The following is a 123,342-nucleotide window of genomic DNA, read 5'->3' on the forward strand; positions in this document are numbered from 1 at the left end:
CTTTGAAAGGGCTGCCCAATTCAGTCCCTGTCATTGCACCCTAATTAATTACCCAGAAACTCATCTTCACACGCTCGTGACACAACCTCCGACATCAGCTCCTTGCCAGCTAACTTCTACTGGAAACTGAAATATTTCATTAACATTCTTCCAGAGCCAACCTGCATTCATAAATCATTTGTACATCTCATCTCTTGTAAAACTGAGCAGGAATGAGGCAGACAGTGGGATATCTGTGATCAATAAAGTTTTAACACTAAATCTCATGTCTGATGGCCATACCGCAACAATAAGTAAAAGCAAGATCCACGCAGAGTGTTCGGGTTCCTATCCTATTGGATCTCATCTGGTTATAACTCAGCACCATGCAAGTAAAAGTCTGTTATGTGTTTACTCCATGTGTGTTTCTGTATTTCCTCTTTGACTGCTATCATATGCCTTGTGCCCTCCTTTGCTTTCGTTATCAGCACACCTGCAAGTGACAAGGGAACTTGTGTGAATAAGGAAAGTCATTCTAGCTGCTGTTTTGAATGAGGGCACAGCTATGATAATTAACATCTCATCGTTTCCAGTCAGAGTAACACTGGAGTGGTACAAATGTCCCAGGAAAATATAAAGCACCATAATTAATGGAATAAGTGGATCAGTGGATGGGGTAGCTGTTGAACAGGCAGATACCGAGTGCAGAGAGTCTGTGAGGAAGGTTAGACAGTTGACAGGGCAAAGTTGCAGCTAGTGTGATGGGTTGAAGTGTGTCTATTTTAACGCAAGAAGTGTCAGGAATAAGGGTGATGAACTTAGAGCATGGATCAGTACTTGGAGCTACGATGTTGTGGCCATTACAGAGATGTGGATATCACAGGGGCAGGAATGGATGTTGGATGTTCCGGGGTTTAGATGTTTCAAAAGGAATAGGGAGGGAGGTAAAAGAGGTGGGGGAGTGGCATTGTTAATCAGGGATAGTATCACAGCTGCAGAAAGGGAGGTCGTCGAGGAGGGTTTGTCTACTGAGTCATTATGGGTGGATGTCAGAAACAGGAGAGGAGCAGTCACTTTGTTGGGAGTTTTCTATAGACCCCCCAATAGCAACAGAGACATGGAGGAACAGATTGGGAGACAGATTTTGGAAAGGTGCAAAAGTAACAGGGTTGTTGTCATGGCTGACTTCAACTCCCCGAATATTGATTGGAACCTCCTTAGTGCAAATAGTTTGGATGGAGCAGTTTTGTCAGGTGTGTCCAGGAAGGTTTCCTGACTCAATATGTAGATAGGCCGACTAGAGGGGAGACTATGTTGGACTTGGTGCTTGGCAACGAACCAGGCCAGGTGGCAGATCTCTCGGTGGGAGAACATTTCGGTGATAGTGATCACAACTCCTTGACCTTTACTATAGTCATGGAGAGGGACAGGAGCAGACGGTATGGGAAAATATTTAATTGGGGGAAAAGGAATTACAATGCTATTAGGCAGGAACTGGGGAGCATAAATTGGGAACAGATGTTCTCAGGGAAATGCACGACAGAAATGTGGAGGTTGTTTAGGGAGCACTTGCTGCGACTAATGGATAGGTTTGTCCCGATGAGGCAGGGAAGGGATGGTAGGGTGAAGGAACCTTGGATGACAAGAGATGTGGAACAGCTAGTCAAGAGGAAGAAGGAAGCTTACTTAAGGTTGAGGAAGCAAGGATCAGACAGGGCTCTGGAGGGTTACAAGGTAGCCAAGAAGTAACTGAAGAATGGACTTAGGAGAGCTAGAAGGGGACATGAAAAAGTCTTGGTGGGTAGGATTAAGGAAAATCCCAAGGCGTTCTACACTTATGTGAGGAACAAGAGGATGGCCAGAGTGAGGGTAGGGCCGATCAGGGATAGTGGAGGGAACTTGTGCCTGGAGTTGGAGGAGGTAGGGGAGGTCCTAAATGAATACTTTGCTTCAGTATTCACCAGTGAGAGGGACCTGGTCGTTTGTGAGGACAACGTGGAACAGTCTGATATGCTCGAACAGGTTGAGGTTAAGAGGGAGGATGTGCTGGAAATTTTGAATGATATGAGGACAGATAAGTCCCTGGGGCCAGACGGGATATACCCAAGGATATTACGGGAAGCGAGGGAAGAGATTGCTGCGCCTTTGGCGATGATCTTTGAGTCTTCACTGTCCACTGGAGTAGTACCGGATGATTGGAGGGTGGTAAATGTTGTTCCATTGTTCAAGAAAGGGAATAGGGATAACCCTGGGAATTATAGACCAGTCAGTCTTACGTCGGTAGTGGGCAAATTATTGGAGAGGATTCTGAGAGACAGGATTTATGATTATTTGGAAAAGCATGGTTTGATTAGAGACAGTCAGCATGGCTTTGTGAGTGGCAGGTCATGCCTCACAAGCCTTATTGAATTCTTTGAAGATGTGACAAAACACATTGATGAAGGAAGAGCAGTGGATGTGGTGCATATGGATTTTAGCAAGGCGTTTGATAAGGTTCCCCATGGTAGGCTCATTCAGAAAGTAAGGAGGCATGGAATTCAGGGAAGGTTGGCTGTCTGGATACAAAATTGGCTGGCCCATAGAAGTCAGAGGGTGGTAGTAGATGGAAAGTATTCAGCATGGAGCTCGGTGTCCAGTGGTGTTCCACAAGGATCTGTTCTGGGACCTCTGTTCTTTGTGATTTTTATAAATGACTTGGATGAGGAAGTGGAAGGCTGGGTTAGCAAGTTTGCCGATGACACGAAGGTTGCTGGAGTTGTGGATAGTGTGGAAGGCTATTGTAGGTTGCAACGGGACATTGACAGGATGCAGAGCTGGGCTGAGAAGTGGCAGATGGAGTTCAACCTGGAAAAGTGTGAAGTGATTCATTTTGGAAGGTCGAATTTGAATGCGGAATACAGGCTTAAAGACAGGATTCTTGGTAGTGTGGAGGAACAGAGGGAACTTGGGGTCCATGTCCATAGATCGCTCAAAGTTGCCACCCAAGTTGATAGGGTTGTTAAGAAGGCGTATGGTGTGTTGGCTTTCATTAACAGGGGGATTGAGTTTAAGAGCCGCGAGGTTATGCTGCAGCTCTATAAGGCCCTGGTTCAACCACACTTGGAATATTGTGTTCAGTTCTGGTCACCTCATTATAGGAAGGATGTGGAAGCTTTGGAGAGGGTGCAGAGGAGATTTACCAGGATGCTGCCTGGACTGGAGGGCATGTCCTATGAAGAAAGATTGAGGGAGCTAGGGCTTTTCTCATTGGAGCGAAGAAGGATGAGAGGTGATTTGATAGAGGGGTACAAGATGATGAGAGGCGTGGATAGTCAGAGACTTTTTCCCAGGGTGGAAAGGGCTATCACCAGGGGGCATAATTTTAAGGTGATTGGAGGAAGGTTTCGGGGAGATGTCAGAGGTAGGTTCTTTACACAGAGAGTGGTGGGTGCGTGGAATGCGCTGCCAGCCGTGGTAGTAGAAGCAGATACATTAGGGACATTTAAGCGACTCTTGGATAGGTACATGGATGATAGTAGAATGAAGGGTAGGTAGTTAGTTTGATCTTGGAGTAGGTTAAAGGTTCGGCACAACATTGTGGGCCGAATGGCCTGTGCTGTGCTGTACTGTTCTATGTTCTATGTTCTAAGTCACTTACTCCATAATTTCCTCTTTAGTATTGCTGAAAATGGAGACATGTTGTGGAAGCTTTTCATCTTGCACTGAACAGGACAATTCGCAAGAATATCAATGTAAAGGAAAAACAACAACTTTATACTGTATGAGAAGGGAGTGCTGATTGGTTGGCAAGTGAACTCTGATTGGTAGAGGCGCTGCCATGGAAAATGCACCAGTTTACGATGACTGACAGTTAACTGCCAAGCTTTGTTTGAAATTTAAACCAGGCAGCTCGACTCTGATTGGTCAAGGCATTGTCCTGAGAAATGAACCAGCAAATGGCTGTCCCTTATTTTGTTTCGCTGAGACAGGCACAACGTTTGTTCATGTTCTTTCTGTCTGCAAAGAACTGGGCCCTGTGTATTAATATATGCAGTTTCCAGTATGTGCAAATGTGCCACTCTGCGAGCCCTACTGATATTCTTAAATTGGTTGTCAGTGTAATTCTTATAGGCCTATAGGTATATAGGCTGTACGTCCCCAAAGTCTGGCAGATCATGTCAAACAACATGTCCCTTCCGCTGACCATAATGGGCAAGGTACAGGCCGTACCCATCCAGCCCATGCTTGCAAAACTCAAAACATTAGATGGGATTCTGCGATTGGACAACATTTGCTAAATAATCCTCGGTGTGCTAAGAATTACACTGACAATGAATTTAAGATTGTCAGTAGGGCTCGCAGTGTGGCACATTTGCGCATACTGGAAGCTACATATATTAATACACAGGCCCTGTTCTTTGCAGACATAAAGAACATGTACACACATTACGCCTGTTTCAGCTAAACAAGCTAAGTGACAGCCATTCGCTGGTTCATTCCTCAGGGCAATGCCTTGACCAATCAGAGTCAAGCTGCCTGGTTTAAATTTCAAACAAAGCTTGGTAGTTAACTGTCAGTCACCATAAACTGGTGCTTTCCCCATTGCAAGGCCTCTACCAATCAGATTCCACTTGCCAACCAATCAGCACTGTCTTCTCATACAGGATAAATTTGTTGCTTTTCCTTATATTGGTATTCTTGTGAAAAGTCCTGTTGAGTGCAAGACAAAAAGCTTTGACAAAATGTCTCTATTTTCAGCAATACTCATGTTCTATACTACCAAATGACTATTTGAATTTCTTTTTCATTTTGCACTATTCAAGAGTCCCTATGCCATGGACAAGGGTGCAAGTCCCCAGGAGAATCTGGGCCAATACAAACAATCAGGATTGTACCTTTACGAATGGAGCTCCAGGGCCTCTGCAGCAGCAGTCTGAGGATCCAGGAGAGACTCGCTCACTGAATTTGTGACCTCTCCCACTGAAAGCTTTGTTCATACCATGGGAATTGGCAAGTCCCCCATGGCAGACCGCACTGTCGGTAGTCATTCATCCATGACAGCACAGATTGAGTTTTAGTGTCCTCAGTATTCCTCCCCAGGTGATGCAGTGTATTTTTCACAAAAATAAATGTCTTACTGATATGATACTAGTCAGACAGCGATCTCCATTTGTGAAAAGCCCTGTGAGGCCTGAATCCCTAGGTGTTGTAGTAGACCCACCGACTTCAACCAGCCACTGCCTAGCCAAGGGCGCCTGCTTTTCCTCCTCCCCGCCCATGCATTGTGTCTAACCCTGTGCTAAATAGATTCGCCAGGGATTTGTGTAATTGTGCTGCCAATTGACAGAGTCGGTAATTGAGTCACTGGGTGCGGGCTTTCTCTCAACTGATACTAGCTATGCCTTCATATTGTTCCACTCTTCATTCACAGGTCTGTGAGGAGGTCTCCACTTCCTCATCAACACCTCATTCTTTAAATAGTAACACTCTGGAACTCCCTCTGCTTCAGCTTCAGTTTGGGCAGTCTATGTTCACTTTTTTAACAGTAGATCAGCTTGCTTAGCCTCAACTGAGGAAAACCTGTTTAACACATCCTTTGGGTCCTTTAACTTCCCAAAGAAAGTTTTGGATAACCACACAGCAGGGTCATCTGTCTGCAGTGCCAGTTCAGCCTCCTCTGGCAGAGCTTGTTTGGCCATGGACTCGGTCACCAGACAGTCAGCAGAAATGCCAGGGACCTTCTCCTATAACTGCTCTGTCTCCCTGGCCTCTTTCAGTATCTCTAAAACCACAGGGAAGCTACCACCTTCATTCCAACTGGATCATTATTCCAGAACAGGTCGACCCCATCCACAAATAAACTAAGGACAATCCCCATGGTTACTGGACCTGAAACAAGGTCGCCTCCAGGTGCATCCGATACAAAGGTATGGGCATATACTTTCCTCCAATACCGTTTACTAACACTCTAGCATTCAATGCACTTTCTGGGGGAAAGGTCATGTCTTTTCCCAACAGAAGAGACTGGGTGGCCCCTGTATCCCTAAGTATGACTATGAGCTTGCTTGCCTCACTCGAGGGGCATGGGCTCACTTTTCCTAGGGACACAAAATCCTGGTAACTCTCAAGGATTTTGTTAAGTTCTCCCACACTCACAGCAATATGTTTACTGGGTCTTACTGCTACAGTTAAAGCCACAGCCTGCTCTGCAGTGCTTTCCATCAGGGTCCCTTTTCCTGCACTGGTCTGGTGTTACAGTGGAAGCACAGGCTATCGGGCATTACTCCGGTTCTTGGCACCTTCCTTTTAGGCCTGAGGAAGGCTCCCTTTGTTTCCAGCTTTCCCTTCTCATCCATGGCTGTTCAGGCTCCTATCACCCTCCCACCTTTTATCCTTTATGGGTTTTTGGAGATGAATAGGGAAGGGTTTCCCTTGGGGCAAGGGCTTGTGGACAAGCATAAATTCATCAGACAGGATTGCTGCCTGCCTGGCTCTTGGAAATTTTTGTTCCTGCACATGGGTTTTTATGGAAAGGGGAAGTGAGTTTTTGAATTCCTCGAGAAGGATCACCTCTCTGAGATTTTCATATGTGGGGCTCTATCTTAAGTGTCCATATCCATCAGTCAAAAGGGAGCTGCTTAACTCTTTTGAACTCGAGGTAGGTCTGTTCAGGCTTTTTTTGGAGCTTTAAGAATTTTTGGTGGTACACCTCTGGTACCACTCAAATGTGCTCAGGATAGCATTTTTGGTCATCTCACAGTCTGATGAACTCTTAGCAGGCAACAGTGAATAAACCTCATGGGCTTTTTCTGTTAATTTGCTCTGCAATAGCAGGGTCCAACCCACTGCTGGCCACTTCAGCTGTTTTGCAAGTTTTTCGAAAGAGATGAAAAATGCTTCACATTCCCCTCATTGAACGTCGGTATCAATTGGAAGAACTTCAAGAGCTCAGCACTCAGTCCTGAGCTAAGGGTAGTTCCCTCACTAGAGGACCCTTCATTGGGTACATTGGGTATTCCCCTAATAAGCTCCAGCTGCCTTAACTCCCTGTCCCTCTTCTCCATCTCGAAAGCTCTTTCTTTTTTCCATTTCCTAATTCTCTCCCTTTTTCTTGCAATTCCAGCTCTCGTCCCAACTGTCCCAAGTTACTTCACTCTGTTCTAGGAAGGTATTGGCCTCAAATACCTTGGACATTTTAGTACTCTCATACTGAAAACCACAAGAAAATCTTGATTGAAGTTTTTTAATTTTTGCTAGGGATCAATTTGGTTTCCCACTTGCAGTTTCTTGTTTGTCTTTGGGTTTTGATCACGGACACAAGCCCCCAAATTTCTGTTACAATTAGGTGAGGAGGGGTTGAAAGACTCCTCTCTTGTCCCTCTCCTTGTTTTACCACAACAGGGTTTATTTCTTTTAAAAAGTGGATATGCTTACCAATTCAGCGAGTGTTTAACCATTTACATATTATGCTCATAAAAGAACCAATCGGACAGGTTTTCCTGAGTTAAAAGAAGAAAGAGGTTAGTTTTATTGTACTTAAAACAGATCTAAGTAAAACAATAAACTATGCTCCAACTTTCACACACACACACACATGAAAATCACACATACAAATAGGGTACAGAGTGGAGAAGATTAGATTGGTTGGATTAGAGTCCGGAGCAATAAATAAGGAGTATACAGTCTGTGGAATAAAAACAAGAAATGTTGGAAATACTCAGCAGGTCTGGCAGCATCTGTGGAGAGAGAAGCAGAATTAACATTTCAGGTCAGTGACCTTTCATCAGAACTGGCAAAGGTTAGAAATGTAATAGGTTTTAAACAAATAAATTGGGGTGGGGCAAGAGATAACAAAAGGAAAGGTGTTGATAGGATAGGGTCACAGAGAATAACTGACAAGAAGGTTATGGAGCAAAGGCAAATGGTATGTTTATGGCGTGATGAAAGACAAAGTGTTAGTGCAGAGAGGGTGATAATTGACAGAAAAATGAACAGCCATGGCCCAAAGCACAAACAGTCTATGGAGTTTGGTAACTCAGTTGTCTTCTGGATGAACTCGGGGGTCCTGAGGTTTCTGGCTTGTAGATGTGGCCAACTGGTTCAGAGTTTTCTTGGAGACAATGATGCAGATGGTTTTCTTCACAGGGTCTCTGCATCAATGATAGGCTTGAATGGTTACAGCCAGCAGCCAGGGTTCAAACTTTCAAGGTGGCTTGGAGATAGAGAGAGAGAGATGGCCCCCACTTGGGTCCTTACTGGTCAGTCTCAGATGCTTGTCTGCCTGCTAAGAGAGAGAGAGAGCAGCTAGTTTCACACAGATGGTGGGTCTTTCACGTGATGGCCCAGTGTATTCTCTCTCTTGCAACTTAATTAGATCATGTCTAAGAATTCCAATCTCTCTCAGGGTCCCATTGTTCCAGTGATTACCCTTTGGGTGGTCCATCTCTGCTAGTGTTAATATTCCAAGATTTCCTTTAATGTTTTGTTAATGAAGGCAGGACAGATAACCCATTCAAAATTCCCAATCCATTTTTCTGGTTGGAGATTGATCAGACCTTATGTCTCCACCTCGACACATTGGAATGTAGGGTATTTTGATACAAATTGTGGTGGCCATTTTTGTTGATAGCAGTCACCTTTTATCAGTTCTTTTTTTCGGTCTTTTAACATTTAATGGATTTTTTTAAAAATCATCATTCAACATAGCACAAGTTCATGACAATGTTTACATAGTTAAGATGTTACTCAGCAACCTTATCCTCCCAACTAGTAGGACCAACTGTCAGCAATGGTTATCTCGAAAGCTGTCTGATGGGTTGAGCTTGCCTGGCTGATACTCAACATGGAACTCATACGCTTGTAGTTTGAATATCCAACATTCTATTCGAGTGGGTGGTTTGCTATGTGGATTGTTGAACAAGCTTACCAGAGGCCTTTGATTGGTTATTAATTTATACTCGCTTCCAAATAGGTAAAGATGAATGTGTAAGAGACTCCATGTGATTGAGTGTTTTTCTCTCTCTGCAAATAACAATGCTCTACAGGTGTGAATGATCTGCTTGCCATTGCAACGATTAATGGGTTACCTGTCTTGTCTTTCTGTACAAGAACTCCACCTAAGCCAATCGGGCTTGCAGCCACGACTAGCTGGCTGGTTTTCTCAGGGTAGAAATAGGCATTTCGGCAACTTTCTGACAAACGTCTATTTGTGTGATTTAGTCCATTCCCACTTGGTGGTTTCTTTTTTCAGATTGCAGAGGGGGTCAGAAAGCCTAGCAAGGTCATGAATGAAATGAGTACATGACGAGTCCTAGCAGCCTCTGGACTGCTTGCACTTTTGTAGGATCTGCAACATTTGCAATGGCTTCAACTTTCCGTGGATCTGGTGATCCTCCTTCACCACTGAGCACATGACCGAAGAACTCAATTCTGCTTTAACTGAACAAGCACTTGTCTTTGTTCAAGGTGAGGTTACATTCTCTGAGATGTTGTAGGCAGGCATATAGTCGTGTCTCGAGTTCCTTTTCAGTACAGCCGTAGATGAGAATGCCATCACTGATATTCGGCGAGCCTTCAAGTCCTTGAAGTGTAGATTGAATCAAGTGCTGAAATACCTCAGTTGCTGAGCTGACTAAGAAGTTGAGCCTCTTGTATCGGGAAAGATCGATATGAATACAGAATATAGTAAAGCAATTGATTCTTCTGCAAGCTTGACTTAATGGTATCCTGCATTGAGGTCAAGTTTAGCAAAATGTTTAGCACCATTCACTTTATGATATCATCGATTGTTTGTGTCAAGTGTCTTTCTCATTGTATTGCTTGGTTTGGTGATCGCATATCAACACAGATTCTAATCTGGTTCTCACTCTTGCATTTCTTGACAATTTGTATGGGTGAGACCCAACTTTCTCAATAATGTCAAGGTCAGGTAGGCATTGAAATTCCTTCTCTGTTTCCTGATACGGAATGGTATTTGTCGCCATTGATGCATGACTTGTGGCACTTTAAGGTCAACATGTAGCTTGCATGTAACACCTTTCAGTGTGCTCATACCATTGAAGCAATCAGCATACAGTTTGAGAATGGTTTTGTTATGTGTAGGAATCGTGTATGTGACTGCATATGTAGATCTGTTGCTGTGTAGAAACTGATAAGCGTGTCACATTGTCCAGATATAGCATGGAATAGAACATTTGTTCTAGTGTAATAAAAACAAGAAATGCTGGAATCACTCAGCAGGTCTGGCAGCATCTGTGGAAAGAGAAGCAGAGTTAACGTTTCAGGTCAGCGACCCTTCCGATGAAGGGTTACTGACCCGAAACGTTAACTCTGCTTCTCTTTCCACAGATGCTGCCAGACCTGCTGAGTGATTCAAGCATTTCTTGTTTTTATTTCAGATTTCCAGCATCCGCAGGATTTTGCTTTTATTTGTTCTAGTGTCATTGAATGAGACTGACGTTTCAAAAGTCCCGGGGATTTTCAGCAGTTTGTGATTGTTGTTAGGGAAAACTTTCATATTCTGTAAAATAAAAGAAAAGCAAAATACTGCAGATGCTGGAAATCTAAAATAAAAACAGAAAGTGCTGGAAATACTCAGCAGGTCTGACAGCATCTGTGGAAAGAGAAACAGAGTTAACGTTTCTGATCTGTGACTTTTCATCAGAACTGGCAAAGGTTAGAAAAGAATTATGTTTTAAACAAGTGATGGGGAGGGGGTGGGGAAGAGGACAAAGGGGAAGGTGTTTGATAGGTGATAGGGCAGGAGAGATTAAATAATTGAAACGTTAACACTTGCTTCTCTCTCCACAGCTGCTGCCAGACCTGCTGAGTATTTCCAGCATTTTTTGTTTTTGTTTCATATTCCCTAGTTTAGAGAGAATGGGGAAATCTTGAAGTTTGTTGAACGTTTTGTCTCCCACGACGTTGACAATGCTCCTGTATCTATGAGAGTATCTATGTCCGAGCAGCCGATGTTTGCAGTCGCACGTGGCTGCTTTCTGTATCTGAGCGAGAGGACAAAAGTATGTTCAGTGTCATCTGCCGCTACATTAGCTACATTCTCTTGCCTTTTTGCTGTGGTATGCATATTTGGCATCCTTCTGCTGCTATTGGTCTTAGCAGTGGATTTTACTAATCAATGACAACCATGAGCCAAGTGATTGGTTTTTCAACAATCTTTATACTGTTTACCAGCAGCAGGACACTCTGCCAGTTGTGGGTAACATTCTTTGTATAAGTCACAACTCTGTTTGTGAGACATCTGTTGTTGCTTTGCAGATGGTTTCCTGGCATATGAGCAATGAACAGCATTCACAGGAGTTGAACTTGGAGTGTGGTAGTTACTGTTAGTAGCCTCAACTTCAGTAACTCTGGATTCTGACAGCGATAGTGATCTTGCTGACAGTTTTCTTTCTTTCTCGGATGCTTTTCAGTGTAGTTGACTAGAGTGAGAGACAGCCTTCGATTATTTGTGTTTTAATTTCTCGTTCGGCATGTCCAATATCAACAAAGTCACATTTGATTACTAGTTGCCTCAATCACGTGCAGTATTGGTCAATTGTCTCACTTGCTTCTTGCTTAGTGTATCAGAATACAATAGTTTGGTATATGGTCTTTTTCTTGGGTGTAAAGTAGATTGTCAGCACATTATTTGCTGAGTTGTAGTCATTTTGCTCAGGTGTAAGTGCCTCAAAGGTATCTTCTAATTCTTCACCTCCATAGTGGAGAAGTGAGGTCCTTTTCCTTTTGACATTTGTGATTGCAGAACCTGCCATCATGCCTTCAAAACGTCGCAGTCACACTTGCCAATGTGGGGATACAGATGATGGCTCTGAATGCACATGAAAAGGTGTGCATTGGGCATAGACAACATCATATTGATCAGCAATGCTGTGATAGTACATGATCAAGGATTTGGGATTGTGTTTCTTTCCGAGGAGGCTTCGCTGCAATAATCCAAGATTTTATTTTGGGTTGGATGGTTATTTTGGAGGGATCAATGTGTACACTGTACAAACTTCCTGTGTGTCACTAACACAGTCTCCGACTTAAATTACTCTCTTCAGGAAAGCAGACAAAAACCTTCCAAAATGTTCATACCTGAAAGCAATGTTTCCTGATTTTCACCATCAGTTTTCTTTTTTACCCCATCACCATTGTGATGTTCTTGGGACTGGAAAGAAGTTTAGCCCAGTTTAACAAGAAATATGAGGCACAGACTAGGACAGAGACAGCATGCTGTTGAACATAATAGAATCTTCTTTATTCTGTTTTACTTTCACTTTCTCCATTAGCTCCCTCTGCTGGCTCATGTTTGCATGGTAGCCTCAGGTGAACAATATGTGCAATGCAATTCTCAAAACACTACAAACCCCAAGGTTTTGGGTGATACCCTTTCCCTTGCCTGCATTTTAGTCCCAGACAGCCTGCATTCAATGGTAAGGCAAACAAATGATTAATGATCATATGTCAGTGGTGTTTGGGGTCCATGGAAATGTACCCCAGTGAAGAATCAATGCCTTTCATTAACGAAGGGGAGAAAGTGTGCGGAGCAAATTAGTGAGGAAAATAAAGCTACGACATGTGGTGTTTTGCACCTGTCAATGTGATGCTAGCTATATATCTTAAATCAAGTCAGATCATTTGCTGTTCCCAATCTATATAATGTGGGAATTTGGGGACCAAATTTATAATTTTCAAATTTGCTGATGACCCAAAACTAGGTGGGAATGTAAGTTGTGAGGAGAATGCAAGGAGGCTTCAAGGGGATTTGGACAGGCTAAGCGAATGGGGAAGAACATGGCAGATGGACTATAATGTGAATACGTGTGAAGTGATCCACTTTGGTGGGAAAAACAGACAGTCAGAATATTTCTTAAATGGTGAGGAGTTAGGAAGTGGGGTTGCTGTCCAAAGGGACCTGGGCGTCAAGGGATATGGGGATAGCGCAGGAAAGTGGCGTTGAGGTAGATGATCAGCTATGATCTGATTGAATGGCAGAGCAGACTCGATGGGCTGAATGGCCTACTCCTGCTCCTATGTTCCTATGATTCTAGAACTAGAGGGCACAGTTTCAAATTAAGGGGTCTCCCATTTAAGATGAGATGAGGAGGAATTTCTTCTCTCAGAGAGTCGTTAATTTTTGGAATTCTCTACCCCAGACAACAGTGGAGGCTGGGTCATTTTATATATTCAAGGCTGAGCTAGAAAGATTTTTGATCTGCAATGGACTGAAGAGTTAGAAGGTGCAGGCAGGAAAGTGGAGTTAAGACCACAATCAGATCAGATATGAGCTTTTTAATAGGTGGAGCAGGCTCAAGAGGCCAAATGGCCTACTCCTGCTCCTATATCTTATATTCTTATAACATCATTACTGAGACTGAGTGTATCTTCCTGGTAGCTGAATTAATTAGTCACTGAATGACCTCAGTGTCAATTGAATGGCTCACATATCTCCTGTTTGACAGGGATCAGAAGATGTGACCAGTGATACAGCTTGCCTGTGTAGGCCGCGTTTTGATTCAATGAAAACTCATTATCAACTACCCTGAGTCAGTGAGTCATTTCCACACAAAGGTAAAAGTCCCCTTCTGTAAACAGTGAGACAACATTTACAATGTTTAATAATTTGGAGAGGATGAAGTTTCGGTAACTGATGGATCATGCAAGTATGGGATAGGATATTAAATAAAAGGACAGGTGCTGAAGGTTCTAATCTCCATATAAGGAGTGCAGTTGAAAGCCCACATGCTACTTTTGAATGGGCTGGGCTGGTCCCATTTCCTGCACTCCTCCGGGTTTATATGACAGATGCATGGTTTCACGATTGGGTGTTCAGACTGGTTAATTTTTAACAAGAAGTCACAAGCTTATGAGTACAATGCAAGGATAGTCCAGCACAAGGCATCACAAAGCTCCTGATAGACCATTCTGATAGAGTGGTGGGATGCGGGGGCTGGATCACCTCTCCTAGTAGGAGAAAAGAGAAATTGACTTGTAGATGAAGCTAGGGAGCTGCTTCAGCAGCCAGTTACAGACTGTCAGCATTAGAGGCCTAGGAATAAGGCACTAACCTTGCTTACAACTATTAGCTGCTGTGGTTTCCAAATGAAGTGTAATCCTTGCGGAACTGATGACAGGTTATTCAAGGGTATAGTGAGGCTACTGGGATCACCGACCAAGGTGACAGTAATGCTTTCCCTGTGATATGAAAAGGTGTCTTGGTCACGTCCTTATGGGACGGAGACAGAGCCAACCTATGGGCCTCAACTCAAAAGATAACTTTATAACCATGCGCCCCACCTCTAAGATGGAGACTAGGGCCCAGGAAGCAAAAGCAAAAATAGTTGTCTATGGACTGGATAGCAAGGAAGGTCAATCATTGATAGCCCTACTAGCTAGGATGTAAGACAGGAAAACTTGATAGAAGGGAAGTGTACAACATTTGTCTTTTAAAAGATTGCTAAGTCACAATGTGTGAAGATTAGCATTCACACTTGGAATGTTGATATTTCTGCCACCACCGGAACAGTTAACCCAACAACTTTAAACTAGCTGCTCTCCAGGGCATTTCTCAGAGTGAGATATGTTGTTCCAAAACTGGCATACAGTCTAACGTCCGAGTACACGTACACAGGTCACTGAGATCTCTTAGAACAGTTCTTTTCAGGCGGCATTAAAAAGTAATTTAGCAGGCTTTCTTCAAATACAGGAAACGTGATGAATCGGCACAGTGAACTTCTCAGGGTCCTTCAGAGATGCTGAAAAGCAAACTGGATTATGGTCTTCTCTCCTTTTTATACTTCTTCAGCAGGCTTGATTTTATCAGCCACAGACTCCAGAAGGTAAAACACACACTGACCCACAGCCAAAATGCCTGTGAGTTTTCTGCTCATCCCAGGTGCGCTCTGCCTCTTGTGTGCTCGCCCCATATCTTTGTTCCTTTCCCACACTCTAATTCTTGTGTTGTTCTCTCTAACTTTCTATTGAACTCTCTCTCTCGCTGTCACACACTTTTCTCACTGGAGTGGGTTGGGGGGGATGTTGGTCTGTTCCGTGTTTATATCAAGTTGTGTCCTCACTAGTTCTGTTCCAATCTTTCAATAAACCTGTCCTCTCTTCTATCTCCTCATTTCTTTTATATGAAGCTCTCTTTGCCCACGCACACCCACTACCCCCCATTCACCCAAGGCTGTGCAGCTGGGTTAATTGCAATTTCCAAGACTGAGATTGATAGATTTTTTTTAGGTAAGGGTGTGTCAGGTCTGTGATGTGACATGACACTTCAGGAGCTATAGTAGTAGATCTGTGCATTGACAATGTTAAATTTCCACTCTCAGTGATGCTGCCAGGATGAGGCAGGAGACAAAGGGCTGGAGATTCCCTATAGGGGAAGGGGCACTTGGAGGGTAAAGCATGGTTGAACTCAAGCTGTGGGCCATCCAAGTGACAGGATAGAGCTGGACCACCAAGGGCCTTGGAGGAGGCCAACTAACTACATTCTCATGGAGAGCAGGGGACAGAAAAACTTGAAAAATTTGCTCCTTAAACAGCACAAATTATGTGGTGATGTGATAGCAGTCTTTAAAATGATGAAAGTATGGAATAGGGTAGAGAGAAGCGAGATGTTTGCCAAAGTTTTTAAACAATGTTCTCAAGGTTACCGTTGCTTGCTGGCCGTGAAGAATCCTTGGGAGTTAATTTTGAAAAGGGGTCTGTCCACAGTTGTTTGGCCCCTCATTAACATATTCAAGGGGCCTGACTCCTGCTTTAGGCCTCCTAAAAAAAAGCAGTGGAAACAACCCATGCACAGACTAGGCACAGGCCGCCCAATTGCTAAATTGATATGCATTTCACCCATTCCAAGCCCGAAAAACCTGCGCATGCTTAACAATTTATACCCCAAGATGTCCTATTCAAACTATTAATAGGCCCCAAGCATAACACTAGTGGAGTTCCAAACAAAGAGGAGATAAAGCAAAGGGTTAAAGATTACTCCACCCTCGGGTCACTAAATTCGCTGTGTCGTTTCTTGGTAACTGTAAACAGCATTATGTATTGTGCTAGGAAATTGTTGTTCACCCTCAGACTTTGAACAGAAAGAGGGAAGAAGAGCTTCCAGATGTTAAACATTAACTACATCGCATCCTCTCCTGTTCCTGCAGTCCAAATTGATTGCATTCTATTGCCACAACGAAGACGAATGTGAAACCACCAGAAATAGTAATAAGCTTTTCTTTAGCGGGAAGTTTTGTAGAGTGGGCTGTGGATATCAAACTGTGGTCAGTTGAACTGAAATCCCACGCCTCTCCTGCATTACAATCGTGCCCAAACTTCAAAAGTCCCTCATTGGCTGCAAGGCGCTTTACGATGTCATGAAGTCATGAAAGGCACGATTTAAGTGAAAGTCTTTCTGTTTCTCCATCTTTGCCACTTCCCCTGTAGCTCAGGGTCTACTCTTTTGTCCTTCTTAAAGCAAGGTGCTTTAGCATCTTCTTCTCCATGCTCCTGACCTTCGCCTTCCCTGCAGATATGGAAGGAGTCTATTTGCACACTAGGTTTGATGGCAAATTTTACGATCTATCAAGGCTGAAATCAAAGATAAAAACACATTACGTCCTGATCAGAGAACTCCTCTATGCTGATGATGCTGCGCTAGTCGCTCACACAGAAACTCATCTACAAAGACTCATGGACTGTCTCTCCCATACCTGTAACTTGTTCTCCTTGACTATAAGTGTCAATGAAACCGTGGTCATGGGACAAGGTGTTGCATCTCCGCCCCTGATCACACTAAATAATGTCCCACAGGAAGTGGTTAGCAAATTCTGCTACCTTGGGTCCACGTTGACAGACAATCTGTCTCTTGATGCAGAGCTCGATACATGCATAGAGAAAGCAGTTACCACCTTTGGCCAACTTGCGAAGCATGCATGGAATAACACCCAAGCTGACCCTTAGGACCAAGCTGATGATTTATAAGGCCTGTGTTCTCATCACCTTGCTGTATGGCTGTGAAACATGGGCGACTTACAACAACCAGGAAAAGAAGCTCAATAATTTCCATCTTCGCTATCTGCGGTGCATTATGGGTATATCCTGGCAGGACAAAATCACACATGTGGCAGTCCTCTCAAAGGTAGAGCTCCCAAGTGTGTTGGCACTAATCAAACAAAGGTGGCTTCGGTGGATCGGACATGTCAACAGGATGGAAGACAGTCACATATGCAAGAACCTTCTGTATGGTGAAGTAGCAGGGGGCCAGATGACCAGTGGGACGCCCAAAGCTCCGCTTCAAGGATGCTTGTGAGCGTGACATGAAGGCTCTAAATGTTGACTATCAGACCTGGCAGTCAGTAGCTGGTGAAAGAGGGAAATAGCGACCCATCCTGTAGACAGGTGTGCACTACCACGACAACCAGTTGTTACACCAGCTTGGCAACAGGCGCCAACACTGAAAACAGCAACTCGCAGCGTCACTTGGTAGCTTCACGTGTGGCAATTGTGGCAGAACCGGCCTCTCAAGGATTGGCTTTCACAGCCATCAGCAAAGGTGCCCCAAGAGACGACACCTCACATAAATGGATTGTTTGCTGTGATGATTGTTTGCCCATCATCTTTCATAGATGGAAGGATGCCAACCATGCAAGGTTCTTTGAGATATCCTCCTGCACGTGCAAAGTGTTGTAGAAATGCAAGTCTTTGTTGATCATACTGAAATTGAAAGTTAGACACCTTTCCCACTCCCTGACATGCTGTCCCTATAAATATTTTATCACATGGTACATTGTTATCTGAAGAAAAAAATTCTGAATGATTCAATTCATTTATGTGAGGTGTCGTCTCTTGGGGCACCTTTGCTGATGGCTGTGAAAGCCAATCCTTAAGAGGCAGGTTCTGCCACAAGTGCCACACGTGAAGCTGCCAAGTGACGCTGCGAGTTGCTGTTTTCGGTGTTGGCGCCTGTTGTCAAGCTGCTGTAACAACTGGTTGTCGTGGTAGTACACACCTGTCTACAGGATGGGTCGCTATTTCCCTCTTTCGCCAGCTACTGACTGCTAGGTCTGATAGTCAACATCCAGAGACACTTTGGATTTAAATACTGGTGCATCAAAAGCAAGTGGGGCTGGATTGAAATCCAGCCCAATGTGAGGGGATGGAAATATTCTCTGGCCATTGGGGACCTTCACAAAATGCATTTGGTATCAGTCTTGGCCTTTCTGTGAGAGGTCCTGCTAGGGGACGCAATAGTCCAGCCCATGGAACAGGACAATAAAATGAACACGTTCAGATTCACAATTTTCCAAACCATGGATCTAACTAAAGCCAATTTTTGGTTGCCAGCACTGAGCTGGAAGTATGTGGTTCTATATGTCACTGCCATCTTCCCTTCCACATGATGTTCAGATACTTCTGTGAATCTCTGCAGAAGGTTGAAAAATGGATGGATTCCGGACCCAGAAGGATAAAAGAGGAAATCTAGAACTGAAGATGAACAAGGATCCAGAGATAAACAATGTCTGGATGGAAAAGTAGATTAGACAGTGAGAAATTGTTTGTAGGACCACTCTTCTCCTCCCATCCAAACAGGCAATTTCTCTGGGTGAGGAGTTGAGTGAACCCTGAACAGTGGAATTTGAAAACCTAATAGATGACTTGGGGAGAGGAGAGAGGGAGACTAGATTGAGAAAATTACTTAATTCTGGGGAATTAAAGGAATAGCAGACACAAAGGAGATTCAAGTAACAATATCAGCAGAGAAGTGGAATAAAGTGTGGTGACAAATCAATGCTACAGGTATGACTACATTTTAAGTAGGCCTAAATGAGCAGGAATAGTGTCAGATAAAAAAGTGGGATGAAAGAGGAAAATGCTCTTCCTACCTTGTGTTAATTGTATATCAATTGTGTTTTTATATGCAGGTGGAGGGCATCAATTGGAGTTTCGTTTGAGCACATATCAAGAAACACTTATTGAATATTTGGTGTGGTTGAAAATTAGGAGGTGTATGCTTGTAATGTTTCACTCTGTAAATAAATGTAAGACTGAGTAAAGATTGGCTCCAGTTATCGCCCTTCACCAACTGGCTTTATGGAACAGAACACCTTGTGAGGTGTCCTACACCAGAGATACTGTGGAATTGATTCAAGGTGGAGAGGAATAACTGAGTGAAGCTAAATGGGAACAAAATTAATCCAATGGCTCATCTCTCAACAAAGAGAATTGTCCTTCTGCCTGAAATGTCCCATCATTCCTTGAGGTATAGTATTGGGCAAACATTCGGTAAGACTCAACCCAGAAAGAGAGGCCAATGAATCATCAAGAGTCACAATTCGAGACAGGCCAGCAGGTGTCAGATGCAGTTGAATGTAGAAAAGAAATTGAAGTGAAACACTTTGGAAGTAGGAATAGGAAACACAGTTTATATTGTAAAGTTTTAACTAAATTCAGCAAAAAAAAAAGGCAAACAGATGGAATGGGATGAAGAGGCTGGAATTTCAAAAGGCTTCAATCGTACTATGGGTGTAAACAAGAAAGGCTGGAAATAGTCAGCAGGTCTGGCAGCATCTGTGGAGAGAGAAGCAGAGTTAACGTTTCAGGTTAATGCATCAGAATTGACCTGAAATGTTAACTCTGCTTCTCTCTCCACAGATGCTGCCAGACCTGCTGAGTATTTCCAACATTTCTTGTTTTTATTTCAGATTTCCAGCATTTGCAGTATTTTGCTTTTATTATACTATGGGCCTAATTGCCTTTTCTTGGTCTTGGAAAATACTTTATAATTGGAGCTACTCTTCAGGAGTCCTGCACTATTAACCTTAGTCTATCCTAACAGTAAAGCAAAGCCAATTTCTGAAAAGTCTCATTATCAGCATGTCAATTGTAACTCATTTGGTTGCATTGGCACCTCTATATCAGACGGTCGTGGGTTTCGGTCCCGCTCAATGGAATTGAACACAAAATATAAGCTGTACTGTCAGAGGTGCTATCTTTCAGATTAGACATTAAACTGAGGTCATGCCTGCCCTTTCTGGAGGGCATTAAAGGCTGCATAGGACTATTTTGCAGAGGAGGGGAGTTCTCCTGTTGCCCTGGCCATTATTTATTCTTCAACCAACATCTCTAAAAAACAGAATACCTGGCCACTTATCTCATTGCTGTTGGTGGGGTATTGCTGTGCACAAATTGAATGTCACTTTTCCTACATTATGACAATGACTATATTAAAAAGTACTTAATTAGCTGCAAAGTGTTTTGGGGCATCCTGAGGTTGTGAAACTCCCCATATAAATGTAAATCGTTATTTTTCAGAATATAGGTCAATTGAGGGATGTTCACTTATTAATTCAATCCATTCCTAAGGAAATGACATAGGGGATGGGGTTCCAATGATCAATCAGTTTCAGTTTTATTTACAATATATAGGAATTGGTATACAATAATATTCATTCATTTATATATGCATTTCTTTATCTAGGAGTCATAGTTACCAGAAATTCTGCATCCACACACTTCCTCAGAAAGTCTCCGCCATTTATATAAAAGCAAGATACTGCGGATGCTGGAAATCTGAAATAAAAACAGAAAGTGCTGGAAATATTCAACAGGTCTGGGAGCATCTCATAGTGTCATAGAGTCATAGAGTTATACAGCAGAGAAACAGGCCCTTCGGCCCACCGTGTCTATGTTGGCCATACAGCACCCAACTATTCTAATCCCATATTCCTACACTTGGCCCGTAGCCCTGTATGCTATGGCATTTCAAGTCCTCATCTAAATACTTCTTAAATGTTGTGAGGGTTCCTGCCTCCACCACCCCTTCAGGCAGTGTGTTCCAGATTCCAACCACCCTCTGGGTGAAAACATTTTTCCTCAAATCTCCCCTAAACCTCCTGCCCCTTACCCTAAATCTATGCCCCCTGGTTATTGAACCCTCCGCTAAGGGAAAAAAGTTTCCTCCTTTCTAACCTATCAATGCCCCTCATAATCTTGTACACCTCAAGCATGTCCCCCCTCAGCCTTCTCTGTTCTAAGGAAAACAACCCTAGCCTTTTCAGTAATATAAAAGCAAAATACTGCAGATGCTGGAAATCTGAAATAAAAACAAGAAATGCTGGAATCACTCAGCAGGTCTGGCAGCATCTGTGAAAAGAGAAGCAGAGTTAACGTTTCGGGTCAGTGACCCTTCTTCGGACCCTTTTTCAGTCTCTCTTCATAGCTGAAATGCTCCAGCCCAGGCAACATCCTGGTGAATCTCCTCTGCACCCTCTCCAGTGCAAGCACATCCTTCTTATAGTGTGATGCCCAGAACTGAATACAATACTCCAGCTGTGGCCTAACTAGTGTTTTATACAGCTCCATCATAACCTCCCTGCTCTTATATTCTATGCCTCGGCTAATAAAGTATCCCATATGCCTTCCTAACCACCTTATCTGCCTGTGCTGCTGCCTTCAGTGATCTGTGGACAAGTACACCAAGGTCCCTCTGACTTTCTGTACTTCCTAGGGTCCTACCATCCATTGTGTATTCCCTTACCTTGTTAATCCTCCCAAAATGCATTACCTCACACTTTTCAGGATTAAATTCCATTTGCCACTGCTCCACCCATCTTACCAGCCCATCTATATCTCCTTGTAACGTAAGGATTTCCTCCTCACTATTTACAACACCACCAAAATGTGGAGAGAGGAGCAGAGTTAACATTTCAAATCAGTGACCTTTCATAGAACTGGCAAAGGTTAGAAATGTAATTGGTTCTAAACAAGTAATATGGAATTGGATTGGGGGGGTGGGTGGTGGAGAAGAGAACAAAAGGAGAGATGCATGATAGGACAGAGGGTCAGAGAGATTAACTGACAGGGTCATGGGACAAAGGCAAAGAGAGTGTGCTAATGGTGTGATGAAAGATAAAGCAGAGGGAGTGTTAATGACAGAATAATGAGCAGCCTTAGCCAAAAGCACAAACATGAAAAAACAGTAGGAAAGCACATGGTAAAAAAGATGGAACAAAATAAAATAAAATTAAAATTAAAAATGGTCAATCATGTTCTGAAATTATTGAACTCAATGTTCCATCCGGTAGGCTGTAGTGTGCCTAATCGGAAAATAAGGTGCTATTCCTTGAGCTTGTGTTAATGTTCACTGGAACACCTCAGCAGGCCCAGGACAGAGATGTGCGCATGACAGCAGGAAGGGTGTGTTGAAATGGCAAGTCACCGGAAGCTCAGGGTCCTGTTTTCGGACTGAGTGGCGGTGCTCCGCAAAGCGGTCACCCAATCTGCATTTGGTCTCTGAAATGTAGAGGAGGCCACATTGTGAGCAGCGAATACAGTATACTAAATTGAAAGAAGTACAAGTAAATCGCTGTTTCACTTGGAAGGAGTGTTTGGGGCCTTGGAGAGAGGAGGTAACAAGGCAGGTATTACACCTCCTGCGATTGCAGAAGTGCGGGAAATGGGTCGGACATGCATTTCTGCCCTCACCCCTTCCCCTCTCTCCCAGAACCAGGACAGGGTTTCACTTGTCTTTGCTTTACACCCCACCAGCCTACACATCCAAAGGATCATCCTCCGCCATTTTCAGCATGATGCCACCATTGAAACGCATCTTCCTCTCCCTTCCCGTCAGCATTCCGAAGGGATCGTTCCCTTCACGACACCCTTGTCCACTCCTCCATTACCCCCAACATCTAGTCCCCTTCCCATGGCACCTTCCCATGCCATTTATATTATAGACTGTTTCATAAGTCAGCAGGGAGATAGATAAAAATCTTTACTGAATTGCTTTTGGCACACACAAGGAGCTCAAAGCCCAAGATTGTGCACTACCAGCCTACGGTTTCAAATCCGTTAATTTCAAAGATGCAAAGTCAAAGACGAGGAATATGTAATTTTATGATGCTTGCTCAGACCCAAAGAATGTTGTGAGCGGTATTCCATGAAGTTCTAAGTTGGGTCTGCTTTTATTAGCTATCAACAGAAAGGACTCAAGATTTGCTAATTTTACAACATTGCCAACACATTGCCAAGGATTTTATTTGGGCAACGGGGGTTTCAACGTCCGGTAAAAGTACTCCCGAGAATCCCGTGTTGCCCCTTCCGTGGGAGGCCCACCAAATCAAGTACCAATTAGGCACTTAACTGGACAGCTTTCCACAGGATCAAGGACCCCGGCAACGGAAGTCCCACCCTCTTGCCAGCCAATCAGAGGCCGGCAGCTTTTTTGGCTGCTGCTGTTGGAGCACCCACCCGAGGCCCAGGAGTGGTGATAGACCCAGGCCACAGCTAGGTGAGGGAAGGATGGGTCTCGTGGGGTGGGGGTTGCAGGGTAGGGTTGTGTAGGTTGATCGGCAACAAAGGCAGGGGGGTGGCTCTCACCGGTGCCTTTTAATAAGGGAACTCCCCTCCCACCATTCTTTTTCTGCAGTGCTTCCCATGCAGAAACAAACCTGTCCGCCACTTGGCTAATTGCAGCAGCGGTGGGATAAGGCCTTTAATTGTCCACTCAAGGGCCTCAATCAGTGGCGGGACAGGAAGGATATTCTTAGGCCTTCCTGCCCCAGACTTAATTTTGGTGAAGGTAGGAAGATGGCAGTTATATGCTCTCCCTGTTTCCAAAGCCACCACAGGGGAAAGCACAAAATTCCTCCCATTGTGACCAGGGGAAATCTTCTCCCCAGAATGTGGTACGATAGGATAGAATGTAAATTTTGGCTATGGGAATGCTATAGAGTCGGTCTTAGCTCCCAAGGCCAGGGAGGAGCAAAATCAGCCTCTGGTCACCTGCTCTAAAGTGTGCATGTGTGTATATTAGGTTAGCCTAGAATTGGGCTAGGCGGTAAAGCATCTCATGGTAGAATATTCAAATGACTATCATTGCATAGTCTCAAATGTAACAAATAGTCAGTCAGGCAGAGGCAATGGGCTGGCATCAGCCTGTACCTCTGGCATAAGTCATATGTTTAAAGATGGAGAATTTATTGACATTGGGTGTCACTTAACAGCAATAGAGAGAAGCTCATCTTCAAGGTCAGTGCCAATTGTGCGGTCATGTTTGCTAATGCATTAGTGTAGTCCCTGAAATGGGAATGTTTTTCTGTTTTATCTTGTGCGCTGCACACAACTGACAAGAAGGCTTCTGGCTAATCATTATCTCAGCTTATCAATGGTTGGACTCCAAAGTACCAAAAGATCTTTGTGTTCACAGACTACAAAGAACAACCTATAAAGAATATGCCCTTTTACATTGGACGAGGGGCCAGCAGGCTAAGTAAAATATGTCCCTGAAGTTGTCAAATCTGATGTGGAAATTACCCACACAGTGGAAGAGGATCCCAGCTTCCATTTCGTCCTGTGCTGAGGCATTTCTCAGCTGGGCTGAGGTGCTGTGATTGGCCTCAGTGCCACTGGGCTATGAGAAAGGTGGGCTTCCATTCCTGATTGCTATCCAGTGACAGATGGCTGGAAAGACATGTGTATGGATGCCAGATGCTGATTTGATTGGGTTTCTGCTAAGATGCCCATCACAATCAAAAAACTGGCTGACAATCAAACTCATATTTTTCAATCAGTACTATTTTGACACCTGCCGCTACCATTATGATAAGGCCAGTCAGCAACTTTACTCTCCAATCTTGTATGTGAAGAGTGAAACTGTATCCCAACATGAGCTAGCAGCACTGGGAGGAACAAGGAGATGATGGAAAGGTGAATTGTTAGCAAGAGGCTCCATCTACCATCTTAACCTTGGTACGGAGTAAGGGTTGCGTTAAAGACCAGGCAGGTTAGTAAATGGCACCTGCGATACATTAAATCCTCTCATCCATCTCCATTAAAGAAGACTTTGGACACACTTCAGGTCCAGTCAAACTGCCTCAGCAAGACATAAGATATTTAGATACCACTAAAGTATCTGATAGGAGCCAACTCAACATGTCAAATCAGAATCTTCAAGCTTACGGGCAGGAAGGCAATGGGTTTTCAATCGATTTTGATGAAATAAATCCATCTCAAAATCTGGGAATTCACATGTAATATGAAAAATGTACCAGCGTCATTACCAGAAGTGCCTTTTGAAAAATATTCTTGAGTTTTGCGTGGCAGTGGCAAGGCAGTATGGGTTGCTCACCCCAAGGGCATTACGAGTTAACCACGTAATGTGGGACTGGAGTGGAATGTGGGCCAGACTGGGTAGGGTGTGGTAGCTTTTCTTCACTGAATATCATCAGTTAACCAATCGAGTTTTTACAATAATCTGGCAGTTTAAAGTAAACAAGTAAACTTATATCTCCACAGATGATTCTTCCACGTGCAAACTCCTCAGAGTCATCGTAACCTTGAGAGGAGGGAGGTGAAGGTATCTGTCCAACGTGAAGAACCTGGTGTGGTTGAGGACGATATGAAAACCAAAGAGGTGCAATGAAGTCTTTGGGCTACATTTAGTTGAGCTCCTGACATCGGGCTCCGTGGCGGTGGTCGGGGGCGGGGGAGGCTGGAAGATTGCTGAATCAGCAGTCTGCCACAGAGCCTGACGCCGGGATTGGCTGGCCTGATCTTTCCAGCAGCAGCGAGGCTCTGTGGTCCCGCCCCCCCCACCACCCACCCCCAACCCCGGCCGCTCGGCAATGGGTCCCAACTTTACATATGCAAACAGCCTCTCTGCAAACATTATTATACATCCCAGTGCAATTCAACCATCAGTTTAGGATCTTCAGCTGGACATGAGGCACTCACGTGCCTTCATTTTCACGTCCCAGAAAACCCGGCGCCACCGAGGCCGGAGTCCTCAGAGCCTGTGATGGTCGGTAAGTATGGTCCTGCTCTCCTGTTCTTTGCGAAGCTGAGTTAGTTCACCTGATGGGGGTCTGAACTCTGCATCCATGAACGAGGTGACCTTGTACCTTTGTTCCGTAAAGGGGGCCACTCTGCGCCCGTGAATAGCCGAGGTGGGGGGGGGTTGTTGTGTGTAGGGGGCTCACCCTGCATTCGGGCAACGATGTTTGGGAGAGATGGGGGGGAGCAATGGAAGTGGATGAGCCCTTTATGTGGGGTGGAGGGCACAAATGTAAAACGTTGTAACCTTCTGTTGTTGGTGCTCTAATGCAGGCAACATGGAATGATGTTAGTGGTTAGGCTGGTTCGCTCTCATTTAAAGATGTCATGCCATATCATACAGCTAATGCTGGAACACAGCTGAAGCACGAATTAACATAACTCTCTGCCCAGATAGGTGCCATTGACCTTGTGAAGGAATGTTGAGTTGAGCTCAATTATAGAGATGGGGATGGTCGGCCCTGTCTTTCTGGATCCTCATGCCATAAAGAGGCATATCTGCCAGAGGTGGAACCAAGAGGCAGGCGCAGCCCACATGGAAGCTCCCAGACATGAGCAGCAGCAGCCACCAAGGCTTATTGTAGCCAAGAGACGCCAGTGGGTCTATAGGTCCGGCATGACATACCTGAAGATGTCCGAGCACCAGTCTCAGAGATGATTTTGGATGTACAGACAGGCAGTGACACATCTCTGTGCACTGCTGAATGATGACCAGCAGCCACTGGGATTTGGTGATCACCCTATGCCTGTGGACATCAAAGTGACAATGGCACTAAACTTCTACACCTCAGCATCATTCCAGGGATCCACCAGCGACTTGTGTGGGGTTTCACAATCAGCAGTACACTGCTGTATCAGGGAGGTCACCAAAGCCTTGTACAGGAGGGCCGGTGACTACATTCGCTTCAGGATGGACCCTGAGTGTCAGACTGACAGGGTCATTGGATTTGGGGCCATTGCAGTTTTCCCACAGGTGCAAGGGGTCATCAGCTACACACATGTGGCCATCAAGGCTCCAATAGAACCACCAGCCACTTACCTCAGTAGAAAGGGATTTTACTCGCTCAACGTGCAGCTAGTATGCACGGGAAGCAATTCCTGTAAGTGTGTGCCTGCTTCCCAGGCAGCTGCCATGACTCCTTCATCCTGCACCAGTCCCAGGTGCCACTGCTGTTCACTCCACCAGCTCAAATTCAGGGGTGGATTCTTAGATATAAGGTTTACCCCTTAACGACATGGCTTCTAATACCAATGAGGAACCCCAACAGCGATGCTGAAGAATGATACAACGCCTTCCATGGATCCACCTGAGCCACCACTGAGCAAGCTGAAGGTGCGCTTCCGCTGCCTTGATAGCTTGGGTGGAGCCCGACAGTACACACCAGACAGGGTTGGGCGCATTATTGTTGTGTGCTGTGTTCTGTACAACATTGTAGTACAGAGTGGGGAGGCTTTGCAAGATGATGAAGCACGGGAGCAGGAGACATCCTCAGACAATGAGGACACAGAGGACACCCAGCAGCAGCCACACAAGGGAGCACGGAGCGCAATGATGGAGGGCCGACATGGCGGGCAACGAACAAGGGAGGCAAGACAATGTCTGATCAGTGAGCGCTTCCACAATCCCTGAAGTGCAACATATGCTCCTCACAACACATAGCACCATCGTGCATCTCGTCTGAAGTCTTCTGCCTCTGTAACATCTATCTCTCCAGCATGACTGGCAGCAGCTGTCTGAGGCATTGCCCATGTGACTGCATCCGTACAGTACCACATCATGCATATTGGCATGAATTATTCCTTACATTGGCAGTATTGTCAGGCTTATGAAGTAATGGGAGGACACACAACCGGTACATGGAAGCATGTGTTTATCACACAGGAAAGGCTACAGTTGTCAGAAAAACACATTTACTGATATTGTATATTACATATCAGTCTCACCCATTAATACCCATATGTGTCAAGGTGTCTTTTTAATAGGTGTTACTTCGTGGTGTGACCTCTGTGCTGGCAGCTGGACTGGAGGCAGGATGTTGAACAGGACGCCCCTTCGCCTGGGCTGACATCGGCAGTCGTCCTTTGAACACTTGAGGCCTGGAGGGCCCCGGTTGCCTGAGGGCCTGCTGCACCAGTGCAGGGCTGTCTTCACGCCTCGTGGCTGCTGGAGCAGGACTTACTGGCGGATGGGCTGACGATCTGGTGTCCACATATGAATCACCCTGAGGGGGTACCCCAGATGTGGTGCGCAGGCTCCCCTCCTCTCTCCCAAGGCTCGTAGGAACCTCGCTGCTCTCCGGAGAAGGACCAAGAACTGAAGCACTCTCCAGGCCCCGGCCCCTCTCTCGCCCTGTCACTGCTGCGTAGAGCTCATGGCCGAGGAGAGGGTTTGGAGATCTGCGCATATCAGTGGAAACTGACTCTCCATGAGGGTCACCAACCTCTCAATGGATGAAGCCATGAGCTCAAATGCCTGGGTCATGGCAGCTGTCATGGCCTGGGTGGACTCCCCCACCGTCCGCTCAAGGCTGTGAATGGCCTCTGGTATCTCCGCCAGACGTTGCCTTACCTCTTCCTGCAGCTCCAGCACGCCCTGTGCTGCTGACACCAGAGGCTCATCATCAACCTGGGGCTCAGCTTGGGCCTGGCCACCCACAGTCCTCCAACTGTCAGAGGCCTCGGCTGTCTCACCCTCAGCCAGCTGCTCGGGCATTTGTGTGGTGCTGTCACCAGCTTGTGACCCAGATTCTGCAGCAAAGTGGAAACCCGCCGAGGTGAGTGTATCTGCACTGGTGGAAGGTGCAGGAGTATCATGGGACAGTAACGGTTGTCTCTTCCTTAGAGGTAAGCAATCTCTGCTGGGTCTCCAAGGCCGACTCAGAGCGTCGCTCTGAAAGATACAATGTGAAGAACAGACATTTAGGTTCAGTGGTACAAATGTTGCTATGATGACAGCATAATATCTGCATATGAAAGGCAATTAGGAATCATTGTGTTTGGCAATAATCAATCTGTTCACCCGAGACCCCAAGCTCCACATGGAAATGGCATGTGCTCCCTGGCTCCCAGCTAGCTCCTGCACCTCTTCTTCAGCTTACATGAGTGGCCTCAGGTCAGGCACCCTGCCACTGGCCCTGCACGCCCCCCTGGTATTGTGGGCCCTTTTCGCTTGGAAGAGCAAGATTCAGATATTGAACATTGCCAAACATCAACATCATGGTTGTAACAACATGGGTGCTTCAACTACAGCTGGGGGATACTTTGTCTGGTAAACGGACTCATGCTATCATGGGTGTGACATGCTCTAAGGTACAAATAAGTGACACCGTGTGCAGAAAAGAGGGAGTCTTGAGAACTGGAGGATAGGGAATGAGGTCCTGAAAATCATGAATTGATGTGCATATGTAGCCAGTCATGTGCCATCAATCCTCCCCGACCGCCCTGTCTTTAACATGACAATGGCACCCATGTGGTATACCATGTAGGGACACCCAGGTCAGACCGAACAGTTCTGCAACGTGGTACTTATCTTTGCCGAGTGCATGAGATTATTGGCCCTCTTCCATACTGGACTCAGTTTCATTCGATGACCCACAGCAACTTACCTCCTCTGTGAGCTTTCTCTAGGATTGCTTGGTCAGGTGGAAGGACCTCTTCTTGCCATCGCTGGAGCAAAGGTCCTCTCGCCGTTCCCTTGCAGTCTGGGGGAGAGTGAGCAGGGAGGCATCGCTAAACCATGGAGCCACTCTTCCTCGGATGTCCACCATTAGCACAGGGGTTCCCAGTGGCGCTGCTTGAAGGCTGGTGCAGTGCTGCCGACACTCCTGGCCTTTCTGCTCTAGTACAATGATGGAAGAGCCTACATGCAGGGTTGGCTGCCTTTTAAAATAGCACCAGCACCTGCTCCCAAATCAGCTGATGCCAACCTCGCTTCGTGATTGGGGGATGTGGTGGTGCGGGGGGGGGGGGGGGTGTGGCGGGAGCGGGTGACCCGCCCGGCGCATTCAATGAACCACTGCGCGCTACATCACGGCAGTGTGTCAGCGCGCGGCCTGCAAGTGCAGGTCATTTTTTTGTCCACCACTGATCCTGGTTACGGGAAAATAAAATCCAACCCTATGTGTGGAACAGAACTTACAACAATGCGGTAGACTTCCCAAAGCCAACACAGGCAAGAGAGGCACATCAACCAACTTTACAGATGCTAAGATAATCCGCAGTCCCAGAGATCTGAAGTTCGGCAAACTTGGTTGCCGTGGGTTCATCCATGTGCATAATAAAAGCACAAATATAATCCAGACACATCATGTTGTCTCTCTCTAGTCAATGCGATTCACACATTTAGGAGCTCTTATGAACTCTTCTCCTTATGTATCACTATGTCATCATTCAGATTTCAAAGTATTAAGTGTGTGCTATCTTGAATTAATGATATGTTCTTACTGACCAAGGCATCACCAATATCTATCATTTTTTCCCACTGATTCTCTCCCTATTCCTTGCATTGTATGTCTGTTATGTGTTGGTTCCTCATCAACAGTCTATCCGCCATGATATTGAATGATAGAGTGTGTGAAGACAGAGGAAAAAGGAAAAGAATGTTCGTAAACAGAGCTGAGAACAGCGAGAGAGGGATTGCATGAAGAAAGTGAGAGAAATTTCAGGGTAAGACTGTGGAATGTGAGACTGTGTGCAGCAAAGAGAGAGTCTTGAGAGCTAGAGAATAGGGAATGAGGCCCTGAAAATAGTGGGTCCAGAAGGGCCGAACAAGTGCCTAAGTTGGATGGGGCAGCAGGGGCCTGGAATTTTAGGCAGGACCCAGTATTGCTGGGTGTCCCATTTTTTTAAATGTGAAATTCCAAGGATGCCTCTTGTTTCTGTCATGTCATCGTTCAAGGAGGTCCTTTCCTATGATCAAGGTAATGTACGCATGCAGGCATACTGGAAGAACTAAAATGCAGTTGGGCTTAATGGCAGTTTCCAATCACAGAGAGGTCAATTGCCATTCAGAGACCAGCTGCAAAGAAATTACTAACATTTTTTTAAAATTCAACAATTAGGTTGCAGCATCCAGCTCTTCCCCACCTACCCCACCTGTCCCCCATGCACAGTGACAAGACCCACTCTTAAATTCTCTGATTTCCTTGGGGATGGCACACAGGAAGCAGAGAAAATGGCACAAGAGCCTACCCCTTTTATGCTAACGACCTTGTCCCTGGGAGTTTGACAGGTCAGTACTGGAGCACACTGGTGGCCAGGAGTCCCACTCTGTTACACACGCAGTGACTGAGAGAGGGTCAAGAAATTTCCTTCTTGGAATCCTCGAAATTATTGTGCAGAAGGAGGTCATTCAGTCTGAATTCTCTAGAGTTTCGAAGAATGAGAAGTGATCTTGTTGAAATCTACAAAATACTTAAAGGGATAGACAGGGGAGATGCAGGTAAGCTGTTTCCCCTGGTTGGGGAGTCTTGAACCAGGGGACACAATTTCAAAATAAGGCGGAAGCCACTTAGGACCGAGATGAGGAGAAATTTCTCTACTCAGAGGGTTGTGAATCTTTGGAATTCTCTACCCCAGAGGGCTGTGGAAGCTCAGTTATTGAGTATGTTTAAAACAGAGATTGATAGATTTCTAAATACCAATGACATAAAGGGATAAGAAGATAGTGTGGGAAAAAGTAATTGAAGTGGATGATCAGCCATGATCGTATTGAATGGCAGAGCAGGCTCGATGGGCTGAATGGCCTACTCCTGATCCTATGTTCCTATGTTCCACTGCGCTTGTGCTGGTGCTGGCTTTTCAACTGGAGCTGCCCACTCTCCTTCCATTTCCTTGTATCCTTTCAAATTTCTCCTTTTCAAATACTTACACAATTCTCTTTTAAATGTTCTTATAGCCTCTTCCTAATTAGCTTCTTGTGTTGAAACCATTCCATGTTTTTAATAATACATCTTTGTTAAATTACTTCTTCTAACTTCTCCTTTCACTTTCCAGTATTAACTTTCTGTCTATGGCTCCCTTATTGCTGAATTCCCAAGTCAGTGGAAGCAATTGTGACTTTGTACAATGGTGCAAAATGTGTGATAACGATTTGACATCCTGTTTCACATCTCTCCCCATAATGACCCCAAATAGTTCACTATTCTCTCAACATCTTCATCTTGAAAACTTTAGATTATTAACGTTAGATCCCCCTTAACATTCCCCATTCAAGTGAAGAAATCTAATTTTGTTTCTGTTTGTCATTAGTATTACAATTTTTACTATTAGAAAATTCCTTTTTTGATTCAGATGTAGCAGAAGCTGTTAAAGGTTCGATTTCTTTGCTGAACTTTATAAAACTAAGCCACTGTACGTAATCATTTCCAACTGCCCGCTGTTTTCTGTTTAATCCCCACCTGTATTTTGAATGGAACTCAACTCTTACGTTCCTTACATTACAACAGTGATGACAATTCAAAAGTAATTCATTCACTGTGAAGCGCCTTGGGACATCCTGAGTTTTTGGAAGGTGCTATAGAAATGCAAGGCTTTCTTTCTCAGCTGTGGGATAAATTCTGCATTCACTCGTTGGCTCATTGCGTGTCCTCTCACAGTCTGAGCTCTTTGGAGAGTGAGGTTCAATCACTGTGCAGCAGGATGGTTTACAAAATCTGGTTTATTTACAAAAACAAGGTCAGCACCGTCACCACAGAGATGTTCCATCTGTGCTTCCAAAGTTTGAGAGAGGGAGAGAAAGATGAGACAGTTATTATCACTCACTGTTTGCTCAACAGACAGTGTGCAGGACATTTGGACTGACAAACACAGAGAGGTAAAAGCATTCTAGAATTCAGTCTATTTTACTGTTAACATTGTTTTAATGGCATGTTATTCCACAGCTGGGATCATTGTTTTACTCCAGTCGCTGGCATAGCTTTCAAATTAATTGAAATAAATCAGCTGAGTGACAACTATCTTTATTGGATGAAACCAGACTACTTGGCGCCAGCTAGTGCACAGTGGTAGCACTCTTGCATATAAGTCAGAAGGTTGTGGTTTCATGCCGCACTCCAGGGACTTTAGTACAAAATCTAGGCTGACATGCCAGTGTGGTACTGAAGGAGTGCTGCGCTGTCGGAGGTGCTGTCTTTCGGATGCAGATGTTAAATTGAGGCCAAGTCTACCCATTGCACTACTTTGAAGAAGAGCAGAGGAGTTCTTCCCAGGTACCCTGGCCAATATTTATCCCTTAACCAACACATAAGAACAGCTGGAAATAGGAGCAGGAGTAGGCCATTCAGCTCCTCGAGCATAAGAACATGGCTGATTTGATTGTAACCTTAACTCCACTTTCCTGTCTGCCCCCCATAACCCTTCACTCCCTTGTAGATCAAATATCTGTCTAACTCAGTGTTACGGACAGAATTGAGAGAACTAAAACCCCAGTTCTTTTCCTTTTACTGTCTGCAATCAGTGTATATTTTGACAAGGAAGATGTGTGTGTTTCTTAATCCCTCAGTGCAAGGCCAATTTAAAAAACCAGCAGCACGTGGGTTTTTCGTGGGTTTAAATAAAGAGGATTATTTTTACTCACACGTTCACCCCAAAAGTCTGAGCTACGTCACTCACTCACCCCTTGCACACACACTCGGGAAAGAGAGCCATTAAAAAGGATAATGTACTTTTACTAATTACAAGCAAAGGAATAGTTTAAATCATGTGACTTGGCTCACCTTGGGGAAAAGGCATGCATTGCAGGCCCGGTGAAAAAGGCGTTTTCATTCCTGAAATGAAGTTAGGTGGATTCGATAGCTGGAGATATATATCAAAGTCATTGCAGGATTCTCTCAAAGAGGTTGATTTTCAGCAGGTCACAAAGTTAGTTGCTTGTAGCCTCATTACTCGGAGGTTAGTTTTCTGTACTGGTAGACTTGAAAAGGAACAGATTTGGAGACCATAAGATGTTACAGCCTCCTGTTCTTTTAAGGAACAATGTTACTGCTTAGTCTGGTTCCTGCTTTTACCTACAGTCTGTATTTTAAAAGATTTTTAAAAGGAGACCAACATGGCTGCCTCACCATGTGACTTCTCACAGTTCCTTTCAGGGATAGGCACCAACATGTTGCAACATGAGCATTTGACAAAATTATTGACTCAGTCACAGACGGGGGGACAATTAATCTGTATATAAAGTGTATAGCCAATCTAATGCCATCAGAACACAATCTGATTTAAAAATGCATTTCTCCCTTTTTAGTGAAATACCTGGCATTATTTTTACTTGCACAAGTAGTCAATGTCTGCCCACACACTTGATGTAACGATGCAGAGAATCCAGATAGATTTCCATCTGTCAGGTGTGATCTTGATCTCTTTCTCTCCCCTCTCACTCTCTCTCCCCTCTGTGTGTCCATCTCTCTGCCCTCTCTCTCCCCCTCTCTCTCTGCCCTCTCTCATCTCTCTCTCTGCCCCTCTCCCCCTTTCTTGCTCCCCCCTCACCCCTCTGTCTCTCTTTCCCCATCTCTCTCTCCCTCCCTCTGTCTCCCCTCACTCTCTCCCACTCTCTCTCCCCCGCTCTCTCCCTCCCCTCTCTTCCCTCTCTCTCCCCTTTCTCTCTCCCTCTCTTTCCCCCTCTCTCCTCTCTCCCTGTCTCTCCCCTCTCTCTCCCCCTCTCCCTCTCTCTCCCTCTCTTTCCCCCTCTCTCCCTGTCTCTCCCATCTCTCTCCTCCTCTCCCTCTCTCTCTCCCCCTCTCTCTTCCCCACTTTCTCCCTCCCTCTGTCTCCCCTCACTCTCTCCCACTCTCTCCCCCCTCTATCTCCCCTCTCCCTCTCTCTCTCTCTACCCCCTCTCTCCCCCTCTCTCTCTCCCCCCTCTCTCTCTCCCTCTCTCCCACTCTCTCTCTCCCCTCTTCTCTCCTCCTGTCCCTCTTTCTCCCCCTCTCTCTCCCCCCTCTCTCTCTGACAAACAATTTCTGAACTTCAGCAGATTCGGTGTTTTCCGGTAGACTTTTTAAAATAATCAGAACCCGCCCAGCTCCCAGCACCTGTCAGCCGTGAAACTGACAGTTGCAATTTTTTTTCAAAGCTGGTCTGAAGAAGCCAATGGGAAATTTCTCGTCCCTGAAATTCCCAGTCACGGATCCCAAATTCTTTTACCACAGACACTGGTGTCCGTGTACGGACACGTTGCTGACCCCTGGTTCCTTTTCCAATTATGGTGGGCGTCTAGGTTGATTAGTTCCATCCTGGTTTATTGTTGTAAGACATTCATCCTGAGGAGGGTTAAGACAATCACCGTCTTTGTTTCAGGAGAAACCCATTCAATTCAGGAATGTCCCCTGTTGGTTTCAGGATGGGCGTAGTCTGTAAGATATCCTTTTGTCCTTCCGAGAAAGTGAGTCAGTTTTTGAATGCACAGGCCAGGTCAGCTGACCTTCAGCACCCATCTTTGCAGCCCATGTCCACTTTTAATGTCCATTGTGGTTCATAGAGTCATAGAGTCGTACAGTATAGAAACAGGCCCTTCGGCCCACCGCGTCCATGCCGACCATAATGCCTATCTATACTAATCCCACCTGCCTGCATTAATTCCATATTCCTCTATGCCTTGCTCATTCAAGTACCTGTCCAGATGCCTCTTAAATGTCGCTACTGTTCCTGCCTCCACCACCTCCTCAGGCAGCTCATTCCAGATACCCACTATTCTTTGTGTGAAAAATTTGATCCCCTTTAAACCTCCTCCCTCTCACCTTAAATCTGTGCCCTCTAGTTTTAGTCACCCCTACCATGGGAAACAGACTCTGGCTATCTACCCTATCTATGCCTCTCATAATTTTATATACCTCTATCATGTCCCCTCTCAGCCTCCTTCACTCCAGGGAACACAGACCCAGCCTATCCAATCTCTCTTTATAACTCAAGCCCTCCAAACCAGGCAACATCCTTGTGAATCTTTTCTGTACCCTCTCTAGCTTAATCACATTTTTCCTGTAGTGCAGCGACCAGAACTGCACACAGTACTCCAAATGCGGCCTAACCAACATTATGTACAACTGTAACATGATGTCCCAACTCTTGTACTCAATTTCTCGGCCGATGAAGGCAAGCATGCCATACGCCTTCTTCACCACCCTGTCTACCTGTGTTGCCACTTTTGGGGAACTATGTACTTGCACCCCAAGGTCTCTCTGCTCAACAACACTCCCCAGGACGCTGTCATTCACTGGATATGTCCTGCCCGGGTTTAACTTCCCAAAATGCATCACTTCGCACTTGTCTGCGTTAAATTCCATTTGCCAATCCCTTGCCCACTTTCCCAGTTGATCTATATCCTGTTGTAACCTTTGACAACCTTCTTCACTGTCCACTATACCACCAATTTTGGTGTCATCTGCAAACTTACTAATCATGCCCCTTACATTCACATTCATTTAAAACAAAAGGAAAATTCAGTTCCAGAATATGCTATGCTGAATATAGTCCATCTTTAAAGTTGTGAGTAGGACACGCCTCTACTGGGCATGACACTCAGCCTTGAATATATTCAATGACCCAGTCTCCACTTCTCTCTGGGGAAGAGAATTTCAAAGATTAACGACCCTCTGAGAGAAGAGATCACCTAAACAGTAAAATAGCTTATCTGGTCATTTATTTCATCACAGTTTGTGGGTGGTTGTACATTTTTGTTTGTCATGTTTCCTACATTACATTGAATACATTTCAGCAGTATTTCATTGGCTGTGAAGTGCTTTGGAATGTCCTGAGGGCATGAGAGGCACTATAGAAAGGCAAGTCTTTCTTTAAGTAATTATCAATGATGTATTTTATTGATTGGATCTAACTTTTTTATTTTATGTTTTTCATCTAAATGAAAAGGCCACATGAGCATGGAATAGGAAAATGCGATCCAATCTATCACCTTGGGCTGAATTTTGCAGGTCCCCCGATGTCAGGTCCTGGAGAGGCCCTCCATAGGCCTCAATGACGGGAAGGGTCTGCCCCATATTACCGGCGATGCCGAGGCCTTGTGGCGAAATTTAAATATTCTGATGGATGCTATGAAGCCATAATTACTTACCTCAATGTGCCAACCGTCCCACTCCCATATTACAGTTGGTAGCCAACATTCAGATGCCGTTCGATCCCCAACCAGTGAAGCATGGCAGAGCACTAGTGGGGAGGGGTGAGGAGGTAAGTTTTCAAGGCGGGAGTGGGGGGAGCAGGAAAAACTGTTGCAATTGGTGGAGGGGATGGTGGGAAGGGATTGATGGTGAAAGTTAATAAAGTTCGGCGGGGCAAAGGTCTGGATAGCAGGCTAAGTATGTTGGGCAGGTGGGTGAGGGCATTGATAAATAGTTTAGTCGTGGGGGGGTGAGGGAGGGGCTTGATTCTTTATTATAAATTTATAACTTTAACTGTATCATGTATATATCTTTAAAAATTCTAATGCAATGGAAGGGCTTGAAGCCCATTAAAAATGGCTCCGGTGCCTGCGCAGTGGCGCCAGACACCATTGCCGGGGACGGAGAGCCCGCCCTTCCGTGTCATCGGGGGGCAATCTGCCCCAGACGTGTAAATGAGCCGCTGCACTAAATATCGTGGCGGCTCTGCGGAGTAAATCTCGCGCGTCTTTGAATCTCGCCGCCGAGATCAGCAGCAAGTTGGTAAAATGGAGCCCCTTTTCTGTATTAAGTAGATGTACAGGGGCGATAGTTAGCACACAAATGTGGTTAGGTAACTGCCAACTCTATTTGTTTACATCTAAGCAACAGCTTATATTTTTAAGAAAATATGCAAGGTGATAAAATTAGTAATAAAGTGACAGGAATAAGGAAAACACCCTATTATTTTTACTTTTGATCGTGATTTCCTGCCCTAATTCCCTTACACTGATTCTTGCTGGTGTACAGTTCCACTGGCCGCTGATCACTTCCTCACCCAAGTGGCTATTCGTCACGTGTGAGCCTTGACAGGCTATTGCACCTCAGGGGGCATCACACTTGACAAATTTTCTTTCGGCATTCCACCTCTGGGTGGATTTGCTCCTCCTTACCCCCAAAATCAATACTTTAATAACAGAGCAAAGAGTTTATTTAACTCAAATAAGAGGTTATAGATGCGGATCTCATTTGGTTGTCGAGCAATGATATAAATTCCTTCCCCTCCAATTTCTTTACTCCTCTCCTGAGGCACTGACTTTTGCTGGAGTTCAGTTCCCAGTGCCTGACTGCTATCCATACCTCACCCAAAATGACCTTTATTCATCTGTGAGCCCAAACTGTGTGTTAGCATGCTATTCAACCATGGAGGACTGCAGACTGTGAAATCCCTTCCTCCCCTGACATCTGCCTGAATGTATTTTTCCAGAAGGGATTACTGGATTAAGATGAGGAGAGGGGAATCCTAGCTGACATTTCCTATCCTCAGCCCAGGATAGCTGAGTCCATTTGTAAGGCCTCAAATATTGAACTGTCTGAGATCAGCTAATCAAACAGTGACCAAGGTTTAACATGGAGCCTTCATTGCCTTTGTGGTCCAGCACTGCATTAGGTGAAGTGACAGATAATGAGCACATGGCATTTCCTGGACTGGTTTCGATTACCTGAGGGGGTTGGAGAGGAATCTTACAGAGTTTATTTTATTCCCCTTATTAGCTTCTCTTTGGTTTTTTTTGCCTCTCCCGGTAGATTACATGGCTGGGATGGTGGTACTTAGGAAGTGTCTAGTCATGATACTTGATGGACCAGCTAGTCTTTTGCTGCCCATCATTTTTGTATGTTCATAAATGGTTCATTTGCCCATGGAGTTATCCAGGCATTGGCTTTTAGAGGCAATTGACCAATTTTATATACGGTAAGTTAAAAAGCGTCCAATGGCAGTGAAGTCTCAAAGGGGCTGCCATTTTGTTGACATGACGTAAATCAAACAGAGTAATGGGACGACCTGCAAGCAGCTAAAGATTATGGGTACCAGTGCGCTCCTCTGCTGCGTACTGTCATGCATCTGAAAAGTAGAAAGGGCTTGACTTTGGTCATTGGTCGTTGCTCATTGGTTGTTGGTCGTAGGTCAATGGTCATTGGCCATTAGTCATTGGTCATTGTTATATATCCTGTTGGCTGATCGAACTCAAAATAAAGAGCATCAAGATTTCTGGGGCTTGTGAGTGAAGCAGGGTTAGCCAAATCTTGGGGTGGACCTCTATTCACCAGGGTTCAGCCTTTTTTTCCAGCCCCATCAGAAATCCAGGCACTTTCAGGGCAAGCCCATAGTATGCTCATCAGCAGGTCAAATAAAGAAGGAAAATTTCTCAATCCTGCCCCCTTCTCAGTTAGATGCCCTAATTATAGCAGAAACAACACAAGAACCCATTCAAGATGCTTAAGCTGGCCTGAGCATGGGATTTTGAAGGGAGGCTGGTGAGGAAAGCATTATAGAAATTGTTACTCAAAGTGATGAAAGTTGTGGATAACAGCAGAGGAGGAGAGGTTGGGGTGCAATGGTCTAGAAGTGAAAGTAAAGGTTTTTAGAAAGGGACTGGGTGTGGGGTAGAAAGCTGAGCTCAGAGTCAAAGAGAGCACATAGGTAGTACACCCCCAGACTCTGCTCAGCGGGCACTGAGGGGAGGTTGGATGAGGTTGATACCAGACGAATGTAGATTCTGGTAAAAGCCAAACAATGTGGTTTCATCCTTGTTGATACTGATATTGTAGTAAATTCCAAAGACTCCAGGACTCGGCCGGGATTTTACTGAGCTCCCGAAATCGGGCTCCGTGGCGGGGGAGGCTGGGAAGATTGTTCCGGCAGCAGCCCGCCAAGGACCCCAACGCCAGGAGTGCTGGGCCCAATCTTCCTGGCTGTGGCGAGGCTCTATGACAGCCCCGTCACTGCTGAGCGACGGGATCTGGCTTTCATATTTAAATGAAATAAATGAATACATTTGAATAAGATTAACACCAATCTTACCTTCTTCCCGGGATCTTCCAAGTGGTAGCTGGCACTCACGTGCCATCACTTTCCCATCCAGGGAAAGCTGGCGCCACCAAGGTAGGGAATGGAGGAACTTAGGATTACGAGAACAGTGGCGATTGGGGGGATCAGGTTCCAATCTCCATTAATAGTGTAGAGGACAGTGGGAATGGGTGACCTCTGGACTTTGATCCGTTCGAGCGGGGGAAGGTCTAATGTTGCAGATAAATATTTTTGGGGGATGGGAGGGAGGGCAGCTATTGCATTTAATTGTTATTTGTGGGGGGAGGTTGCGATAGTTTTTTGTGCGTTACATTGCGGGGTTTGGGGGGGGGGGGGGTGAAGGACTGTAAAACTTTAAATGTGCCGGCAGGCTGGCTGCCCTGTAAAAATGGTGCCTGTGTACAGACAGCTAACGCCATTGCTGGCGTCACAGAGCCCACCCCCTCCACGTGATTGGGGAAGACAGTCTGACTGGTGCATTATCCTGGGCCACCGCGAGGTAAAGCGTGGCAGCATGGTGACTTGAGGCCCGCATGTGCGCGCCAGCATTTCCATGCCCGCCACCAGCAGCAGCGGGAGAAGAAAATCCAGCCGTTCATGTTTAACAATTGAATGCTACAGCTACTGTTCTTACAAGGTTGCACAAAATCAAAAGATTTTTTAACTAAGAGTGAGAGGAGGCAATAGAAAAAGAAAACTTAAGACTATTTTGTGACTTGTGTAATGAACCTGATTGCAGTTCAAAAATCCCAAAAGTTTTCAACTGTTAAATAACCGTTAACTAATCAAATTTGTAAAATGGATTGAAAACTAATTTGATTTCTAAGCACCTGACTAAATGCTGAGCATAATGTGTTAGGAAGAAATGATATAGACAGTTTTGCTCCTATAGTCTTTACTTTGAGTTATCCAGATTTCCCCAAGAAATCTAATATTGTGATGGAACAAATTGTACATGGTCTGCAGGAAGAACAGTCCTGGTGTGCTGGAGTGATGACCTTCTATCAGTACGTGCTCGCTTGTAAAATCCAATCCATAAGTTGTATCTTCAGGTACATACAACCTGCAAACCTTGGGATACAACTCAATTACTGGTGCAAAGAATCCTTCGCTGCTCAATTAATGGCTAAAAATTGTAGTGACCTTGTTTTACTTTAACTTGTTCATAATCCACTGTATGATGTGCCTCCTCACCAAAGTCATAACTCTATTATAGAGCTGTAAGAAAGGGACAAGCCAATAATTGTTTTAATAAGGAAACCTAGGCAAAAGGTCAAGATAGTGGGGGCATCACAATGTTGAACGGAATAGGAGAGAAGATGAGGTAAATGAAGAAGTAATGGTTATGTAGTTGGAAGCTTGGGTTTTCAAAGGCTGGAGTTTGTAGGAGAATGTAAAGGCTAAGGGAAATTCCACATTGCTGTGGTCCTAGGAAAAGATGAAAAAGAACAATAGTTGGTGAGGATGTAAAAAGAAAGAAGAACGCATAGGATTGGGTGGTTGAAGCTTAGGGGAAACAATTTCAGAGGAACAATAGCAGTAATATTGATGAAGTAGAGAGTAACACGAAAGTAGACAATTGGAAAACTAAGAAATTGGAAAACTAAGAAATTGGAAAATAGAGTTGAAAGAAGGATAACTCAACAGGCAACAGGCTCTTTATAGGACCCCATGTCAGAGTAATAGAGGTGTTCAAAGCACTTCTCTTGGAAAAGTAACAAAACCAGAGCCAGGGTCAGTGCATTCCACTATGTAAAGATAAATTGTGCAAAGCACTCAATTGCACAAGGTTCTAAAGTCCTTAATTTGCTTCCAATAGCTCTTATGTAAATGTAACTCACTTATTTGAGTATTTTGCAAATGCAAAATGCTTATGTATGTGAAATATTGCTCATGAGATACATTCCCATTGCCTTGTTGCCTTGAACTCTCTTTCTCAAAAGGCGGTGGAAGCAGAGTCCTTAAAGATTTTTGAGCCACAGGTAGATCAATTCTTGATAAGCAAGGGGGAGGGGAGTGAAAGGTTATCGGGGGTAGGCGGGAATGTGGAGTTGAGGTTACAATCAGATCAGCCATGATCTTATTGAATGGCGGAGCAGGCTTGAGGGGCTGAGTGGCCTACTCCTGCTCCAAATACATATGTTCATATGAGTGTAATGTGGCAAAGATTAGTGGTAAGCCAGAAGATTGGGAAAATTTTAGAAACCAGCAAAAGGTGACTAAAAAAAATAAAGAGGGAGAAATTAGAGTATGAGAGTAAACTAGTAAGAAATATAAAAACAGGCAGTAAAGCTTCTACAAATATATAAAAAGGAAGAGAGTAGCTAAAGTAAGCATTGGTCCTTTAGAAGATGAGACTGGGGTATTAATAATGGGAAACAAGAAAATAGCAGAGACTTTCAAGAAGTATTTTATATCCGTCTTCACAGTAGATTGCTCAAAAACTATCTGAAGAACAGTAGAAAATCAAGGGGCAAAAGAGAGGGAGGAACTTAAAACAATCACTATCACTAGAGAAAAAGTATTAGGAAAACTAATAGGACTAAATCCTGACAAGTTCCCTTGGACCTGATGGCCTGCATTCGAGGGTCTTAAAAGAAGTCACTGCAGAGGTAATGGATGTATTGGTTGTAATCTTCCAAATTGCCTAGATTCTGGAAAGGTCCCAGTGGATTCGAAAACTGCAAATATAACACCTCTGTTCAATAAAGGAGACAGAAAACAGGAAACAATTGGCCAGTCAGCCTAACACGTCATTGGAAAAATGCTGGAATTCATTATTAAGGAAGTCATTTATTTAGAAAATCATAATGCAATCAAGCAGCGTCAACATGGTTTTATGAAAGGGAAATCGTGTTTAACAAATTTATTAGAGTTCTTTGAGGATGTAATAAGCCGGGTGGATAAAGGGGAACCAGTAGATGTAGTGCATTTGGATTTCCAAAGATATTCGGTAAGGTGCCACCTAAAAGGTTACTACACAGGATAAAAGCTCATGGTATTGGGGTTGATGTAGTAGCATGGAGAGAGGATTGGCCAACTAACAGAAAACAGAAAGCCAGGATAAATCGAGCATTTTCAGTGTGGCAAACTGTAACTGGTAGAGTGCCACAGGGATCAGTGCTGGGGCCTCAACTAATTACGATCTATATTGAGGACTTACATGAAGGGACTAAGTGTATTGCAGCAAATTTGTGGACAATACAAAGATAAGCAGGAAAGCAAATTGTGAGGAAAACACAAAGTGTATGCAAAGAGATATAGATAGGTTAAGTGAGTGGACAAAAATTTGACGGATGGAGTAGAATGTGGGAAAATGTGAGGTTGTCCACTTAAGTGGGAAGAATGGAAAAGCTGAATGCTCTGGTGCAGAGGGATCTGGGTGTCCTTGTACATGAATCACAAAAAGTTAGCGTACAAGTAATTCGAAAGACAAATGGAATGTTAGCCTTTATTGCAAGGAGGATGGAGTATAAAAGTAGGGAAGTATTGCTGCAACTGTACAGGGCATTGGTGAGACCACACCTGGAATATTGCATACAATTTTGGTCTCCTTACTTAAGGAGGAATAGACTTGCATTGGAAGCAGTTTAGAGAAGGTTCACTAGGCTGATTACTGGGATGAAGGGGTTGTCTTAAAAGAGACAAGGTTGAGCAGGTTGGGCTTATACTCACTGGAGTTTAGAAGAATGACAGGTGATCTTATTGAAACATATAAAATTCTGAGGGGACTTGACAGGCTAAATGCTAAGAGAGTGATTCCTCTTGTGGGGGAATCTAGAACTAGGGGGAACAGTTTAAAAATAAGAGGTCTCCCATTTAGGATGGAGATGAGGAGGAATTTCTTCTCTCTGAAGGTCATTAATTGTTGGAATTCACTTCCCAGAGAGCAGTGGAGTTTGGGTCATTGAATATATTCAAGGCTGAGTTCAACAGATTTTTGATCTACAAGGGAGTCAAGGGTTATGGGGGGCAGACAGGAAAGTGGTGTTAAAGCTACAATCAAATCAGCCATGATCTTATTGAAAGGCGGAGCAGCCTTGAGGGGTTGAATGGCCTACCCCTGCTCCTATTTCTTATGATCTTACTTCTGTGTATTCTCGTGACTTTGCAGCCTCCTGATCCAACCAACCCTATTTCACTTTAACAAGGACTTCATTTCCCAAACTGTGTGGGTGGGCATTTTAATTGAAACAGGCAATTAACTTTCACTCTGCTTGTCTCTCTGCAGATAAGGAGCTTTTGGTTCACACCAGCATTTATTTATTCAGCCATTGGGCGAGATGGGAGTGACAGGCATTCAGATTTTCTCTCTGTTTCTGGCCCTCCTGGGACTTACCCTTGCCTCTGTTTCCATGACATCCAATGAGTGGAGGATCTCCAGCACATCTACCACACTAATTACGGCCAGTTGGATCTATGATGGGCTCTGGAAGACATGCGCAGCCAATGCTATGGGGATAATACAGTGCACCTACTATCAGTCTATGCTTGCCTTACACCGTAAGTGGCAACTCCTCCTGAATTTCCTGTCATCTGTACATTCCAGAGGAATTGATATTATCCATTTCCTAACCAAACCCTTTGTGAATTCCAGCAGACCTCCAGTGACGTTGCTCTTGGCGAGGATGAACTAACTAAAGATTTCCTCAGAGCTGCTCGCGCTCCACTGTCGTAACTGGGCTGGATTTTGTGCTGGAGCCAGGGCTCCTGGCCACGGGCCAAAGAGGCAGGGGGTGTCCCGCCTTGGCCTTTTCATGCCGGCCCCATTCTCCCCCCACCACACATCCCACCCCGGAGCAATCCACTGCTCTTTTAACTTCTAAGTTTCACAAGCTGGGATCTCTGTCCCTTTAAAGACAGGGATACCGCCTCCAGGAGCTGCTGGCGAATCACAGAGCCGGCAGCTCAGCAGTATCGGAGGTGCCACCAGAAACGGTGGCCACTGCCGGTACTGCAGCGGCCTCGGACCCAGGCCCAGACCTCAGGTAAGTGAGGTAGAGTTGCCGGAGCCAGTATGGAAAGCCCCGTCGAGGGGGTTCTCTGGGGTGGTCATGCAGTCCAGGGGGAGGGTGTCCCCAGAGATAAAGTGGTTGCTGGCGGGGTGCTCCATGGGCCACAAGTTGCCCGCCAAGGAGGGACAACCCCACCCCCCACTAAACTCACAGGGAGGGCGCCTCGTGTTACAAAGCGTCCTCCTTGTGTGGCAGTGGACCACCCCCCCCCCACCCTGCCACCACCCCCCCAACGCTGGTAAAATCCCAGCGGCAGCGGGAAGAGGCTCATGATTGGCTGTTAATAGACTATTAAGGGTCTTAATTGGCCTCTGGATGGGGTGGCCGTCGTCAGCCTATCCCGCTTCTGGGAAGATTGCTTGGCGATGGGCCCTCCACACCCCCCCACCCCCCAACCACTCCCGCCACCCATCACGATATCCATGCCCTCCCTCCCCCGCTTCCAACCCCGCCTCAGGGGCCACACAAAATCCCGGCTGAAGTGTGGTCAAAAACCCCACTCACAGAGATAAAGGACGTTTCCGCTGCTGTTCTATCCAAGTTATGGCAGCGAGGCAGGAACTGCCTCCAGGAAATTCTGTGGCCGCTGTTGCTTGGAGCAATTACTGATTGACAGTGACTAAATAAGTCAAACTTTTAAATTGTTTAATAGTCGTCTGAGGATTTTCACCAGCAATGGTAAGTGGATGCCCCAATTATACCACAATTGGTGTGTACGGTCGCCTCAGTTGTGGGAGTGACCACCCCCCATCCCCAACCCTGGGATGTTAAGACAGAGTCATTTCTGGGCAAAAGGGTGGGTGGAAATTCTGCCCCCAACACACCTGTGGTAACAAATGACAAGACCCTCTAGCCTCTGGTATGTAGTTCTGGGTGGGATTTATTGACATTAGAAATGGTTCCTCACTTTTGCAGCATCAAGAGATGGTCCTGGGATTTGTGCAAAACTGGAGACTGGAGGTTGGAAGCACGGCAGTGGGGTTACTAGGGCCTGGCAGCAATGGGAGATGATTCTTTCATCTGCAATCACTGCAGAAGTGAGAACCTGAAGTTCAACAATACTGGGGGTGGAATGTGGGGCTTAGCAGGTGGCAGGAGGCTGCCAGTAAGGACGGAAGCAATGATGCCTGACAATCAGATAAGTGGCAAGGAGAGCAGTAGGAAGGGCCTCATGGATGGGGGATGGAAGCCTGCGGCAGAGGAGGCTACCTGGATTCCTCGTGGGCCAAGAGGAGCATTCCTGCTCCTCCTGACCAACAGGAAGCAAAAAAGTTTTAAAAATAATTTCCCTTTCTGGGCTTCTTGTGGCCCTGGATCCGTTTGCTGACAATTTCGTCTTCCCTTCAAGCAGCTTCTTTTACTTTCCCAGTATTTACCCTGATTCTTGACAGTTTTGAGTTTAATCAATTGCTTTTCACTTGAAACTTTATCAGAAGCCCTTTGCAGGTCAAGGTACAGGATAGTACAGGGCTTCCCACAGTCCACTTGAGATGTTACTTGCTCAAAAAAGTCAAGGAGACAGGCCAGGCAGAGTCTTCCCCTCTTGAATCCACACTGACTGCAGTTTACTGGATTGTTATTGTACAGATGACCATGACATTACTCCTGTTAATGAATTCTATTATGTTACAAGGAACGGAAGTAAGTCTATAGTTGCCTGTATCTGTTTGGTCACCTTTTTTTCAGTATAGATGCCAATGGCCTATTTCAAATTTTCCAGCAGCTCCCCAATGTCCAATGGTTCCTTCATAATGATTGAAAATGCCTCACAAATCTCCACCCTAGACTCTCTCAGTGCTCGGGGACAAATGTTATCTATGCCGGAGGATTTACTGTATTGAACACATTGAACCTGTCTAGGACTTCCATCACATTTATAATGATGTAAGTGATTTTACTTGGCAAATCTTTGTCCGGAGAAGGGATGTTTCCTCATATCTTCCCTTGTGAATACTTAAGAATGTGGTCATTCCGAATATTTATTATTTTGTGCTGAACCTCAGTTTCATTCTTGTTTGCATCTTTTATGATTTTTACCTCTTAGGGCAGGGCCCCACTCGATAGGTGCAAACATCAGAAATACAGGGGCTGAGATCACAGCCTACCCTATTTTTCCACCTTCATTACACATTCTATTCTCTGGGTCTTTATTAGAGGTTAAACTGCAATAATTTACTGAGAGGAGCATGTCATTGTCAGGATGTAACAACATCAAACAAGCTTTTAGATATATATATAGATATGTGTGTGTGTGTGTGTCCAAACCTAATGGATTAACAGCCTGTTTAAATATTAGAGAGAGGTATTTATTATTAGCCTATAAAGCATCCATTCAGTAGCACCACTTATTGTACCTTCCACACTAGGGCATGTAAATAATACAACAGTGATCGTCACATTACATGGCACTGCATAATGAAAGATGTGTGAAACAAGGAGAAAATGCCATTCACTTGCACCATGTGAGGAAACATGATTGGAAGTTAATGATTTGTTGCTAAACAAACCATCCAGCCACCCCACTGATGACCTACTTTGAAATACACAGTTTAATGTGTTCTTTGTGGTGCACGAATCACAAAAAGTTGGTATGCAGGTACAGAAAGTGATTAAGAAGGCAAATGGAATGGTGTCATTTATTGCAAGGGGAACTGAGTATCAAAGTAAGGAAGTTTTACTGCAGCTATACAGGACCTTGGTGAGACCTCATCTGGAGTACTGTGTACAATTTTGGGCTCCTTATTTGAAAAAGGCTATAACTGCATTTCAAGCAGTTCAGAAAAGGTTCACTCAACTCATTCTGGAGATGAAGGGGTTATCTTATGAAGAAAGATTAAACAGATTGGGCCTATACCTGTTGGTGTTTAGAAGAATGAGAGGTGATCTTATTGAAACGTGTAAGATCCTGAGGGGACTTGATAGAGCGGGCCCGGGAGGATGTTTCCTCTTGTGGGGGAAGATTAGCACTATGGGACACAGTTTAAAAATAAGCAGTCTCCCTTTTAAGACAGAGATGAGGAGAAATTTTTTCTCTCATATGGTCATAAGTCTGTGGAATTCTCTTCGCCAGAGAGCTGTGGAAGCTGAGTCATTGAATTTATTCAAGGCTGAGTTAGATAGATTTTTGATAGGCAAGGGAGTCAAGGGTTATGGGGGCGGCAGACAGGAAGGTGGAGTTGAAACCACAACCAGATCAGCCATGATCTTATTGAATGGCAGTGCAGGCTCGAAGGGCCAAATGGCCTACTCCTCCTCCTAAGTCCTATGTTCCTCAGGCAAATAGAGCAGGAAGATCCTACAAATGTGAGATTTGTGGGGGAGGGGGGTGGAATTTCCATGCGGATTCATCCGATCAGAGATCAGAGAAGTCTGGGTTGTTCTCCTAACAGCAGAGAAAATCATTGACAGATTTAATAGAGGTGTTCAAAATCTTGAAGCATTTTGATAGGGTAAATAAGGAGAAACTGTTTCCAGTGGCAGGAGAGTCAGTAACCAATGACATAATTAAGACCAAGAATGAGGTTCTGCTGAGGGAGTATGAGCACCTAGGGACAGAATTAAAAAGCAGAACCCCAAAGGTAATAATCTCTGGATTGCTACGTGACGCACAAGCAAATTGGCATAGGGTCAATAAGATCAGAGAGTTGAATGCGTGGCTCAAAGATTGGTATGAGAGAAGTGGGTTTCGATTCCAGAGGCACTGGCACCAGTACTGGGGAAAGAGGCAGTTGTACCGTTGGGACTTAACCTCAACCGTGCTGGGACCAATGTCCTGGCAAATCATATAACTAGGGTATAGAGAGGGCTTTAAACTAAATAATGGGGGGGGAGAGGGGGGGGATTTGGGCAATGATAACCAGTGTGTGACAAGAAGGGACATAGTGTACAAACATAAGAGTGCACCAGCAAATAAGGTCGGAGTAGAGAAAAATGGTTTAAAATAAACAGAATTAAAGGCTCCTTATCGAAATGCATGTGGCATTCATAAAAAGGATGAATTGATGGCACAAATAGAAATAAATGAGTATGATATGATAGCCTTTACAGAGACATGGTTGCAAAGTGACCAAGGGAACTAAATATTCGCGGGTATTTGGCGTTTCGGGACAATAGGAAGAAAGGAAAAGGAGGTGGGGTGGCTCTGTTGATAAAGGGTGAGATCAGTACAGTAGTGAGAAATGATCATGACTCAGAAGATCAAGATGTAGAATCAGTTTGGGTCGAGACAAGAAATAGCAAGGGAAAAAAATCACTGATGGGAGTAGTTTATAGGTCCCCTAACAGTAGCTACACTGTAGGACAGAGTATAAATCAAGGAATAATAGAGGTTTGTAGGAAAGGTTCTGCAATAATCATGGGTGATTTTAATCTTTAAACTGGACAGATCAAATTGGCAAAGATAGCCTGGAGGATGAATTCATAGAGTGTATTTGGGACAGTTTCTTAGAACAATACATGCTGGGACCAACCAGGGAGCAGGCTTTTTTAAGCCTGGTAATGTATAATAAGACAGGATTAATTAATGACCACATAGTAAAGGATCCTCTGGGCAAGAGTGATCATAACATAATAGAATTTCACATTCAGTTTGAGGATGAGAAATCTGAGTTTGAAACTAGTGTCTTACCTTAAATAAAGGCAATTCCAAGGGTATGAAGACAGAGATGGCGAAAGTTGGACTGGGAAAATAGGTTAAAAGGTAAGATGGTAACAAAGCAGTGGCAGATATTTAAGGAGAAATTCCATAACTCTCAACAAAAATATATTCCATCAAGAAAGAAAGACTGTGTGAGAAAGATGCACCATCAGTGGCTAACTAAGGAAGTTAGTGGTGGCATCAAATTGAAAGAAAAGGCGTACAACACTGAAAAGATTAGTGTTAGGCTCGAAGAATTGGAAAATTTTAGAAACCAGCAAAGGATGACTAAGAAAATAATAAAGAAGGAGAAATTAGAGTATGAAAGTAAACTAGCAAGAAATATAAAATCAGACAGTAAAAGCTTCTACAAATATTTAAAAAAGGAAAAGAGAAACTTAAGTAAATGTTTTTTTTACTTGAAACAATCACATTCACTAGACAAAAAGTACCAGGAAAACTAATAGGACTAAAGGCTGACAAGTTCCCCGGACCTCATGGTCTTCATCCTAGCATCTTACAAGAAGTGGCTGCAGAGATAGTGGATGCCTTGGTTGTAATCTTCCAAAATTCCCTAGATTCTGGAAAGGTCCCAGTGGACTGGAAAACCACAAACATGTCTATTCAAGAAAGGAGGGAGACAGAAAGCAGGGAACTGTAGGCCAGCTACCCTAACATCTGTCATTGCAAAAATGCTAGAATCCATTATTAAGGAAGTAGTAGCAGGACATTCGGAAAATCATAATGCAATCAGACAGTGTCAACATGGTTTTATGAAAGGGAAATCATGTTTGACAAATTTCTTAGAGTTCTTTGAGGATGTAACAAGAAGGTTTGATATAGGGGAACCAGTAATTGTAGTGAATTTACATTTCTAAAAGCATTCGATAAGGTGCCACATAAAAGGTTACGACACAAGATAGGAACTTGTGGTGTTGGGGTTGATATATTATCATGGAGAGAGGATTGGCCAACTAACAGGAAACAGAGAGTCAGGATAAATGGGGCATTTTCAGGGTGACAAACTGTAACTGGTGGAGTGCCACAGGGATCAGTGCTGGGGCCTCAACTATTTATGATCTATATTAATGACTTGGATAATATTCAAATTTGCAGATGATACAAAGTAGGAAAGCAAGTTGTGAGGAGAACACAAAGTGTCTGCAAAGAAATATAGATAGGTTAAGTGAGTGGACAAACAATTGGCAGATGGAGTATAATGTGGGAAAATGTGAGGTTGTCCACTTTGGCGGCAAGAATGAAAAAGCAGAATATTATTTAAATGGAGAGAGACTGCAGAATTCTGCAGTACAGAGCGATTTGGGTGTCCTCGTACATAAATCAATGAAGGTTAGAATGCAGGTACAGCAAGTAATTAGGATGGCAAATGGATATTGGCATGTAGCAAGGGGGATGGAGTATAAAAGTAGATAAGTCTTGCTACATTTGTACAGGGCATTGGTGAGACCACACGTGGAGTACTGCATACAGTTTAGGTCTCCTTAGTTAAGGAGGAATAAACTTGCATTGACGCACAGTTTGGGTTCTGCCAGGGCCACTCAGCTCCTGACTTCATTACAGCCTTAAGCCAAACATGAACAAAAGACCTGAACTCCAGAGGTGAGGTGAGAGTGACTACCCTTGACATCAAGGCAGCATTTGACTGAGTATGGCACCAAGGAGCCCGAACAAAACTGGCGTCAATGGGAAGCAGGGGGAAAAATATCTGCTGGTTGTAGTCAGAGCTAGCACAAAGGAAGATGGTTGTGGTTGTTGGAGGTCAATCATCTCAATCCCAAGACATCGCTGCCGGAGTTCGTCAGGGTAGTGTCCTAGGCCCAACCATCTTCAGCTGCTTCATCAATGACCTTCCCTCCATCATAAGGACAGAATAGGGGATGTTCGCTGACGATTGCACAATGTTCAGCACCATTTGCGGCTCCTCGGATACTGAAGCAGCCCATGTCCAGATGCAGCAAGACCTGGCCAATATCCAGGCTTGGGCGGATCAGTGGCAAGTAACATTCACGCCACACAAGTGCCAGGCAATGATCATCTCCAACAAGAGAGAATCTAGCCATCACCCTTTGACATTCAATGGCATTACCATTGCTGAATCCCCCCTATCAATATCCTGGGGTGACCATTGACCAGAAACTGAGCTAGGCCAGCCACATAAATGCTGCTAGACGAGCAGGTCAAAGGCTGGGAATTCTGCAGCAAGTAACTCACCCCCTGACTCCCCAATGCCTGTCCACAAGGCACAAGTCAGGAGTGTGATGGAATACTCTCCATTTACCTGGAGAGCTCCAACAACACTCAAGAAGCTCAACACCATTCAGGACAATGTAGCCAGCTTGATTGGCACCCCATCCACCACCTTCAGCATTCACTCCCTTCACCACAGACGCACAGTGGCAGCAACTCAGCGAGGCTCCTTCGACAGCACCTTCCAATCCAGTGACCTCTACCACCTAGATGCATAGGAACACCACCACCTGCAAGTTCTTCTCCAAGCCAGCCACCATCTTGACTTGGAAATATATCGCTGTCCCTTCACTGTTGCTGGGTCAAAATCATGGAAGTCCCTTCCTAACAGCACTTTGGATGTACCTACCCCACATAGGCTTCAGTGGTTCAAGAAGGCAGCTCACCATTCTCTTCTCAAGGGCAATTAGGGATGGGCAATCAATGCCTATCCAGCCAGTGACTCCCATGAATGAATAAAAAAAAGGAAGCAGTTCAGCGAAGGTTCACTAGGCTGATTCATGGGATGAAGGGGTGTTTGATAAGGAAAGGTTGAGCAGGTTGTGCCTATATTCATTGGAGTTTAAAAGAATGAGAGGTGATCTTATTGAAACATGTAAGATTATGAGGGGGCTCAACAGGGTAGATGCTGAGAGGATGTTTCCCATCGTGGAGGAATCTAGAACTAGGGGGCACAGTTTAAAAATAAGTGGTCTCCCATTTAGGAACATAAGAACATAGGAGCAGGAGTAAGTCATTCAGCCCATCGAGCCTGCTCCGCCATTCAATATGATCATGGCTGATCATCCACTTCAATGCCTTTTTCCCACACTATCCTCATATCCCCTTATGTCATTGGTATTTAGAAATCTGTCAGCCTCTATTTTAAACATACTCAATGACTGAGCTTCCACAGGCCTCTGGGGTAGAGAGTTTCAAAGATTCACAAACCTTTTGAGTAAAGAAATTTCTCCTCATCTTTGTCCTAACTGCTTCCCCCTTATTTTGAAATTGTGCCCCCTGGTTCTCGAGTCCCCCACCAGGTGAAACATCTTAACTACACCTACCCTGTCTATCCATTTAAGTATTTTGTAGGTTTCAAAGAGATCACCTCTCAGTCTTCAAAACTCTAGAGAAAACAGGCCCAGTTTCCCCAATCTCTCTTCATAGGACAGTCCCACCATCCCAGGAACAAGTCTGGTGAACCTTCATTGCACTCCCTCTATGGCGATAATATCCTTCCTAAGGTAAGGGGACCAAAACTGCACACAGTACTCCAAGAGCGGTCTAACCAAGGTTCTACAAAATTGAAGCAAGACTTTACTACTCCTGTACTCAAATCCTCTTGCGATAAAGGCTAACATACCATTAGCCTTCTTAATTGCTTGCTACACCTGCATGTTAGCTTTCAGTGACTTATTGACGAGGACACTTAGGTCCCTTTGTACATCGACACTTTCTAATCACTTACCATTTAAGATATACTCTGCACATCTATTCCTCCTACCAAAATGGATCACCTCACATTTTTCCACATTATATTCCATCTGCCACGTTATTACCCACTCACTAAGTCTGTCCAAATCCCCTTGAAGCTGCTTTGCATCTTCCTCACAACACACATTCCCACCTAGTTTTGTGTCATTCGCGAAATTGGAAATATTGCATTTGGTCCCCACATCCAAATCATTGATATGTATTGTGAATAGCTGGGGACCAAGTACTGATCCTTGCGGTACCCCACTAGTCACAACCTGCCAATGCAAGAATGACTTGTTTATTCCTACTCTCTGTTTTCTGCCTGTTAACCAATCCTTAATCCATGCCAGTATATTACCTCCTATTCCATGTGCTTTAATTTTGCTAACCAACCTCCTGTAGGGGATTTTAGCAAAAGCCTTCTGAAAATCCAAGTATACTACATCCACCGACTCCCATTTATCAATTCTGTCAGTAACATCCTCAAAATACTCTAACAGGTTCATCAAACATGATTTCACATTCATAAATCCATGTTGACTATGCCCAATCAGTTCATTATTATCCAAGTGTTCATTTATCACATCTTTTAGAATAGCTTCTAACACTTTCCCTATTAATGATGTAACGCTAACAGGTCTGTAGTTCCCTGTTTTCTCTCTCCCTCCCTTCTTAAATAGTGGGGTGACATTTGCGACCTTCCAATCTGCAGGAACCGCTCCAGAATATATAGAATTTTGGAAGATGATCACCAATACATCCACTATCTCCATAGCTACCTCTTTTGACACTCTGTGATGTAGAATATCAGGTCCTGGGGACTTAACAACCTTCATCCCCATTAATTTCTCCAATAAAACCTTCTTACTAATACTAATTTCCTTCAATTCCTCATTCCCCCTAATCCCTTTGATCTCTAATTCTGGGAGATTTCTTGTATCTTCCTCAGTGAAGACAGACACAAAGTAATCATTTAGCTTCTCTGCCATTTCTCTATTCCCCATTATAAATTCTCCTGACTCTGCCTGTAATGGATCCACATTTGTTTCAGCCAAATGTTTCCTTTTTATGTACCTCTCGAAGTTTTTACAGTCTGTTTTTATGTTTCTTGCTAGTTTACATTTCGGATGGATGTGAGGAGGAATTTCTTCTCTCAGAAGATTGTTAATCTTTTTAATTCGTTTTGCCAGAAAGCAGTGGAGTTTGGGTCATTGAATATATTCAAGTATAATTGGACAGACGTCTGATCTACAAAGTGGGGGCAGGTAGGAAAGTGGAGTTAAGGCTACAATCAGATTACCCATGACCTCATTGAATGGTGGAGCAGTCTTGACGGGCCGAATGGCCTACTCCTGCTCCTATTTCTTATGATCTTTATGATCAGACAATACAGAATTAAAGTAATTTGCAAAAGAACCAGAGGCGACATGAGGGGGAGAAATGTGTGCAGTGAGTTGTTGTGATCTGGAATGTACTGCCTGAAAGGATGATGGAAGCAGATCCAATACGAACTTTTAACAGAAAATTGGATAAATACTGGAAGGGGAAAAATTTGCTGGATTATGGGGAAAGGGCAGGGGAGTGAGACTAATTGGATAGCTCTTTCAAAGTGCTGACACAGGCATGATGGGCTTCCTTCACTGCTGTATCGCTCGATGATTCCATGATATGATCCTTTGGCTCACATGTGTTAATGGGCTGGATTTTACCGGCCCCTTGACGCCACGGGTCATGGCACGGGAGCCTGTAAAATGCTATGGGGAGAGGCCCGCCTCGACCTGCAACATCGAGAAGGGCCCGCCGCACATTACTGGAGGCGGGACCTCAGTGCGGCCCCCCCACCCTCACTGCCTAGTGGCGGCACCACAATTAGCATATGGTAAGAACTACTTACTATGCTGATTATGCAGCCCACCACCTCTCCACTGACAGCTCTGGATTTTTCGCTGAACGGGCAGCCGTCACATGTCATCCCGTTCACAATCTGAAAAGCTGGTGGGTCTTCAGAGGCAGAAGTTGTCTCCAGCAAAGATGAGTTGTGTTATTCAGGAGTCTCACTCTGCCTTACGGAAGGGAGGGGGTGGGGGATATTCAAGGGTCTAACTCTGCATTCCGAAAGAGAGGAAGGGGGGATACACAGGGGTCACAGTCTACATTCTGAGAGGGAGGGAGTCTAGGATTACTGGAGGGAAAGCTGTGCTGGCATGAAGGGAGGTACCATGTACCATCCCTCTGTTAACAGTGTCTGCTCTGTGTTTGTGAGAGGGCAATGGCACACTAGGCACCCTGTGTGGGGATGGTGCCAGAAAGGGCAGGAGCATTAAGGTTTTATGGATGGTGGGGGCAATCGATTCAGGTGGTAGGATCTTGATGTGGTCATGCTGTCCCACTCTGAGTGTTGGCCAAGATGGGCAATGCCATGGCACGCCAAATAATTGATCCAGGAAAGCAGTAAATGTACCCGTCAACACCAATCCATGTCCTGTTAGGAACCTTAGAATTCATGCTGGGTTCAACTTTATTTATCACATGGAAATAGGTATGGCTGATCCTACATTGTGTGGTCCTCTGCACTTGAGGATCCGTATGCGTCAGAGGAAATATCAACAGGCAGGTGCGATCCACGTAGAGGCTCCCAGTCGCGAGCAGCAGCCCCCAAGGGGAGCCCGCCATTACGATTGTCGTGCATCTACAGGCCCCCACATGACATGCCATCGGATGTCAGAGCACCAGTATCAGAGGAGATTGCACATGTAGAGAGAGTGGTGCCACCTCTCTGTCCCCTGCTCAAGGATAACCTGAAGCCCATGGGCTTCAGTGGACATCCCATGACTTTGTTCCTCATAGTGGCAGCGGTTCTTAACCCTGATGCCTCTGCAACTTTTTAGGGGCCCACCAGAGACTTTGTGGGGTCACACAGTCAGCAGTGCACCGCTGCATCAGGGAGGTCACCAATGCCCTGCACCGGAGGGCCAGTGAGGATGTCCGCTTCAGGACGGACTCTCACAGCCAGGCCCAGAGGGTCAGTGGTTCTGGCACCATTGCCGAAGAACCATAGGTTGTAATGTTCACAGACTGCACTCATGTGGCCATCAGGCCTACTGCCAGGCTACCACCTGCAGACATCACCATTAAAGGAGCTCTCTCAATCAAGGTGAAGCTGATATGTGATCACCACAAATGCTTGCAGCGAATGTGTAACCTCTTCTCAGGCAGCTGCCATGACACCTGGGTCTTGCACCAGTCCCAGCTGCCACCGCTATTCACTGAACTGGCTCAGATGGAGGGGTGGCTTCTTGGAGATAAGGGCTATCCTTTGCAGACATGGCTCCTGGCACCAGTGAGAGACTCCACCACTGCTGAAGAGGAGAGATAACAACGCCAGCAACTGAGCTACATGAGCCACCATTGAGCAGGAGTTCGGCATGCTGAAAGAGTGCTTCCAATGCCTGGATGGATAGGGTGATGCCCTGTACCACCGGCTGAAATGGCCAGCTCCTTTCTTTGCTGCTCTGCAAACTACGCACCAAATAGGGGCCAGGCCTGGCATGATGAGGAGTGACGTCAACAGGATTCCTCCTCAGACTATGAGGACATTGAGGACCTACAACATGAAAGATGCATGAGAGGGCAGATGGCACCCAGGCTCTGCACGCAGGGCTAGCAGTGAGCTAGGGATATACGGAAGTGGCTTATCAGACAAAGGCTGTCTGCTCCATAGGAACTGACATGAGCTCTGCAAGCCACACATCATCCTTGCTCACTTGCTGTGCACCAAGCCACATCCCTGTAGCATCCCTGTGTAAACCATCAGAGGCAGCAGCTGACTGAGCCAATGTCCATGTCACTAAGTCCATGGAGATGCCCATGAGTAATGGTGGCATGGCAATGATGTTATTGCACACATTGGCTCTCTTGAAAGGCCAACGGTGCAAAGGGATGTGACATTGGCGCCACATGCCGGCATGCATCATTCGCACAGAGAAAAGGACACACATGTTGATGAGGAACATTTAGTGAAAGACATATTTACATTGCTGTGACACCTGTGCATTCCCATTTGTGTCCGTGTGTTCTCTGTAAACCTCTGTAATACCTTTTATGGTCTATTTAAATCACATCCTGGAATGTGCAAAATTAAGATTATTCACCCAGGTGCGGCACGTCTACACTTGAGTGGGAGAAGAGAATGGCGACTTCACAGCACACTGGGACACTGCAGGCTAAGTATGTGGCAGCAAAGCAGAAAGTGCTGGGGTAACTCAGCAGGTCAGGCTGTGGAGAGAGAAGCAGAGTTAAATTTCAGGTCTGTGAACTTGGACAAGTTAACTCTGCTTCTCTCTCCACAGATGCTGCCTGACTTGCTGGATTTCTGCAGCACTTTCTGCTTTGCTGCCAGATTGACAGCAGCCCCACTCTTCAGCAGTCAGATAAGTATTTCTTTGACAGCTGTCAGGAAGCAGGTGCTGGGGCGCTTAAAATCGGGTCCCAGCACCTGCTGCACAACTGTCAAAAACTCTCACTGCGCCAAATGTCCTACTTCTCCCACATAATATGGGGAGGGCGGCTCGGCGCCTTGATTCTAATGAGCCCCCGCACAAAATATTGCGGGGGCTCGGCGGCGGCCGGCGAATGCTGGCGCGCCGCCGAGTTCAAAAGGAGCCACCGCAGACAGCGGTGCCCAATAAAATTCAGCCCAATATCTTCTGTTACTTGGTTGAGCTCTCATAACAACATGCAGTGTGCTCTATTGGAGGAGCAGCTGTACATTCAGGTCGGGAGCATTTGGGTTTGGGCTCAGTTGGGAACTGGGAAATATAAAGACAAGTCAGATAACTGCGGACAGTTATTCTAAGATTGGCAGTACACAAAGTCTTCTCACAGATGCCCGAGATTTCATTTTGGGAATTCGGAAAAAAGAGAAGGCCCTAATTTCTGAATGAAACTCAGCATCTCCAAAAGTTGTCCTCGCTACAGTTTCATGCCGTTCTTGGATCGTATTCTGCTATGTTGGCTGCATTCAGTTCTGCGTTCTATTGCTTTGTTGATTCTTGTTCTGCTGTTGTAAATATTAAAAGTTGAGCTTACTAAAAGCTCTCGATCTCCTTCAGCTTCACCCATAACTATTTCAACCAGTCATCTTCAACCAGTCATCAAGTGCCTCCTTTATGCAGAACGTCACCCTTATCCAAACTACATTTCATCTGTCATTGTTCCCTTCACTTAGATTTAACACATCTTGCAATTCCTGAGCTAACTCCTCAGATTCAATGGCCCTCTCTTAGTTTGGCTTCACCTGCAAATTTTACTTTCTTATTGAGCTTCTGAACAATCTTCCCCTCTCAAAATAGATTTACTTAAGTGATTCCCTCATCTCCTTCATTGGCTCCCTTAAAATTATATGTACCTGTCTTCTAGTCTTCAGCATTACAGAATCCCAGAGTACGTCAAATAAAATCATTCTGCATTTGTTAACTGTAAAGGATGGCACAAGTTCCATTTCCTGCATGCTGTTTGTCTGGGTCACTTGTTCTTACCAAACCAAGACTGACAATGCTTCTTGTAGCTTTCCTAACACTGGGCCTTGAGCAGTCATGCTTTATTCGTTAGCAACTTGAATTCCTGACTATGTCTTCAGAACAAAAAATCCTGAAGGGGAAGCAAAAACTTTAAAATCTACTCATGCCCAGTCAAACAGGGAAGACATAAGAAGCAATGCACATCTTGGCTTGACACTATCAAGTGACTCAGATAGCCCATAGGGAATGGAATTAGTGGCATCCTTGGGGGATAGTAACTGTCCTGGGACTCAGGAAATAATGAAGTCCAGGAATACATCCATTCAAAGGGGCTAACTTCAAATGAGGGAACTGCTTAAGCAAGCTAATTTTTGGGACAGGATGGAAGGATTGTTCAAAACACTTCAGTGAAGGACAAGTGGAACACCTTTAAAGGCATATTGAGGAATCCGATTGTACTCCGGTGATGCAGCAGACCCTGACACAAGCATGACCAGAAGAGAAATTGACTCACTTTTAATGGCGGTGTCAGACCACATCGCTTGTCTAGGTGCAAAAGGACAAACCCAGCTGATCTCTTACGCTCACTGGTACTTCTTAGGTATTGCATCTATGATGAAGATGGAATCTTCACATTTGCTCCTCCTTCTTTTATTGTTTCTTATTTTCTTCTCTCTTTTCTTTAAGATGTATGTTTTTGCAGCACTTCAGTTCCCTGGTCATCAACCACCTCCAGTACCTTGTCCAAGTGAGCCGATGCAGTGTGTGTCAGCAGACTAATTGACCAAGCCTGATGCTATCTCACCCGATGTCCAAACATACACACCCATTGCAGAAGGGTGTTGTGGGGGGAGGGCGTAGGGATAGGGGGGGTGGGTGTTGGTAGTGGTGGTGATCATTGGATAGCAATCAAGAGCTCGCTAGCCTGGGGCACAGAGGGCAACTGTAATGTCCCCATGACTGCTCCCGCTGAAATCAGAAAACTTAGCACAGACTAGGGATTGAACATGGGAACTTCTGATTGTTGTGGCTCCCTATCACAATGTATTCACCAACTGGCCCACTGGGGGATTCCACTCCTTATACTTCTATTATTGGAAGGGAAAGTCATTTGAGGTTCATCCAGTTGAGGAATGTCATTCTGGGGAATTATATTGTTTTTCTCATTTTGTCACACTATGTCGGTATTAAATATTCCCAGGTTGGATAAAGTGAAACCTCTTTTACTTTGCCCCAACATTTTGCATAACTTCAACGAACACTCTATTACTACACGGTAACATTGCCACTTCCTGCATCAACCTTTCTAAAGCCCTTTGTGAGAGAGACTAGTAATCTGTGAACTTTTCACTCAGTTGGGACTAGCTTAAGTCTGCCCAAACTCTTCAGACAGAGGAGATTGCCAGCCAATTTTAGAAAGAAAATTTTCACTCTCCCTATTGGGAATTGGATTCAAACCCGGATCCCATAGAATAAAATATAATTCTTGAATCCACTGCTCCACCCAATCTCCATAACATTAGATTTTTCTATCATGAAACCTTTAACAAAGTCTTTCTCAACTTTTCCCTGTGCTATTTTTAAAATACATATACTGATTAGAATTATTGCAACATAGATATAGGTTCAAAACATTTATTCAGCCTTTGTGCATTTTGATAATAGATCCTTTCCCAAAGTGAATCATCTCTTCACCCTGGAGTATCATTCTCAATGCCGAGTTTCACTGAAAGTCCTGTGTGGTATTGATACTGCAGATCAATATCTTGTCAAACATTAACTGAACTTAACTGTCTGACTCAAGGGTTCCAACGTACTGAAACTAACAAAGGCAAAGTGATTCTCTCAAAAATATGAAGCTGCAATTGAATCAATGTGCAACATTTGTCTTTCTGTTCATTGCACAATGTTTATGAAGAATAGTAAAGATCTCACTTAAAAGTCAAGGCATTGTTTCAACCAAATATTTAAACTTTGTTAGCCCATGGTTCATTGCTTGTCTGAATAACGATTCAAATATTTTCTTTCTGCAAAGAGTTTATTGCACCACATTGCAGTCAATAACTGTCTGTATAATATACACAAGTATGTAAAATAATGTAATTCCAGCATTCTTTTTTGCTGATTTTTTTTTCAACATAATGGTAGAATCGATACGATCTTGACCAAGAAACTCCATCCCTTAGTAATTAACACATCCACCCAAGGTCACACCCAGTTATTGCCGTTTACGTGCCACCTTATCATTTTATGGTCTTTGAGCAAGAGAGCGAAGGTTGGGTTGCCTTTATGAAGCACGCAGAGCGACAGAGAGGAAAAGAGTGTCAGAAATTGAAGTGAGAGGTTTCCTGGTGCTCAAGCTCGTGACAAGAGGCGATCATTTTCTTGTGGCTTTCACCTTGGGACAAGACTTTATTATTAAGATTGACTATGGCAGCAGCTATTGAGATTACTGGTTTCCTGATGGGGCTAGCAGGATGGATGCTTACTGGATCCACATTGGCGAACAATTACTGGAAGATTTCCACTGTTTATGGGAGTGTGATCACAAGCTCCAGGTTGTATGAGAATCTGTGGAAAAGCTGTGCCCAGGATAGTACTGGCGTCTTCAACTGCCGAATGTTTGAGACCATGCTCGGCCTATCTTGTAGGTGCTTTATTCTTAATAATTACAGTAGAATTGCTTTTCCTGAATCCTTGGATATTTAATGGTTGAAAGGCTAGGTAGAAGGGCAACTTAATATTCTATCAATGGCTGCCATTCAAAACAATTGCTTTTATAACTATTTTTAAATTCGGTTTACCAGTGGCTGGAACTTAGTTTCGATGAGTAAATTCCATGTTAGTTAACAATTTTAAGTAACCAGTGTCTCTACGGCCAAAAAGCTAGCCAAGGACAGTAAATGTTTTAAAAAATAATAGATTAATAATTGGACAAGAATGTTCTTTAATCCAACTGACTTTCTTTCAAGTTAAGATTGACACCTTTGAGAATCTTCCTTTAAATTTCCATTCTTTTAATTGTCTTTTAGAACTAACATGCTTTTTTACACTGACAAGTGACATTGGTGAAAGGCGATGGAAGGAAATTATACTACTTTTTGTTGAACAATGAACGAATGCCTGTTACCTAAACTTAAACAGCTAAAGGAAAGATGTTAGGAAAGGTTTAAACTTGTACCATCACTCAAGTGCTGTTGCAATCAAATGCAAGTTCTAACTTCCTTATTGTCCCCCAGAAAATGTCTTTCACAGTCATTTTCATTCAAGATACCTATCCAAAGTAGGTTTAAAAATATATAGATTTATATTGTTATGTAATGTTGATTTTTTTGGTTGAAAATAGTTTAAAAATTAACAAACTATTAAAATCTCTTATATATGTAAGTATAGCATAAACCTTCCGTGACCTCCTCCTACACAGCGGCACAGTGGTTAGCACCGCAGCCTCACAGCTCCAGCGACCTGGGTTCAATTCTGGGTACTGCCTGTGTGGAGTTTGCAAGTTCTCCCTGTGTCTGTGTGGGTTTCCTCCCGGTGCTCCGATTTCCTCCCACATGCCAAAGACTTGCAGGTTGGTAGGTAAATTGGCCATTAGCAATTGCCCCTAGTATAGGTAGGTGGTAGGGAAATATAGGGACAGGTGGGGATGTGGTAGGAATATGGAATTAGTGTAGGATTAGTAGAAATGGGTGGTTGATGGTCGGCACGGACTCGGTGGGCCTAAGGGCCTGTTTCAGTGCTGTATCTCTAAACTAAACTGTTGTAGTGAATTTTCTCAACACCAACCAAAGTAGGTGTCAGTGAGTTATGTCTTACGATGGAGTCTTTGATTTAACACCCTCAGTCAAATCCTTGCCAAGGGCGAGGATGTTCTGAATGTTGTAGCTTGGAGTTAGACAAACAGCTAATGTCAATTGAGACAATGTTTATTTTTATTGGATTAAATTTCCACACAGACCAACAATGATGGCAACATTTTGCTCCTCCTAATCCATTAACCTGATTCTCGGTCCTATAGAACAAAGTTACCTCATGAAAAAAAGTTAAAATCAGATAGATGTTCCAAGACCACACGAGGTGTATGTAGGTAATCACAGTCTTAACAATTGGAACCAACTAGTGACAAAAACCACTTGTAACCTTTGAAGAAACAAAAGTATCAGTAAAAATATTATATTTGCTTTAGAATGATTTATTTAAATGATTATTGAAACTTCCGTTGGTTTACAAAAAGGGCAAAACGTTACTGGACAGTTCTTAACCTCCATTTTGATTGCGAGTCTTACCAGTGCTTCAGGAGTCCTGAAAGTACAGTATCAAAATGGAGGTCTCAAAAACAGCATTGTAGATGTGGATTGCAAACCTTGTGGAAGAAACTAAACATGTCATGCAGATAATGTAAAATATTCAAACCACATTTCTGAAGTGAGAAACGTGAAGATTTTCATGGGATCTAGTATTTTTTTGGAACAGACTGAATCTTTACTCAATTCCTTGAAATTAGTTCCACCTATATACATTTACCTAAGATTAATTAACTCTTAGACTTTTATTGCACAGATTTAATCTTTAATTAACCTCAAAGAGTCGGCCTAATTGTTAAGTAAAGACACTGCAGCTCAGCTGATTTATGTAACCTGTTTAGAAAGACATTGACAATTTTGGCAGTTATTTCCCAGCAGCTTTCTGTCTTATTACAGTCAGGCAAATGGATGAGTTTTAAAGGAACAACTTCCACTTGGCCAAGTTCACATTTAAGCACTTAACATGCTTAAATGTTGCTGCATATGCTACTTTTCCATTGGGATTAATCATTGAATCATACAGCTCAGTAGGAGCCCATTGTGCCTCTGTTGGCTCTCTGAAAGAGCTAGGCAATTAGTCCCAATCCCCCTTCTCTTTTTTCAAGTCCTCCCATATTTTGTTTTTTATTATAAATCCAATTGCTTTTTGAAAGTTACTATTCAATCTGCTTTCACCACCATTTTAGGCAGTGTATTTCAGATCGTAACAACTCTTGCATAAAACGATTTCTCCTCATCTCCCCTCTTGGTTCTTTTGGTAGTTATTTTTTTATTTTTTTTAAATTTTATTTAGAGATACAGCACTGAAACAGGCCCTTCGGCCCACCGAGTCTGTGCCGACCATCAATCACCCATTTATACTAATCCTACATTAATCCCATATTCCTACCACATCCCCACCTTCCCCCTACCACCTACCTATACTAGGGGCAATTTAAAATGGCCATTTTACCAATAAACCTGCAAGTCTTTGGCTGTGGGAGGAAACCGGAGCACCCGGCGAAAACCCATGCGGTTACAGGTGTCCTCTGGTTATCAACCCTGCCACCAGTGGAAGCAGTTTCTCCTTATTTGCTCTATTTACATAAAGTTGTATACCTCTATGAAATCTCTGCTTAACCTTGCCTGCTCTAATCTACTTCTAATAAAATAACTTGCATATTAAGTTTTCTAGCCTTTAGTTTAGTCAGGACAACCTGCATTTGCGTTACTTTCCACTATTTTTACATTCAAATGAGATGGTAAATCCATTAAAATAGCAAGTAGAATGTGAGAATATTTCTATGACTATTGGGTACAAGTCTATAGAGGTTATAGTCTAGGTCTTATAGTGCAATGGTCAGATCGCACTTGGAGTGTACAATGCTAATTGTGCGACAGAAAGGAACATGAGGCATTGGGCAAGGTGCAGAGAGGAGCAGCAAGAATTATCCCAAGTTTAAGTGAGATGAAGAAAGTTGAGAGATCAGACATTGAGAGAAAAGATTACGAGGGGAACTTATCAAAGTACATAAAACATTAAATGGTACAGAAAAGATAAAACCAAAATATTACTTCAAAGTCAATTAGGTTAGTAAGCCTAAAGGAAATAAATGTAAATCACAGGCAATTTTAGATGTGTATTGGGAAGCTTCTGTCTTCAAAGGGAGAGAAATGTATGTAATAATCCTCCAGGTAAAGTTGTAGGTGCAAAGACATTGGAGCATTCAAAATACAGTTGAATGGATAGTCAATGGCTCATTGAGTCTTTTCTCTGGCCTTCTTTGTTCTTATGTTCTTTTGTAGATTGTATGGCACTGCTCCAGGTACTTAACAGTTGCAACAATATGGCGGAGCTCTCAGGTTATGAATTGAGGTCCAGAAACATATGGAGAGGTAGGACTGCCAAATGCCATGGGTGAGATGGATGTTTCCTACAGTGACCTCTCAGCCACAGACAGATCTTGACACATCCTTTCTGAAAGCAGGAATCCAGCTGTTATTCTTCATGTCAAACAAGGAGGGAGAAACTCTTCAAATTGGTTTCTTTCCTTCATCTAGCCTCCATTCTACCTGGATCAGATGTCCATGACTGTCTTGTCCATCAGTAGAATACACAACATCAGGCATTGCTAGGCTTGCTTATCACCCCTGGTGGACAATATTAATGTTCATGCAGTAGCCTTGGCTGTGGTGATAACTAAAGGGTAAATTGAGTGAGTCCATGCTTCCACTGTTGAACCTCATTCAAAGGTAACATGAGTTCGAGGATTAGGACTACAATAGCACTGTCTCTGACCATAGCTTCCTTCAAGCAAGGCATATCGTAGGTAGTAGAGGATCATTGAATTTACCTGCACATTTCATCCTCTGTCAACCATGCTATAGTGGCAGAAAATTCCTTCCCCAATAAAATATCTACTTGATGTATCTTTGATGTGCATTCATCATATTTACCACTATACCAAATTTCAGGAGGAGTTAGATACACAGTTGAAAATGGAAAAATTGCAGTGCAATGAGAAGGAGTGTAGTGAGGTATGGCATTAATTGGGTATCTCTTTCAAAGAGCCAGCACAGGCATGGGCCAAATGGCCTCCTCCTTTACAGTAAGTCTACGATTCTATGACATGCTTAATCCTAGACATGTGCCAAGCTCCAGAGCACTCCAAATTCAGTGTTTAAACACACTGGAACACCAAGCTGCATCACAGGTTTATCTAGTGGTTTTAGGAGACATTGTGAATGTGATCTTTTCCTGGTTGGCCCAGGAATTTACAAAATCATGATTTCCCCATTAATGAAGCCTATCCTCTAAGGAAATATTAGTTATAGACACAGAAGTTGATTGGAGAGCTCAATTTGGTCAGATACCCATAAGCAGAATTATGAGATATTTGTCCTTATTGGTTGAAATAACCTTATGGAGTAGCTAGCTGTTTAACAAACAATAACTAGTATGTAGGTGGTTGACACTCCCTTTCTGTGACTTTGCCATGTATTTGCTGTAGTGTGGTCTCCTCAAACATTGCCAAGAAGGCTTCCATGAAATATAAAATCTGATTTTACGAGACGTCGAAGAATACAGATGGAAGATGCTGGGCTAGATCTTAAACTTGGCACTTGGCTGTAAAACTGGCATTACAGATCAGTTGCCCCATATAGAAACACCCCGGTATTCATTGTCATTAACTTCTATGGAAATGAAGATCGGGGATGGGAGGTGGGGGCCATTTCTGTATAAAATGGTTGATCCGGGATTATGCCAGTTGAAAATCCATACCATTGAGTCAAGCCTTCACTGAGAGCAATTACATTGCGAAAGTTGAGGCTTGATCATGGAGACAGGTAAAATATTTGCCTGCCAGGTTTGGTGTCTTTGTTTATATGACTTAAGCTATCAGGAAAATGACCAAAAAAGGAGAAGGAAAGCTCACTAAATTGAAGGTGTTGCTGAAGAATGTTAATCATTCTTTAGGTGCAGTTTTATTGGATAACCGTCCCACAAGAGTAGGTGAAAGACCATTGTTATAGTCAGAAGGGTGTAGTTTAATGCCATTTATGAATGAAACTAGGAAACCAAATTACCTTCCTTGTCAATTCTTATCAACTGAATTATTGATCGTTTTATTAATCACAGTTCTGGAGAAAGCATCAAAAAAGAAACAGAATTCTTAGTTCGACTCCTGTTTCAGTGGCGGTGCCTTACTTCCAAAATTATCACGTTAAAAATATATTATTGGCCTACCAAGTATAATTTCTCATCATTTATGGGGAGTATTTGTAAAATAGTTTGTATGCATGTATGAATTACACATGCGTTCATATGTATGTGTGTGTATTGCATGTGTTTGCATATGTAAATATGTGTGTGTGAGTATGTATGTGCTCATGTGTGTATGCGCATGTTGGGGTGGGACTTAAGCAGAAAACATTGTTATTTTGATTATAAATGAATATTCAAATGCAACTGCAATGACAGATGGAGAACAACTAGGACAGTGAGTGTTATTGATGATAAATTACCAGCAGATTGCGAAAAAAAAAAGCTGATAGTCAATTTGCACATAATAATGTCATGAGTTTGCTGCAGGCTCAGAAAAATTAGAATGATACAGAATGACAGGAGGCCATTCACTCCATTATGTGTTTATCATTGAAGGGTCCATGCCCAAAGTGGAAGACCCCAACAAGATTGAAAAGAGTAGAAAAGAAGAGACAGTTGAAGTAATAGTGGTCAGATGATACCAAGTTTGGATTTTAGATTACCAGAATGAGAGGTGACTGATGGAGGCAAGGAATTCAACTATTTTGTGTTCCTAGAAAAAGTGACTCAGAATAGGAGATACAAAAATATAAGAAAGAGTCAAGGATGAGAAATGGTCATTTGATCCATTGGCCCTCATCTACCGATTATAAGAGTCCAACTTAATGTTGACCACCAACACCACTACTACCTTTAACTCCATTACAACGACAGTTTTTTTATTATCCTTTGAGTAAGAACATTGGGCATGAAATTCATCTTGGGTGTGGAGTAAAATCGCAACAGTGAATCAGGTATCTGCATTACACTTCACCAATTGATTTTACAGCAAAAAATGAAATCAGGCAGCGTGTAAAAGGAGTTGCAGATTCACTATCACCAATTTTATGTCACCGCCCAAGTTAAATTTCACCTCCAATCATTTTACAATCAGTTTTGAATTTACTTTGTAATCATTTAAACTTACGCCTTTCAATCCTACAGAGAGATGTGAAGCTGTGGATTGCACTACCATAATTAGTAGTTGAAGCAGAGATAATGTCAACTTTTACGAATAGGTCAGATAGGTGGCTGAAGGAAATGGGATAAAGGAATATGGGAAGAGAGCATGCACATGGAACTAGGACTACTGCTCATGTGAAGAAAAACACCAACACAGGCTGGTTGAGCTGAATGGCCTTTTTCTATGGTCTGCTTTACCATAATGCAATACCCTGGATTTATCTTATTTATACCATTTTGTAGTTTATACATTTTAGGGAGATGTGCTCATTGAAATCACAGTGAGGGTAGAGGAGGAGAGACAGACAGACAGAGAGAGAGAGACAGAGAAGGGGGGGCACACACACAAAAGCAAAACATTGAATTACATTGAATATACTGCACAGAAACGGCCATTCCGCCCTACGGCCGGAATTTTACGCCGCCCCAGCGGGTCGGATGGTGGCATGGGGGTGGTGTAAAATTGAGCGGCAGGCTCCGGGAGGCCTAACCACCCCGATTCCGCCTCCGACCAAGTGAGAAGCGGCCCACCTGCCCAAGGCCAATTAAGACCCTTAAGTGGCCACTTAACGGCCACTTAAGTGCCCTCGCCCGCCTCCACGGGTATTTTACCTGCGGCAAGCGGGGGTGCTGGGGACGTTAAAGGCCACCCAGCTATAGCTGTCGGCCTTTCTGCACCGCGGGGAGGGGTGGGGGGGGGGGGTGGTGCTGGCAATCAGGCACAGGGCGCCCGATTGAGGGCCGCCCCCGCCTCCCAACCCAACCCCGGGATCCAAGGCACACCCCCCCCTCCCCCCAAATGACCACCCTAGCCGCACCAGGGCACGACCGATTCCCCTGGTGAGGCTGCCCAAACTTACCTTCTGTCCCGGTTCCATTGCGTCCTCCTCAGTCGGCTGGGCTGCTGTCTCAGCAGTGGCCACTGCTCCCGGTGGCGCTGCTGAGACTAAGAGCTGCCGGCCCGCTGATTGGCCAGCAGCTCACTGAGGTGGGACCTCCTCCCTCAAGTGGGTGGAAGTCCCGCCTCAGGCCAATTGAAGCCTGGGGACCCGTAAAATATCGGACGGATCCCCGGGCTGGGTGGGAGTGGGATCGGCGCCGACATTTACGTCAGAGTCCGGCTCCCCTCCGTCCAGCATAAAATTCTGGCCAACTAGTCCATTTATGCTTCACTCGAACCTACCCCCATCCTTCCTCACCTAACTCCATCAGCATAATCCTCTACTCCCTTCTCCCTCATATGTTTATCTAGCCTCCCTTAAATGTATCTATACTATTCACCTCAACCACCCCCTCTGTTAGCGAGTTACACATTCTCTCCAGTCTCTGAGTAAAGATGTTTCTTCTGAATTCCCTATTTTAATTTCCTGGTGACTATTTTTTATCAATGGCCTTTCATTTCGCTCTTCCCCACAAGTGAAAGCATTCTCTCCGCATCTAGTCTATCAAAACCTTTCATAATTTTAAAGACCTTTATTAGGTTACCCTTGAACCTTCTCTTTTCAAGAGAAAAGAGACCCAGCCTGTTCATTCTTTCCTGATATGTGTAACCTTGTATTTCTGGTATCATCCTTGCACTCTGTCCAGTGTCTCTATATCCTTTTCACAATATGATGACCGGAACTGTACACAGTATTCCAAGGCTCAATACAAACTGAGCAAAACTTCTCTGCTTTTCAATTCCATCCCTCTAGAAATAAACCCTAGTGCTTGGTTAGCTTCTTTTATGCCCTTGTTAACCTGCATCATAAATGTAATGATTTATATGAGGTCATATTTAGAGTTTAGGAAGAACAACATTTAAAGGAACAATGCCCATTGTAACATTGATTTTAAAAAGATTACATGGGATGATTTCAACATTGTACACTCCCAGTTGAAAGGTGGTCACACTCGATATGAGAATGGGTGGTGAATTGGAGCTACACTGTGGTATGGTCTCCAGTTCATGCTTCCTTTGAGTGTAGTTTCCCACGGAGAGCATGAGATCACAGAGTCACTCCTTACGTGAGTAGCTCAGGCTTTGAGAATTTAAAGGGAAATGTAAGGACCCAAATTAGAATATTCCCAATCAATGCTCGACTTCATTGTCTGGATTACCATAGGATTTCTTAAAATGTGGGCTTCAGGACTCGCTGCTCACCCAATGTTGCCCTTCTGTTCAGCAGATTTCATCATTGTACTCCCAAATTTTGAAAATGTTATTGTCTCATATCCAGTCAGATGGATAAATAACTTTATTTTGATTTTTTGGGGGGTTACTTTGATGTTCCTCAACAGTTGAGGAATGGAACACTTTCCCATTTTTCACTTACGCCAGGTTCTATGAATCAACTGTTGTACCTTCAACAAAAGGCCCATGGATACCTGGGATATATGCAGCGATGGGATTACCACCAATTTTACAGCAGCCGATTGGGAGACCCACCTCACCCTCTCCCAGAGGAAATTCTGGTTGTCATGATAGCGTGAACCACTCCCAGGGCAGGCAGAACATAGTCAGAATCAGAGTAGAATGCTTTACATTCTCCCAACAAGGTGCTTCTCTTCCAGCCTCAGAGGAGCAGTCCCTATTGCACCAATATGATACTTGCAGTTCACATCATTGTGGTGTCATAGAGAGACAATTCCAATTAAAAGGGATAGACTAGTGTTGTGGCAACTTGAAGATGGGTTGAGATCATCCAAATTCTTCACATAGGATTCTTATGGTCAGCAGTGAGGATAGACCTAGATTGCCTTAATATGGGCAGGATTTGGTAACTGAGAGAAGAAGAAGGAAGTTCTCTTTGAGGACTGTTAAAAAATTGCTGTTTATACCGGCTTTCAGAACTGTCTATGCACGCTGTGGTGACTTATATAGAGGAGCTGTACTGATGGATCAACACTAAAACATTTCCTTTCCCTGCAGCATATATACAAGCATGCCGTGCTCTGATGATCATCGCCATCATTTTGGGAGCTTTCGCGACACTGATGGCTCTACTTGGCTTGAAATGCACCAGTATTGGGAGCATGGAAGAGAAGGTAAAAGGAAAGGTTGCCCTTTCTGGTGGAATTGTCTTCATTCTAGCAGGTTAGTAAAATTACAAGGGTTTCCAAAGTAATGGGTTAACCAGTTAAATGGCGAGTTGCAAACTGAACAAATGGAACAACTAGCCCATGGCTGATAAAACATTTTGAGTGGAGCTAAAGAATTTATTTGGCATGGAGCCTGACACACTAAGAACACATAAGAAAACTGCAAACTTTTCAATACTGGAAAAGCATAGGTTGTTGACCCAAAACTTCCCTACATATGCTGCAGGATGGCGAGATAAGGGCACACATTTACAAAATAATTCATATAGTGCCTTTCATGTTGGTTGAGGGTTAAATATTGGCCAGGAATTCCCCTGCTCTTCTTTGAAATAGTGCCATCTTGTTTGTCCTCCTGAGAGGGCAGACTTGGTTTAATGTCTCGTCCAATAGACGACACCTTCGACAATGTAGCATTCCCTCAGCACTGCACTGGAGTGTCAGCTGGACTATGCGTTCAAGTCTCTGGAGTGGAATTGTCCCTTAACTTCAAAATGTGAAACTGAGTACTTATATGACAACTGTCTGTGGGGAGTCGTCAACAAATTACATTATAAGATATATGATTCATATTCGGTACTGCAGATAACAAGTAAATTATTAGTTATAATTGAAATGACAGCTTAGTAATAAAATGCTGATACCATGAGTAAGCTTTACTGAACGCTTCTTCTTGAAACCTGGTTAGCAATTATAGAATCATAAAATAATACAGCACAAAAGGAGGGAATTCGGTCCATCAACTCTTTGAAACAGCAATCCAATTCGTCCCACTCCACTGCTCTTTTCCTATAGCCCTGCAAATTGCTCCTTGTGAAGTAGTTGTCCAATTCCCTTTTGAAAATTACTATTGAATCTGCTTCCACCATCCTGTCATGCAGTCTGTTCCAGATCATAAAAATTGTCACTAACAGGAACTGAGTCCTAAGTGCCCTAAGTGGGATTCAAATGACTCTCTGCAATGCGAGCCCATTTTGAACCACTTGCCACGCCACGTGAGTGACAACTGATACAGAGCCTGTGATCAAAGGAAGTTGTTAGTTCCTTCAGAGAATACACTGACATCTGTATTGGATGTTTCACTTAACATTAACATCAGCTTCCATGTGGATGTAGCTTAAATTGATTATTCATTGCTTGAGATAAACTTAACTATTCACCATATACTTCATGGCTCATATTTCTTATTAGTCATGTGATGCTTTGGGGCAGGAATTGTTATGCATTGCACCAGTTTTCCAAGCACAAAACATAACTATTTAGCAGTGGGATGTGGCCTGCTCCTAATGTGCACCAGCATTGGTCTAACCGCTAAATTGGTTGGGACCAATTGATAGGCATCCCGGATGGATGCCTAAACAAGTGTTAGGCCCCTTAAATGTGTGAACTGGGGGCTTAGCGCCAGTTTAAGAATCACTTTTATAAAATGAGTTATCGATGAGCAAGAGAGGTGTGAGGCCCAAGGTAAGTGTCAAATGTTCTTTGTGGCCAATAGGACCGAGAGTGCTGGAGTCTTGGCAACCTCTCCGATGTGTGCTCCCTTTAAGCACAGAGCTGAGAGGGAGGGATTGGTGAATTTACCCTGTCATACAGAGCATTATCTGTCACCAAGATTCGGTATTTGTTTAACAGGTCAGATCCATAAACGTTAAGTATTTACATCATGAATTTAATCTGATGATCTTTTAAGACACGGGTAAGTTTTGGAGGCGATGCCCTGGTTTAGGACCTTAATTGTTCGAGTGCTGATTGTAGAAGTGGGCATGGGAGGTTGGCAAGCCCACTGGATTTTCCAGCCATTTATTTTAATAACTTGAAATTCATGAACCAGGAGCATTGACCCCGCCCCACTTACCGGAGATTCAGCACTCAAAATTAACCCCATAATCTGTATTCCATTATTATTTGTTGGAACTGGTTAAGTGCTTAATTTAGAATCCAACTTTTAAAATAATGGGTGAATTCATTGTGACAGGTTTGCAAACATGCAGGTTTTTTAAAGAAAAAAAATGGGATCATTCATTGGTGAATATGCTGCTCAGTACAGAACTCAGCCAAACACACCATGAAGGTCTTTGGTTCAATCTCCAGTTCAACCATGGCACTGCCTGACCATAGCTGGGGCCATGACAGAACCTCTGCAATAGGTTTAACTACTCCTGGATCAGGGAGGGCAAATTGGGGTTCTCACTCCTAACCACTATCAGGCAGGGACAGGATTGGGTTTATGGCAATGATGCCCTTTGTGTCATATAGCCTGGTAACACTCACTTTATAAGCTTGCATCAAAAAAAGTGGGTAATTGGGTAAGTTACCAAAGGTGACCTGGCAAGAGTCGGCACCCTCAGGAGAGGATGAAATTGAGTGGGGACAAGGGTTCACTTTGTGCAGTAACTTGTTCAATGCTGACATTGTGGTTTGAAGCAAACCCAACAGAAATGACTTCAAAAGGCAAAGTTGCCTCAATTCCAGCCTTGGGTAAATTGAAATCTAAGCACATCAGAACATGAGGAACAGGATTAGCTATTCAGCCTCTCGATTCTGCTGCACCATTCAATTAGATCATGACTCATCAAAGCAATTTACCACTTTTGCTCCATATCTTTTGATACCCTTAGCTAACAAGAATCTATCAATCTCAGTCATTAAAGTTCCAATTGTCCCAGCATCCATAGCCTTTTGGAAGAGAAGGTTCTAGATTTCTACTGCCCTTTGTCTGAAAATTACTTCCTGATTTCACTCCTCAATGGCTGAGCTCGAATTTTAAGATTATGTTCCCTCATTCCTGATTCTCCCACCAGATGACATTGTTTCCCTTTTATCTACCCTATCAAATCCTTTCAAAATTTTAAATACCCCAATCAGATCATCCCTGATTCTTCTTCTGCCTTTAAAGAGGTGACGGTTCAGGTACAGTCGAGGTACATTCCCACAAGGGGAAAAGTCAGGCAACGAGAGCCAGAACTCCCTGGATGATGAAAGAGATAGAGAATAAGATGAAGCAAGAAAAGAGGCATATGAAAGATGTCAGGTTCATAATCCAAGTGAAAACCGTGCTGAATATAGGAAGTTCAGAGGGGAAGTGGAAAAGGAAATAAGAGAAGCAAAGAGAAAGTATGAGTAGAGACTGGTACCTAACATAAAATGAAATCCAAAAATTTTCTATAGGTATATAAATAGTAAAAGGGCAACAAGAGGAGGGGTGGAGCCGATTAGGAACTAAAAATGGGATCTACACATGGAGGCAAAGGGCATGGCTGAGGGACTAAATGAATAGTTTGCATCTGTCTTTACTAAGGAAGAAGATGCTACTGAAGTCACAGTGAAAGAAGAGGTAGTTGAGAGACTGGATATGCTAAAACTGATAAAGTGGAGATATTAGAAAGGCGGGTTGCACTTAAACTTGATAAGTCACCAGGACCGGATGGGATGCATCAGAGGATGTTGAGGGAAGTAAGGATGAAAATTGTGGAGATTCTGGCCGTAATCTTCCGATCCCCCTTAGATACAGGAGTGGTGACAGCAGACTGGAGAATTGCAAATGTTACACCCTTGTTCAAAAAATGGTGTAAGGATAAACTCAGCAACTACAGGCCAGTCAGTTTAACCTTGGTGGTGGGAAGCTTGTAGAAACAATAATCTGGGACAAAATTAACAGTCACTTGGACAAGTGTGAATTAATTAAGGAAAGCCAGTATGGATTTGTTAAAGGCAAATTGTGTTTAACTAACTTGATTGAGTTTATTGATGAGGGTAATGCAGTTGATGTGATGTATATCGATTTCCAAAAGGCGTTTGATAAAGTGCCACATAATAGACTTGCCAGCAAAGTTGAAGCCATGGAATAATCAGGAAAGTAGCAGCATGGATATGAAGTTGGTCGATTGACAGCAAACAGAGAGTAGCGGTGAACGGTTGTTTTTCGGATTGGAGGAAGGTATACAGTGGGGTTCCCCAGCAGTGGATACGAGACCACTGCTTTTCTTGATATATTTTAATGATGTAGATTTGGGTGTGCAAGGCCCAATATAAAAATTTCCAGGAAGTATTATGAACTGTGAGGGGCTAGTGATAAACCTCAAGAGAACATAAACAGGTTGTGCAATGGATGGACCTGTGGCAGATGAAATTTAATGCAGAGAAATGTGAAGTGATACATTTTGGTAGGAAGAATGAGGAGAGGCACAAGTCATTGAAGATGGCAGCTCAAGTCGAGAAAGTGGTTAAAAAGGCATATGGGATCATGGGTTTATAAATAGAGGCATAGGCCAGGAATTAACCCTCGTCTTATGGGAGCCGGTCACCGACTGAAAAGACAGTGGCGAACCTGCTTCCGCCTCTCTTGGGGATCCGACCTGTATTTTGTGGGTTTCCGGGCTTTAAGTGATGTGAGCTTGAGGTAGGAAGAGTCCCGCCTGATAGAGCTGCCGGCCAATCAGCAGGCTGGCAGTGCTCTATCCCACCAGTGCCACCAGGAGCGGTGGCCACTGCTGGGGCTACAGCCCAGCTTGAAGAAGAAGGTGTCGGGGAGCCCGTAACAAGGGTAAGTTTTGGTTACTTTGCCGGGGGTGATGGGTCAGGCCCCGGTGAGGCAAGGGTGGTCGACTGGGGGGACGCGGGGGCGTGTTGAGTGTTGGGGGTGGTTGGGGCAGTGGGGGTGGCCCTCCATCAGGCACAGGGTGCTCGATCATGAGGGCACCCCCCCCCCCCCAGGCTGTCAGAGAACAGCCTGCTTTTGTCAAGCGTCTTCTCTCGGGCCTTGGCCGCCTGACGAACCACGGGTAAAATCCCCGTGGAGGCAGGCGAAGGCCCTTATGTGGCCACTTAAGGGCCTTGATTGGCTTGGGCCGGGCAAGCCATTTTTCACCTGTGGCGGCGGAGGTGGGAGCGGGTTGGGAAGGGCTCCGGGAGCCTCCCACTCCATTTTACACCACCCCCTTGCCACCATCACTCTCTTTGGGGGGGGGCGCATAAAATTCAGCCCATAGAGTGCAAAAGTAAGGAAGTTATGATGAACCTTTCTTAAACACTGCTTCGGCCAATTGTGTCCAATTCTAGGCCCCACACTTTAGGGAGGATGTGAAGGCTTTCAAGATGCAGCAAAAAAGATTTACAAGAACGGTTCCAGGGATGGCGGACTTCAGTTATGTGGATAGATTGGAGAAGCTAGGCTTGTTCTCCTTAAAGAAGAGACAGTTGAAAGGGGATTTGATAAAAGTGTTCAAAATTGTGAGGGATCTACACAGAGTAGATAGAGAGAAACTTCCCATTGGATTGAGAACCAGAGGACATTGATTTAAGGTAATTGGCAAAAGAACCAGAGGCAATATGAGGAAAAACTTCTTTACGCAGCAAAAGGTTAGGATCTGGAATACACTACTTGAGAATGTGGTGGAGGCAGATTCAATTATTGCTTTCAAAAGGGAATTGGATAAGCGGCTGAAGGGGAAAAAAGTGTGGGGCTACTGGGTAAAGGCAGGGAAGTGGGACTAGCTGAGCTACTCTTGCAGAGAGCCAGTATGGACATGACAGGCTGAATGGGCTCCTTCTGTGCTGTAACCATTCTCTGACTCCATCATTCTCTTCTTAAATAGCACTTAAGTAAATCAATTGATACATTTCTGACCAGTATTTGTTTTTTCTGGAGTTTGATGTATTCTTTCCATTTGATTGACAGGTCTGTGTGCGATAGTGCCTCTTTCCTGGTATGCCTACAACATCACGATGGAGTTCTACAATCCCACCTATGGTGGAACAAAGTATGTATATGGCATTTCAGTCAAGAGTAGTCTTGTCAGCTTTATTCATTTCAGAATCCAAATATGTTAAAGGAGAACTAAGGGTGGATTTTTCAAGTGTGCCTTCTCAGAATGGGACCTGGCCTGTCTGGAATGTATCAGGAACTTAGAAACGGAATGGATAGGGCAAAGATATTTGCTGGGAGTAAGCACTTGGTGAAATGTATCTACAGGTGTAGACCTCAATATCGTTCATAAGCAATTAAAACAGAAAATGCTTGAAGCCCTCAGTAGCTCACGTAGCATCTGTGGCGAGAGAAAAACAGAGTTAGCATTTCGGGTCGATGACCTTTCCTCAGAACTGGAAAACGTTAGAGGCGTAACAATTTCTGAGCAAGTGCAGAGTGGCACAGTGGCGCAGTGGTTAGCACCGCAGCCTCACAGCTCCAGGGACCTGGGTTCAATTCTGGGTACTGCCTCTGCAGAGTTTGCAAGTTCTCCCTGTGACCGCGTGGGTTTTCTCCAGGTGCTCCGGTTTCCTCCCACTGCCAAAGACTTGCAGGTGATAGGTAAATTGGCCATTGTAAATTGCTCCTAGTGTAGGTAGGTGGTAGGGAATATGGGATTACTGTAGGGTTAGTATAAATGGGTGGTTCTTGGTCGGCACAGACTCGATGGGCCGAAGGGCCTGTTTCAGTGCTGTATCTCTAAAATAAAATAAAAATAAGGGAAAAGAGAAAGAACTGTATTAGGTGGAAGGTAGAAGTGATTAAATAACAAAACAGATGATGGTGCAAGGCAAAATGAGGTGGTAATGGACAAGCAAGAAAGCAGAAGATGGGCCCAGAGGAGTGTCAATGGCAGGAGCAGAATCATTACCAACAGCTTGGTTCTGATCTGAAGTTGTCGAACACCATGTTGAAACTGGAAGGTTGAGAAGTGCCTAAATGTCCTGAGGTGGTAAAAGGCTCTATATAAATACACACTGTGTTTGCTAGTTGACCAGCTTATGTTGCTAAAAGGTGTGGCTTCCAAACCAAATATGAGAATGACAAACACACTAACTATGGATCTATCAACTTTACATCAGCAGGTGCTGACTGTTCAATTAGGCCTTGTTGTTACATTCATTTATTGCCTAGTAATATAGTCTTATCTGGTGAAAATACAGTCAGAAACAAGGAGAAGATTGTGCCCTTTTGAGTTTAAGCCTACTAAAGATATTCTGACAGTAAATGCAAATGATAATATTCATAAAAAATATTTTGTTATTCAACACAGGTAATTTGTTTCAATTTGCTGTCCTCCTCACTGCCCCATTGCTGGGATACTCCTCCACCAACTTGTTCCAAGTGGCCGGTCACCATGTTGTGAGCCGAGACAGTGAATGTTGCCGAGAGTCACAGTCATGCTCACTGGCACATTGACTCCTGGGCCAGCAACGCCTCGAATTTAAAATTCTCATCCTGGTGTTCAAATCCTTCGTGGCCTCACCATTCTTTGGGTGGAAATTTATGGTGTCCCCCGTGGCAGGTTTTGAGGTGGGGAGAGCATGAATTCGGGTGGGATGGTGGCGGTGGGTGACCCCGTCACCATCCTGCCTCCACCAAAATTTAGTCCGTAGGACAATGACCTGTGATCGGCCCTCCCGCCCCACCGCCAATTGAGGTCTTAAACTGGGTAATTAATCCCGAATTAAGTCTCTTTCCGCTGCAGCTGCAATTATCCATGTGGCATGTGGCCCTATCGCTGCACGGGAAGCACGGCACTTAAAGCTGTGCAGGCTGCTTTCCAGCTGCGGGCAATGGCGGGGGGGATTGCGGTCCCCTCGTTCAAAGGTACTTAGTGCCTGAATGAAGGACCCGGCATCAGGAATGGGAGGGGGGAGCCCACTGAGGGCCACCTCCCTGACCTTGCTGCAACCCTCCCTCCCCTGTGATCCCCACACCATGAGACTCCTTCTACCCTGACCTACCTTAAGCCTGGTTCCAGCACTGTTCCCCGGTGTCTGGTCGCTGTAGTTATAGCTGCAACCACCACCTCCGCAGTGGCGCTGCAGCTGCTGGCCTCTGATTGGCCGGCAACTCTGCAAGGCTGGGACTTCCGGCGGCGGGTTCTTTACAGAAGGCCGGCTGTTGTCAAGTTAAGTGCCTCATTGGCACCAATTTCGGCGGGCCTTCTGTACAAGAGGTGACACGGGAATCTTGGCCTCAGTTTCCTCCGACGTCGAGACCCCCATCACCAGCATAAAATTCCACCCTTTATTTCTGTAACATCCTCTCACCCCATAATCCTCCGAGAATTCAGAGTCGCTCCAGTACTTGAGCACCCCCGATTTCCTTCACCCCACCATAACAATCATGCCTTCAGCTGTCTAAGTCCCAAGCTCTGGAATTACTTCCCTCAACATCTCCAGTTCTCTAACTCGCTTCTCCTTTAGGTTGATGCTGAAAATCTAATTCTTTGGCCAATATTTTGGTCACCTGTCCTACTGACTTGCTATGTGGTTTGGTGTCAATTTTTGTCCAATTTTGCTCCTGTGAAGCACCTTGAGGTGTCTTACTACAGTAAAGGTGCGATATAAATGGAAGTTGCTATTGTTGATGATCCTGTATTCACCCGACATCCCTACACTGGATAGCAATGAGATGCCTGATCTTTCCAGCCCTTTGTCCAGAGGCCTGATGGCCAACCGCAGCACCCTAAATCATATTATCCAGAGACTGGCAATCAAACCTGAGACCCTCATGGTCCATGTAAGTTAGTAACATATACCGGATGGTGCACCCATTGTTTGGGACATCATCGGAGCTTGGGCAGATAGTTCTAATTAGTTAGTAAAATAGTTACCTTTAAGAGTATATGAGTCTAATGATTTCTTTATTTGCAGGTATGAGCTGGGGTCTGCCCTCTACATCGGATGGGCTGGGTCAGCTCTTCTTATCTTGGGAGGTGCATTATTGTGTTGTTCCTGCAAAAGAAATGCAGAAACTAGGCAAGTGTTTTTTTTTTTGTTGACCATTTTATCTTGTACCTCATATGCTGCATCTTTGTCCTCATGAAATGGCTTCCCTATACTTGTACCTGATTCAGGAATGCTTGAAGCAGACACTGGATGGTTGAGATTTCCATTTCTCCACACCAAGACTCCAACTGTGATTAGCATGAAAGTGCACTCAAAAGCTTAAAGAAATAAAGACACTCAGTAGACTATTAGGTCAACATCATGTCAGTGGATTGGATAACAGTTTCAAATTTCTGAATTCCAACCTTCTTTTCAGATGTTCTTATGATTCTCACAGTGTGACTGTTAAATCAAATTCAATAAAGGGATTGCCATGATAGGATAAAAATAGAATGCATAGCCATGACATCAACATAGCAACAATGACTGTGATATTGTGGATAGGCCCAATGCCAGCCTCAGTATAAGTAAGGACAGTACGAGCCTCAAGGTAAGTAGAGCCTATAGTTTATACTTAGGGTCTATACTTTAAGTAGGCTTCATATAGTCCTTATATAAGTACTGTCTACACTCTCCTCACGATCAGTAGGGCGCATAGTCACCTCACTGCGAGTTAGCTCTCTCGGCCTCATGATGAGTTGGCTCTTTACAGGCTTCACACCGACATGGTTTTATATAAGCCCCACTATGAATAGGCTCTATATGTGTCTCATTATGAGTAGATTCTATAAAGGCCTAATGATAATTTGGCTCTATACAGGCCCGACCAGGCATTGGCTCAATATAGGCCCCAATATGAGTAGGTTCTACACAGAACTCTTAATTTTCCATGAGAAAGGAACACAAATTAATTGTTCATTGTTGTCCAAGATTGTGTCCAACAGATGGAGCAATTCTCAGGGCTGTTCTGGCTGCAGCTGTTTCATCCATTATAAGGCTGGGAAGGTTCGCCATGATTTGTCAAGAGATATATTTGGATCAATTTTTTCATTCTCATAGGAAAGATGAGGGAGAGCAATTTTTAAAAAATCAATATGTGTGAAAAGAAAGGGACAAAAGACGGAAGCAAAGCTTTCATAGTGCAGTAGTGATAATTGAAAGAAGACTGGGTATGTCCATATGCAAGTAATGATGACTGTGTATTCTCTTTCACAGAAGCTACAAGTATTCTTCTGCCCAAAGTGGGCAACGGATCTACACAAAGACAGAGTCAGCTCAGTCAAAAGCCTACGTCTAAATCAGAGACTGACAAAAAAAAAAATGCTTCAAATGTTACTCAGGTCTTCAAAAGTCTTGCAAGAAAAAAATGTATTTCGTAAAATCATTACGTCACTCTGTGAAGCATTTAAATAAGTAGAGTAGATATCTGCACTGCAGTACTGAATGTCTTTAATGTTCTATCGTCACAATGCCAGTGATTTTTTTTTTATTTTAATCTGTACAGAAGATGTTGACCTTGTATTTGCAGTTGTAAAGGGTTGAGTCACACACCTGGGCTTCACTCTCATTCACTTTAGAGGGTTGGGTTTTGTCAGGGGTTGTTGGACTGAGAATGGGCACTCTCTCTCTGGAGGTGGGGGAAGGGAGGAAATGTTTGTCAAGGCCTTCCATTATCCAGCAGAAATTGATTTCTTTGCAAATCTGGCTATTCCATGCTAGAGAGAAGAGGGAGTTTGACAGTGCGTAGCAATGGAGAGGGCCAGATGGAACCAAGCTACTATGAGGGTGCAGTGAATATCATTCAGAGAGCAAAATATCAAATGCAGCAGTCAGTCCCTCACTGGTCCTGGGCTATCCTATGAGTTTATAGTAATGGGGTCCACAGGGGCTGGTTCCCCAATTAACCATTCCTGGTGAGGACAGGTGATCACAAGGAGCACTGGTTGAGAAATGAAGGTCTTGCAGCTCCTGGTTTAGTATCCATAATTTAAACACTTGGAAAATCATGGTCAGAGAACTCATGATCGCCTTGCAAATTGCACTCACTCCTCACTGGAAAAGCTCTATTAGTTAAACAATCCTTGCATTTCTTCAGGACATTGGATTTATTAAAACCAATTGCGACAAAAATGTTGACATCATCAGGAACTGTCTGGGCCTCTCTGCGGTTAGGATCTACATGAGTCTCTCTGTGGTTGGGATCTGCTATAACCTTTCAGAATCCACATAGGTCTCTGTGGTTAAGATCCACACAGCCCTCTGCACAGTCCTCGCCACAGTTAGGCACTGCACAAACCGCACTCCGGTTAGATTCTGCATAGACTAGCAGCAATTAGGTTTGGTACAGGCTTCGCTATGAGTAAGATCAGAGCAAAATATAATGAAAGCTCAGAATAGTCTCCCAGGAAGAGTAATGGTGGTGACATCCTTAAAGTCAGTCAGTAACCCATTGCATGGCATAATGGAGGCAGGGGAAGGGGTGGCGGATGGGAAAGCTAAGATAGAATAAATGGCCTTACTCATTTGTATTTTACTTCTGATTGCGTGACTGTTCTTTAACGCACTCTCAGCCTCCTGTTATTGTGTATTATATATGCAGCATGAGTGAATTATCTGAGAGTTCACTTGTCCTCCATAACTTTGGATGAAGAATGGTGCAAATGAATTTTTTTCACTTTGTTTCCAGTGCTGATTTTCCCTTACTACCATTACACCCAAGAAGGCAAGGGCTACCTGCATTGTAGCCCCAGCCAAGCATTTCGTAAAGAAAGTGTTTCACTAGCTCATAGCTAGAGGTAATTTTCAGAAATCTCAGTACCGTTGGTAAAATTACCCCCTCTGTGTTATCAAGGATGATATCCATATGTTGCAACACTATCACAGGTCACTGCAATGGAAAGTGAAAATCTGATTCTATCAATAGGTTTTGTGTCACCTCCCCCTGTCCCCAGTCCCCCTGCAAACCACCCCCCACCCACCCACCCCCGCCTCATGTGTAATGAAAACATTTAGCTGATTAACTTTTGGAAACCCGAAGCCCTCTCAGTCGCAATGAAAAGAGTAAGCAGTCTGAACTGCACACATTGCAATCTTCTGTGTTACACATTTCTGTGAATAAGAACGCAGCAGTTCTAGCACAATAACTAGGATCCCAAATCAGTGTGATTTTTGTGGTGTTGACTGTGCAGCCCTTGAATGATTCATGATAAAACAAAAAAAAAACTCTGGCTTTAAGATGCCTTACCTCTCAACCTCCAAACTTCAAATGCGGGACATATGCCTCAAGATATCAGGAATAACCAGCCAAAAAGAGCACACAGAAGCAAAAGTCAGGATTAAGATCAGGCCCAAAAACATTGAGGAGAAATTGACAATATTTGGGACACAATCCTTAAACAATTGAGAATAAATAATAAAAGCAGGATATTGGCCATAAAAATCAGGGCCAAGTGGCCAGAATAGGGAGATTTTATTTCATAATGTGAAATTCCATGAATAATTAAATAACCTGATATTTCACTGTTTTAGTTTAGTTTAGTTTAGAGATACAGCACTGAAACAAGCCCTTCGGCCCACCGAGTCTGTGCTGACCATCAACCACCCATTTATACTAATCCTACACTAATCCCATATGATTTTATGATTATTTATGTGCTTCTAAACAGTTAAAGTATTGTTATAGTTTGTGCAAATTCAAATACAAAAAACTAATCTGCAAAGATCAGCAGACTTGCATTTATATAGCGCCTTTCATAACTTCAGGACGTCCCAAAGAACTTTATGGCCAATGAAGTACTGTCACTGTTGTAATGTAGGAAACGCAATAGCCAATTTGCACACAGCAAGCTCCCACAAACAGCAAGCTGTTAGTGACCAGATCATTTGTTTTTGTGAAATAGTGCCAATGGGATCTTTTACGACCACCTGAGAGCAGTTGGGGCCTCAGTTTAGCACCTCAGCCAAAAGAGGAGACCTCCAACAGTGCTGAACTCCTTCAATGCTGCCCTTCAGTGTCAGCTTAGATTTTTATGCTCAAGTCACTAAGGTGATACTTGAACCTACTGACTCAAAGGCAAGAGCACAGTAGTGAGCCACTGCAGATACACAAAGATAAGTTAAACTACATTTTAAAAAGGGGAAGGTAATAGAAAATTTAAAAAACTGAGCCCCTTTAAGAGAACCAGCCTAAAAAACAAGCTCAAAACTCTCCAACAGATCTGTCTCAGAATTAAAACAAAATAACGCAGCTCAGAGGAAAGAAGTGTAGCATTTTGAAACCAAAATTGAGAGGAAAATTAACAGTGGGATAGGATTGAAATCATGTGTCTAATCAGGCTGTCCCAATGAACTGCAGATGGTTGAGAGGCAAGTGTATAATACTCCAGCCCTTAGAATCTATTTTGTCTGATTGCCCTTTCATTTTTATACGCACGTATTCCAGAGTTTGTGTGGTTCGCAGTGCTGAACTTTTATAGGTTGCTCTTTGTTTTGTATTTGGGTAACTATTATTTTCCAGATTTCTGGTAGTTTTTAAGAATAAGATTTACAAAAAAAATCTTAATTATTTCTGTAAATGCTTCAATAGAGTTTAAAGTTTGTTCTTGTTGAAATTGTAACATAGCCATTAAAAAAATTAAAAATCAAAGTGAGGACATGTGCTTTTGTGTATGTGGGCAGAATTTTAACTGGCAAGGGCTGGGTGGCTTTGGGTCGGAGGCAAACGCCCCAGAAATTGCCAGCATGTCAGAAACCCAACATGATCCCACTTACTTCAGGCTTTTACCGGGGTGCACTCGAGGTGCACAGAAAATGCGCACGGAGCTGTCGGGTTGGTAATTTAAATATGTTAAAGAGGCAAATAAGGCAGACTTTAACCCAACATTTTAGCTTCAACATCCAGAACAAGGGTTTGCTGAACTGTGTGTAACTGGCTAGGATCAACAAGCGGGGATTCATTGCTCTGTGAAACTGACAGGCTGGAAAGCCTTTAAAGAGTGAAACTGCAGAGCTGCTTCCCTGCCTAAATTAAAGGCTTTTGTTCACAGGACTTCTTCCAACAGTGTACTTCCATTGTCTTACAGGTGGTTTCAAGTTTTTGGAAGCCATTTCACCTGTCTTACCTTGATCTGTACTTCCCTCCTGTCAGTCGTCACTGCAGCGTGGGAGCAGCTTATGCAGCTCTACCTTGGATCTCTGATAAGAAATAAAAGGAGCAGTACCACCAACACAAACAACACTGGGAGCAATAGCAGCAGCCTTCTTCTCAGCCACATGCTGCTCCACAGGACAGAGGGGATGGACACAGAGCTGGAAGGAGGTGATACTCCCAACACAGGGAATGCCAGCAGGTGATCAGCTTTCTCAACATGACTGAGCAACAGTGCCTCAGGAGGCTCAGACTTTCACGCCAGGTTGTTGCTGACAACTGGAGCCTCCTGGAACAAGACTTCCTTCCCAGTGGACCAGGTGGACATCCATTCTGAGTGGCCTTCGATGTTACCACAGCCCTGAATTTCTTCACCTCTGGCTCCTTACAGCAATCTGCTGATGACAGCTGCAGGATTTCACAATCTGCTGTCCCCAACTGCATCTTCCAGCTGACAAATACCATGGCTACCAGGGCCACCATTTATGTCCACTTTGCTACTGCTGAGGAGAGTCAGACACATAGGCCTCTGGCATTTGCTGCAGTGGCTGGATTCCCACAGATACAGGGAGTATGGGACATCATTTTGGAATCCTAAGGGGCCTCGAAGTGCCCAAGACCCGGGTGCTACGAAACCCAATTTTGCTCCAATGTGTTTTCGACACCTTTTAAAGTGGCAGTCCATGCCACCAGCACGCTTAGCATCTCTTCTTTTCACTGTAGTGTCAAAGTGGAATTGCCAGTCATGCCAGTGAAACGTTATCACATTCCAATGAATTGCCAGCTTCCCTTACTTTCCAGGCCATATTTTGCCTTGATTCTCTCTTGTAAGATAAGACAATTCACACAGGAACAGGGATATTGACACTCAGAATCAAAACTTCAGCTGTCTGACTGCATGTGCTGAAATTAGAAGGGACATTGCTTTGCTGCCAAGTTAAGCTGGAGTTAATCAAGTATTAATTGGGCCTGAGATGAATCAATGCTTGGCTCTCTTACATCGCTTCGCTCTGCTGAAACACGATGAGCTGCAATAATTGAGCAAAGCTGAAGGCCCATTAAAGCAGACCTCTGGAGCTTTGGCAAACCACATTGATTTTATGCACATTCGCCTGAAGAGGAACACATGTTACAGGGTGACGACATTATGTGTTGATGAATATAGCTTTAAAACTGGCAGCAGTCCATCAGCCGGTCCTTATACTCAGGTCCGATGGAAAGGGATATATAGCATGTGGTCGATCTGCTACCACCAGTATCCTGCCCCAGGCCTTAGTTGAAAATGACCCTCTAATGCAGTGCAAACAGTTACAAACTTACAGTGTTCCAGGTCTAGTAATTGGGGGAGTAGGTATTACAAATATCAATAAGTCTACATGGATGTTACTATGATCGCCTGAGCCAAAAGGATTTATAACACAGATAGGGGGGCACTTGCACTCCATTTCCTTATTACCTGTGGCCCCTCTGCAGATTTGCTTCTTGGTTTGACTCTATGTTGATGGGTCACTGAGCCATGGGCATTGATAAAGCTTAGATTCAGCCCATTCACGTGCTCCTTGTTGTCCTAATTGAACCATTAAAATATAAAAATGTAAGAAATAGTAGCTGCAGTAGGCTATTTGGCCCTTCAAGCCTGCTCCACCATTCAAGAAGATCTTGGCTGGTGTTCTACCTGAACTCCACCTTCCTGCACTATCCCCATATCCCTTAATACCCCTAGTACCCAAAAGTCTATTCATCTCTGTCTTGACTATACTCAACAACCGAGCATCCACAGCTCTCTGGAGTACAAAATTCCTAAAATTGACAACACTTTGGAGTGAAGAAATTTCCCCTCATCTCAGTCCTAAATGGCTGACTCCTTATTCTGAAAATGTGACCCCATGTTCTAGATTCCCCAGCCTGGGGAAACATTTTCTCAGCATCTACCCTGTCAAGCCCCTTAAGAATTTGATATGTTTTAATTAGATCACTCGCATTCTTCAAAACTCCAGGGAATACAGACCTAGTTTACTCAATTTCTCCTCATAGGACAGTCCTTCATCCCAGCAACCAGTCTAGGACAAGTACTAGGGAAAATTGGAGAATTTCTTTGCCTTGAGCAGGCTCAGTAGAACTCTGCATTCCATGAAGAGTGAAAACATTCCATTGACGGAGGGCCTTGCCCCAGTTTGACTCACAGTAATGAGGCCGCCAACCTGAATCCCCAGCCTATAACTCATCCAACTTTATATTTACTCAGCAATGTAGCCGGTGTGAGCCAGCACACAGTTGGTGCCCATTAGTCACCCTTACATTTCACTTTCTATATTCGTACTGGTCCGACCATCTGTTTATTCTATTAGGAGCTGCCCCAGCACTGTGGACCATATGCAGGAGACTTTCAACAGTGGCATCAAATTAACGTAGTATTGCCGATATCTGCCCAATGCCTCTATTTTCCCACCAGCTGCACCCACCAAACGGCCACTCCACTGAACGTGCTGTGGTGGAAAACCATCAAGCTGTAGCAGGCAGCCAGCTGGGAGGTAAGGCCCATTGAAGGAGTAGGTTAGGGCAAATACCAAGGGGAGGTTAAGGGACAAGAACGGGCTAGCAGCGGGACTGGAAGATTTTTGTGTGGTTTGATCAAGCTTTCCTCCTTCTCCCAGCCCAGCTTTATAAAAACCGGAAACTGTACCTTGTTGGAGAGGCCTCCAGCAGTCCCTTTACACATCGCCAGTTAAGTTTCTCAAGACCTGGAGAAAGTGAAACTAGCATACTTCGTCCATTGTTCCACCAAAATTGCGGCCAGAGTCCTATAATAGTTGTAGAACCCCAACTTGCATATTTGAATAACCTCCCACCTGTTTTGATCAAAAGTACTGGGCTTCCAGTTAAAGGCTTGCTTAAAAATTGAGTCATGCGGAAAAATGGGTGCAGTTGAGCCGATCGCCCAGTTTTTCAGGCCAGACTTTGTAAATCCCTCCTTTAAACCATAGTTAGGACCCTGCTGGACTATTGCATTCAATTCTGGGCACCACATGTTAGAAAAGATGTTAAGGCCTTGGAGATGATGCAGTGGAGATTGAAGGTGCACAGATTTATTCCAATGATACCAGGGATAAGAGACTTCATTTCTGTGGAGAGACTAGACTGGGTTTGCTCTCCTTAAAGCAGAGAAGGTTAAGAGGTAATTTGATAGAGGTGGTCATAGTCATGAATGGTTCTTATAGAATAAACAAGGAGAAACTGTTTCCACTGGCAGAAGGGTCGGTAATCAGAGGACACAGATACAAGATAATTTGCCAAAAGAGCCAGAAGTGGGTTGAGCTTTTTTTTTTCCAGAGTGAGTTATTATGATCTGGAATGCATTAAAGTGAAATGGTGGTGGAAGCAGATTCAGTTGTAACTTTCAAAAGGGAAATTAATGAATGCTTGAAGGAAAGAAAGTTGCAGGGCTATAGGGAAAAAGGAGAGTGGAACTAAGTGAATAACTCTTTAAAAGAGCAGCACAGGCATGATGGAGTGAATGCCCTTGTTCTGTGCAGAACCATTCTATGATTCTGTAACTAAATTTCAAATTCACCCACAGTGAACAGAAATGAGTATCACAGCTAACAATGAGAAACATGGTGAAACACTTGAAAGCTTGGTGCTGCCGGTTCACTTCTATAATTACTGAGAAACCAGGCTGAATCTTTCAAGGACCGTAACCCAGGACACCACCAAAGTTATGTAAAATAGAAGAATAAGATTGAACAAAATGTAATGATTAATTGATGCCAAAGTTGAGTTCTAAAGGCTTGTAGATTGTATATACTAAAAGAAATAAGAAGTTCAGACTGTTTTGGAGTCCAATGAAAAGAATGGTTCAGAGAGGAAAAAATGCATGACTCTTGATTTCAACACAGGGGTGACGAAAAGTGTGCAGTGCTGTATATTTGAAGCTGAGGAGGGGAGAGTTCAGAGCATCACCACCCTAGGAACCAAAATCGAATAGAAAGAGGCGAGAAAGGCAACAAGAAAGAGAGATAAAAATTGGAAGTTAGAATTGGCATGTGATTGTCACCTGAGTTTTAATGCAATGATTAATAGGACATGATAAATGGTTGCTAAGATAACCATTGTTTTATAAAGGTGCAAAATGAATGGCCACTATTAGTGACAAAAAGAATACACGGCATCACTTGTCCTGTAACCTTAACAACAACTTGCATTTCTATAGCATCCCAAGATACTTCACAGGAGCGGTATAAAACAAAATTTTACAGCGAACTGCAAAGAGAGATGTTAGGATAGATGACTAAAAACTTGGTCAAAGAGGTAGGTTTTAGGGAGTGCCTTAAAGGAGGGAAGAGAGGTGGAGAGGTGCAGGGAGGGAATTCCAGAGCTTAAGGCCCAGGCAACTGAAGGCACGGCCACCAATGGTGGAGTGATTAAAATCAGGGATGCACAAGAGGACAGAACTAGAGGAGTGCAGATATCTCAGAGGGTTGTGGGGCTGGAGAAGATTACAGAGATAGGGAGGAGCGAGGTCATGGAGAGATTTTAAAATGAAGTTGAGAATGTTAAGGACGAGGCATTGCTTAATTGGAACCATTGTATGTCAGTGAGCACGGGGGTGGGGGGGAGGGGCGCGGTGTGGGTGATGGGTGAACAGGACTTGGTGCGAGTTAAGACGCGGACAACGGAATGACCTCAAGTTTACGAAGGGTAGAATGTGGGAGGCCCTACAGGATTGCATTGGAATAATCAAGTCTAGAGGTAACAAAGGCATGGATGAGAGTTTCAGAAACAGATAAGCTCAGGCAGAGGCAGAGTCAGAGGATGTTACGGCAGTGGAAATAGAGAGTCTCAGTGATAGCGCAGATATTTGGTTAACAGCTCATTTCGAGGTCAAATATGATACCGAAAGTTGCAATCAGTCTGGCTCAGTTTCCGACAGTTGCTAAAGAGAAGGCTGGAGTCAGTGGCTAGGGAAGAGAGTTTGTTGTAGGAACCAAAGACCTTGGATTCAGTCTTCTCAATATTTAGTTGGAGGAAATTTCTGCAGATTCAGTACTGGATGTCAGATAAGCAGTCTGACAATTTTGAGACAGTTGATGGGTCAGGAGTGGTGGTGGTGGGGTATAGCTGGGTGTCGCCAGTGCACATGCGGAAAATGATGTGTTTTCAGATGTTGTCTGCAAGGGGCAGCATGTAGACGAGAAATAGAAAGGGGCCATGGATAGATCCTTGGGGGCACTAGAGGTAACAGTGCAGAAGTGGGAAGAGAAGCCATTGAAAATGATTCTCTGGCTATGATTAGATAGATAAGAATGGAACCAGGCAAATGCAGTCCCACCCAGCTGGATGACAGTGGAGAGGCCAACTGTGTGGTCAACCGTGTCAAAGGCTGCGGACAGGTCGAGAAGGACGAGGAGGGAAAGCTGGCCTTTGTCACGGTCACACTGGATGACATTTGTGACTTTGATTAGAGCCATTTCATTACTGTGGCGGGGCAGAAATCTGATTGGAGGGATTCAAACATGCAGTCCCTGGAAAGATGGTGCATGGATTTGGGAGGCGACAGCACATTCAAGGACTTTGGAGAGAAAAGGAAGGTTGGAGATGGGCAGTAGTTTGCAAGGAAGGAGGGGCCAAGGGTCAATATCCTCAAGACCTTTCCCTTGTGCAAACCTTCCATCCCAAAAATGTTCTGCTACTATAGGTCTGCACTGGCACAGGATCTGCAGAACCTGACCACAAAGAATAATACAAGTATAGTGTCATAATATACTGTGGCCATATGCAATCTTATGACATCCTCCTTGAAACAATGAACCTGTGACAAAATAAGGCAAAATAACTGGCCACCTTACAGTAGCAGTAACTCTCAATATAAATACTCTGTAATATTCATAAAGCAGATCTTAAGGAAACTATCTCAGTGTCCTCCTTGAAGCATTCATCCACTGCTTGAAGAATTAGCTCCAACCTGCCAGGACTGAAGTTCGCCTTCATATCTTTGAAGCTGGACCCAGAAACCCTCATTGGGCTCCACCGCTGGCCTGGCTGACTTCACATGCTGCAGAAATAAAACACAGTGACAGCTTTAAAATAAGTCAGTCAGGCTGTCCTGATATCCCAGTAGGGATCAGAGCTTTTCTAACCATCAAGGTGTCTGGTTGGATTCATTGCCTGCTCTACCTTGGCTGATCTTCACTTTCCAGCAAGTGTCAACTAGCAATAGACAGTAGTGGAAACATTGGCTGATGTGGTCCCCCTCACTGGCTAGGTTGTACCAGGGCCAATTAATACTGACCCCACTTCCACCCTAACTAAGCACAGCCCAATGACCCAACCTGGACCTTTCCAGTTCTGTACGACACAGCACCATATAGGGCAATATGGTTCCCCACCAATAGACCTATCAATTCCAAATGGCTCAGGTTCATACTAGAAAGTCAAAGTGCCTTTGGAGAGCAGCAGCGGCCCAAGAGGACAGCAGGGATAAAAGGAGCAGCAGAAGCCCGAGAGCAGAGTGAGAGCAGTGGACGGAGAGAGCACACCGAGAGCAGTGGAGACCCAAGAGCACAGCTAAAGAAGCTGAGGCCCAAGAGCACAGGGAGAGCAGTGAAGGCCTAAAAGCAGAGCAGGGATAAAAGGAGCAGTGAAATGGTGAATCCAAAAACAGCAACAAAAATCAAAGAGTGCATCAAAGGACAGCAGGTAGGTGACTGGTTTGTCTTTTGTATGTGTTTTTTTTGCTCTCTAAGTTAAGGCAGTTAACTAATTAACTATTATTTAGTTAATAGTCTAATAAGTTTTACATTTAGCAAGTTTTAAGTAGGCTTAAGTTTAAGTAAGTTTTAAGTTTTTATTTTTGATCAGTTTATATAGTTGTCTAATAAATAGGGCATCACAGTCCTGTTAAATGCACATCCTGTTCCATGTGGGAACTCCAGGATGCTCCTCATGTCCTGGACAATCACATGTGCAGGAAGCATTGTCAGCTGGAGGAGCTCAAGCTCTGGGTTTCAGAACTTGAGCATCAGCTGGTATCACTGCGGTGTATCCGCAAGGCTGAGGGTTATGTGGATAGCACGTTTCTAGTGGTGGTTACCCTGCAGCTTAAGAATGTGCAGCCACAGAGGGAATGGGTACCCACTCGACAGACAAGGAGGACCAGGCAAGTACTGCAGGGGTCCGCTGAGTGCATTTCACTATCTAACAGGCAATGGGAGGAGGCAGGTCAGGACAGCAATATTGAAAGGGAATTCTAGAGTTAGGGGAACAGACAGGCATTTCTGAGGCTGCAGACGTGACTCAAGATGGTATGTTGCCTCCATGGTGCCAGCATTAAGGATATCACTGAGCAGTGTAAGTGTTATACATTCCTACAGAGAGAGAAAGAGGCTGTGGAACTTGATTAGGCCTGAAACTAGGCCTGATGCTTGATTAAACCATACCCATTGCTCCTGATGCAGTCAGCATGCAGATTTACTGACACCTGCTAACTTAAATGATTGTAGCATGCAGACAATGCTAAGTACGCTGTTGTGTGGCTGCATGTCTGAGCGAGGGCACACAATTGTGAGAGGCTAGCGCCAGTTAATGTTAGCCTACACTACTTAAAGCCACCAGGGCTTAAAGGGAGTTGCATTGTGGCTGAAGCAGATGCTGGAAGTCATTCCACAACTGATTCTGACCTGTGAAAGATACAGGAATGGCAGAACATGGCAGAGAGCAGGCTCCAAGATTTTCCAATGCTGCACTGGAGATCTTAGTGCAGGAGGTGGACAGGAGGAAAAATGTCACCTATCACAGAGGGCCAGGAGACCCTCCAGACAAACTTTGGGAAGGCAGTGTGACCAGATAGCCGTGGTGGTCAATGGCAGCAATATAGCCTCAAGGTCCTGGATGCAGTGCTGCAAGAAGTTCAATGACCTCACATGAATGGTCAAGGTCAGTGAACGCATCTTCCAATGCCATATTCCACCAACTGCCCCACTAGCCTCGCACACTGCTCAATGCAGCACACACCCATTACTCACCTACCAACAATCTCTATCAATCACAACTCATACCTCACATTCATAGCTTCACCTCACCCTCATACACTTAATACTGCTCAAGCCTCACACCCACATCTCACAGCTTGCACACTCTGCCAATTATTCAACCATGACAAGCACATCACGCAAACATACGAACATATGAACATACGAACATACGAATTAGGAGCAGGAGTAGGCCACTCGAGCCTTCAAGCCTGCTGCGCCATTCAATAAGTTCATGGCTGAACTGATTACTCCACATTTCCACCTACCTCCGATAACCTTTCACCCCCTATTGCATATTGCACCACACTCGCTGACACACATCCCTCTCTCCTGCAGGGCAAGGTGGCAAACCGGAGGCAAGAGCAGGGTGGTGTAAAGCTGCATGTCTTCATCCCAATGGAGGAAATGGTGCTTGCCACCATTGGAACTGCATACCATAAGCTGAGCCAGCTGTGGGGCTGAAACAATTGAAAGTGACGGTATCCTGATACCTAATCCTCCTTCACACATCCCACTTCCCCCTCATCCCACAATCTCTTCTGATTTACAAGCTGCAAATGGTGTGAAAATGTACATCTTGCTTTCTGCCTCCCACCTCCCCTCACCACACCGCTACCCTTTATGCCTTTCTCCTTTCAGATATGCAGGAGTGACAACCTGGCCAGGCAGTGGTGACAGAGAAAGAGGTGCAAGAGCAGAAAGACAGTGAGGTCGAAGAAACACCATAACTCACTCATACTTGCAGCTACCAGCTCAGACACTGACACTGCATGTACTTTAGAGGATAACTTAGACGTGAGATCGGCATGTAGTGAGATGTGGTGCATGTGCACGAGTGACCTGCGGATAGAGCAGGGGACAAAGGCAGCATAATTAGCAGCTCTCAGGAGGGCGAGATTGTACATGAGCTCTACTGCCAAGGACTTAGATGAGGACTCTGATGGGAAGGCCTACAGAAGAACGCCGATGCTTGGTGCATTGGGAAGCCTGCCAGAAAGCCTGTGGTCAATGTCAAGGAGCATGGATGAGTCCAGAACCAATATGGCACAGGGCTTTGTGCAGAGCTTGGAGCCGTCCTGTCAGAGTGGAAGTGGTGACCCAACTCCATGAGAAAACTTGTGGATCCAACCATAGGGCAGCATTTAACGGCCGTGTCTCGGCTTTCATTGCAGCACAAGTAGAAGCTACCCATCATCTGGGTGCTACAGTGGCAGTTCAGACTGAAGTCATGCAAGGTCAGCTTGCTGCTACGCAAGCCCAGACTCATTAATGTCACAATCTTCCTAGTCTGCATACTTCTGGCACACACTTCCTTCACGTGTACTAATGCCCTCAACAGAATGACATCCGGCACAGCTAGCACCACAGGTAAGTGCACACACCGCAGGTGCTATTTTGGAGGCTAAACAGCACTCGTAGCACCAAAAAAAACAGGTGCTATGGGGAGAAACTTCGCAGCCAGAGAGTCCACTGTTGATCACTCAGTAGTTTGGTTCACAGACACTTAACATGGTGATGGAATTCTTCAAGTGTCAAACAACAGACCAACAATAAAGTGCCTTATGTTAACCATTTTGGACATGTTAATAGTAATCACAGTCTAAAACAGCATATTAAAATAAATCAGAAGTAAGAGAAGAAAAGGTTGAGCCTAATTTTTGGAATAATTAAATTTATTTAATGGGACTAATTGAAGGGCTTCCGTCTTTAAGTCTTGTTGGTCGCATCCCTTTCCCATTGATTTCTACAAAAGAAATTTGGTCAATAACATTTCATCTATTGAGAGCATTATGTCCGAAAACATTAAACTCTGCAGGAACAAAGTGCAGCTGTACGTTACCCACAATGCCGCAGTGATACGAAGGCTGCCTGCCACCCTCTGTTGCTGTAGAAACCATCCAATTAATATTGCGGGCCAGGTTCCATAACAGTCACAGCTGCCTATGTTTCCTCTCCAATTTCCTGCCCATTTCTCCCAAAGGTGCTGACGCATGGCCGGCGTGAGCTTACGCTCAACATTGGCACCTCATTCGAGTGGCCATTCTCCATGAGCAAGGCCAGAGAGTAGGTATTGCTAGGCTGTTCAGTCATAGGAACAGGAGTAGGCCATTCAGCCCCTCAAGCCTGCTCCACCTTTCAATTAGATCACGGCTGGCTTGCATCCCATCTCCATCTACCCTCCATTACTCCATATCCCTTGATACGCTTACCTAACAAAAATCAACTGAACTCAGCCTCAAAAGCTCGAGTATCTGCAGCCTTCCGGGGAGAGTGTGTCAGATTTCTACTGCTCTTTGTGTGAGAAAATGCTTCCTTATTTCCCGCTTAAATAGCCTGTCCCTAACTATAAGATCACTCTTGACAGTCCCCATCAGAGGAAATAGTTTGTCTGCAGCTACCCTATCAAATCCTCAAGGGTAGAGGGTGTCATGGAAACCGGACCTGTCTTCCCCTGTTGTCCACACTTCCACATTATCAAGGGTCACTGGACTGCAATCAGGAGTGCAAGCACCAAGCCACATGTCAACAGGTTCCAGGTTCAATCCCTCATTTGTGCCAAAGTCTCAGCCAAGGCTTCTGCAATTGGCCTCAGTGCCCCCAGTCTGGGTGGGAGAGTTGGGTTTCCACTCCTGATCACTATTAAGTGATTGCTGCTGGAGAGTGAATGTGTGTGAACATCAAGCGAGGCCTAAATCCAGCTACAGCTGCAATGCTCTCCATGCTTGACTAGCCTACAAACACTCACTTGGAGGGCTGCTGGCACCCCTAGGACAATATCCTTGAAACTGTAGAGCAGGAAGAAAAGTGGTTAAAAAAGAGTTTGCCTTTTCAGCAAGAAGTTACGCCGGACCTTTATAAATCACTGACTAGGCCTCGGCTGGAGTATTGCATCCAATTCTGAGCACCACGCTTTAGGAAGTCAAGGCCTTAGAGAGGGTGCAGAGTAGATTTACTTCAATGGGACCAGGGATGAGGGATTTCCGTTATCTGGAGAGAATGGAGAATCTGGGATTGTTCTTTTTAAAGCAGAGAAGATTAAGAGGAGATTTAATAGAGATGTTCAAAATTATGAAGGGTTTTGATAAAGTAGATGGGGAGAAACTGTTTCCAGTGGCAGGAGGGTTGGCAATCAGGAGACACAGATTTAAGGTAATTGGCAAAAGAACCAGAGGAGAGTTGAGGAGAGATGTGTTGCCTGAAAGGGCAGTGGATGCAAATTAGGTAGCAAATTTCAAAAGGGAATTGGATAAATACTTGAAAGGGAACAATTTTCAGCACTATGGAGAAAGACTGGGGAGTTGAACTAATTGGATAGCTCCTTCAAAGAGCTAGCACAGACACGCTGAGCTGAATGGCCTCCTACTGCACTGTATGATTGTACCTCACCCTCGCATTGCAGAACAACACAGACAGCTGAGCTATCCACATAAGTGATGGATGGTGATGGCATTATCCAGTGGGAATTCCCAGCAGGTCTCACTCCGTAGTGCAGTCTATTTATAACTCACCCACCTCGAATGCTTCCTGGAGGGAAAGGCATCTGTATTTCATGAGGTAAGCAGTGCAGATGGCCGCTGATCTGCTGCGGCCATTCTTGCAGTACACCAGGGTCCTACCGCCCGCCCTCCCGGTATCTTCAATCGCATCAGCACACCTGTTGAAATACTTGTAGAGATTCTCAGCTGGGTCGTCGAAGACTGGGACCCGCATGGTGCTAATCTTCAGCCCTGGGAAGGGCTGCTGCTTTGACACATTGATGCAAAAAGTTACCCCCTCTCTGGACAGCAGTTCATCATTACAGGCCGATCGGGAGTTACTGATCAGCAATGAGTCAGTGAGCTTACACAGCTGAAGCATTTGACGAGAGAAGGAGCAGGCTCCACCAATAAAAAGTGAAGCGGAGTTTTGACGGGAAACCCTGTGAAATAATCCGTCTCCTGGAAGTATCAGGACTCAGCCCCAATGACACTCCATCTTGGTCAAGTCACATTCAGCGGCAGCAGTGGGGCCAGCAAATAATGGGGGCATTCCTTGCACTTGGAGTGCATCCCTTTGGAAGCTGCCTTGTACTCCCAGTGAAGTGCGTGTGTGTGTGTAATGAATCTGCTGTATTTACAGCAAAGTCATTGCTCGGGAGGATTCCACCAGGTCCTAATGCCACCCGGCTTGTGCTTCAAGCAGTACAATATTTTCCATTGAAAGAAAGAATACTTCTTTCGGGGCAACAATGAATAAATAAACATTTTCTGATTCCTTTCTTTGTGTTTATTTTTCTCTTCCAATTTTCCAATGCAGTTGTCCTTCAGTATCACATCCACATAACTATTCATTATGTGCTGACCTGAGCAGTGGGTTTTGGCATGCTATTTGACAGTGTGAGGCATCACAGCCAAGACTGATCCTACCCTCACTTACACACAATTTACGTTGGCTGAATTTTTATTCCAGTGATGCTATAAGGCCAATAGCAGCACCCTAGTTACCACTGGAAATGAGATCAGCTTGTTCATCTCAGAGGAAAGCCATCTAGACAAGTAAATACATCTGCTGCGCACCAAGACGTCATGCCTGGGAAAGGTGAGGAGCTGCACCTCATCTTTGTCTCAGGGATGTCACACACAAGTGGCGAGGCTTTTGATGGAATTCACCTTCTCACAATTCTGTCCTCACAAGCCACCATGAAGAAAGGCTGGCCAAACGCATTTTGGGTGAAACAGTGTGACAGTCTTGAGCCAGGAAGATGAGGAATGGATTAGCTAACCTTACATTCTGTGATTTCATTGTTGCCTTCTCAGTTACAGGTGAACTGTTGAACTCCTGAAATTGGTTAATGTTATTTGGGCAGCTCAGGGTAGATGGAGAGGGTGAAAATCAGCTAAGGTATTCATTTCTCCATTGCCAACCAGTGGCTCAGGATTGAGCAGGCCTGTGGTGCCCTCCATGGTCCAATAGCCTGCGTACTTCCCTCTTTAGGCCCACCCATGAAAAATGTCATGTGGGTGAGGTACCTGATAGCTGCCCAGCTCGGCACCCAGAGTGAGTATGGAGAGAATATGGTAGAGAGGCAAAAATTAAACATACAATTTCCATGTGAAATAACTATCTTTCGGATTGATAGTTATCAGAATACTCAATAGACTGAGATAATCAAGTACTCCATAGGACATAACAGTCCGTGTGTTCTTAGGGCCTCAGGAAACAGGTGTGAGGGAATGTAGGCTGGAGTGCAGCAGGACAGCCTTGGAATAGGAGGCTGGATGAATACTATGGGGCTCTGACCAGTTAGTTTAGGGGAATCAGGGACTATTACCATGTAACTTTCCCTGAGGAGCTTAGGAGTTCATGAAAGAACAAACTGATCACAGACCATGGAAGGAGTGAGTTGTATAATATGTCTTAACATGCCTTCTCATATTTCTTATGTATGGATGAAAGACTGTGGATAAGCACTGACTTTTTGAGAGGGACGACAGCAATGGAAACTCTAGCACCAATGTGTTTCTCCACTCCTCATGTCTACTTTCTAGCCTGCTGAACTGATTCAAAGTGAGATGTGGTTTGCCTAACATTGTGTTACTATCCTGTACAATTGTCAGTAGAGGCTGAGTGGCTTCAGTGTCAAGACTGGAGCAGTGTCTGGCATGATCAGGATGTCCTTGTGCATGACTGGATAGTACGTGTTGGGAGGCTATTTGATGTGAATGGCCCAGTCCTCTGCACATCCAACATTCACACTCAATAGTTCCAGTAGGAGTCTTTGGACAGCAATTAAAAAGCTGTACTTTTTTCAAAGAACAAAGAACAAAGAACAAAGAAAATTACAGCACAGGAACAGGCCCTTCGGCCCTCCAAGCCTGCGCCGATCCAGATCCTCTATCTAAACATGTCGCCTATTTTCTAAGGGTCTGTATCTCTTTGCTTCCTGCCTATTCATGTATCTGTCTAGATACATTTTAAAAGACGCTATCGTGCCCGTGTCTACCACCTCCGCTGGCAACGCGTTCCAGGCACCCACCACCCTCTGCGTAAAGAACTTTCCACGCATATCCCCCCTAAACTTTTCCCCTCTCACTTTGAACTCGTGACCCCTAGTAATTGAATCCCCCACTCTGGGAAAAAGCTTCTTGCTATCCACCCTGTCTATACCTCTCATGATTTTGTACACCTCAATCAGGTCGCCCCTCAACCTCCGTCTTTCTAATGAAAATAATCCTAATCTACTCAACCTCTCTTCATAGCTAGCGCCCTCCATACCAGGCAACACCCTGGTGAACCTCCTCTGCACCCTCTCCAAAGCATCTACATCCTTTTGGTAATGTGGCGACCAGAACTGCACGCAGTATTCCAAATGTGGCCAAACCAAAGTCCTATACAACTGTAACATGACCTGCCAACTCTTGTACTCAATACCCCGTCTGATGAAGGAAAGCATGCCGTATGCCTTCTTGACCACTCTATTGACCTGCGTTGCCACCTTCAGGGAACAATGGACCTGAACACCCAAATCTCTCTGTACATCAATTTTCCCCAGGACTTTTCCATTTACTGTATAGTTCACTCTTGAATTGGATCTTCCAAAATGCATCACCTCGCATTTGCCCTGATTGAATTCCATCTGCCATTTCTCTGCCCAACTCTCCAATCTATCTATATTCTGCTGTATTCTCTGACAGTCCCCTTCACTATCTGCTACTCCAGCAATCTTAGTGTCGTCTGCAAACTTGCTAATCAGACCACCTATACTTTCCTCCAAATCATTTATGTATATCACAAACAACAGTGGTCCCAGCACGGATCCCTGTGGAACACCACTGGTCACACGTCTCCATTTTGAGAAACTCCCTTCCACTGCTACTCTCTGTCTCCTGTTGCCCAGCCAATTCTTTATCCATCTAGCTAGTACACCCTGGACCCCATGCGTCTTCACTTTCTCCATCAGCCTACCATGGGGAACCTTATCAAACGCCTTACTGAAGTCCATGTATATGACATCTACAGCCCTTCCCTCATCAATCAACTTTGTCACTTCCTCAAAGAATTCTATTAAGTTGGTAAGACATGACCTTCCCTGCACAAAACCATGTTGCCTATCACAGATAAGCCCATTTTCTTCCAAATGGGAATAGATCCTATCCTTCAGTATCTTCTCCAGCAGCTTCCCTACCACTGATGTCAGGCTCATCGGTCTATAATTACCTGGATTTTCTCTGCTACCCTTCTTAAACAAGGGGACAACATTAGCAATTCTCCAGTCCTCCGGGACCTCACCCGCGTTTAAGGATGCTGCAAAGATATCTGTTAAGGCCCCAGCTATTTCCTCTCTCGCTTCCCTCAGTAACCTGGGATAGATCCCATCCGGACCTGGGGACTTGTCCACCTTAATGCCTTTTAGAATACCCAATACTTCCTCCCTCCTTATGCCGACTTGACCTAGAGTAATCAAACATCTGTCCCTAACCTCAACATCCGTCATGTCCCTCTCCTCGGTGAATACCGCTGCAAAGTCCTCGTTTAGAATCTCACCCATTTTCTCTGACTCCACGTATAACTTTCCTCCTTTGTCCTTGAGTGGGCCAACCCTTTCTCTAGTTACCCTCTTGCTCCTTCCAGTCAATTGTAGTGCTTCCGACTATTGTCCTGGCTGAAGTCAGCTACCTCAGCACAGACCAGGCATTGAACCTGTAATGTTCTGGTGTGTACTGCTCAAACTCGCACAAGGCAATACACTGAGCTATTAGTTTAGTTTAGTTTAGTTTAGTTTAGAGATACAGCACTGAAACAGGCCCTTCGGCCCACCGAGTCTGTGCTGACCATCAACCACCCATTTATACTAATCCTACACTAATTCTATATTCCTACCACATCACCACCTGTCCCTATATTTCCCTACCACCTACCTATACTAGGGGCAATTTATAATGGCCAATTTACCTATCAACCTGCAAGTCTTTGGCATGTGGGAGGAAACCGGAGCACCCGGAGGAAACCCACGCAGACACAGGGAGAACTTGCAAACTCAACACAGGCAGTACCCAGAATTGAACACAGGTCGCCGGAGCTGTGAGGCTGCAGTGCTAACCACTGCGCCACTGTGCCGCCCATTAGATGGGCAGCATCCATCCAGTTACATTTGAATCCAATTTTAATTAATTGCTTTAAAGAGCTGTGGCTCAGATAGTAGCATGCTTACCTCCGAGTTAAAAGGTTGTGAGTTCAGTTCTCATCCAACAAACTTAGCACATGATTTAAGGGAGTGTGGTTCTGTTTGGTTGAGATGTTTACTCAGACTCTCTGTGCCCTTTCAGGTGGGTGTCAAAGATGCCAAGACACTGTTTTGAAGAAGACCACGGGTGTTCCCCCCGGAACCTGGCCAATATTTGCCCCCCAACCAACATCATTAAAACAGATTATCTGGTCATTATCACATTGTCCTTTGTGGTAGTTAGCTGCCAAATGTCCTAATTACAATAGTCACTACTCTTCAAAAAATATTCCATTGGCTGTTAAGCACTTTGGGGCATACTGAGATCATGAAAAGTGCTATATAAGTACAAGTCTATCTGTAACATCTTCTCAACTATGCCATTTTGCCTTGGTCCCCAACCCTGCTGGAGTTTGCACTCACTCTCTGCCTGAAAAATGAAAATAACAACCATTTATAATCGATACCAGTACATCATGACAATACACAGACCTAACTGAGACTCAGTTGCTATCACAATCTGTGAGGGCAATGATCATGGCAGGTTATAAATACTGAGCAAGAACAGAGATTAGATAACAGGCATTAAATCACATTTGTAACTGTAATTGTTCATCATAAAAATAGCTTCAATAGTTACTCTTTGTTTTGTAAAATTTTGTATTCATAAAGGTGAGGGATGTTGATGCGAGGTAATGGAATGGGATTCTTGCCCTTTTAGATATCCAGTGTATTCCGAGATCTCTGCATTCCTCCAATTCTGGGCTTTTGTACATCGCTCACTCCCTTTGCTCCACCATTGGTGGCAATACCTTCAGCTGCCTGGGCCCTAGACTCTAGTATTTCATCCCTAAACCTTTCCGCATTTCCAACTCCCTCTCATCTTTTAAAACGCTCCTTAAAACCTACCTCTTTTGATGAGGTACCTTAATATTTACTATTTGGCTCAGTGTCAATTTTTTGTCTGATTACGCTCCTGAAGTGTCTTGGGATGTTTACAACTTTAAGGGCACTAGGTAAATACAAGTTGGCATTGTTGTAAACATCAAGCGCTCCCAGGTCAGGTAGAGTACAGATGAATAGAAAATGAGATTTTCCCCAACACTGTCCCATCAAAAACCCCCAGGGCAAGTACAGTATGTTGTATATATGGAGGAAAGCTCCCTCAATTATGCTGCTATAATCAACCCCAATCTCAGAAGTGCCGTCATCACCATCCCCAGTGTGGAATTTGTCATTTCTCCAACTCAAGTACTTTGTAGCTTTTCTGGGTCTTGTCTATTTTGTGACAACTAGTGTATGGGTAAAATAACCCACAAATGCTCAGAGATGTCCATAAAATATTTTCAGCACTCGTGCTGAACTCTAGAAGAAGAGTAATAAAAACAAGAAATGCTGGAACCACTCAGCAGGTCTGGCAGCATCTGTGGAAAGAGAAACAGAGTTAACGTTTCGGGTCAGTGACCCTTCTTCGGAACGGAAGAGCAATATTGGGTTTATGAAATGACCCATGGGGGTTTCCTCCATAGAACCTGGAGCTAATGAAAATCTCGCTCACAGATAGCATCTGAACCCAATTTGTGACTAGAACCAAAACACCAATCTTGTCAAGAGGGAAGAAAGGGCTATGTTCTGATAAGCATGAAAGATGGTCCTCCTTTTACCTTGTCTCATCACCCCACCCACCCCATTGTAATTATGGCCAAAACAACATGAAAGGTGCGGTCGACGGTGCTATCAAGTGGCCTTTGCTCAGCAATAACCTGCTCACTGACGCTCAGTTTCGGTTCTGTCAGGGCCACTCAGCTCCTGACCTCATTACAGCCTTCATTCAAACATGGACAAAAGAGCCGAACTCAAGAGGTGAGGTGAGAGTGACTGCCCTTGACATCAAGGCAGCATTTGAACGAGTGAGGCATCAAGGAGCCCTAGCAAAACTGGAGTCGTATAGGATTGGGGGAAAACTCTCTACTCGTTGGAGTCATACCTGGCACAAAGGAAGATGGTTGTGGTTGTTGGAGGTCAATCATCTCAGCTTCAGGACACCACTGCAGGAGTTCCTCCGGGTAGTGTCCTAGGCCCAACCATCTTCAGCTGCTTCATCAATGACCAAGGTCAGAAGTGGGGATGTTCACTGATGATTGCACAATATTCAGCACCATTCACGACTCCTCAGATACTGAAGCAGCCCAGGTCCATATGCAGCAAGACTGGGACAATATCCAGGCTTGGGCTGATAAGTGGCAAATAACATTCATGTCACACAAGTGCCTGGTAATGACCATCTCCAACAAGAGAGAATCTAACCATCTCCCCTTGGCATTCAATGGGATTACGATCCCAGAATCCCACACTATCAACATCCTGGGGGTTACCATTGACCAGAAACTGAACTGGAGTAGCCATATAAATACCGTGGCTACAAGAGCAGGTCAGAGGCTAGGAATCCTGCAATGAGTAACTCACCTCCTGACTCCCCAAAGCCTGTCCACCATCTATAAAGCACAAGTCAGGAGTGTGATGGAATACTCTCCACTTGCCTGGATGGGTGCAGCTCCAACAACACTCAAGAAGCTCGACACCATCCAAGACAAAGCAGCCCACTTGATTGGCACCCCATCCACAACCTTCAACATTAACTCCCTCCACCACCGACACACAGTGCCAGCAGTGTGTACCATCTACAAGATGCACTGCAGCAATGCTCCTTAGACAGCACCTTCCAAACCCACAAGCCATATCACCTAGAAGGACAAGGGCAGCAGATGCATGGGAACACCACCAAGGGCAAGTTGCCCTCCAAGCCACACACCATCCTGACTTGGAACTATGTCGCTATTCCTTCATGGTCGCTGGGTTAAAATCCTGGAACTCCCTTCATCACAGCACTTTGGGTGTCCCTATTCTACACGGACTGCAGCGGTTCAAGAAGGCAGCTCACCGCCACCACCTTCTCAAGGGCAATTAGGGATGGGCAATAAATGCTGGCTTAGCCTGCCACACCTACATCCCAAGAATGAAAGAAAAAAGATCTGATTCTTCTGTGAGTTGTTTCACTATGGTTATTTATAGCCCAGGATGTAAGCGCACTTGGATCTAATAAATCAATTTTGTTTTTAAGTGTTTGACATGAACCTGACTATTTGTCACCACTTTAGGGAAGGTCTGCTCCAACAATGTGCCACTCCAGTTAGCCAGTAAACTAAAGTTTGAAATAGGGTTTTTCATAGAGTTGGGGTGAAATTAATTTGAAAGTATTTGCTTTGTGTATTGAACGTGTTTATGAGCAGATCAAAACACTTGTGAGAACAGCTGGAAAATATCAGAAGAGGTTAAGCAGAAGAAGGTTGCAGGAGTTCAGAGTAATTTAAAAAATCCATTAGCTAGCATCCTGTCTCTGTAAGTGTTAAGGTCCTGATAAATTCAGAGAACAGGCCACCAAGGGAGAACTAATACCGGAAGAAAAAAAAAGTACAATGCTGGAATGTTATGGAAATAAATTCAAGCATCCCAGAGGGAGCTGAGATACTCAGCTGTGCTGCACTGACTCAAGAGGGCTGGAGATAAGTATCTGCAATTTTTGCCAAAGATACAAGTGTACTGGCAATAAGTTGAATTAATTCAACTTATAATAATATCCAATGGACTTCTTTTCAAGGTTATTAACTTGTCAGGCAGGACTTTTTGGTCTTGGAGGAGGTGTGACATAGATTCACCAGAATGATACCAGAGCTAAAAGGGTTTAATTATGAGACTGGGTTGCAGAAACTTGTTGTGTATTCCCTTGAGCATAGAAGATTGATTGAAGCGTTCAAAATGTTTCAAAGTGGTTGATAGGGTAGTGTTACAACCAGTCTAGAAAGGTGTCTGGGGTTCTCTTTCAGCCTTCACCTGGTCTTACTGTAACAGGGTTTATTTTTAAACACACTGTATTTTTGAGCTCCCCCTTGGTGAATCCTTGTTCACCGCTTTCCAATTATAAGGCAAAGAAATGAGCACAAACTGGCTTTCTTAGGTTTAAAGAAGAAAAGTGAAATTTATTAAAACTTGAACTTAAACTCTAATTCGGTTAACACCTACGGATACACACCGCGCCCCACACTAGCATGTATATGCGATACGCACATGCAAATAGAGAAGAGCAGAAGAGAAATAATGTGGAGAGGTTCGAGGCAATATCTGAAGAGTTTCTTGTTACTGTGCTTCGAGCTCACTGTAGAGTCCTTCTGTAGGTAGTTCTTGCTTGTAGGTAAATCTTGCTTTTCATTGGGGCCCAGTATTCTTCTTAAACCTTGTTCACTGTAGGAGATTTGCTCTCTCGGGGTAGATGTGTCTTCAATGGATTCCAAAAGCTGGTGAGAAAGAGATGAGAGCAGACAGGAGAGTGATGTTCTCAATCCGGAAGCCAGGAGCTTTCTGTCTTCAAACACTGTTTCTCCAATTTAAAACTCCCCTAGCTGGCCCGCAGGTAGTCACGTGACTGACTGGTTTGGGAGCAGGGACTGGTTCCTTTGTTCCAACACTGTCTGCTAGTTTGCAAAAATGTCTTTCCGGCTAGGGGGCCTGGCAATTCCTTGTAACAGGCCCTCTTTTCTTCCCAGCAACAATTTGAAGTTTAATGTCCATGTGACAAAATTAATGTGCCTCATTCTTGGTTGGTGGGGGCCTGCATGACAGCAGATGCAGAGAAACTATTTTCTCTGGTGGGGGAATCAAGAATGAAGGGATTTAATCTTAAAATTAGAGCTCAGTCATTTAGGAGTGAAATCAGGAAGCTGCTTTTTGCAAAAATGTTAGTAGAAATCTGGAATTATCTCCCCCAAAAGACTATGGATGCTAGGACAATTGTAATTGAAATGTAGATTGATAGATTTTTGTTGGGTAGGAGCATCAAGGAATATGGATCCAAGGCAGGAAAATGGAGTTGAGGTGCAGATCAGCCATGATCTAATAGAATGGTAGGCTCGAGGGGCTAAATGGCCGATTCCTCTTCCTAATGAGGGTAATTTTAATCCCCCAAAACAGGCAGATTTGGGCCAGGTAGAAAGCGAAAATGTTACAAATTTCAAACATGGCTTGAACAACCGCACCACCACCACCACACCCCCCCCCCAACACTTCAGGTTTTAATGGAGGTGGGACAAGGATCTGGTGACCAATTTGCTCTCAGGAGGTGGGTCAGTCATTAAAACCTTTTAAGGACGCTGCTTGCCTCCATTTTAATAAGGTTTCTATTTTAAACACAGTTGTTGGGTTTCTCTAGCCTTGGGAAACCCAGCAGGTAAAAGGGCTGAATCCAAATGAAAGTGTCTTTACAGCACTGCTTGTGGGCCAGGAGGAGCAGGTATCTTTCTTCTAGGCCCAACAGCCTTATTTGCTTCATTCCCCATGATCACTGACCCCATTGCAATCGTTGAACTGCCAACCTCGCCCTACACATGGCTCCCCAACAATCATTGAACCCTAACCCCCACCCCCCCCCACTGCCACTAAACTTGCCTGTTCCTAGGCCTTGTGCCAAGCTGATCGCCCTCGAGGAACCTGGGGAAAAATGCCCACTTGCCCTGGAATTAAATACCTCACACCATTTGGGGAAACCCTCATTTCCAGGATCCTTAGCTCCTCCCACCCATTCTGAAACTCCGCCCCAGTATGTATTGGGGCCAATGTCCCTAACTTCCAATGCCAGCTGCACGTGAACAATAATCTAATTTAACTTTGCTGACTTTATGTCAATCTTGCACATTGAGCATAATAATTTGCAGTAAGTGGGACCCAGATAATGCTGAGCTAAATTGATACACTGGCACTGCCTTTGAAATCTCAGATTTTAATGGTGCTACTTAATCACAGTGAGTCTATTGTCAACACTTGGTGGAAGTGGGGCCCAGTGAGTTACTGTGATATACTTAAACTGCCTTTGTAAGCTCAGCTGTTAATTCCATCAATTAATAAAATGGATTAATTCTTACTCTCCATGCTTGGTGGGAATGGAGCGGACAAGCAGTTAAAATGGATTGGCTCCATTTCCCACTCAGTTCCCATTGGTCTTTGATTTTGACACCATTTGTTTTGTTTGCAGATGGGGTGCCCACTAGATTCAGACGGTGACACCTTGCATAAATGATAACCAGAGCCCTATGACATCAATTGGACTTGGACTGCATTTTAACCTGACCTGGATGGTTCAAGTTTCTTGTTAGGCTGAAGCAGGATGTGCTGCTCTGTATCTCCGAAGGAAGGCCTGGGACTCCTGTGCCCCAAGCTGGACCTTCCCTCTGCAGGACCATGCAGAACAACCCCTGTGGATTACCTGCTTGCTGGCAAGCCTTTCCTTGGTGCAGCCAGTGTCTTCCAGACACCCAAACTCCCACTCCAACCTGCCATTTGCCCAACCCCACCCACGCAAAACCTGCTCGGGGTTAAAATCTGTCTCAGTACTTTGCATTCTCTAACTTGTTTGACATTAGTGATTAACATGCTTCTAAATGTGTTGTCCCCTGTATGTTAAAAAAATAACTTGCCCTTACAGAACACATTTCACAACCTCATGATGTCCCAAGGCACATGACAACCAATGAAGTACTTTTTGAAGTGCAGTCCCTGTTGTAATACAGGAAGCGCAGCAACCAATTTGTTCACAGTAAGCTCCCTCAAAGAGTGATCTGATAATGACCAGATCATCTGTTTTAGTGAGGTTAGTTGTCGGATAAATATTGGTCAGGATACTGTGGAAACTCTTCAGCTCTTCTTTGAAATAGTGCCATGTGATCTTTTATGTCCATTTGAGAGGACAGTTGAGGCCTCAGTTTAATGACTCATCTGAAAGATGGTACCTCAGACACTGGTGCACTCCCTCAGTACTGCACTGAGGCGTCATTCTTGATTATGTGCTCACGTCTCTGCTGTGCGACTTGGACTCATAACCTTCTGACTCAGAGGCAAGAGTGCTGATTCACTCCTGACACACTATAAAAAAGCAATGTTAACCAAGAAATGCCAAGTCATTATCCTCTGTGATGACTTTGAAAAAGAGGTTAATTCATCTACTCAGTTGCTAATACGTATTCTAATAGGGGGCTGGTCATGTAAATATTAATATAATCTTCACCAGCTGATGCAAAACGGTTTGTCAAGCTAAAAGTCAGGTATATAGTGTTTCATTCGATGGGGGGGTGATTTTTCAGACTACTCCTCGAAAAGGTGTTAAGGTGAAGCTTTAAGGATTTGTCTGGTGTCTTTTGATGGATATTTCCTACATGGATAACTGCGTTCATGCAAGACCCAAATTACAGGCCTTTGTGTGCTGTGGGCCCATGCCCATGAACAACTGCACTAAGGCTGTCTAAACTGAATAGACAACACATCAAGGAGAAATTCACAGATGCTGCCAGACCTGCTGAGTATTTCCAGCATTTCTTGTTTTTATTTAAGGAGAAATTCATCCTGTTAGTTTCACCTAGATTTGAACAATGGGCCGGAAGTTTACGGTGGATGGATGAGAGCCGGACTCCGACGTGAAAGCCAGTGGCGAACCCGTTTCCGCCTAGCCTGGGGGTCCGTCCCATATTTTACGGATCCCCAGGCTTTAATTGTCCCGAGGCGGGACTTCCACCCACTTGAAGGAGGAGGTCCCGCCTCAGTGAGCTGCCGGCCAACAGCGGGCCAGTAGCTCTTAGTCCCAGCAGCGCCCCAGGGAGTGGTGGCCACTGCTGGGACTGCAGCCCAGTCGACGCCATGGATCAAGGAGGGAAGGTGAGTAGGGGCATGCCTCACCAGGGGGTTCAGTCCTTCCCTGGTGAGGCTGGAGTGGTCTTTTGCAGGGAGTGGGGTGTCTTGTATCCCGGGGGTGGGTTGGGAGACTGGGGCAACGCTCAATCGGGCACCCTGTGCCCGACTGCCGTGGCTCCACCCCCCGGGGCACGGAAAGGCCAGCAACCATCGCTGGGCGGCCTTTCTCGTCCCCAACGCACCCACTTGCCACGGGTAAAATACCCGTGGAGGCGGGTGAGGGCCCTTAGGTGGCCATTAAATGTCCACTTAAGGGTCTTGATTGGCCTCAGGCGGGCCATTTCCCCTCCCCGAACCCCCTCCTGATCGCCATAAACTTGTCCGGAGGCGGAATCGGGGCGGGTAGGCCTCCTGGAGCCTGCCGCTCAATTTTACGCTGCCCCACGCCATCATCCGTGACGGCGTAAAATTCAGGCCCTGGTCTCAGAAAACGTGACTAATACTTGGTCAATTTTGTGGCCAACAGTAGTTCTCCCTGCAAATAAATTGCATAAACGATTCCCTTGAGTACAGAAGATTAAGGGATGATCTAATTGAGGTGTTTAAGATGATTAAAAGATTTAATAGGGTCGATAGAGAGAAACTATTCCCTCTGGTGGGGGAACCCAGATGTAATCTTAAAGTTAAAGTTAGGCCGTTGGGGGATGATGTCAGGAAGCACTTTTTGACACAAAAGGTAGAGGAAATCTGGAATTCTCTCCCTCAAAAAAACTTGTAAACTTCAAAACTGAGATTGATAGATTATTGTTAGGCAAGGATATTAAGGGATATAGAACCAAGATGGGTAAGTTGAGTTAAGATACAGATCAGCCATGAACTAACTGAGTGGCAGAACAGGCTCAAGGAGCTGAATGACCTACTCCTAATCCTATGTTCCCTACGCTGGCTGTTAAAGAAGAATTGAAGATTGTGACAGCATTATTGAAAGTTGAGAAATGATCCACAGTTGATTGGGGGATTCCATGGACCCGCAACTCCCAGCAGGCACAGCTCATGACTGTTGAATGGATGGAAAATCACAGGCTGTGCACTCACTATTTTCTAAGATATGTTCAATGCAAACAGTGCTCTCTGCTGGCTGTCAGATAGCAGAACCACCTGTATATCATTGAGCTCTCAGGGGTTGGATGGTTCATTGGGTTAGCACATTAACTTTTCACCTCTTGGACCAGCAGTTGATTAGAGTGTTGAGATGAAAGTTTCAGGCAGTCAAGTTGGTTTAATTTTGTTTCTTTGGCCGTTCTTCCACATGGGCACTTAAGGAGAGCTAACTCTTGTAATGGTGAGAACGGAGAAAGGAAGAACAATTGTGAACATATATAGTGGCCCATATTTTCCTCTACTCACAAATTGTAGCCAAAAAGCATACTTGAATAAACAACTGCCACAATAATAGCAAGAAATTGTAACAAATTCTTGAACTGCTTTGAGGATTAATCCAACTTCAAAATAGCAAGAAAGTAATGATGAAGGAAAAAAAAGGCTAATTTAGTATTGTTTTAAGGCCTCCTTAAAGGCTAAACATGAAAAACTTACTTTGATTTATAGTACTGCAGAGAAGAATTATTTTTACAAATTTGTTTTTGGATGTGGGTGACACAGGTAAAGCAGCATTTATTGTCCTTCCCTAGTTCCCCCAAGAAGGTGAGATGGATCCTCTCCTTCTTGAGCCTTTGCAGTCCTTGTGCTGATGGTATTTCTTTGCTGGTGTTAAGTAGGGAATTCCAGAGTATTGATCCATTGATGATGAAGGAATGGCAGGCAATAAGTTGTCCAATAAAAACAGAAAGTGCTGGAAATACTCAGCAAGTCAGGCAGCAAATGTAGAGAGAGAAACAGAGTTAATCTTTCAGGTCGATGACCTTTCATTAGAACTGGCAATGGTTAGAAACGTAATAGGTTTTGAACAAGTGAAAGGGGGGGAGGAAGAAGAACAAAAGTGATAGGGCAGAGAGTGGGAGAGATTAAATTACAAAGATGTCATGGAACAAAAGTCAAAGGGCGGCACAGTGGCGCAGTGGTTAGCACCGCAGCCTCACAGCTCCAGCGACCCGGGTTCAGTTCTGGGTACTGCCTGTGTGGAGTTTGCAAGTTCTCCCTGTGTCTGTGTGGGTTTCCTCCGGGTGCTCCGGTTTCCTCCCACATGCCAAAAGACTTGCTGGTTGATAGGTTAATTGGCCATTATAAATTGCCCCGAGTGTAGGTAGGTGGTAGGGAAATATAGGGACAGGCGGGGATGTGGTAGGAATATGGAATTAGTGTAGGATTAGTATAAATGGGTGGTTGATGGTCGGCACAGACTCGGTGCTGTATCTCTAAAACTAAAATTAAAGGGATTGGTAAAAGCTGTAGTAAACAACATAGCAATTGTCCAGAATAATGAACAACTTGTCTGTAAGTGAAAACATGAAAAAACATGTTTAAGACTGGCACATGTTTAAAAAAAACACAATCAAAATGGGGGTCATGGTCTGAAATTATTGAACTCTATGTTGAGTCCACAAGGCTGTAAAGTGTCTGATCAGAAGATGAGGTGCTGTTCCTCAAGATTGCATTGAGCTTCACTGGAACCCGGCAGCAGGCCAAGGACAGAAATGTTGGCATGAGAACAAGGTGGGTGAATTAAAATGGCAAGCAACCAGAAGCTCAGGGTCATGCTTGCGGACTGATGGGAGGTGCTCTGTAAAGCGTTTACTCAATCTGCATTTGGTCTCGCCAATGTAGAGGAGACCGCATTGTGAGCAGCGAATACAGTACATGAAATGGAAAGAAGTACAAGTAAATCACTGCTTCAGCTGGATGGAGTGTTTGTGGCCTTGAATGGTGAGGAGAGAGGAGGTAAAAGGGCAGGCGTTACATCTCCTGCGATTGCATGCGAAGGTGCCGTGGTGCCATGGGAAGGAGATGAGGTGTTGGGGGTGATGGAGGAGTGGACCAGGGTGTCGCAGAGTGAATGCTCCCTTCGGAATGCTGACGGGGAGGAGAGGGGAAGGTATATTTGGTGGTGGCATCATGCTGGTGGTGGCGGAAATGGTGGAGAATGATCCTTTGGATGTAGAGGCTGATGGGTAGAAAGTGAAAAAAGGGGAACCCTGTCGCAGTTCTGGGAGTGAGAGGAAGGGGTGAGAACAGAAGTGCGGGAAATGGGTCGGACACAGTCGAGTGGCCTATCAACCACAGTTGAGGAAAAAGGAAGCCATATCAGAAGCACTGTTGTGGAAGGTTGCATCATCAGAGCAGATGTGACAGAGAGAGAGAAACTGGTAGAATGGAATGGAGTCCTTACAGGAGGCAGGGTATGAGGAAATGGAGTCAAGGGAGCTGTGGGAGCTGGTGAGTTTACAACAAATATTGGTAGACAGCCTATCCCCAGAAATGGAGACAGAAATATCGAGAAAGGGAAGGGAAGTGTCGGAGATGAAACATGTGAAGGTAAGGGAAGATTGGAAATTGGAAGCAAAGTTGATGAAGTTTTCCAGCTCCGGGCGAGAGCGGGAAAAGGCACCGATACAGTAATCAACGTACTGGAAAAAGAGTTGGGGAGGGGTCCTGAGTAGGACTGGAACAAGGAACATTCGACATACCCCACAAAAAGACAAGCATAACTAGGACCCATGCAGGTACCCATAGCAACACCTTTTATTTGGTGGAAGTGAGTGGAGTTGAAGGAGAAGTTGTTTAACGTGAGAACAAGGTCAGCCAGGCGGAAGAAGTGGTGGATGGGGACTCGTTGGGGATAATTTGTCCAGATTAGGTTGGTGTGTGATTTGGTGGGGAATTTAATACTGTTCCCATGACATTGCTGCTCAGTGGTGTCGAAGTCACCTTGCTGAGTTGCTGCAGTATATTCTATAATTTGTAAATGCTGCAACCATAGTGCATCAGCAGTAGAGTAGAACATTCACTCACCACCACCTTCTCAAGGGTAATTAGGGATGGGCAATAAATGCTGGCAAAGCCAGTGACGCCCACATTCCATGAATGAATTTTTAAAAACTCATACTCCTGAGTTGAGCCTTGTCTATGGTGGAAAGGTTTCTAAGAGTCAAGAAGTGAGCTGTTCATCACAAACTACACAGCCTCTGCCCTGTTATTGTAGCCAAGATGTTGATATGACTGTTCAAGTTAAGTTTCTGATCAATGCCAACTCCCGAGATGTTGGTGGCAAGGGATAAGGTAATGGTGGTGCTGTTGAATGCCAGAAAGAAATGAATGTGCTTCCTCTTGATCAAGAAAGATTTTGAAGCATAATGATAGCAATGACAGAAGTGAACAGTGCAGATATTTCTGTATTAGTACATGGGTTCTAGTGAGCATTACTGCCTATCTTGCAATGTAGCAAGAAGATGAAGAGTTGTCCAGGAGTACATAGACCAGAACATGATATTTTATTCCAGACAGTCAGGTAATACAGGATGGAACTGGAATCCAATCTTTAGTATTATAAGCTTTTATTTACAGAGATTCACTTTCTAAACATGCACCTGCAAACCCAACCACCACACTTTCAGTCTGCTCCTATTTATGGGAGCGCAAGTGAATCGCCAGTTAGCACCCACCACCTGAATATAATTAAACACTCAACATTTAATTAACACGTGACTCTTTGTAGGCATTACCATAATGCAATCCACCACCAATGACAGCAGGAATGACAACTACACTCAACATTTATGCCAAAAAAATCAAGAAATATAGATGAAAGTTCTGTATTTAAATAACACATTTCACTCCTCAAAGCAAGATTGTGAGAGACATTCCTGGCAAATGTTGTCTCCATCCTGTGTCAAGTTATGGTATTTCTACGTTCGAGCTTAACTTTTAGCAAAGTCAAGTATGGTAAATTTAAACTGGTCTCAGTTAACTACTTTTAACTAAACTTTTGTGCGAGGTATACAAAGAGGGTTACAGTGAACACACAATCCTGTCTGAATTTAAGTTGCAATGTAAATTCTTCATTGGCTCTTAAATTTTGAACACCCCAGAATCTGTTGAACCATAACTTAGCAAACTATAGACCCTCAAGAGGACAATGTTTATCTAATTATAGATTTCAATCAGGCAAATGTCACAAAAGTAACTATTACCTGCACTGGTTGGGTCATTGAAAATAAGCCAGTCTGATGTACATTGTATTAGCAATTCCTGGATATATAGGCACTGGGTGCTGATATTTATGAACATAGAATTTGGATCTAATTATGAATTTGATCTGATTTGATTGACAGTTCTGTATCCAGAGACTGCTCAGGCTCGGATAAATGCAGCAAAGACCACCATTTCAATTCACTTAGCGATAAGCAGCAAGGCGGAACTCCCATGGAACCAACTGCCCATGTCATATTTCCCAAGGTCCAGTTAAAGAATTCTGAAAAAGCTCTCTAAGCATTCTGAAAAGTGTTGTTATTTTGGTTCCAAAAAATGGTTAAAACATTGAATAGGGTACTGAATTGCTCTTATTCTGTTGATTTCTTTCTTTCTGTATCATATTAAATCTTACATTAAACACTTTTAGCAATTTAACCTGAAATAAGTGGTCTATCGACACAATACTCTTCCACCAATTGAAGTGACCTGGAGCATACAGGATAAATTCACCAATCCTATGCTCCAAGATGAAGTTATGCTTGAAGTGAGGGTAGGCTAGAGCATTTGGGGTACAGTTTTGAAGTCCAAAATCTGACGCATGTTTCCTTTAAGGAAGTTTCTCGTATGATTGGTGTATTTATCCATACATTTCTGTAAGGTGAAACTTGAGATAAGGGTATTAAAAACGAAACTCACCCTGCCTTTAGCAACTGCTTTGTGAGCACAAAGAAAGAGCATTGAGAGGAAGCTTAAATTTTAACAACTGCTTTATAAGTGGATTGGTTAGCTCAGTTGGCTAGATAATCACAATGTGATATAGAAAAGCACTGATAGGGTTCAACTCCCTGTTTGGGCTGTAGTAGTTTATGGAGGCCTGCCTTCTGTCCCTGAGCTTGAGGAAGTGGGGTCCCTCAAGTCACATGTTGCAAACTGTCTTGTGCTAATGGATGTGATTCTTTTGGGATAATTGCTAGAAGAACAGATCCCATAAATATTAATTGCAAATTGCAGTTAATGGGACAAGAAATATCAGAGCAATTTTTACCCATTTTTATTTTTACCTGATGTGTCAGACTTAGAGAACTGAACTTCAAATGTTGATGTTAATGTTAAATAGCTGCATCTTTACTGGCTACTAAATGAAAAATTGCTGACATAAGCCAGGTTGTTTTATTGTAAAGGATTGCTGCTTTTATCAGTTAGTGCCTTGTACAGTGTTGATGTGCTTACTGGCTGCTTTTTCGTCTTTGTATTTATAACTCATATTTCTTTACAAGCTAATTAACTGTAAAATGCTGGTGAATTGCCAGGTCAATTTTTTCTTGTAAAATTTTCTTGTATTTGCAGGCCTTGTGCTGGACAGAACAGTCTAATGCCGGTCTCTTATATCAAATGTGTCTATACAGAAATGCATAGAACTGACACCATGAAAACAGACTGTTCAGCTTAACCAGTCTGAGTCAGTGTTTATCTATTGTGAGAGCAAACAGTTCTAACCACATTTACCCTACTTGTTCCTATATCCCTTCTACCTCTTTTCCTTCATTCTTCTATCTAAACGAACTTGAATGGTGGCAGATATAGTGTCTACCTCAACCACTAACCCTGGAAGTAAATTCCACAACCTCACAGCTTTCTATGTGAAGTTTCTCCTGCCCTCTGCTCTCAGTCTCTTAATTTAATCTTGTATCTATGGCCCCTTGTCCTTGACCTCTCAACTACAACAACAACTTGTATTTATATAGCATCTTTAATGAAGTAAAACATCTCAAGGCACTTCACAGGAGCGTTAGCAAACAAAATTTGATTCTGAGTCACATAAGAAGACATTAGGACCAAAAGCTTGGTCAAAGAGGTAGGTTTTAAGGAGCATCTAAAAGGAGAAGAGAGAGGTAGAAAGACAGAGACGTGAAGGGAGAGAATTCCAGAGTTTAGGGCCAGGGCAGCTGAAGGTGTGGCCACTTTTGGTGGAGCGATTAAAATTGAGGATGCACAAGAGGCCAGAATTGGAGGAGCTCAAATATCTTGGATTGTATGTGGGTCTGGAGGGGATTACAGAGATAGGGAGGGACAAGGCCATGGAGGGATTTGAAAACAAGGATGAGAATTTTAAAATAGAGGTATTGCTTCACCATGAGCCAATGTAGGTCAGCGAACATGGCATGATGGGTGAACAGGACTCTACGACTGGAAAGTGTCCACTTCTGTCTACCACGTCCCATCCTTTCATCATTTTAAACACTTCTTGATTGTTGAAATGGGAAAACAGCATCTGTTTATATATAAGGGCTGTTTCATTCTCAAACATCAGTATGTTCACATTTTTTCTTTCTTTTATTCAGTCATGGGATGTCAGCATTGCTGGAAAGGAACTATTTGTTGCCCATCACTAATTGCCCTTGAGAAGATGCTGAGGAGCCACTTTCTTGAACCGCAGCAATGCATGTGGAGTAGATACACCCATAGTGCTGTTAGGAAGGGAGTTCCAGGCTTTTGACGCAGCGACAGTGAAGGAACGGTGATATAGTCCCAAGTCAGGATAGTGTGTGGCTTGGAAAGAAACTTACTGCTAGTGGTGTTCCCTCATCCTTCTGGGTGGTAGAGGTATTGGGTTTGGAAGGTGCTGTCGAAGTAGCCTTGGCGATTTGCTGTGGCGCATCTTGTAGATGGTACACACTGCTGCCACGGAGCAATATAGGAACAGGAGTAGGCCATTCTGCCCATCGAGCCTGCTCCACTATTCAATACAATCATGGCTGATCATCCACTTCAATGCCTTTTTCCACACTATCCCATATGTCATTGGTATTTACAAATCTGCTTTAAACATACTCAATGACTGAGCTTCCACAGCCCTCTGGGGTAAAGAATTATAGGAACATAGGAACCAGGTAATGACAGTAGATTTCCTTCCCTAAAGGACATTAGTGAACCAGATGGGTTTTTATGATAATTGATGATAGTTACATGGCACTATTACTGAGACTAGTTTTCAATTCTAGACTTTGATTAATTAACTGAAGGCAATAATTAATTTAATTTAGATCCCACCAGCTGCCACTGTGTTGGGATTTGAACCTGTGTTCCCAGGGCATTGGCCTGGGCTTCTGCATTATGAGTCTAATGAAATTACCACTATGTCACCCTCTCACCTGACTGTGGCTGAGGGAGTGCCAATCAAGCGGGCTGCTTTGTCCTGGATGGTGTCGAGCTTCTTGAGTGTTGTTGGAGCTGCACCCATCCAGGTAAATGGTGAGTATTCCATCACACTCCTGACTTGTGCCTTGTGGACAGGATTTGGGGAGTCTGGAGGTGAGTTACTCGCCGCAGGTTTCCCAGTCTCTGACCTGCTCTTGTAACCATAGTATTTATATGCTGGTCCAGTTCAGTTTCTGGTCAATGGTAACCCCCAGGATGTTAATGGTTGCCATATGCAAGTTTAATATTCTGGTTTATGGTATAGTCACACTATAAGTTTAACAATGGTGTGGTGCGATTTCAGCTTCACACATTTATCTCAAATTAAGTGTGAGCTCCAAAATTCCTCAGCTTTTCTTCAAGGGAAACCACGTGACCTTGACCATGGATGTTGAATCTAGAGTGAAACACAATTTCACCAGGACCACACCCTGATCCAAAATCCTGCAGGAAAGGAGCACAGTCACACCTTTCCTTGGTGGAAGAAGTGGGATTGGCAGGATGGCACCAGGCCTTCTAAATCGCACCAGATCCCCTCCTGCATTGCACCCCGTTGCCTTGTTCACATGAAGTGGTCGCAGACCAAAGTCCTGGCAGAAGTGGTGCTCAGTGTCCTTTTAAATGTCACCGCTCCTTTGGCAAAATTCAATGTTGTGCCTTTTAGTCTTCCTTATTTCAATTTTGTGCAGCTTGGCCAGTTTCAGCCGTCTATGGGCACAACAATCCTCCTCCCGTACTATTTTCACTTCTGCAGCCTGACTTGCTTCATCCTTGCCAATATTCCTCTGTGTTAGTGCACCATTTCTGTGTATATATCTTTAACAGCATGGAAGAAGAAAGGAAGAAAGAAAGAACTTGTATTTATGTAGTGCCTTTCTTGACCTCAGGACATCCCAAAGCATTTTATAACCAATGAAGTACTTTTAAACTGTAGTCACTATTGCAATGTAGGCAAGTTTTGTAACCAATTTCAGCACAGCAAATGCCAACAAAAAGCAATGTGATAAATACCATATAATCTGTTTTATTAATGTTGATTGAGAGATAAATATTGACTCGAACCCCCTGCTCTTCTTCGAGATCATGCCATAGGGTCTTTTATATCAATCTGGGAGGGCAGATGGAACCTCAGTTTAACATCTCACTTGAAAGACTGCATCTCTGACAGTGCTGCACTCCCTCAGCACTGTACTGAATCTCCAACCTTTTCTTTTTTTGCTTTTTCATAAGTGCACGCTTTATTGACAAGAGTCCTGTTGTATAAAAGGATTTTGCAGATGTGCCCAGGTTCCTTACACTGTAGGCCCAGATTCTTCAGCTCCCAAACATGATGCATGTTAGACTTCAGAATGACGATCAAGGTGGTGTTGCAGGCCCAGGCCCTTCCTGCTTCACTCTTCAGACAGGAATCCTCAGTATCTAATACCAACCATTCTCTGCTTCATCTTCATCCTGCCAAAGAAGGTCTGAGGGTATTTGGCAGGTTGACTGATTTCAGTCTTTGTCTCCAAGTTATTTTTTAGTATCAGTCTGGGTCTAAAATATATTTTCTTGGCAAAGTAGACATCCTCGGGATCAATCTCTCCTCTAGCACATCATACAAAGCATTGAGTGGAACCAATTCCCAAGGGAGCTATTTCTGGATGTGCTGATGTTTGGCCGGCACAACCATTTCCTGGTAATAATTATTTTCAGTGATGTCAATCAATACTTTGAAAGAAATAAATATTTTCTTTTGAACTTACAAAGAAGACACTGAATAGCTTTCCTAAAAAAAAAGGCATTTTTGGAGGCTTGAAGATTGAAGTTTTCGGTAATCTGACCCCTCCATCAATTATTTCATTCAAAGTGAGGCTAAGATCTCCCAAGAAATGGATCAGGACATCGAGGGGTAAACGGTGTGATGCCTCATTGGTTCCAGTGGGCATCAAGCCAAGAACCAGGCTCTGATTTAATTCTTATTCTAATTCTCTTCCCATTTCTGCCCTTCTCACACGCCATTGGCAGCTCCTGCACCATCAACATCCTGGCGGTCACCATTGACCAGAAACTGAACTTGACCAGCCACATTAATGCTGCACTACCGCAGGTTAGTGACTGGGTATTCCATGGTGAATGACTCACCTCCTGACCCCGCAAAGCTGCTCCACCAATTAAAAGACACAAGTCAGGACTGTGATGGAATACTCTCCACTTGTCTGGATGGATGGATGCAGCTCCAACACTCAATAAGTTTGATACTATGCAGGACAAAGCAGTCCACGTGATCAGCAACTCATCTACAACCTTAAACGTCCACTCCCTCCACCACTGGCGCACTGTGGCTACAGTGTTTGCTATAATCAGTGACTCATCAAGACTTCTTTGGCAGTACCTCCCAAATTAACAACCAACAACTCCCAGAAGGGCAAGGGCAGCAGGTGCACAGGAACACCATCATCTCCAAGTCACACACCATTCCGATTTGGAACTATATCGCCGTTCCTTCACTGTTGCTGGGTCAAAATCCTGGAACTCCCTCACTTACAGCACTGTGGGTGTACTTACCCCACATGGACTGCAGCGGTACAAGAAGGCAGCTCACCACCACCTTCTCAAGGGCAATTAAGGATGGGCAATAAATGCTGGCCAACGACAGTCACATCCCGAAAATGAGTACTTGTAAAAGCGCCCACAAGGTTGACTCTTAATCTGAAATGATCTTGCCAGCTTTTCTCACATCCCCAAAACAATTTATTTTAAAACAGAATTGCAGAAGACCAATGACGAGTTTCTTAAAGACCTGGTAGGCTAATGCACTCTCTGATGTGAGCTATGTAGACCAGAATGACCCAGATTTTATCTCCAATATCTGCTGAGTTAGGACAGTACAGTTGGCCTCAGTGTCCCTGTGTTTTGTTAACCAAATCAGTGATGTACCATGACTCTAAAGACATGGCTACATATTTGCAAATTATAATCAATTTAAGCGATAGACTTTAGTGTCAGCAAAGAAGCAAAAGTTCATAGGAGCAAGAGGGCATCTCACTCCTTAGTTAACATCAGGGCTCAGCAATGGCAATGATACTGTCTCTATTCTGGGAATTCCGTAGGTTAAGTCTCTTCTGTGGAGGACTTATGGTAGCTCCCTCCCTTTATACCCTTCCTTATCATGTCACACTCAAACAATCCAAACTTACGAACTATAAATGAACTTATCAAGTAAACCTAGAATGGACACTTTTCTTGTAAACAAAATGGAGTAACAGGTCAGGTGACCATTCTTTTCCTGCCAATACACAGAGAACTTCAAGAACCCTGAGCTAATTTTCATGTCTGGATAAGTCTTGGAAAAGTCATTAAAATACAAACGACCTTTCTGGACACAGCCCTGAGAAATCATTAAAATGCAAATGATTCTTTCTGTGGAAATAACTCCTTCTCTCCAACTGATTGGGTTTGATTCCAAATACAAATTCCAAAGAATGGCTGTGAAAAGTCCTAATTTATCAACATGAGATGAGGATGAATGACACCCAGACTCTGTTGTCTGACAATGGCCTCACCATCAGAAACTATTTATGAGGAAAATGGAAAGAGAAACTATGGTCACATGACAAAAACTAGGTTTCTGATAAGGAGTTGTTACGATCAGGTGAGGAAGGGCTCTCAGGCTCCTCTCTCACCCCTTGCCTGGTTTGGCCGTAACAGGGTTTAACTTTTAAAAACACAGTGAGTCCTTGCTCACTGCTTTCTAATTGTAATTGTGAAGGAATCAACCAGACAGGTACTCTCAGGTCTAAACAAGAAATGTGTAAGTTTATTAACCTTAAAACTCTCAGTTAAAACTACTAAGAATACACAATACAACCATGCTAGTATGCAATAAACACACACAAATAGAGGAGCAGAAAGAATTAAAGAGGGAAGGTTTGAAGCAGTAGATGGAATTCAGTTGCTGGTTTTGGTTTTGCTGCGAAGTCTTGATTGAAGATAAGGCTTGCAGTTCTCGTTTGGGACCAGTGCACACTTTCAAACTTATTTCACTGGTACCAGAAGGCTGCAGGGGTCTTCTGTCTTGCAGCTTAAGCTACTTCCATGGGTCCCTGGAACTTTACGTGAGAGAGAGAGAGAGACCTTGCTTCTCTTTGGTCTCCAAAGTTGCAGCCTGTCTCAAAACTTTACTGTGATGCACAATTTAATCAATTCCCAGGTTGGCCAGCAGGCTAGTCATGTGGCTAGCTCTTTGTTTGAGGCAGCATCAACTGTGAGGTTTGTTGATTCTTCAAAGCGTGCTACACACCCTGAGTGGGGGAGGGGGGAAGGTAGAGTGCTGGCTCTTACACAGACAATGACTCTCAATGTCTATTGATCATCACTATAGACAAAACCCATCTGGCTAATTGAATTAGGGAGCACTTCCATTGTCTCTCTAGGCAACTGTTTCTCAGAATGCAAATGTGCAGCTATGTTTTCAGCCACTGCTCTGTGGTCTTTTTTAAACACGTTATGTTCAAGGTCCAGTAACCATTTAAATAGTGTTCCATATGATGAAATTAATATGTTTCCATTTGGCAGGTGTGGTTTCCATCACACCTCCACCTCCAGCCGAATGAAATGCAACATTAGGGGAAGCATTTCATTTTAAATTAGAAGGAAGAGAAAGTACAGGAAAACACACAAGCATTTCTCTCATTCATTCTCATTCATTCAGAAATCAGAAAATTGTTATAGCCTGTCTTTCCTTAGTAGCAGTGCTGCTTTAAACTGCCCCTTTTCTGAGATAGTTATGTGTTGCCCAAGGGGTTTAAAGTTTCTTCACTATCGGCCTGCAATATATTGGGAATGGGCATCCCAATAAACATGTGATTTTCTGGGAGGTTTGAAGTTTGCACATTTCCATGATTGTCTAGGGTGCCTTTGTTCCTGTTGAGGTCTTCACGGAGATGGTTAGATTTAATTAGCCCTGGCTTGGAGTTCTGATCATGGGAGCTGGCAGTGGGTGGATCCACTCTGATCTCTCTTTCAGTGCTCTGATGAGTCATGCAAGTGCTTTTCACTTTAGGGTTTGGTAGTTTCCCTTTTCTCCTGACTGTGGGTGAGAATTATTTACTAATCTTTCCTTTGTCCTCTGGTACATTCCTGCTTGCAGGTATTTGTCCAGATTCAATTGCACTCCCCTGAGGCACTTCGACGAGGTGAGGCATCACCCTCATGGTTTCTCTGCCCTCTTGAGGACTTTATTTGTCCCTGCAGATTTCTGTGAATGCAGTTAGAAACCCTGGTGGGGTGCTTCTGGTACCTATATTTACATAGGAGGATGTGGGGTCTAATGTTTCCAACATTTCGGGGTTGGCTGACCAGACAGTAGCGGTTTTCATTTGGGAATCATTCCGGACTTCCTTTAACCTGTCCTCTTTGTCCTTTTTTCCCCTTTCCTCTCTAACTTTTTGCCAGCCCTGTGCTCATCTGTCCCCTTTTGTTCTCGGCAGTGGACCCTTACAATTCACCAGCCCTTTGCTGGAGGATTTCCCAAAAGTCGATATAGGAATTCGGGGTACAGATTCCACTACAGGTTGGGGTTTCCCCTCAACCTGGCACATGTGGCAACTCCTACAGTACTCCACCACGTCTTTGTGGAGTTTTGGCCAGTCAAACTGCTGCCTTATGTGGGCTTTGGTTTTTTGTATATTGACATGTACAGACACTATAATCTTATGGGCCATTCTTAATATTTTCCTCTGGTACCTCTGCAGCACCCTAACTGGTGAACCACTGTCCACTCTTTGTCCTCAGGTCTGTGAGGAGAGCTCCACTTCCTCATCGGTACCTCATTCTTTAAATAATAGCAATCAAGGACTCCCTCTGCTTCAATTTCAGTCTGGGCAACCTGTTCTAACTCTCTCAGTATTGGGTCGGCTCGCTGAGCCTCAGCTAGGGAAGATCCATTTAATCCATTCCCTGAGTCCTTTAACTTTCCAAAGTAAGTTTCAGACAGACAGACCTCATGGTCATCTGCCTGCAGTGCCAATTCAGTCTCCTCTGGGGGTGCTGGTTTGGTCATGGCCCGATTCACTACACATTCAGGGGACCGTCTCCTGCCACTGCCCTGTCTCTCTGAATTCCTGTGGTCTCCCTTTCACTACTGGGGAAGCTACCACCTTCGCCCCTGCCAGATCATTACCTAGGAGCAGGTCAACCCCATCCACATGTAAACTAGGGACAATCCCTACAGTCATCAGTCCCAAAACTAGGTCACACTCCAAGTGCCACTGATGTAAAGTTACAGGCATACACTGCCCTCCAATACCATTCACCACCATGCTGGTATTTACTGCACTCTCTGGGGGAAAGGTCAGGCCTTTTCCCAGTAAAAGGGATCTCATGGCCCCTGTGTCCCTGAGGATTACAGTGGGCTTGCTTGCCCCACCCGAGGGGTATGGGGTTACTCTCCCTTCAGACACAAAATCCTGATAACCTTCAGGAATCCTATTAAAT

General features: G+C 44.2%; 2 protein-coding genes and 1 long non-coding RNA gene across 5 annotated transcripts; 1 reads left to right on the plus strand and 2 right to left on the minus strand.

Moving 5' to 3' along the window:
• Positions 1-12,057: 12,057 nt before the first annotated feature.
• On the minus strand, positions 12,058-33,803 carry LOC137375148 (uncharacterized). The gene is made up of 3 exons (XR_010975937.1): positions 33,504-33,803; positions 20,448-20,526; positions 12,058-16,545 (listed from the first exon to the last, which is right to left on the minus strand). It is a non-coding gene; the product is annotated as an uncharacterized lncRNA (long non-coding RNA).
• Positions 32,513-84,054, plus strand: LOC137375147 (claudin-15-like). Of its 2 annotated transcripts, XM_068041835.1 has the most exons (6): positions 32,513-32,602; positions 43,970-44,241; positions 70,600-70,764; positions 76,444-76,525; positions 79,395-79,499; positions 80,625-84,054. In XM_068041835.1, exons 2-6 carry the CDS (start codon positions 44,022-44,024, stop codon positions 80,704-80,706), a joined length of 654 nt encoding a protein of 217 aa, XP_067897936.1. In that variant the 5' UTR covers positions 32,513-32,602; positions 43,970-44,021; the 3' UTR covers positions 80,707-84,054. The 2 variants fall into 2 exon arrangements, with proteins under 2 accessions (XP_067897936.1, XP_067897937.1); XM_068041836.1 differs by lacking the exons at positions 32,513-32,602; positions 43,970-44,241 and adding an exon at positions 60,705-61,281.
• Positions 84,055-88,601: 4,547 nt separating this feature from the next.
• Positions 88,602-96,683, minus strand: LOC137374825 (dual specificity phosphatase 28-like). Of its 2 annotated transcripts, none has more exons than XM_068041354.1 (2): positions 96,099-96,683; positions 88,602-90,607 (listed from the first exon to the last, which is right to left on the minus strand). In XM_068041354.1, the coding sequence occupies exons 1-2, from the start codon at positions 96,441-96,443 to the stop codon at positions 90,488-90,490; spliced, it is 465 nt and encodes a 154-aa protein (XP_067897455.1). In that variant the 5' UTR covers positions 96,444-96,683; the 3' UTR covers positions 88,602-90,487. The 2 variants fall into 2 exon arrangements, with proteins under 2 accessions (XP_067897455.1, XP_067897456.1); XM_068041355.1 differs by having other exon boundaries at positions 90,483-90,607; positions 96,095-96,683.
• Positions 96,684-123,342: the final 26,659 nt, after the last annotated feature.

Source organism: Heterodontus francisci, chromosome 11 (assembly GCF_036365525.1).
Source record: "Heterodontus francisci isolate sHetFra1 chromosome 11, sHetFra1.hap1, whole genome shotgun sequence".
Lineage (NCBI taxonomy): Eukaryota > Metazoa > Chordata > Chondrichthyes > Heterodontiformes > Heterodontidae > Heterodontus > Heterodontus francisci.

Bases quoted from the DNA above. Each gene is read 5' to 3' on its own strand.
- LOC137375147 (XM_068041835.1), top strand. From the start codon at position 44,022: ATGGGAGTGACAGGCATTCAGATTTTCTCTCTGTTTCTGGCCCTCCTG. The intron at 76,526-79,394 runs GTATGTATATGG...CTTTATTTGCAG, and splicing joins CCCACCTATGGTGGAACAAA to GTATGAGCTGGGGTCTGCCC. The intron at 79,500-80,624 runs GCAAGTGTTTTT...TCTCTTTCACAG, and splicing joins AAAAGAAATGCAGAAACTAG to AAGCTACAAGTATTCTTCTG.
- LOC137374825 (XM_068041354.1), bottom strand. From the start codon at position 96,443: ATGCTTCAGCTGTGTAAGCTCACTGACTCATTGCTGATCAGTAACTCC. The intron at 90,608-96,098 runs GTGGGTGAGTTA...TTATTTCTGCAG, and splicing joins CCCTCCAGGAAGCATTCGAG to CATGTGAAGTCAGCCAGGCC.